The sequence below is a fragment of the Triturus cristatus genome, chromosome 7 (genome assembly GCF_964204655.1).
Source record: "Triturus cristatus chromosome 7, aTriCri1.1, whole genome shotgun sequence".
Taxonomy (NCBI): Eukaryota; Metazoa; Chordata; class Amphibia; order Caudata; family Salamandridae; genus Triturus; species Triturus cristatus.
Window position 1 is genome coordinate 763041395 of NC_140590.1, and position 144179 is coordinate 763185573.

Below are 144179 nucleotides of genomic sequence, written 5' to 3' on the forward strand. Positions count from 1 at the left end.
AGGTTTCTTCTACTATCAACACCTACAGCTATTCCAGTTAAAGATATTATCAGTACCTTCTCAAACACAGGAATACTCAAAGGTATTGAAGATTACATAAACAACACATCCTACCTGATTCATATACCCCATTTCCCATCAAATCCTTACTGCATAACAAAAGGAGTACCAGAAGAATCTATCATCTCACCTCTACTTCTTAAGATGTACCTGTAACCACTACTGGACGTTATCAGCAGCTCTGTACTCGCCTGCTACAACTACACAGATGACAAATAGATAATTCTCAAATTGGAAATCCTTAAGCACATAGAAAAATCAAAGCTCAATCTTGCCTCTTAGCCACAGACTACTTAATCACATGAAATCAATTCACGTTAAATGCCCAAAAACTGAAATACTGACTGGCAGTGAATGGAATATGATCCTCTATCTGACCAGGGTAATTTTGACATCAGAAAAAAATCGCTATAGAATTACGAAACCTTAGAATTATCTTTGACTCTATACTTTCTGTGAATTCTCATGAGGACAATCATCTTTCAGCACAATGCAAACACTTAGAAGCATATTCACACATGTTGGATTTCATCAAAAAATACAAGCAACATCACGTGTCCTCTCTAAACTTGATTTTTCTAATGGACTATACCACAACATTCTGCTCTCAACCAGGAGACTACTGCAAAGAATCCATAATTCAGCAGCAAGACTAATTCTAAATGTAGAAATACAATCCTGCATCTCTCCTTTCCTGAAGGCTCTACTGTCAGTATCCCTTTCAGAGGGCCATGGTGCACGCAGGGATTACAGGGCCCAACCCTAGTTGTTAAGGCCTTTTAATCCTGACGTTCCAGGGCCCGACCTACTATGGTTCCTGAGCATCTGGGCTAAGTACCCCTTCTGCACTTGACTCTCAGTGGTAGCTGTGGACAAGAAGTCAAAGGCTCCCTCGGGGGAAAGTATAGATACAGGTAAGTGAACACAACTCATAACTCAAAGTGCAAACAGTACAAACAATAAATCAATGTCCAATCAAATACTAGCTTTTATAAAGAAAATAAGTATTTTATTTCTAACCCTACACCTACAAAGGAATAACGATATGCATAATCAATTACACAGTACTATTGAGGTCGGGGCTCTAGGAGTCATCAGGCACATCCCTATCCCACCAACTTCTTTCATGCAACTGCTTGGGGTTACACCCCATTCACTGGTGGCCGCATCCAGGGAATGATCACTATTAGGCCATACTAAATAGTTCCTCTTTGACTCTTCAAACGTTAGTCAAAAGTGTCTAAGGTGCAGTAGCATCAAGTCCCCTGGGGCCCAATCAGTGGTTAATTTGTGAAAAAACAAGTGCCGGGGCTCTCGTCAGGAGGCAGCTTCCACCAGCCCATTTCTCCTGTTAGCGCCGCCTAAGAGAGAACCAACTATTTACAGATGGCGCGAGGATGAGGTATAACGCCCAGAACCGCTGAAGTTCTAGTGGTCACATTTATTATGGATTGATGGGCCAGATCTGCAGGTTATTGGAAAGATTGGAACAGTAAGGATTTTTCACACGTTTCTTCTCACCATCGCTCTCATGTTTAAGCTTCAGCATTTTTACTGAAGAGTGGGAGTTCACAGGGGCAACAAGGGAGTTTTTTTTTTTTAATAGGTGTATAGTTAGAAGGAAAACATCCTGGCTTTTTTAGCAAATGTCCACAATCCCCTCCGACTCGCGTAGTCTCAACCACACACTCTTCACACTCTTAAATAGGTGTACTGATTTTTCAATAGCTGTCCTTAACAACGTTTCCGTTTCCTTTTGATGGAGCAATTTCTAATGTCACCCAAACCCAAGTCCTGCGCACTGTGATGTAAATTACCAACACCGACACCAACCAAAGCGGCTCCGTTTACGGGCCTCTTGTGGTGACTGAGAAAAATAAGCATGCCATGTTCCTAAGGCACCCTTAGTGCACTTGCATTCCATATCACAATTTATTTTGAGTATAACTACTAAGAGACTCAAACGCAGCCTCTGTCAACCATCGTCCAGATTTTACAAAGCACTAAATCTGAAGGGCAAGCTCTCAGCACAGGAGATAGGAGATTAAACAAACGTGTCTTAATGCCAGATAGTTATTTATTCTTTGTGCGTGCGGCTCTTGCTTTTATGAAGCAAGCAAGTAAATTCAATGTATGAAATTCTACCTGTATTGAGTGCGGGCACCGTCGCTCGTATATAGCCCCTTCCGCTGGACGGTGTATGATTTTCTAAAACGTTTATTGGAAGTCCTGCACACTTCCAGCCTGACGTGCCCCAGCTCAGCCAGGAGCTCGCCCTCAGCCTTTCTTCAACGGAAATTAAACAATGTTCCGTGGAAGGCAGGCGTGAACTGCTGATGTGACATCACTAACATGATGACGATGCTCTGCCAGTATGCCTGGAGGAGGGTGGGACATACCACAGAAGGAGAGACGGAATGAATTTAAATAATTACCGGGCCATCGATCTGCTGGAGGACAAAAATCGTATAGACCCGGCCCGGTGAAATAAGTGCTGGTGCTGAGCACCGGAAAGCACTGGCACAAATTAAGCACTGAGCCCAATAGGCCCAGTTCACATCTTACCTGCTCCTGCAGTACGGGAACATTCAGCGTTGCAGCGGGTCTTCTTTGTGCCAGCTGCCGGCTCCTCCAATTGTCGAGCAGCTCCCAGCTCGTGAAGATGCAGTAAATCAGCCTTCCCCAGCCTGAGGGGTGGAGGAATCCTTTCTTCAGCCTCCGACTGGAGCCCAGCGATGGTGCGGCATCATCCACAGCATCCTCAACAGTCTTTGAGGGTCGGTCAGCGGCAGTTCTCTCGCTGTACGGGTTCGACCCGCCACATGCAGCCTCAATCTTTTTCTCGGGTAACAGCCTAAATTTCTTGGCGATGTAGGTAACGGCAGCCCTTCCTGGCATATGAGGTTGCTGAGGTACTTAGAAAATCGGGCAGACTCCCCGGTATAAATACCTCCACCACTGCAGTTACGAGCGAGCCTCAGTGCTCTTTCAGAAGCAACTTTAAATGTGGCCCCCTGGCATTGGGGTCACCACATTGTAGCAAAACGGGCTTAGCAAGACCCGCACAGCGCTTAACACACAGCTAAGTCCATGGCGGCTGTCTCCCAGCATGGTGGATGTCAGCCACAGTGATATGTGCATCAAAAGCTTAATCCCAGGCTCCCAGCCATACTCTTTATGATTCCCTTATCAGCTTCATCTTCTTCATGAGACGTGTCCAGCCCCTTCCTTGTGATCTATCACTGAATCGAAGAACAACCTTTTGAAATGTAAAAGGAGAGTTTCTTCATCCCTTCCTCCAGCTCAAAAGAATGCAGCAATACACACATCTGTCAGGGGGGATTCCTCTCCTTCTATCTTCAAATGGCAGACCTGTGCTTCCCAAAATGGAACCCACGGTCCTCCACATAACGTATCAATGCAGGCACACTTACTCAGTGTACATTCACAGTACACTCACTGTCCAGCACTGTTAACCTCCATGCATTGTACCATTACAAATATACATACATTAAATACACACTCTGTTCAGCACTGATGCCTTTCTATACTGTACCAGGGTGTGCTTTTTGCAAACAGTCACATTGGCAGCACACACACTCACCATGTACGCGCTGCAAAGCACTTCACCCTTCATGTATTGTATGTCACGAAAGCACACATACACCCAGCACATGCTTACATTGCGCATGCACACACTACACAGTACTACATCTCACAAGTAATACTAATAACTTCTGGCAAAAAAGCTTTTGACTCAATAACTCAAACTTTTAAATAGAAACCTTCTGAGCAGCACCTCCTTTTATGAACACTACTGGTTTCCCTAAGCTACTGCTGAAACCGTCACCGGGACCACAGCTTGAAGGCCATCTGCTGCAACTTCAACCCACAATACTCTTGGTCTGAACTAGATAATGGAAATCCTCCTGTAATGATTGTGTTGTATAGTCAGCAAAAGTTTCTGAACACAAGGTAAACATAGATTGTAATTGCATTCATATAGCACTTACTACCCCTGACGAGGCGCCAATGCACTTTTCAGCAAGCAGCACGCTACTCCAGGATCCAAAAGGGATTAGTGGTGAATTAGTGTAGGGAAATATGAAATTCATTTAAGCAGTGGACATGTGAGTCTGATAGTTGGATTGAAATGGATAGCAGAGGAATAGAAGAGGGAAGGTTCTAGAAAGTGTTTATTTGGAGATCATAGCAATAGGAGGAGGTTGGGGATGAGTAAAGGAGAGATGGATGGGGAAAGAGTCTCTAGAAGCGGTTTAGGGAGAAAGATGAGGTATTGGATGAGTCTAGGAGGGATACATGAGAGCAGGGTTTAGAAAGGCTTGTTTCGGAGCTCTGAATAGTAAAAGTGGTTTGAGATGATGTAAGGAGGGGCAGAGGAGGGAAAAATATAGGAAGGGTTATTTTGGTGATCATATTAGTAGAATGGTGATTGGGATGGGTCGGAAAGTGGAGATAGAGGATAAATTGAGCGAGGTATAGGGTGAGAAATATGGTAGTGCATTGGAGAGAGTAGTAGAATGAGGATAGGATGAGTTAGAGAGTGTAGGTAGAGGATATATTGAGAGAGGTATAGGGTGAGATGTAGGGTAGTGCATTGGAGATGCTGAATTAGGAGTAAAATAATAAATATAAAGATAAATAAGTACATGGAGGGCTCCTATGTAAAAAAAAAAGGTAATGTATCTAGATTTAAGCAGTATTTAATGCTAAGTGAAACTGTTTGTCAGCATTTTGTGCCTCTTTAATGACATGTAAAACCTTTGCACAGCACAATAACCCAAGTTGTAATAATGGAACTCTTATGCTTCTGTAATTTTTTGGAAAATGGTGATCATGTGGGGCCAGGTTTGCATACCTGTAACGTTCCAGACTGTTTTAGAAACAGTAAAGAGACATGAACGTTAACACCTTAAGATGACTGTGTGACACGGCAAACCGTAAGGTCCAGTTGAAGGCTGCTTGCCAAAACGTGTCAGCCACTATTTGCACAGCTGTGATGAATTTGTAAATGAATAAACTCGCTGACAGCTTGGATTGTAGTACAGCCTCACCATTCTTCTTGCTGAGGTGAGTACCAAAGTGGTAATGGCCTAGTCCATTGATACTCAAAGTACGGCCCGGTGGCCGCATGCGGTCCTCCTGACCTTTAGATGCGGCCTCTTGGTCAACAGCAGCACTGGGCTGCTGTTTAATCAAACCAGCCCTAACAACAATAAATAAGAAAACATTTGTTTTCAGGTTAATTGAAGTTACAGAAAGGAAGTAACTAAGCTTTCCTGCACCATTTAACTTTAGGAACATTTTCATTTTAAAGACATCTTGAAACACACATATGAAAATATGATAAAGTCTCTTCCAAATTCAAAAAGTGTATTTCGTTAACATACAAAACTGTTTCACTCTAGTACATCAAATCATATCAGTGCATTGAAAAGTGCTTGTTTTATGTGATATTTTTCAAACATAAATTTAAGAAACATTCATGCTTCCTTCCACCTACACTGACAACAATCGCAATAGTGAACTAAGAGGTAAGTCACTTGTTATTTGCACTCTCTGGGCAGCCTGGGTAGTTATTATGCATAGATAACAATATAATTTATTAAATCGTACACAAGAAAAGGTTTCATATAGTGCACATCCTGAAGTCATGTATATCAAGGTCCTCTTATAGGTTCTAATGAAGAAAAAGGAGGAAAAGTGAATTAAAACAATTGCCTAGAATCACACAATTTGGTCAAGTAAGGAAGCTGGGATTTCTGGTTTCACATTATGCAATTCACCCACCTTACAATCCAACCCTCGCCCCCACCGCTCCCCGAACCACCACCCTGCCGGCATCAATGCGGCCCTCGGTCATACCACAGACAAAACTTTTTGGCCCTTGGTAACATTTTTTGCGAGTACCCAAGGCCTAGTCTAACGCTTTAAGAGTTGAATATGACATTCAATTAGCTACAAGAAACCGATTGGATTGGGAACTAGAATTATACATAACTGTGTGGTGCTATAAGACGACTGCAATGGCCGTCACTGGATACTCTCCTTTTGCGATTGAGTGTAGGCAGCCCACATCAAAATTAAATCCTGGTTGGTTGGTTCCAGGGTACTTAATTGGTCTAAAAATAATGTGAGGGAGAAGATGATTAACACACATGATGGGTATAAAAAATACTTTGATTGTAAACTTTATGTGCGGCCTACGGCAATTGTGGGAGCTCAGTGGGTGTGCAATAAGGAACCGTATTGAGTACTAAAAGGAGAATATTTTTGTGTTGTTCATGTGCTTGAAAATGCGGTAGGGCTGAAGGATGGACGGTGATGATATTAAAGTAGAGTACACTGTGGAGTCAATGGATGTGTGTGGTCCAAAGGAAACCGACGAGAACGGTGGTGTCAAAAACAAGAAAATAAACGCCCTGATAAATTTGTTATTTTTGTTTGTGTAGTTAATGAATACGATTGCTTATTATCATTACATTTCGTGTTACATTATCCTGTGTGATAAATGATCTGCACACATGTATTTGTGTTCTCAGTGTTAATTTTCTAGGTAGTGTAGGGTGGCTTTATCTTACACAGGTAAGTATAGAACGTTAAGGGCATCACTGTGAAATGTGACCAAGGACAAGGTGAGTCAATTATATTGCTGTTCTACTCAGTCGTTAACTAATTGTATTGTGTGTCGTTACTACAGGGGCTGTGTCAGGCGCGCAACACTCTTTTGACTCAAAGGGCTTCAGCCCCCCCCCCCCCCCGTCGTGTGTGTGGCAGCCCGGGATGAGACAGCTTCCCGGGCACACACACACAGCCGCACCCGAGTACACTTCACAGGTCTTTAAAAGACCATTTGCATGTTAATGAGGCCTTGCTGTTGTTTCACCCCTTCTAAGAGCCCCTGCAGCTCCACTCTGCCTATTGCTTAAAGATTCAGCCCCCCCGAAATCAGCTCCACTCTGCCTATTGCTTAAAGATTCAGCCCCCCCCCCGAAATTTTTCTTAGCCCCCCCCCCCCCCCCCGAAATTTGGCTCTAGTTGCACCTCTGGGCTGTGTGTAAGCAATTACATTACGAAGTGACCACATTACTCCTATCCTGTCTTCTCTTCGAAGGCTTCCCATCGAGGCAAGATCTATTTATAAAACTGCCTGCATCACCCATAAAGCTTTGCACACTTCCTCCCCTCGTTACCTGGCGAACAAACTGAAAATGTCAGGAGGTTCAAAATCTTCTCGGAATGCGGAAAAGTTTCTGCTTGAGGCCCACTCCTTCAAAAAGGAAAGATCGATGGCTCAATTCTATGTCAGGACCGGATGCTCCGATTATGCTTCTCATTTCTTTACTTTATTAGGACAGCAGACAATAAAAAAAACATATTTTTTTTTTTATAAACTACAAATCCCATGAATCTCTTGTATCACAGTACCATAGAGACTATCCTATATAGAGTCTAGCCGAGGCAAACACCTCCTCTTTCTTTGCTGCTCCGCAGCCAGTTAAGTGCCTCTCCCTTATTACTGTGGTTATCACTGTGGTGTATGGGTCTGGGGGGCACTGCTTACGGTGATTGACTTTTATGTCTTTATGTTTCATCTTTCTGGTGCAAAAGTTGCTTTTCTAAAGCGTTTTGCCTGTCGCTAGCGCTAGCTCCCATCGTGTTGATTTTCAGATTAAATTCTATTCTCCTTAGTGGTAGCGCGTAGCACGATCTGCTTACCCGCTAATTCTTTTCTGCGCGGCAATTTTGGGAGCGCTTCGGCCTCCCCGGCCGAGCGCTCGGCGCCCTCCGCCGTTTCTGTGTGGAGCGGGAGTGTGTGGGGCCTGAGGACGGCGTGTCTGAGCTCGTGCGCGTCCTCTTTCTTTTGCGGGCGGCCGTTACCGCGCATGCGCGGCGGCCATTTTCAGTGAAATTTTACGGTGAGTTGAATATCGGAGCGGGAAATGCTTATTTTTCAAACTATTAAGCCCGTATTTGGCCCCATTGATGCCCGACGCTGGTTGGTAGCTGAGGGCTGGATAATAATCGCATAGGCTCTGCCTAGAGAGGTTGGCAGGCCCTCCCTCCACTATCTAACATCATTTTTAGAGGCGTCATTGCCTGGCCTGCCTGGGGTTGTTCCTCTCCCCCTTATTAACTCATGCCTTTGCGCCATTGTGGGGCTCTAAAGGTGTCCGCCCCTGCCTATACCATGGCTGATTATTCCTATGAAGAGGAGTATTTTGATTCAGAGCCTTCAGGCTCGTTTGAGCAGGACCTTGTTGAGGCCCTAGATGCTGGAGTGCAGCATTCGGTAAGCTCAGCGCTTGTGAGGGCGATTGCACCCCTTAAGCGGCATCTTAATAACTACGCGCTGCAGCAAGGTTGGCTTCCAGCTGCTAATACCCGCCCCAAGTCAACGGGTAAGAAAAGTATTAACCCTCACTCAGAGGACTCTGCGCGGCTATCCAGGGCCCTAGCAAATGACCACTCTTATTTAGCGCAAACTGATCAAACGGAGTCTTCCCATGAAGACAAGGGGGATTCCTCAGCGGACGGCGCTTCCGATCAGGATGAATTCGCTCAACCAGCTAAAAAGACTAGGAAAGAGCACCACGTGGATCCCAACCCTCCACCTAAACATCTGACCTTCGACCCCACGGATATCATTCATCCCAACTCTACAGCGTGGATGCCCTTGCAAGAGGTAGCGGACTATCTCCAGTGGCATCCCCGTCGCCCTTTCGACAAGGACGTCAGGGCGCGCCTTAGGTCCGAGTGCCTGAGACCTGACCTGGCATCTCGCGTGGCGGAGACCCCAGAAGTGGACCCGACCATGCTGACGTATCTTAATAAATACTCTAAGGACTCGAAGAAGGGCATTGACCGCGCCTGGCAGTCATGCCAAGATAAACTTCTGGATCTTTCAGGGCCTTTGGCCAAAATTCTCGAGATGGGTTCCCAGGCGAAGGAGTCCGGGTCTCCAGTAGATCCCAACGACCTGATTGGTTGGGCGCAGCGTGCGGTGTGTCTTTTGGGCAACGCAAACTGCGCCATGACTAGCGAACGGAGGAGGCCCGTCCTCCTGAAGCTAGATCCGAAACTGGCGGAATTATCCTCGTCAGAAGCAGGGCCAGTAGCCCAGGGTCTCCTTTTCGGGCAACCCTTTCTGAAGGAGCTTACCAAATTTGTAGCTACTTTCAGCGGCCTGGATAAGGCTCAGGAATCGTTACAACGGGCCTTCCGACCGGTTTTTGCCAGGGCTGGACAAAATCGAGGGCGGTCGTTCGGCCGAGGTCATTCCCAAGGCGCCCGCGTGGTCAGCAGCACCACAGAGGAGGATATCAAGATAACTCTTCCGGAAACTCTAATTTCTACCCCTCCAGACGAGCGCGGAACCGTTTCCGCAGAGGCAGATTCGGTGGCAGCCAGGGAAACCACCAAGAATCGGGATCGCAGGTGAGGCTTATCCTTTGTTCAGAGGTGAAATTGGGGGGTCGCATTCAGTACTTCCTGCACGCTTGGCAAACGCTCTCGCAGGATCCCTGGATCCTGGAAACGGTACAGGGTTACAAATTGGAAATGTACAACACCCCCATTCAGCGAGCCCATCCCCCTCCCATCCATTTTTCCCTTCGCGATCAGAGTTTTATCTCGGACGAAATTCAGTCCCTCTTACAGAAGGGGGCAATAGTCGAGTCTCAATTTCATCCTCAAGGTTTTCTCAACAATGTGTTCCTTGTCGAGAAGAAAGGGGACGGGTCCAGGTTGGTGGTGAATCTCAAGGAATTCAATGGCTGGGTCGTTTACCGCCATTTCAAAATGGAAGGCGTCCACCTACTGCGCGACCTGTTGCAGGAAGGCGATAGGATGGTCCGACTGGACCTTAAGGACGCCTATTTGTCCGTGCCGATTTACGCCCCTCATCGCCGTTTTCTTCAGTTTCTCTGGCAGGGCGTCTGTTACGAGTACGCGGTTCTTCCCTTCGGACTTTCGTCAGCACCATGGTGCTTCACGAAACTCCTTCGGCCGGTGATGGAGTCGTTACGCTCGCGCGGGGTGAGGTTGATCGTTTATCTGGACGACGTCATTATCATGGCGCAGTGTCCGCGTTTAGTGACGACCCATCTGGAGTGGTCCATTCACCTGCTTCAATCACTGGGTTTCATTGTGAATCCTCAGAAGTCTGTTCTGGTACCCACGCAGGCTATATCGTTTCTGGGCTTTCAGGTGGACTCTCGCAGCTGCCAGCTCCTACTGCCCGCGATCAAGATCAGAACGATCAAGAAAGAATTGAGATCGATTGTGAACAAGCAGACTGTGTCCTTGAGATCAGTGTCCCGGATAGTGGGCCTGTTAGCCTCCTCGATTCAGGCCATCTTCCCAGGCCCGCTTCACTACCGTGCTCTCCAACGCCTCAAGATTCAGCATCTCCGCAAAGGCCTCAGCTATGCCGAACAGGTTACTCTGTCAGAGGAGGCGAGGTGGGAAATGTTGTGGTGGCTCGACCACATGGAGTCGTGGAATGGCAGAGCCATTTTCGGGTCCAAACCGGAGGTGGTGATCGAATCGGACGCCAGTCGCTGGGGCTGGGGAGCCCGCTACAGTCCGATCTCAACGGGGGGACGTTGGTCTCCAGAGGAGCTTTCCCTGCATATCAATTGCCTAGAGTTGTTGGCGGGATCGTTCGCAATTCGCAGCCTCTCCCCACAGAAGACGAATTGTTGCATTCTTCTAAGAATGGACAATATTTCGGCGGTCAGGTACGTGAACAAACTTGGAGGTACACGATCTCGCATCCTGGCGGAAATTGCCAAAGATTTTTGGCATTATTGCCTCCAATACAATCTGTCGGTAGTGGCGGAGTACCTCCCGGGCCGGAAGAACGATATGGCCGATTGGCACTCCCGTTACCTGCGGGACTACAGCGATTGGCGGTTACACCCTCGGGTCTTCCGAATGCTGAACCTCTTATGGGGACCTTGCCTGTTGGACTTGTTCGCGTCTCGGCTGAACAGGCAAATTCCGGATTTTTACAGCTGGCGCCCGGACCCGGAGGCTCTGGCCTCAGATGCGTTTCTTCAGACCTGGCCACCAGTCCTTTGTTATGCCTTCCCACCTTTTGTCATGATATCCAGGGTCCTGGCTCAAGCCAGACGCCAACAGACGGAGATGGTGTTGGTTACACCGTTGTGGAGAGCCCAAGCTTGGTTTCCGATAGCCCTGGAAATGCCTTGTGCGATACCAGAACCTGTTGCTGGACCCTCTCAAGACCCCTCATCCATTAGTGGTTGCAGGTCAGCTGCCTCTGGTAGCGTGGCGAGTTTCAGGGACAGGTGGCAGGTCCCAGGTCTTTCGACAGACGCTTCCGCTTTTGTCAAGCAAGCATGGTAAGATAATACCCATAAGCGGTATTCATCAGCATGGAGCAAGTGGTGTAGCTGGTGTGTTCAACGGGACATCAATCCCACTACAGCTAATGTCTCCATGGTCATGAATTTCCTGGCTTCTTTGGCTTCATCGGGTTTTGCGTATAGGACAGTAAACAATTTCAGGTCTGCTATATCGGCTGGACATGCCCCGTTAGAAGGCAAGCCAGTGGGGGAACACCCTCTGGTGTGTAAATTACTTAGGGGCATTCGGTTGGTCAGGCCCCGTGCCCGAAGTACTCCTTTTTGTGGGACGTTTCGGTGGTGCTTCGCTTTTTGGATTCTTGGCCACCCAACGACCACCTGTCGCGGAAACAGCTTTCAGCCAAACTGGCGATGTTATTATGTCTGGTCTCTTGTACGAGAGTTTCGGATATTCGGGCTTTGGATTTCACAGGTCGTCGGTTTTCCCCAGAAGGGGTGACTTTTACTATTTCCAGACGTACCAAAAGCAATTCCACTTCAGTGTCTTACCCGGCTTTTCCGGATAATCCAAATCTATGTGTGGTGCAATGTGTCAAAGCGTACGAGGTGAGTACAGCTAGTTTCCGTTCTGACATGCAAGGTCAACTGTTTATTGCATTGCAGAAACCCTTTCGCCCAGTATCTTCGGCTACGTTGGTGAGGTGGGTGCGTTGGCTTATGAGTGAGGCAGGCATTGATGTGTCTCAGTTTGGTGCTCATTCTGTTCAGGGCGCAATGGCGTCTAAGTCTTTTTCCTTAGGTGTAAGCCTATCCGACATCATGAATACTGCGGATTGGTCAAATGAATCTACTTTTAAATCGTTCTATTACAAACCTATAGTAGATGTTGCATCAGTAGTGGTGGCTAAGCTTTAAACAAGCATAATCGGAGCCTCCGGTCCTGACATAGAATTAAAAATTTGCGAACATCCGTGACAAGAATTTTCTATTCTATTAAGGACAACGGAGGCGAGGATTATCCCACCCAGACTTTATGTGGTTACAGGACTATATATTTAAATCAATTTACTATGGCATTTTGACTGCATTGTATTTGCTTTCTGTCGTTTCTTTTTCCCTCCCCCTTTTGTTATGGTAACTTTTGAGGTTGAGCATGATGTGGGGATTACCGTTATTACGGACTTTTATCTTTGTTTCAGATTCCAGTGGCAAGTGAGGAGTGCCTTCGTTTCAGGATATCGTTGAGAATGGTTTTACCCTTCACGCTGTGAAGCTCATTTGTCGGCGTTGGACGTCAAGAATTCATTCTTCAGAACCGAAGTTCGCCGGTTGGTCCTCGGATGTTGGTTTTACACGGACAGTTGTTCGCGATCTCATTTCAAGCGGAGTATTTTGAGTTAAAGTGTTGGACTTATCTGCTAACGGTCACGCAAAGAAAGAGGAGGTGTTTTCCTCGGCTAGACTCTATATAGGATAGTCTCTATGGTACTGTGATACAAGAGATTAATGGGATTTGTAGTTTATAATAAAAAAATATATTTTTTTTTTATTGGCTGCTGTTCTAATAAAGCAAAGAAATGAGAAGCATAATCCTCGCCTCCGTTGTCCTTAATAGAATTGAAAATTCTTGTCACGGATGTTCGCAATTTGCTTTTTTTAATTCAAATTGTTTTTATTGAAAAAGAAGAAGAAGAAAGACAGAAATACATTAAATGAATGACATACGTTGTCATAATAAAACATTTATACATAAATCAATCAATCATACAAATCGATCATACAAATCATAATAAATAAATAATAATAATAACAACAAATAAAGGCAGGATAATGCACTATGCCATGAGTTACATAAACACATATCATAAGGTCCGACTGTGCAATACTAGTTGAACACCATTACTGCAAATACAATATTGCATATGCATTGCCTTGTCCAGAGCCCTGGATTGAATTCCCTATTTCATACATTTCCGAACACTCCATTGAAAATAGATCCCTTTAGGTTTGATGGTTCCACCCATTTCCTTCACCATACAATATCTAGTATACGACAGTAAACTCCACTTCGTCATTGATTTACGTATGACTATAACACATCATGGAGGATCAAATGAAAATGATGAGGCATCAAGAGATTTCCAAAGCTTATTGTGGGAAGCGCTCCATGGGGAGGAATGTAGAGCAGGGTTGTCAGCTCCTCTTAGGAAAGATAGCCATTCTTGCCATATCCTAAAGGACACTCTTCCATTTACATAAAACTACTTTACAGGCCAGAGTAAGCAATATCCAGCAGTTGGCGATCATGGGCATTATCTAGGTTCTGGTCCAGGACACCCAGTAGGATATAGACGAATTCTCTCTCAGGTTTGATACTGAAAATATGTTCTATGCAGTCAAAATTTTTCCCCCAGAATGATCCCAGAGAGGGACAGTTAAAATGCATATGGGCCAAGACTCCTACAGCTGAGTCACAGTTCCAACACTTAGGGCTATCTCTCAGTTGGAGTTTAAAAAGCCTATCTGGTGTCCAGTACGTCCTGTTTATTAGCATGTATTTGGTTTGGGATAGTATTGGTGAGACTTTGTTCGATAGAGCAGTGGTGTGTATCCTATCCCAATCAAACATTAAGCCCATAGAGTTGGGTTCCGACTCCCATCGAATTTCATTCCGCCTGTGGGCTTTCCTGGGTAGAGGGAGGAGAGGCTTGTATGTTTTCGAGACAAAATGACCAGCCGCCATGATACGTGTTACATGGGTCTTAAGCCATGGATCACATGGTTTAAGAGAACGTGTGGCTAAAAGGACTTTTAGTTTTACAAAAGTCATAAAAGTCTATCGGCGCCAGATTATGCCTGGCCTGGAGCGAGGAGAACGGTAAAGGGTGTACCCCTTCAAACAGGTCGCTCACCAAATTGACCCCCTTCCCTGACCAATATTCCCATTGGAGGGGTTTTCCTTCAATTTTAAATGAGGGGTTACGCCACAAGGCTACCATGGTAGTGTTTTTGATGGTTAATCCTGTTTTGTGGGCTTGATCAAGTCTTAGGAGGGCACGTCTTGTGTTTAGTAAGATGTATTTTGAATGAGGAAGATGGGAGAGATCCATAGTAAGTATGGCAATAAGGGGGACCTTATCAATGAGGGATTTCTCAACATCCAGCCACAACGGAGTGTAAGCCAAGTCTTCAATCAGCCATGTGCGCCTTGTTTACAAAGAAAGGCAGTTTGATAATTCCTGAAGTTGGGGAGACCCAGGCCGCCTTTTTCTTTAGATAGCTGTAGCTTCTTCGTTGATATCCTGGGTTTCTTCCCCTGCCACAGGAATACTCCAAAGAGCCTGTCCACCCTGGTTAAAAAGTCATCCGAAAAGGTCATCTGCAACATACTCGCCAGGTAATTCACCAATGGGGTTACCATCATTTTCAAGGTTTCGGCCCTGCTCCACCATGAGAGATACTTCGGAGACCAACTCTAGCAATTTTGATATTTTCTTTAAGGTCAGATTTTCATTAACGCGTAGTGTTCTAATTAGGTCCTTATCAAAGTCTAACCCCAGGTATTTGAAGCAGTCAGTTTGCCAAGTTAGACCAGAGTCCCCCATTACATCCTTATTTCCCTTTAACAATTTAACCTCTGTTTTATCTTTATTTAACTTATATCCCGACACCCTAGAGAACTCGTCAATAGTGGACATGAGGGACGGTATAGCCTCCTCCGCCCTTTCCGAGACAACCAGGACGTCATCAGCATATGCGGTTAGCTTTATTGTACAGTCTTTAAATGGAATTCCCGCAATGCCCTTACTAATCCGCAAGTGGTGGAGGAATGGTTTGATCGCTAGTAAAAATAATGAAGGGGAGAGGGGGCACCCCTGTCTGGTTCCCTGTTGTAATCGGAATGATGAGGAGAACGAGCCTCCCGCTCTAACTCTGGCAGAGGGGCAGGAATAAAGGGACATCACCATCTTTGTGAAGGACGGACCTAGGTTAAATTTATTTAGTACTGCCTCCAGGTAAGTCCAATCTATCCTGTCGAATGCCTTTTCGGCATCAAGCGTAATTGCTACAGTGGGGGTAGTTAAAAGCTTCGCCTTTTCGAGTACATGTGCTAATGTTCTGGTGTTGTCACTGGATATTGAATCAAAAAAAGGAGCTACAGAGGGAAGACGTGCCAGAACACCCTCCAAAAATTTTTTGCTACTTGGTGCCAGTTCTTGTGTGTTGAAACTGTAGTTCAGTTTCAACACACAAGAACTGGCACCAAGTAGCAAAAAAATTTTATGTAGTCTGGAATGAGTGGAAGAAAGACTACTTTATCAAAAACCTCCAGTACTCATTGAATCATATGGCATAACCCCATCCAGTGTGCTACAAGTATTTAAAAAATTTGTCACTGGATAACCTATACTTCAAGAAACCTGCTTGGGAGGGGTGGATAAGTTTGGGCAGAACTTTCTGGAGGCGGTTGGCTAGGATCATGGCTAAGAGCTTACAATCAAGGTTAATAAGCGAGATAGGCATATAATTCTTAGGGAGTGTTGGATCTTTCCCTTCTTTGGGAAGGACGGCAATGATAGCTTCAGATAGTGTACCTCTCACCTCCCCTGTATCATTGATTTCCTGAACCAGGTGTAGAAGTGGATGGGATAGGAGAGAGGAGAAGCACTTATAGAATCTAGCAGTGAACCTGTCCGGTCCGGGGGCCTTACCACTTTTTAACGACTTGATAGCCTTTTCAATCTCCTGGATCGTGATAGGGTTATTAAGGTCAGCTTGGTCGGCAATGGAGAGAGACGGTAGTTCGCATTCCCCTAAGTAGCCCTGAATTTTGGTTTCCTCCACTTCTATATTCTTGGCATAGAGACGCTCATAAAAATCTTTAAATACATCTGCAATCTTGACAGGATCTGAATGGGCCATCCCCAATTGATCTTGAATGGAGTTTATCGTGCTTTTCTGCACCTTAAACTTGAGATAAGCAGCCAGACTTTTCCCAGCCTTATTTGATTCACATAGCTTAAATTGTTTCCTCCTATTCAACCAAACCCCTGCTCTTTCACTTATTATTTTGTTGTATTCATATTTCGTATTGGCCAGCTTATTCAGTGTATCTTCTTTCCTATCAAGTAGATGCCTATTCTTCAGGGCAGAGATTTCTCTTTCTAGATTTTCCAGGGCCTTGTTGTGATTCTTGTTCATGGCTGATCTAATTTTGATAATGACCCCTCTCACCGTACTTTTTAGTGCTTCCCAACGGATCAGATCAGTGGTGTCCCCCCTAATGTTATGTTCCAGGTAATCTTTAATGGCAGATTCAATGGCAGACCGATGTTGCTCTTTTTCGAGCACCTCCTCATTGAGCCGCCAAATTGATTGACGAGTAGACGATTTCACATTGGAAATGGACAGGGATATACATGAATGGTCAGATATAACCCTTGGCTCTATTGATGTCTCTTCTATTCTGGGGATGCCATTCTTCGTGATAAATAAGTAGTCGATACGGGAGAACGAATCGTGTGGAGATGAGTAAAAAGTATAGTCTCTCCCATCAGGGTTTTGCAACCGCCATGAATCTACTAAGTTAAATCATGTACAAAGGTTAGTGGCCTTGTGAGACTTATTGCCACGGAAGGTGCAACGGGAGTCCCTATCAAGAGTTGGATCGAAGGGTAGATTGAAATCCCCTGCGAGAATGTGTATAGCTGAGTCAGGGATGGTCTCAATTTGTTTAGTGAGGTCTGACCAAAAACACAAATCACATGTGTTAGGAGCATAAACATTCGTAACATAGAATTCAGTATCATCTTTGAGCAACTTGGTTGTGACCCACCTCCCCTTAGTGTCAGATATGGAGGAAAGCAAGTCAACATTGGATTTTTTCTCTATTAATGTTTAAACACCATTTCTCTTGCCTATTGCCTCCGAACCTGCCACTTCGACATAGAATTTGTTCCTAAGTGTATTAAATTGTTTAGCATTGATTTTAGATTCTTGCAAAAGGACAATATCCCCTTTTTGCCTGAGTAGGTATTCTAGGAATTTCTGACGTTTAACAGGTTGATTAAGACCTTTAACATTAAGTGAAAGTATTTTCAGGTTATTCACCTTCGCTATGCCGAGCGATGTGTCTATTGTGGGTAGTGACATAGAGAATTAATGGAAGATCGTGTCCATTCGGATAGGCAGAGTGCCCGTATCACGGTGTTGATATGAGGTAGATAACAATACCTGAACCTGCAAAGGCAGAACATCAATAGGGATAAAGACAGCATCAATGGTGGCGCAATAGAGAACATCTTCAGAGTACTGACAGTGCGGGCATCCTGATCCTGGGACGCATTAAAAAATAAAGACATAGACAAAAGGCAAAGTAAAATAAAATCCAAACTCTTACCCCGCCCTACCCTTCCCTCCCACCCTCCCCCTCTCCCCAACCCACCCGAAAGAAAGTATTAGGCAGGGTGACATGGAAAAAACAGCATCCCTTCCATGGCCTTGAGCAGAAACCAGTGTTATTTTTGGAAACTGGATCAGTAATTGAACAGCGTAAAACATTGGTTGCCGGAAGCAGTGTATACATAAACCGCTTTACTTACTACAATCATCTTTGCTACTGATTACCACATTCCCTTTAACCACAAACCTGTATGCCCCATCTCCGAGAGGAACACATTTCAAGTAGGGTACGGAGTGAGCACAGCTCCCCGAAAGGCTGGGTTCAATAAATTGTCAATAATTTGTCCTAACAGAGTTGTAGGTGAACCTAGGACAATATACTCAGCCAAAATTAACCTGGCAACAAAGACATAGAGGCAGGGCTCCCCCCCCCCCCACAACCTCGTCGTATGTAGGACTAGATCATTATTAAGGACCTATTTTGCAACAAAGCAACTTAGCAATCGAGCAATGCACATTGCAATTAACAACACATTTCAAGGTACTGAATGAGCACAGCCCCCCTGAAGGCTGTGTCAATACTTTGTCATAGCAGTTATGTATGTGAACCTATAATCATACATTCAGCCAACTTTACCTGGCGTATAGGCATAGAGGCAGGGCTCCCCCCCCCCTCCCTCCACAGCATCATCTTGTATGGGACTAGAACAGTACATGTAGTACTAGAACATTATAAAGGGCCTATTTTGCAACAAGGCAACTTTAGCAACTGAGCAAAGTACATTGCAATTATGCGGGATCCAACGCAGGCTTCTGCCCACAGGTGGATAGCGCTAAAGAATAGAGAACTCTGTCGGCATAGGTTATCAGAGACCTGCAGGACAAAAAGGATATTCATTAGGATACTCATTTAGAAGCAGTTGCGGAGGCCAGCGTCGACGTGTCCATATGGAGATCCTCAGGACCGTCTAGGAGTCGCCTGAGCATTTGTGGATCTGTGAAGATCTGAGGAGAACCGTGAACAAAGGCACGAAACCTTGCTGGACCTATGAATCCAAATTGGTGACCCAGTGATCGTAGCTTCGGGCGCAGAGCAAGAAAGGCCTTTCTCACGTCAACAGTCTCTTTACTATAATCCTGCGAGATGAAGATCTTGCTTGATTTCCACAGGATGTGGTTGTTTTCGCGCACAAAGGATAAAATTTGCTCCACATGTTGATACCTCAGGGGTTTACAGACGATGGGCCTGGGTCCTTTCTGGCTCGGTGTGATCCTACCGGGAACTCTGTGAGCCCTGTCGAATTCGACGGGGTGATGAAAAGTGAGGTTGGTTGCTTGCGAGAACCATGACTCCATGAAGGAAACACAGGAGTCGTAGGCATCCTCTGAGCCTTCTGGTATCCCAAATATACGAAGGTTTCCCCTTCAATTCCTATCTTCCAACTCAGACAGTTTCTTTGTCATCTGTTCTGAGGATACAGACAGGCTTTTAATAGTTTTGCAAATCTTTGTCTCCGAGTCTTCTAGACGGCTGATCCTAGATTCTGTTTCCGTGAGCCTGGCGTTGGTATCTCAAATATCCTTCCTAATCGCCACGATTTCCTCCTTTGTGGATTTCGCAAGATCATGTACCTCCTCAAGTTTATTCAATATGATATCCATTGTGTCGTTGACGTCCTTCTTGCCCTTGAAAGGTGAAATCGGGTTAGGAGGTTCGGCCTTGAGCCTCTTAAGGTTTTTTGTTTCTTTGTCTCCCATAATGGCACCTGCAGCTAGGAACTAGCACATACATTTCTGCTACCCCTTCTAAGCAACTTCTAAGCAACTGGCACAGTGGCTCCCCCAATGGTAATCTCAAGCGCTAATGAGGTTGCCCACGAAGATGCGTAGGATGTGCAGTGCGTATTATGCAGTATGCCAGGATGACCTCCGTCAATTGAGAGCGCGATTCCGATAAGAAAGAGAACGGAGGATACCGAAGACCTTCTTGGGGCATATGATCTGTGTGGGCTCAGATCCGAGCGCTCAGAGGGTCCAAACCTGAGGATGTGGTTGCAATAAATCGCCATCATCATAGCATGACCAGTCCTTGTTTTAGTTCCCCCTTCTTGCCCAGCTCACATACTCTCGCTACCATCATAGTATTCCCAGTCGTCGTTTAGTTCTCCCGACTTGCCCAGCTCACATGCTCGTGTTATTCTGGTGCTTATACACATGTCCCAACAATCCTCGATCCTTCGTTTGAGTTCTCCCGGTTTGCACAGCTCACATACTCGTGCTATGCTGGTGCTTATACACAAGTCCCACCATTCCTCATAGAACAGGGCCAGTAAATTGCTTGAATGTGCCTCCCTCCAAGCGCTATATTCATGCACATTAGGTAGACCTGGGTCTCAGAGATTCCGTTTTCTAAGCAGAGAGGGTGTCCATTAACGCGCCCGCCCTTTTGTGTGATCTCTGCCACCAACACACCAAGGAAGTACACCAAGGAAGCACAGATGACTCACCAGCCCACACCATGAAATCAGCGGCAGTTCGACTCTCGGTACCGGCTACTCCCAACTCACATTGTGAGTATAGCGTCAGCATTACCTCCTGCTCCGTGTTCAAAGGAAACGCCGGTCCCATCGCAGCTCTAACTGCGACCGCGTTTAAGCTTAGGCGTTCGGTGCGTCCGCCATTTTGTGCTCATCGAATGCCTGGGTAGCAGAGATCGTCATTATACGGCATTAGATCGCAACGCGTTTCCGATCTGTACTCACGCAGTGTCCCTGGGAGTCCCTTCCGATTCAGGTAGGCAGGCAGCTACCGCGGCTCAATCACCGCAGGGGTTGAGAGAGCTCACGACCTCACGTTCTCAACCGCGAGGCCGGCGTCAGGGCTCCCACATATTTCTCGGCGTCGGAGCCTTGTAGAATTCCCGGAACCAGCCTCGAAGAGGACCCACGTCTCCGATCTCCGGATCTGTCTTTAGAGCTGTTCTTGGTTCATTTTAAGCGCCCAAAAATACTCCACAGGAGGAGTGAAACGCTACGCCGTCATTTCTCCCGGCATCCAAACCACGCCCCCGATGTTCGCAAATTTTTAATTGTTCTCAGGTAATGCGGTGAGAATCTGGAACTCGCTTCCGCCATTGCTCCGTGCCACCACCTCCATCCAGATTTTCAAAGCCGACTTGAAATCTCTTCTCTTCCAAAGACACTTTCAGAACTAATACCCTCATTCTCAGACCCCTCCAGGAAGTTAGTTCTTCATTGTAAATTTGTAATATCTTCTTCTTCATTCCCCACCTTTGATTGCTGTGTTTGTTATTGCCTACATGTGTTTTACTCTACATCTCCTGTTATTTTTGTAGCTATCTATTTTGTACCATTTCTCTCATGTAACGTAACTGGTTCTATTGTACAGGGCTCTCACACCTTAAATAAATAAATACACGGGAATATCCCAAGTACAGGACGGACAGAGGTTCTGTACGAGGATCGCGAAAGAGAGCTGGGGAGAGGTGTCGGGCTATACGAACCTGGGGAGAGGTGTCGAGCTATACGAACCTCAACCGCTGAAAGTTTTATCATTCTTGTGCTGTTTTAGCGCAAACTCGACTAGTTTACGTAAAATCACATTCGTTTATAGGCACGGGGAGATTATTGAACGGACGCTGACAGTAACTGCACACAGGGTCACCGGTTCCAGAGACGGCAGCTCTGGTCGAAACTCGCTTCATTTCACGCAGCTTAGAGGAGAAAGCCATTTAATGAGGATCCTGTATCCCTCCCTATTTGACGTCACGGAGCCCGCCCACTGATAGAACCCAGAGATGTGCAGCAGCTAAACTGTGTGAGGCACACGACAGCCAACGACGTGCGCGTGTCAGAGTTTCCTCAGCCAATCTTAACCCACAGTAGAGCCACGGAGGTACTGCAACCAATGAACAACTGAATAACAAGAGTCAACTAACCAATTAAGGATTACTATACTTTTCCCAAGTACTGGGATATGTTTTCACCCACTTGATTGGTTTTGAACTCTTGGGCATCCACATGGTTTGACCCTTCTCACCGCGTAATACAAGAAAACGTCCTTTACAAGAGTAGTAGCCTAATCGAGGATTTTCGTTTTAATTATTGGTTTGTCTGTGACGATACAGAACAACAGACCTGTTCTAAAGACTACCCAAGAGCATTTAACCCTTCGTCGTCCTTACATTCTAGGAATATCTCCAGTCTTCCTGCACCATTGAATACAACCTCAAAGATCCCTACAGCGGGCCGGCTCGTGTCTCATCGGCTGTGCCATGCTGCCCGTCTGCCACTGGGGTCGCTTTTGTCGGAGACTCAGGATAATACCCCTCTTCCTACACAGGTAACGCTGCTGTGGGTATTCAGTTTTTAACTACCCTCCATGTAGGCTTCCTATTAATAAGTTATTTTAAATGTTTTGTATTATGCATGTTCACCCAATCTCTCAAAGTGTTCCTGATGCTATTAAACGAGGCAAGGTTAGTGATAGTATTATGCCGTGTGTGGGACACTTCTGAATGCAAGGACAGGGCAAAAGGAGGTTTTGTGGATACAGGGACAGCTAAGTTACCTTTCAAACTTAAGCCCCAGAGTGTTTGAAAAATAGTGCAACATTTCCCAAGATAAAACAGGAGTCTTATTTTCTGTTCTAACTCCAGTTCCCGGCTATTTTGTGGATGCTTTTAGATCTAGTTTAAAATGTCCCATGTATTTGAAAGCTTAGTTGAAATGCTGTAATTAAGTATCTTAGCTCAGTTCTGTATACTGCTGCTCTGCGTGTGTAGTTTAAATTAAACCATTTATAAATACAGCTCTGAGATTGAGATAAGCCAGACCAGGGGAAGGAAATGAGTAGTTGAAAGTTGGTGGCCACGGAGAGAAGACATTGTGTCAGGGAGGGAGAAGGCCATTAGAGTGTCATAGTCACATTGTCTTGCCTGTGAAGTCAAGCTAAGGGGAACTGAAGTAGGATCAGCTTTACAGAATGAGGCAAAGTGTCAGCACATGAATATGCTACGTCTCGTCTTCAAAAACTGCTGCAAGGTTCAGCTTTATTTTGGTGGACTCGATGCATATGACCCGCTTTATCCAGGGGAGATCCCAAGCCTCACCAATCGAATGTCCTCAGTTGTTGCTTGGAATAACTCATGAATGTGTGCACACCCCAGGCTTCAGAACCATGCATAAGCCAAATAAATTCCTTTTTTGTAGCACCAACCAAACTGCTGGATAGTGAAGTTTTTTCCCATTGAACTTGGAGAGCAAGTCCTAGAAGCATATTTAGGACACTTGCTTGGAAATTATGTCACTTCATTATGGGAATGGCTGTCACAACCATATTGTATCTTCCTTTGCAGGCATTGCTGATGTTCAAATGGTGCTACTTTTAAAATGTATTTATATAACGAGATGTAAAATACATGTTTAAATATATTAAACACATGGTTATGGCTGCCATTCCAAAGCCAAGGGTGTGGAATTCTAATTGCACAACACTCAGAACATAATGTTTGGGGTCAAGGGCAAAACGTCTGCATGTTTTTGTCCACCGGACAAGTACACTCAGTACCCTGCAGTGCACATCCTTAGGATGGCAGTTTACAGTACCACCGTATAGTTGGGGGATAGAGTATTGGCTGCTATTAAAGCAAGACGTGCACCCGCATGTACAGGATATTCAGGGTGGTATGCAAGCTTCATTATTGCAAAGCCTTTACTTTTAGGGTGAGCTCCCTGAGGAAGCAAAGTAAGCTCAGCTTGCATTAATAAAAGGGTTCCAGTGTAAAAATGTGGATTGATGACAAAATTCAACAATTTGTGGCTATTTATAATGCTCACAGAATGTTCCATTATTTTGTGCACATGCATTCAGAGGAATAGAAGATAGATTGATTTTATTTTTAAAGCAGTGTACCAATACAATATTTGCTGCTTGAGGAATAAATGGACCATTTGCAGTTAAACTTTCAAGCAATCTGCTTTCAAAATAAAATGTACCTCGAAAATATTTGCACTTTAGAAAAAGAAGGCTGCACTTTTCTTTTAACCTTGAATGGTGATACTCCCAAGAGAAAGGACAGTGTAGTTTGCTACACTATCCTTAAACCGTTTTTAGGTCTCGCCTGGCGTAGACTGCGCAGACATGCGCAGTCTCACTGGCAAAGATTTAATGATTTAGAGGAGATTTCTCTAGCGGGCTTTAAGCCCCGCCCATCTTTTCCATTGGTTGGCCTCACCATTTATGCTAAACGGTGGCCAGCCATTGGAAAAGAGCGTCTAGTGACGTACACTTTTCTCTTCTAGAGCCGTCCCAGTTGGACTGGCTCGCTTGCTTTAGGTTTGTATTAAAGGCTTTTCTTATCTTTATGGGGCCATGTGTTTCAAAGTCATGGCCCCATAAAGACAAGAAATCACCGCCGGGAGCTTCATCTGCTGTAAGCTCCTACGTCACCGCAAACCGCGCTGGGATTGGCCCAGCGTCGCAGGTTGCCTAGCAGGCAGCGGGGGGGGGGGCTCATCTCTTGTTTCCGGGGGTGTACAGCGTTGCCCGAATTTGAAAAACATTAACCCTCTTGCCCTGGCAGTTGAAGGACAGTGGGGCCCAACGCTTCCCCAGGCACTTTTTAGGCCTCGCCTGAGCCAACGCTTTAGCGCTGCTCTCGCGAGAGCTTTTGTAAATGGGGGATCTGGAAGTGCAAACGAGTGCTTTCAGGCCTCCAAATACAGTGCATGTGCGCCGGGCGCGCGCACCATTTGGCAGCCTGCACACCATTTGCTTTCACATTCGCGGCCGCTTGTTCCACATTAGTTTAACCTTCCAAAGCTCACCATCCATTTTAAGAACTGGCCTAGCTTTGTAGTCACAAAAAGTCGTCAGGTTTTCTTTCTAGTGAAATTAACGCAATGCATATCCACTGAATAGAACTAGCTGTAGGATTTGTGTACTTATTTCAACCATCTATTTTTGTTTTTATCCATTTCACGGGTGCACATGGAAGTTACAGGTAGTGACGTCGTTGCAATAATACCAATGAGAATGAAAGGTTAAACGATATCAAGTCCTGCTGTCACTATTTAACGACCAGGTCGTATGCAAATTATAGGTACCTCGCGCTTTCCATTTTATGACCCCCGTCGTTTCAGTGTCTTCGAAACGGGCACAGTCACATTTAATCCACGTCTTCACCTCGACATATCAAAGTTGCAGCCATTTGGGCACAAAAACACCGGGAGTCGCCTCGAAGGCACCGACCCCCATTTAAGGCGGATGGAAACCTGGAGGCCGTTCTTACCCTTATCATACTGTCCACGTGGCCTTCTCTCTGCCGCTCCGCTGAACAGAGCTGCCTGTGACTGTACATTGGCACAGGAAATATTTGCTTTGGGTGACATTATAAGCGATGTGCCGCCAGTCACTCGACACATCACTGGCGGGCAGCATGACAACCGCCTCATCCGAAGGGTAACGACCCTGTTTTTGTATTCTGGCCGGATTGTGCCTACTATGCCAGCAGCTCCTGGTGACGTTCCCTCGGGCACCTACCCGCTTCCACCCATCTACTGGCAGTAGATTTCTTAGTTTACATCTATAAGATGGGCGGAGTGGGCAGTAACATTGGATCAGGTGCACTGGACAGTTCCAAAACCATGTTAGCGCCGCTTCCTGTGTCGAGTGCCAACGTGACTAAAGTTGCGCTATTCTCGGAGGCGCACACAGAAACTCGTTTAAACAAGCATTTGCAACGCAATAGGTCTCGCATTTGTGAGAGTTTAAGCTATTGGCATTGTAAATAATAATGCATTTTATTTATGTTTTGAAAATCAACAAGTAAATAAAAAGCATTGTCATTTACAATGCCAATAGCTCAAACTCTAGTAAATGCGAGACCTATTGCATTGAAAATGCTTGTTTAAAGAGGGGTATTTGTTCCCTCACTCCTTTGAGGCTGGGGGATGTTACTATCCCACTAATCTCTGGCTTTCCTCACATGGCAGAACCGCCACTCTCCCCCGTGATTTTCAGGGCAGTACTTCACGGAGGGAAAACAAGGACAGTGGGGGTTTTACGAGGACGTCCTCTCCTCCAGATGAGCAGTGTCCCCAAAGCTGTGATGGGGCAGTTACCACTGCCCCGCATCTGGGAAGTGCCAGGCCCTGATCGGCGAGAAGAGCCCGTGCACCCCAGAGGGTTTGAGGCACAGTGCTCCCTCCCACTTAGCTGCAGCCCTTGTGTTTCCCTCGGAGAACGGCAGCACTGAGGCCAGAGAGGGCGGGATTGGTCCTTTCCCTCCCCGGCTCTGCGGGGCAGTTGCGGTAGCCTGTCCGTGCAGCTGAGCCTGTCACACAGCCATTCACACTGTCAATGCTGGCCGGCCACATGCGCCCCGCCCCCACCCACACGGCTCCCAACCCGGACACCCTCGGACGCAGAACCCTCCGCAGACATAGGACTTCCCTCGTACACACAGCCCTGCACAGGCACACTTGGCTTCCCTCATACACAGATTCCTGAAAGCAAGCACGGACCCGGCGTCCCTCGCACACAGAGCCCTCCACGGACACGCAGACAGCTAGCTACCTCACACCCAGTTGCTTGCGTGGATGCGCACATACCTCGGGTCCCACACACATGCCGAGCTCAGCCCCCTCTCTCCACGCTCCCTGCCCTGAATATGGATTATTTTGGCTGCCTTCTGGGGGAGAGTGTGCCGGAATGAGTGGGTAAGGCGCTGCATGTGTAATGGAGGGTCCCGCGAGCTGTGGGGGCCCGTTAGGTCTCACTGAGAGCGCTGCTCCTTATTTCTCAAGGGCTGGTGTAACCCGCAGCTCAGGATGTTACCGCGTCGCTTTTGAATGATGTTTTTGGCTTGAAGTTACTTTGTGGTTGGACGCGTAGGCAGAGGAGGCATTGGCATTCATTCATTGTAATCACATGATTCAAAGGTTGGTCGCACACTGCTCGTCACACCAGCAAGTTGCCCCAAGGAACTGTGGTGGATGTAGTGGCGACGGCGAGTACGCCTATGCCACGATGTATGTAAAAAAGTATGTGTTGCATTAGCCATCCCTGGACACGTGTTTCGAGGTAGTTGCCTCTCGTCAGCAGGGAGCAGGTCAATGTAAAGGGGTGCCGCGTGGACTGCCAAAATGTAATTAAAACAGGTGAAGTACCTCTCATGGCGCGCAGGTGCAGATCCATGGCTCGTCAGCCCGTTGGCTCAAGGGAGCCGTAATAAATGATTCAAAGGTTGGTCGCACACTGCTCGTCACACCAGCAAGTTGCCCCAAGGAACTGTGGTAGATGTAGTGGCGACGGCGAGTACGCCTATGCCACGATGTATGTAAAAAAGTATGTGTTGCATTAGCCATCCCTGGACACGTGTTTCGAGGTAGCTGCTTTGAATCATTTATTACGGCTCCCTTGAGCCAACGGGCTGACGAGCCATGGATCTGCTGAGGTTCTGATGGGTTGTCAAGGCAAGATTAGTGTATTCTGATTCTTGGAGGAAAAAATTCCAATTCAAAGCAAGTTGATTTAAACGTGAGCTAGTCCTTTATTTGCACTCATACATAGGGGTGGGTATGAGAAAAAACCAAGGGGTGGCACAGCCATGGATCTGCACCTGCGCGCCATGAGAGGTACTTGACCTGTTTTAATTACATTTTGGCAGTCCACGCGGCACCCCTTTACACTGACCTGCTCCCTGCTGACGAGAGGCAACTACCTCGAAACACGTGTCCAGGGATGGCTAACGCAACACATACTGTTCTTTATACATCGTGGCATAGGCGTACCCGCCGTCGCCACTACATCTACCACAGTCCCTTGGGGCAACTTACTGGTGTGACGAGCAGTGTGCGACCAACATTTGCATAATTCATTGTAATCATACTTTGTGTGTGCTGTAGGGAGACCGGCGTTGCAGAAACACTGATGCTGCTTCTACCTTCAATTGCACGAGGGCGCCAAACCTAAATGCAGGGGCATAACACGGGGCCCCTACAGCCCCTGCGGCGAGGGCTTCAGGGAGGCTCCTCTATTCAGCCTAAAGACTATGAGCACCACTGAGATACGGGTGTCTCAGGGGCCCCTCACTACGTTCTGTGTGGGAGCGGGCGGCGGGGCAGGGGATATCATTTTATTTTAGGCTACTGCCCCATTGGTTATAATGACATAGTGTGAGAAAGTGCCCTCTTTCTTGCATGGTATGCCCCCACTTTTTGCTAAATTGCTGAATGTACTTTGACTGAGTGTACCCTGGACTCCTGCCAATCAGGTGCCCAGGGCCTATGTTCCTTCCTTAAAACACCCAAACTCCAAATTGGCAAACCCTGGCCACATGTCAGCCCCTAGTAAATTGTACCCTAGGTACCCAGGGCCTTGTGACCAGGGAAGACCCCTAAGGGCTGCAGCACTCATTGTGCCACCCTTAGGGGCACTGTACCCTTACACACACACACTGCCTATGCAGGCTGAGTGTCTGGGTACAGGACAAAATGAAGAGTCGACATGGCACACATCTCTGTGTGCCATGCCCAACACACACACTGCCAAGGCATATGTCAGTCACCCCTCTGGCTGGGTGCCTTATGCCCATGGTGTGGGCACAGGAGCAGGAGCCCTGTGCCCCTACAGTACCCAGGTCCATTCCCGGGCTCTGTAAGTGCAGTGCTGCCATTTAAGAGCACATGGTGCTGAGAGCTCGTCAAACACAAGCTCCACAGCACCATAATGGCAACACTAAAGACTGGGAAGTTTGGTATCAAATTTCTCAGCACATTAAACCCACACTGATGCCAGTGTGAGATTTAATGTACCAAGCACCCCAGAGGGCATCTTGGAGATGCCCCCTTACAACTAACCTACAATCCACGTCTGCTCTGAGGCTGCCCAGGCTGCCACACAGCAGACACGTTGCTGGACCCCTGGGTGGGAGAGCCCCTGCTCTTCCGGGCCTGCAACAATGCACATCCTGGGTGAGGTGATAAATCTCCTCCCCCAGGATGAGCAAAGGGAAGCTTCAAAGGCCTACCGCCTCTAGGAGTTTCCCCAGGCCACTGCAACCCCCCACTCTGGCAGGAAGCTTGGCCGGAAACCCCATTCAAGGACAGGGGATGTGCCAGCCTGCTCACCCCACCCCTCAGGTGGGGGAGGCGAGGTGAAGCACATCTCCGGGCTCTCACCATCTTGAAGATGAGAGGCCCTACCCTATCAGGATTAGGCTACTGCCCCCCTCCCACAGGAGAGGGGCAGGATAGGGGGTGTACCCACCCCAGGACAAGGACCCATTGGTCCCTGGCCTTCACCTACCTGTAACGCCCCTAAATCTAGTATTTAGGGGCACCCTGAACCTTCCTTCCCCAGATTCCAGATTCCGAAACTACAAGAAGAGCGAGAAGAAAAGACCTGCCCTGCAGCTGCAAAGGAGAGGGAGACACCAACTGCTTTGGCCCCAGCCCTACCGGCCTGTCGACCTCGGACTTGCTCCTGCTCCAAACCCGGCATCTCTTGTGGCCAGCAACCTCAGAAACCCCGGAGGACCTGGCTACCTTTGAACTCTGATCCCCTGGGACTCCCATGAGTAGAGGCTCTACTCAGAACCTACCTTTCACCCCTGGCAGCAGCCCGGAACCGCGATCCCAGCCCACTCTGCACCCGCCAAGTCTGGCCGGTGCCGGAGTGAACTAAACCCACGAGGACGACCCCACGGCGACTGTGACCCCGAGTCCGGCACCCAAGGACCCCCCTCGACTATCCTGAAGAAGCTTGCAGCCTCAGAACAGAGTGCCACCCCAACCGCGATCAACAAGAGGGTAAGATTTCCGACATCAAAAGGCACCCCGGCGCCCCACGGCCCTCTGTGCCCAATCCCGGGGTACCTACCTATCCTCCAACTACCCAACTTACCCCTCGAAGTGGTGGTGGCACCTGAAGAGTCCTCGTCCCCGAGCCCGCAGTCTTTTTCCAAACCGGAGATTTCCCTAGAAATCAATTGAGCGCCCGACGGCTCAAAAGCACCCTGCACCCTGCCGCCCGAGTGGCCCTGGCAGTGAAAACTCTACTCTAACCTACTTCCCCACTTGCCCTGAGTAAGTGACCAGGAGCCCAGCTCCCACAGCCGTCCTGAAACCCATGAGGGTGAACTGACTGTACCTACCTGACACTGGGGGACCCCTGAGTCTATGCCCAGAACTTCAACTCTGCCAGTCGAGTACTTACCCGTAAACCGCTAACTTCATTTTCCTCATAGGGTAACATTGACTGGCTTTTTCTTGAAAACTCATTTTTATTCCATAGGAAACCATTGACTGTTTTTCTGTGAAATTTCTTCTAAGTGTTGATTTCTGCAATTTCTAAATATTCATCAAAAATCGTATAACATCTGAAAACGTAATTACTTACCTGTTTTGGATAAAAGTCCCAGTACTGAGTCTAGACACCCAGTACTGGATTACAAAAGTAACGATAACCTACTGTACCTGTAACCTACATTTCCTTCCATAGGGAATCATTGATTGTTTGCTCTGAAATATTTTCTAAGTGCTAACTTTTGAAATAGCTAAATATTAGATAAAAATCATTACAGTACCAAAGTCGACTTTCAACAGCTGATTCTGAGAACTGACCCAGGACTGGATCTAGGATCCAAGCCTGGAATTACAAAAGTAATTTAAAAAGTAATCTGTTGCATATAATTTGAATTTATCATTGAGCTCAATGTATTGTGTTTAGAAATAGAGTTGCCTACTGCAACTACTTGTAACTGTTTACTAAAAAGTCTATTGCATATACAAAAGTATTTTTATGAAACATCTCCTGTCGAGAAAGTATATTTTAATTCCAAGTGTTGGTTCTAAAATAAAACAAGCATATATTTTTTTATATACAAACCATTGGCCTAGAGTTCAGTTATTGAGTGTGTGGAATTATTTGCTGACTGAGTGTGTACAACAAATGCTTTACACTGTCCTCTGATACTGCCTTACTGCTCGACCAGGCTACCACTTTGGAGAGTAAGGTTATATCTAACGTTAACCTCTGTTAAACCCTTGGGGTCTGTGGACTCTGTACACCCTGTACCTATTAAGGAACAGTATATACAGAGCCACTTTCTCACACATAGCGCACAATACTCCTGTGAACGGTGCCTAGGCGCTTTACAAAACATAGATACATCTTCTTTTGTTCAGTAGATCTAATCCTTGCGTTAATAACTTCATATGGCTGAAGACTGTGTCAGGCCTGCCGGGACTTGTCCAAAACCTGCAAGTTGCCATAGAACTCTGCAGTAAGTGCATGAACTCACTAAGCTGCCCTACTGGTTAAAGTGATGTTTCTAAGGTAGAATATGCTACAGTTTGATGCTTACTCTGTCCTGAGACAGTACAATCTGAGGATTACCAATACGTCCAGTATTAGGGTTTGATCCTTGTCCCTTGACACTTTTTAGGTCACGGAAGTGTGGCGCTTGGCAGAATAAGTTGAAAATCTTCGACTCCTCGTGATTAGCTGCCTTACTACTCTGCATCAAATATCCATGTTGAGACGATGCTTTTTATTACATAATCAACATCAGCCGTTTGCTCACTATAAATATTTTTGCAAAGAAATGTTGAAAAAACAGCAGTAAGTTATGCTGGTTGCTATAAAAATTTTACCTAGCACGTTTTGTGAAGTGACTAACTTTAGCAATCATTGGCAAAGCAAATAGGTCTCGCCTATGGCCAAGTTCTTAGTTTTGAAAATCGGGTGCGGGTGGGTACTAAATAGAAAGGTATTTCCGAAGCCTGGTCGGACATGGGAATATCTTAACCCATCGTTGGATCCAGTGTGTCACAAGGGTTTTTTCGGGTGCTTCATAAATAAATGAGATATTTAGGACACATCACACCTGCTGTCTTTGCAGGGTACGTGCAGCTACAAGTCTTTGCCAGCCCACTAGGCACCTACACATCAGATGCAGCCAGGTGCTATGCAGACTGTCTCGCAGTTTTCATCCAACAATTTTTTTCTCTAGGTAGTCTTTGCTTTGACCTCTGAAGTCCGTCCTCACATTGTCAAGGCCGTGTGCCGATCCCCCATTCACGCAGACAGCTGCTGATAAAAAATGATGCACTAAAATGCATAAACAACACAGTTTTCAGTCTTGGCGGTTGTAATACCTCAACGTTTAATCCAGTTCAGCTGATGTTCATAGGGGCAACTGAAACTACAAGTTTCAGCATGCTTTGTGCAGTTGGCCGACAGACATGAGCTGGGTAAAAAAAAAATCCCCCTTTTGATTGATAGTGTTGTCGGCTATATCACTACAGAAAAAGCAAATTATTATCCCAGATGCTTAGCTGGAAACAGTGCAGCAGGTGCAGCGGCACCGGACCCAGTGACCTTATGGTTAAAGCCCTATGCATTTGTCAAGGATGCTGAAGGGCACTGCTACCGGCTCTCACCGTACAGGGGCACCTGCCCCTTTAAGAGCGCAGGCCGTAGCAGTAGAGCGCATCAAAACTGATGTGGCAACGCTACTAGTTAACAGCTGCAGTGATTATATAATTTCAGGATAAAACTGCAACAACAAAAAAAACTGTTTCTATTTCTGTCTGCAAGCAGCATCTGCTTTGCTTTGACCCTTCCACTCTTGCTCCATATCTTCCTTCTGTAAAAGGACGTGTAAGCGGACATGGGTGTCGGCATACTTGCTGGAAACTAATTCTGAGGAGCAAAGGCTGCTAAACTGTTTTTCCTCTGCCCACCAAGCTCCCTCCCGTCCAGCATGTCCCCTTCATGAGCTTGCAATGCAATAGGTCTCGCATTTACGCGAGTTTAAGATATTGGCATTGTAAATGACAATGTCTTTATTTATGTTTTTAAAAAACAAAATATAAATAAAAGGCATTGTCGTTTACAATGCCAATAGCTCAAACTCGCGTGAATGCGAAACCAATTGCATTGCAAATGCTTGTTCTAGTTTCCGCCAATAAATGTCTATCTTCTTTTACCCCTTCTTCTCTTCCCCCAAAATGCTCAGAAATGTTGAAAACATTCTCCCACCTCCCTCACAATCTTCAAACCATTGTCAGCAGACTGAGACACGCACATTGTTTTGAGAGTTTTTGCCTTTCAAAATCCTCAAGGATAACTTCTCTCTATTCTCTAACTACTGGCACTTCTTGATCATTGTCTCTCTAAACCAGGAGACTCCTCCATCCCCATAAAGTCGTGTCGGATAACTCCTATGCTCATATAACCTGGCTTTGATCTGTGCGCCCTAACTTAACTCCCTTCCACTTTTAAATCTGCTATGGCTAGGCAAGGCCAATTAAAAGGTTGTAGAATGTACAACTCATCTTACATTTATAGGAACCAACCCCTGTCCAAACACTAGTCAGGGTTCAGAGCTGCATACAGTATTGAAATGGTCACCCTCAAATCCTGAATGAGGGTCACCACATCTTGAACATCTGATGATCTTCATTGATTATTCTTCTGCTTTCAATAAAATGGACCACCATTGATTGATAGCCACAATAGAACAGTGCATAGGCATGAAAGAAAATGTCCTGAAGTTGTTTCCCTCGCAATACGCCATCTCGTGGTAAAAATTGGAGGCTATGTTTCTTCATTGACCATACTAACCTTTGGGCTCCTCCAGCCCCCAAAGGTGTGTATTCTTGCACCAGTTCTCTTTAACATTTATTTGAAACAACTGGACTTAATAATGAGAGACCCTGGAGTAAACCTCCATCAGTACAGCCATAACACTGAGCTGTACCTTGCACAACAACTTTCGCAAAATCACCAACCTGTAAAGCTATCTTTGCTGGCTTCACTTTTGAATGAAAGACTGCTCCCTTTTTGACTCAGATTAAACAGAATTTCTTATTTTATCCTTTTCTGCGAAAAAGTTTGATCCATTCCTTTCTAGGTCGAGCCTAGAGGCAGCTCGCTTACGCTGCTCTGCGAGGCATGCTGTAATGTCTCCGGGAAGTTAGAAGACACCCACCACACTCCCACCGCTTGTGATTGGTTACATAGTCTGTCTTTCTAAATGCCATTGTTTTGGTTCGTGGATAGAGTACATCTGTCGCGCCTTGTACATGTTTTGTTTCCGCCCTGACGTTTGCTCCTGCTGCATGTTTCTGTTGTAATCTTATCCACTTGGTACGTTCCTATCCCCCCCTCCCTTTCACCTCCTATTGGTTCCACCCCTCCTCTGTCACAAACATTCTACTGTGCCCTCTCTAGTTCTGCTGGAACCTGTGGTGGTGAATAGACCAATAAAGAAGAGTTACCTCCTTACCTGCTCTTGGTCTTCATTAATACACTGGCAACGATTCGCTGTGTAGGGACGGCTCACCACCACCCCCAATTTCTTCTTCAAATCCAGCTTTCCTGTTTTGACGGCGGTTGGGAGTACCTCGTTGTCCTTTATCTGCTTCGAATTCAAGTAAGACTGTGCCTGTGTGCTTCGTCATGCTGCTGCCTGCCTTCTGCTGACAAGAGGAGCGCTTTTACTACCTTTGTTTCCATTTTTCAGTGCTTCAATGGACTTGCGACTATTTCCCTGCCTGTGGCCCCTTAGCACTGCCACTGCTGAGGTAGCGTGTAACACCTGTTCCTGCCGCGGCATCTCGGCTCTGACTACTGCCGGTGGTACGAGGGTGGTTGCTTTCAGCACTTGTTAAGCTTTCCGCCTCGTTTCATTGGAGTGCCTCTGTGACTTAGTCATTAGTCCCTGCTTGTGGCCCCTCAGCGCTGCCTCTGCCTTGTAGCGGGTGTCTTTCTTTCTCTGCCTCAGCGCTGTCCCGTGTTGGCAGGTGGTTGCCGTCTGAGGCGCTATTAGTGAAGACGCCTTCTTCGGTGGTGTCCCCAGGGTGGCGTGTGGCAGTCTTTCTTGTTTTGGAGATCGCTGTCTGGGGCAGCCCCTGTAAGGTTTTCTCCAGTCTGCGGCCAATTTTCTGACACGATCTTGACGGGAGTCGAGCATTCCATCTCGCGCGCTCATAGCGCTCGCAGCTGATCCGTCATAATTGACACTTCTCAGCTGAGGCGATTGGAGGTGTGGTTCCGATTTGATCCTCCAGGTGGCAGCGTGGCTCTACTGTTTAGTCCTTGTGGGGATATTCATGTGAACAGCAACGTGTTTATCTTCTTGGTCTCCAGCGTTATTCTCCACTCTAATTCACGATGTAGCTGTGGAAAACCTCCACCAAGTTTTCTGTTTTACTCCTTTCGCTGATGGGCACAGCTCTTGGAGTTTCCCTGCCTGTCAATTCACGCTGACAGGCACAGCAGCACACTGTTGCTATCACTGATGGGCACAGTTGTTATCACTTTTGTCGTGCTTGTCTGCTCACGCTGACAGGCTCAGCTTCCCCTTTGATAAATATTGCTCAGTCACACGTTCAATGTGATTTACTTTGCTGGTAATTTTCACCAGGGTATTGCAATGTAATTTTGGTGATGTTCATCTGCGTATTTCATGCTGACTGTCCAAGCTTGTACCTTTTGCTTTTCTGTACTGCTGCATTCTAAATTGCATTGTACTTCTGGTTTTGCATTTGGGGGGTCGTAAAGCATTTGTGAGAAAATTTGTGTTTCTTCACTTCATACTTACCAACGTTTTCATTGTCCTGTATTGTGGTACTTTACCCCTCCAGCCAGCTATTGTTAAATTATGGCAGCTGCTAATATGTCGCAGCCCCCACCTTTCCTTAACAAGTCAGGAGAACCTGTTCTGCCTTGGAAACAATGGTTTGGGTTACTGGAGTCCTATTTAATTGCTGTCGGGGTGGGGGGGTACGGGGGGGGGAAATTTTCTCATTTACGTAAGTTACACACCCTGTTACACAATTTGGGCATTGAGGGACGTAAAGTCTACGATGATATTTCAACTAATGCAGAAGGTGGAAGTGACAGTGATGATGATGAGAATGTGTATATGGTAGCAGTAAACAAACTACAAAAACATTTCAGTAAGAAAATAAACGTAGTGTTAGAGAGACATAAGTTCTTTTCAAGAACACAGGGCAAAAGTGAGAAGGTTAAACCATTCATTGCAGCATTAAAGGGTCTAGCGAACACATGTGAGTTTGAGTCCCTTCAGGATTCCCTAATTAGGGACCAGTTGGTCAGGTGCACCAACAATCATAAGATTCAGGAGAGACTTCTGGTTGCCAATCCTGACCACAAGGAAGCCATTGATATAGCGGTTGGGATTGAGCACACAGCTGATTGTATGGTTGAAATGAAAGGAGAAGGGGGTAAAACTATGTAGGTCAATGCCATAAGCAAAGATCACAAAAATAAGATGGCTATCACCTTACCTCCGGGAAATAAACTCAAGTGTTATAGGTGTGGGAGCCCAATACACCTAGCCAACAACCCGGTATGCCAAGCACGTTCTGTTGTCTGCCACAAATGTGGGAAGAAAGGACATTTGTCCAGGGTTTGTCATGATCAGCGCTCGAAATCTGTGTTGGAGATCAAGCCTCAATCATTTCCAGATCCCAAGTTGATCTTTCAACTAAAAGACACAGACAATACGGACAAATTTCCTTCTTGCAACATCACTCTTGATAATAAAACGCTAACTGTCTTTGCTGATTCATGTTCCCCATACACCCTTGTTGATGCTAAGGTTTTTTCTCAACTTTTTCCCTCATGGGAAGATACTGTACAGCCCCCTGACATTCAACCAGGAGGCTACAATGGGGACCCCATACCCTTGTTGGGCATGACCACTAAGGAAATAGGGTTCAAAGGGAGGAACACGGTGGGAAAGATTTACATTACCCAGAAGGGGTCCAACTTGTTGGGATGGAAACGCCAGAGAGAACTCGGGATTAAGTTAGATCCCAACAGTCCTGACCAGGTTCTCTTAGTGGATCCCTCGGTTGGAGGGATGGATGTTTGCAATGACTTCCCTAAGGTGTTTTCTGATGACCTAGGATTACTTAAGAATTATCAACATTCCATCAAATTAAAATCCAATGCTAAGCCGGTAGCACACAAAACTAGACCCATACCGCATTTAATGCACGTTCCCCTTCGGAATGAGTTAGACAGATTGCTGACTTTGGGGGTGATTTGACCCATAGAGTATTCACAATGGTTGGCCCCCATTGTTCTTACCACCAAGGCTACCAGTAAGGATATCAGGCTATGTGTAGACCTCAGGGACCTTAACCAGAACATATGGGTAGACAGGCACCCTCTTCCACGCATTCATGAGGTACTTGCCCTTATGTATGGTGCGAGTTGTTTCAGCGTTCTTGACCTATCCCCTGCCTATCACCAGGTGGAGCTTCATCCCAACTCACGGCATCTCACCTCCTTTGTGACACCCCTGGGGCATTCCAATTCCTTCGCATGCCTTTCGGGTTGGCTTCCGCTGCGGCGGCCTTCCAGAGGATCATGCAGCATGTTTTGAAAGACCTTCTCAGAACTCTCTGTTTCCAAGATGATATACTAATCTATGGGAAGGACTTGACAGAGCATAATGCTACTCTCAGGATGGTGTTGACCAACTTGGAAAAATCTGGGCTCACTCTTAAAAAGGAGAAATGTCGCATAGGAGTGGGATCGGTTGAGTACCTGGGGCACACCATCTCTCAAGATGGTATCAAACCTAAATTAGACCTAGTTAAGGCGATTCGCGACACTGTGGCTCCCAAATGTGTTCAAGAGCTCAAATCATTTTTGGGCCTTTCCGAATATTATTCCAAATTTGTACGTAATTATTCCTCCATAGTGGAACTTTACGCAATTTGTTCAAATCCAGAACTTCAGTTGTGTGGTCCGATGCCTGTCAGAAGGCCTTTGAATTGGTTAAAGAAAGCATCATTTCTGCCCCATCGCTGGGTAGGTTTGACCCTAACAAACCCACAATCCTTTGCACAGATGCAAGCAATAGAGGATTGGGGGCCAGTCTCACCCAAATGGGGGATGGCAAAGAACACATTGTAGCTTTTGCCTCTCGAGCTCTAAAGGGTGCTGAAATCAACTACTCTGTGGTGGAGAAAGAAGCACTAGCTTGTTTCTGGGCGATCAAACACTTCCGCTTCTTTCTGTGGGGCATTCCTTTTACGGTGAAAACGGACCACAAACCTCTGTTGTTTGCTTTCACCACCAAAGGAGCTAACAAAACCACCCCCAGAATTGCTAGATGGATCTTGGGACTGGAAGGCTACAACTTTAGTGTGAAGTACATGCCAGGTTATCAAAACACGGTTGCTGATTTTTTGTCACGTTCTCCATCAGAGGGAGAGAGTTCTCCTGTTAGTTGTGAATGTGATGATGTGATACTGCAACTTACCTGCTTAAAAAAGGAAGAATGGCATGACAGTATGCAAGCTGATGCAGAAATGTGTTCGATCAAGGAGTTCATCAAAAATGGTTGGCCTGAAAACAAGAATGACATTCCAACCAATTTATGTAAATTCTGGGATGTAAGAGTAGAACTGAATATACAAGGAAATGTGATTTGCAGAGGGGAGAAAGTGATTCCTCCAGAGAATTTGAGAGAGAAGATTGTGGGACTATCACACGTAGGACACTTAGGGCGGAGTCTAACCAAGAACAAAATCAGACTGGAGTATTGGTGGCCAGGAATGGACGCCATGACGGAACAGGTGGTGAGAAATTGCGTAGACTGTAGCCGCAGTGACAAAATTCACCAGACCCGCAAGCCCCCCCTTTCTCCCATCGAAGTGCCTGATCGTCCATGGTCAAAGTTAGCCTTGGCTATCATAGGTCCTCTCAACTTGAAAACATTGAATGAACGCTTCATCTTGGTGCTGGTGGACTATCACTCACAGTGGTTGGTCTACAAATGTGTCCATCAAATCGACACAAGAGTCCTCATACAGTTCTTAGAAAATATGTTCTTTGAGGAGGGATTACCTGACACCCTTATAACAGACAATGGAGTACAGTTCACGTCGGACAATATGAAAGAGTTTTTGTATCACAGGGGCATCACTCATCACAAATCTGCATTGTATTGTCCCCGTGCAAATGGTTTAGTGGAAAGGATCAACCGGTTGTTCAAAGAGTGTTTGCAGAGGGCAGAAGTAGTGGGGACACCAGCAAATTCAGCGTTAGTGGAAACGGTATGGGCCTATCGCACCTCTCCTAACAGTGTTACTGGGGTTTCCCCGTTCACCTCTCTTAAAGGAAGAATCCCGAAGACGAAACTCAGTCCACCTGTAGGGTCAAGAATGGACACTTGTGTAGTAAACAGGAGTGAAATCTCAAGAAGAGTGGAAGAACATCAAGCTAAATACAAAGTCAGATACGACGAGACCAAGCATGTAAAAAAACTAATGTTCAAAAAGGGAGATTGGGTCCGGGTGGATTTACCTAAAGCACGCAGGAAAGAAGCGTCCAGATTTTCGGATCCGTGCAGAATATCAAGTGTAGGAAAGAATGTAGTCCATCTCGACAATGGCCAAACATGGAGCATGGACAGAATCATCCCTCCTGGACAAGGGGGTGTCCTCGACAACGGTAATAAACCAGAGACAGAGTCTCAAACACTCGGTCCCAGAAGATCTCTGAGAACAAGGAGCTCACCGACCTGGACCCGTGACTACTGTGTTAAGTGAGAGACAATTGTAATTTCCTTTTCTTTCCCTTGCAGGGGTGGTTGCTCCCATTTCTTTGCATTGTGTTACTGTTTTGACTTTGCGCTGCCATCATCACCCTGCCTTACCTCCTGGCTGTTTTTCCCCCTTTTCCTCCTTCCGCCTTCTCCTCCTTCCGCCTTCTCCCAGTGCCTCTCTCTTTCTTCCGCCCTATGCAGGGAGGTGTGTTGTAATCTTATCCACTTGGTACGTTCCTATCCCCCCTCCCTTTCACCTCCTATTGGTTCCACCCCTCCTCTGTCACAAACATTCTACTGTGCCCTCTCTAGTTCTGCTGGAACCTGTGGTGGTGAATAGACCAATAAAGAAGAGTTACCTCCTTACCTGCTCTTGGTCTTCATTATTACAGTTTCCTTTTGATACGGGCCATATTTTTAGTACCCGCGCTATTTTTTTTCTTTTGCCTGGCTTGTTTTTTAATTTCCTGTTGTGTTTACTTTGCTCCCGTCCCCCTCCCGTTGTCAGTGTTCACCATGCTCTTGCCCCTCCCGTTGTCCGCATCCCCTTTGTTCTTGCCTCCCTCCCAACTTGCGGCACCCGTGAGGTACAACCGACCCCCCGCCTGCGGTATGCCACTGTTTGTTAAAATGCTGAACAGAGTCAGCGAAAAGCATTGGCAAAGCCAAAAGGCGAGACCTATTGGCTTTGCCAATGTGTGTCTGCCAAGCTGATGCACGAGGGGTGTCAGTGTTGGGGGGAGGGGGGATGGGAAGGACTCGGACAAGGTGTTTCAGAAATTGCTGATTCTTAGTTCTGCAAGACCCATCTCTCTCTTTCTTTTTTCCTTTACGGGAGACCAGGCCCCTTTGTTTCAGCTAGATATGTCACGGTTTTCGTAAAATCCTTCCAAAGACGTGCCTGGCATGGCGATCTCTTCCCCGGCACGGGCAGGTTGCCAGTTTAGCAATTTTTGACATTCATTAAAAATAATTTAAAAAACATCGAGCATGAACAATATCTTCACAACACAACAAGCCTCTCCCCTCACTAAAGCCCCAGATTTTAACCCTTTCAGTGCTCATGACGGAATGGTTCCGTCATGAGCACAAGTGCTGCTGTGCTTATGACGGAACCATTCCGTCATGAGCACATGCTCAGAGAATCCCTCTGCTGCAGGCAGCAGAGGGATCTCCCATTTTTTTTTTTGCCTGGGGAGGTGGGGAAGAGCTCCCCCCAACCTCCCCAGGCCTATGTTTAGATTTTGTTGCAATGATGATCGCACGCATGGCGCACTATCGTCATTGAAACAAAAACTAAACTGAAACTTAGTTTCAGTGCTCATGGGGCTGTCTCCGCCCCCGAGCACCGAAACACTTGGGAGAGGTATCGTCGGAAAGGGGAGAATCTCCCCTTACCAACGGTACCCTTCCCTAGTGGATCCCTGCTTGGGGATGACCCCAAGAGGGCGATCCCCCAAGCAGGGATCCACCCACTAGCACTAGGAAGGGGGGAGCGACCCCTTGGGCAAGGGCCTTTGCTCCCCCATGTTTTTTTTTTAGCCACATTCAGTCTTTCTGCCCCCGGGGGGGGGAAGGAAGCCCACTAGAAGCCAGAGATTTTTTTTATTACTACAAAATAGTGGTGGGGGCTGCCCAATATGGGTACGCCATAGCTCACACACCCATGCACAATTAGAGCCTTCCTGACACCCGGGGGGGGGGGGGGCAGAAAGCCCACTAGAAACCAGGGATTTTCCTTTTTCTATTGACGTTGGGGTGGGGGCTGCCCAAAAAAGGGCATGGCAATAGCCCCCCCCCCCCCCCAGAGAAATGTCAGTCTTTCTGCCCCCCGGGAAGGCAAGAAGCCCACTAGACGCCAGGGATTTTTTTGGCAAATTTTAATTAGGGTGAGGGCATTGGAATGCCTGTTTTGGGCAACCCTCACCCTAATTAAAATTTGCCCAAAAATCTCCCTGGCGTCTAGTGGACTTTCATTAGCCCCCATTTGCCCATGCCGCGGGGGGGGGGGGAGACAAAAAGCCTTCTAGACGCCAGGGTTTTTTTGGGGGCAAATTTGAATTAAAATGGGGCAGCCCAAAACAGGCATGCAAATGCCCGCACACTCTACCCCACAAAAATTACAGCCTTCCTGCCCCCCAATCTGGGGGGGGCAATAAGTCCACCAGACGCCAGGGATTTTTTTTGGCAAAGTTTTATTAGGGTGGGGGCATTGGCATGCCCGTTTTTGGCAACCCCCACCCTAATTAAAATTTGCTCAAAAAAATCCCTGGTGTCTAGTAGGCTTTCTGCCCCCCTGGGGGGCAGATGGGGGCATTAGCCCCAATCTGCACCCCGGGGGGGGGGGGGGAAAGCCCACTAGTTACCAGGGATTTTTTTTAAGGCAAATTTGAAGTAGGGTGGGGACTGCCCAAAACAGGCATGCCCATGCCCCCACCCCCTCCCCTGCAAAAATTACAGCCTTCCTGCTCCCCCTGGGGGGCAGATGGGGGCATTAGCCCAGTAGACGCCAGGGATTTTTTGGGGCAAATTTTAATTAGGGTGGGGGCATTGGGCATGCCCTTTTTGGCCAGCCCCCACCCTAATTAAAATTTGCCCAAAAATCTCCCTGGCGTCTAGTGGACTTTCAGTCCCCCCTGGGGGACAAATGGGAGCATTAGCATGGGCTGCCCAAAACAGGTATGCCCATGCCCCCACACCCTCCCCCGCAAACATTGCAGCCTTCCTGCCCCCCCTGGGGAGCAGATGGGGGCAGTAGCCCCCAATCTGCCCCTCCCGGGGGGGGGCAAAAAAGTACACTAGACGCCGGGGATTTTTTTGGGAACATTATTATTAGGGTGTGGGCATTGGCGTGCCAGCTTTTGGCAACCTCCACCCTAATTAAAATTTGCTCAAAAAAGTCCCGAGCGTCTAATAGGCTTTCTGCCCCCCCCGGGGGGGGGGCAAAAAGTCCATTGGTCACTAGGGATTTTTTTTTAAGGCAAATTTGAACTAAAACAGGCATGCCCATGTCCCCACCCCCTCCCCTGCAAAAATTACAGCCTTCCTGCTCCCCCTGGGGGGCAGATGGGGGCATTAGCCCAGTAGACGCCAGGGATTTTTTGGGCAAATTTTAATTAGGGTGGGGGCATTGGGCATGTCCGTTTTGGGCAGCCCCCACCCTAATTAAAATTTGCCCAAAAATCTCCCTGGCGTCTAGTGGACTTTCAGTCCCCCCTGGGGGGCAAATGGGGGCATTAGCCACCTATCTGCCCCGCCGGGGGGGGGGGGGCAAATTTGAATTAGAGTGGGGTTGCACAAAATGGGCATGCTCATACCTCCACCCCCTCCCCTGCAAAAATTACAGCCTGGGGGGCAGATGGGGCAGCAGCAAAAGCCCACTAGACGCCAACGATTACGATGGCAAAGTGCCTAGCTGTAGTTTTTTTAACCCTAGCTCTGCCGACACCTAGAGAAACCTACCAAACCCACACATTTCTGAAAATTAGACACCCAGTGGATTCCAGGGAGGTATGGCTTGCGTGGATCCCCCAACGTTTCCTTACCCAGAATCGCCTGCAAAACTCCATGTTAGCTGAAAAAAGTCACTTGTTTCACACGTTTTTGTGTGGGAAAGTTGTGGCATCACCGGGCTGACACAAATTTCCTACCACACAGCGTTCCCTGGATGTCTAGATTTCAGAAATGTGTGGGTTTGGTAGGTTTCCCTAGGTACCGGTAGAGCTAGGGTTAAAAAACTACAGCTAGGCACTTTGCCCAAAAAGGGTAATTTTTCACTGCGAGACTGAGGTGTGTCCACGTTGCGTTTTGCGCTGTTTCCTGTTGCGGGCACTATGCCAACCCACACAAGTGAGGTACCATTTTACTCAGAAGACTTTGGGAACGCGGGGTGGGTGGAAATTTGTGGATCCATGCAGATTCCAGAACTTTCCACCACAGAAATGTGGGTGAAATGTGTTTTTTTGGACAATTTTTTAGGTTTGCAAGGGATTCTGGGTAACAGAACCTGGTGGGAGGCAGTCAAGTCACCCCATACTGGATTCCCCTGGGTGTCTAGTTTTAAAAAATGTATAGGTTTGCTAGGTTTCCCTAGGTGCCGGCAGAGCTAGGGTTCAAAAACGACAGCTAGGCACTTTGCAAAAAAAAGGTAATTTTTCATTGTGAAAACGTAGTGTGCTCACGTTGGGTTTTGAACCATTTCCTGTCGTGGACACTATGCCTATCCACACAAGTGAGGAACCATTTTTATCTGGAGACTTAGGGTAATTCAGATTTGTAAAGCAACTGTTATTACCTATTGACTTTCGATGCACTTCTACCTTCCAAATGAAAGACCTTGTGTCATTTTGTAAAATGACCGATAATTCTCAAGCTAGTATGAGTATTCCCAATTTTGAAAATGTGCACATATCTACTGTTACTAAACTCTATAATTTGTTCCCATTTCAGAAATACATAGGTGTCTTTCATACCGATTTTTCCATGTATACATTTTCCCACAATAATTGCTATATACCCGGTACATAATAAAAAGCCATTGCAAATTGCTGCTCAGTTTTTGACTCTGGGTTCTTCGGGTTCTTGGTGAACCTACAAGTCCTATATATCCCCACAACCAGAAAGGTCCAGCAGATGTAACGGTATATTGCTTTCAAAGAGCTGTCATAATTAGAAGAAGTTACAGGTGAAAACGTTGACACAAATTCTGTTTTTTTCAACACATTTTCAATGTTTCCTATATTTAACTGTTAGTTTCTATAAAGAAACCTTGAAGGATCTACACAAATGACCCCTTGCTGAATTCAGAATTTTGTCTGGTTTTCTAAAATGTATAGCTTTCCAGGATCCATTATTGCTTTCATACCCATTTCTACCATTAACTGGAAGGAGGTTGAAAGCACAAAAAATAGCAGAAATAGGCTATGTCCCAGAAAAATGACAAAACTGTGGAAAAAATATTGGTTTTCTGACAAAAGTCTGTCATTCCCTAAAAGCTGGGAAAATGGTGATTTCAGCCCCACAAACCCTTTTTTGATACCATTTGCAGTGAAAAACCCAGACGCTTTCATTTGCAGCCCTTTTTTCCCCATTATTCCCCCAAAAACTAAAATGTAGCTGTATTTTGGCTAATTTCTGGGACCCCTCCAGGGGAATCCACAAACCCTGGGTACCTTTAGAATCCCCATGATGTTGGAAGTAAAGAACGCAAATTTGGCGTGGATACCTTATGTGGTCAAAATGTTACAAGGGCCTAAGCGCGCACTAAGCCAAACAGCCATAGAAAGGCTTAGCACAGGGGGGGGAAAGGCCTAGCAGCGAAGGGGTTAATGTCCAGCGCCCCCTGCCCTTTACCCTCGAACATTAGGCCATGGCTGCCATTCTGTTAACCCTGGCAACAAGAAACATGCTGCTTGGGCACCTACATCACCTTCCTAGTTGGCACCTTTTGAAAAAATATTTCTTTTTTTGTTGTCACTTTTTTGTTTTTGTTTAAAGAGACGTGCTTGAGGCATCTGGTGCAGTGTGTGCCGGGGGGGGGGGGTGAGTGGGGTGGCTCGCCTTGGGCAGCACGCGGAGCTGGGAACAGACTCTGGCTGGCAGATCAGGTGCCTGCATGCCCCCTCTTCACTGCCATTCGTTCCAGTTTCTGTCATTACTGGCGCATAACAGCCCCTAACACATAGGGCTAGTAATGAGAGTGCACATCACATCCCAGTACAAAACACAGACTACCTTCCAGGAATGCCGATGTCTCCTCACCACTCGTCCCACAGCAAAATCACCAATTCTTGGGACTGTGCAGGAGGCAATACGTCACAATGCTCTCCAATTGCATGGTCCGATGTAAAATAAATGTAATACATCTTTTTTGTATTAATGTCACCGATACTGATGTGATGTACTTAATCAAAGAAAATGCCAATAAAAATGACTTTGTAAAAAAAAAAAATTCGTGTGTATGCTTATGGATGTGCTTGGTTCTGTTTGTGGTTGATTTGTGTTGCACCAGCACAACTCCACATACGGTAGCTTCCAAGATTAGGGCAAAAAAATTAATATGCAAAGCAAACAGAATTAGGCACAACTGGAATTGGAAATAATTTTCACTAGGAGCAGACGAGAGAATGTTTGCAGTGGAGAGGGGGCAAATCCCAGTGCGAAGTCCTTGCCTGGCAGCTCATGGTCTGCCAATAGTCAAATTACTTTAAACATATGTTATTTTTTCAAACTTTGATCTGCAAACTTCTCCTTTGCACCGCTCTCATATCAGCTGGAATGGACTCTCTGACACACCCTTAATGAAAAACACAATCTCGAGGAGGGACGTGAATTGCAACAAAGAATCTCCTGTGTCTTACCCATTTCCAGCCCAATGGACAGGTCTTCACAAGCTGGTGGACGGTGCGGCATGCGTTCTAGGTCTAATGTTTTCCGGGATACAGTGCCAGATGCCTGTGTCCAGGACAGATAGTCTTGGGCATCCATAATTAGGGATCAAACGTTTGAAAGAATGATGAGACGCAGTGAGCTTAATGCGCGCTTCTTCGGTTGGTAAAAGCAGGGCTTAAAGCCGCCGGGGCCCTGTCGGTGCTCGCCACCTGTAGTTCTAAAAACCAGGTGCCGAGACAGGTCCCTATCCGTCTCTCCATTTTTGCCCTCATCCTCAGGGTGAACAAAACATCTCAACTCTGCAGCAGTACCACCCTTCACCAGTGTTTGATGCAACTTCAAAGAGACTCCTTATGGTTGTTTCACGGTCACATCATTTTAGAACTGGGGCATTTTCAATATCCTATACAACAAAGTAATTGATGTTACTTATTTATCTTATGCAACTAACAACCATTGACAAAGCCAACAGTCCTGGCTTGTTTTAGGTGTAATGTCAATTGTTGTATTATATATCTGGATGCAATAACAGAAAGATGCAGCAAAATACCAGTAAGGCGGCATACTAGTCTAAGCCCCCAAACCCTATTCTCCTGCATGGCTAAACACTTATAGGGTCCCGTTTGCGACACCTATTGACTATGCCAATGCTTGTTACTCTTTAAATATGAAAGGCTTAGATCCATCACTGCCCAAGTAGCCAAATCTCTGAGATTCACAATTGACCCTGCCTTCTTGTTCATCCAACACATTAACATGCTTGCCAAAGTTGCTAACTACCATCCTGTACATTACAGGAAATAAGGCACCTAATCCATGCTTATCAACTTAAGTCAGCAGTACATGTGCTTGACATTTCAAGATCAGATTTCAGGAATGTTTTACATGCTGGAATCCCTCATTCAAACTTGGCCCCAATCAAAGCAGTCTTGCACACAGATGCTAGTTGGTTTGCAAAGAAAGGAAATTTGACCTCATTGTTTCTATTCTTTATGACCTTCATTGGCTCCCTCTTCAGCTTAGGATTTGCTTCAGACTTACAGGCCAACATTCCACTGTACTCAGTCGAACTCCTAACCATCTCGGGTGGATCTGGAGGCTTCAGAAGCAAGGACTCTGCTTCTTGAAATCCCCAAATTCAAGTTCTCAATAGCCAGAAAACTGTCCTTCGTGGAAGCATGGAACTCTGTCCCAGGTAATCTTAGAAACACTACAATTTTCCTCATCTTGAAACGACCAGACAGAACATATCTAGCCAGAAAAGATCAGAATAAGAGTCGTCTTAAGCTATGCTCCCAGTATCTGAAATATTATCCCGCCACAATTCAGACTTGCTCCTTCTTGCCATCTGCTTCAGAAAGGCCCTGACAAGTGATCTCTTTAAGGAGCAAATCATCCACAACAGCTAAGAAACCTCTCAGCTCCTCTTGTACTCTGAAGTGTAATTATAAATAATTCCTAACCACCTCTTTACTATATAAACAATCTTGAATTGCTTCTAGTTCACAACTATGTTCAGAGCTTCCCAGGTTCATACTTTTGAAGTTCCAAATCACACATAAATACTTTACGCCCATCTTCTACTTCAGCAACATACCTGGTTTCTGACACAGAGTCCCACCATAAGCTACTCCAAAGATTGATTGAGATTGGAATCCATGGACTTGCTCTAAAATGGCTTTCGAGTTTTTTAGACCAGCGTACCCAAACTGTTAACTTGAATCCTTTCCGCTCCCGCATCATGGCGCTCACGAAGGTGGTACCACAGGGCTCTTGTTTTAGATCTAACCTGTTAAATGTGTATGTGACCCCTCTTGCAAAGATCATTAGAGATCATGGGTTCACTCTCCTTTCTTAGGCGGATGATTCCCAACTTTTATGATTTTGATAATGGTACAGCCTCGACCAAATCTCTCTTTGCGGATGGTATGTGAGCAATTTCTGGCTGGATGACTGGAAACTTCCTCCAGCTTAATGCCGATAGAACAGAAATGTTATTATTCAGCAGTGCTCAAGCTTTGTGGTCCTCAGATGGGTGGCCCCTTGAGTTGGGCTTAGCCCTTACCCCTAAGGTGGTGGCAAACAACTTGGGCCTCCGTTTGGACCACTCTTACTATGAGAGATCAAGTAGCGGCCATTTCACATATTTGTTTCCACACGCTGAGTCTTCTACGTACAGTATTCCATCTTCTTCCTCTATCTGTACATAGGACCCTGCTTCAACCCTTGGTAATTGGTTGCCTTGATTTTTGTAATGCCCTTCTAGCGGCCACAAATGAATTCTTGCTGAATAGGCTGCAGGTAGTTCAGAACACGGCAGCCCGATTTGCTCTTAATATGTCCCCCAGAACGGCTTCCCTTCCATTGCTGAAACGTCTCCATTGGCTACCCATCCGCCAAAGAATTAAGTTCAAAGTCTTCCGTTTTGTCCATAAAGCACTTAATGGCAGAGGTCCAAGCTACCTTGTGGAAAAATTATTTTGTAATCGGTGCTGAGTAAACTGATCTACCTAAATGAATTAAAATCTTATGGCTTATCTTTTTTTAAAGAAAGCTGACCACAGTCCCCGATTCAAAAGAGGGGGGAATATTTCTTCCAACTAGTACATGATTTTGTAATATTAATAAATGAATATTTAACATACGTCAATTTTTTTTTAAGAAGTCAGCAGAAAAACAGTCCTCTCCACATGCTTTCTCATTAGACAAGGGTATAATTACACAGTATAACTCTTCAAGTGTAAAAATTGTCATCATTCTATGCACAGAGTCCTGAGTTAGTAAGTGTATGGGCAAGGTTTTAAGTGAATTTGCTGATGTTGTTGAGAATTTTTATGACTGTTGCTATAAATATTTTTATATCTTTCTAATACCCCGTCATTTTTCCCCCCATTATTCATCTTTTGCTTAGAGGGCAGTATATTGCCGTAATGGCTTAGGGTCGAGAGCCGCATCAAGTTTAAAGCTTTGAACTACATGTTCAAAATTAAGCAGGGTACGGCTCCGCAGTATCTTCAAAATCTTGTTCATCCGTATTTGCCATCACGCGCTCTTCGTTCCTCCACCCAGGCTAAATTCCAGGTACCTAGGATTAGATTGTCCCGTATGGGAGGTCACTCCTTTGCTTACCTAGGCTCTTCCTTGTGGAATACACTGCCTGTGGCTCTCTGCAAGGAAACTTCTTATGTGCATTTTCGGAAGTCACTAAAAATCTGGTTGTTCAATCAGTAACTTCTGACCTCTCTGTTCCTCTCTGGCGGGCGCCGGGAAACCCTATTGGGTAGCTGTCGCGTCTTATATAAATTTAATTAACATAACGTAACAATATTTTTGGGGTAGCTATTTTTGTGCATCTGCTTTGCTAGGAACTTTCCTGATACGTTTTTTTATTATTTAAATAGATCTATTTTTAATAATGATCACGAAGGTTTCTAATGTGGTTCAATTTACATAATTTCTCTCTCCGAAAATATTTATTGTGAGTCTCCTTTACCAGTTTCTCAAGTTTACTTTTGATTTTCTTTTTACATCTTTTATCTATATCTTTCGTTATTGTTTGTGCTCTATCCCAAACCATATTGATTCTAGCGATCTCTTCATTTAAAAAAACAAAAATGGGTTATTTGCCTCCTCTTTCAGATACATTTTATTAAAAGACCATCTTTTGGCCAACTGGGGTTTCATGACAACATACACATTCAGTTCTATTGCAGAGTGATCAGAGAAGCCGTTGGGATGACTTTGACATTGCTCCAACTTTAAATCTGACGTCGCAAGAAAGAAATCTGATTGTGCTGATGATTTAGGTCTTGAAGACCCACAAGTATATTCGAGCTTACTCTGGAACCTCGATTTCTAGGGGTTAATTAAATCTAGGCCCTCCTGATATGTGACAAAGACTTATGCAGGTTTCATTTTATTTGTTTTCTATTATACGTGAAAGAGTCTACAGTTAGCTGTTCTACTAGTGGCTTCTGGTAATTTATTAACAGTGGTTCTTATTTCATTTAATCTCTGATTGTACCATTAACTCAGGCCCATCTACCTTCTTAATCGGTTTGACAGCTGTTTATTTCCATTTGTAATGTTATCGTTTCCCATGGCCAGTAGGTGCTCGAATAATTTGTAGATCTCTTCGCAGCTGAAGTGTAGCAGTAGCGATCATTTTACGGCTCCACCCGTTTCTCTGGTTGATCTGAAGTAGTTATTGAGGTGGCCCAACCCACACAGCTGTCGCAGTTGAGTAGCTCGCTGAGATTTGCCTTGTTTATATGCTGGTATTAGTGCCTGGGCTAAGTACTTATGTGTGCGCTCCCTATACACGTGTTCCCATGCTTGCTTTCCATGTTAGACAACCAACATGTTTGCTGTTTCTCCTGCCTGCTGGGCCTCTCTGGTTTTCACCTCGAAAGTACAGTGATGTCGGGTATAAGCGGCGTGGATCCCAGAGGAGCCACTAGGGGCGCTTGAGCAGCTCCTTGGGTGCGTGTGTGAGTCTAGCAGTGGGTGGCTACATCCCAGCTTCAGTGCTCATTGCCAAGAGAACTGCCCTTGGTTTCTCCGATAGGCAGGATCACCTGCCCTTGCCAACACCCACTCTCGGAGGAATGACATGGAATATGGCCAGGTGTGCACTTGCTATATCAGACTCTGAGCCGATCACTCTTCATCTGCATGGGGTCTATAGATGACAGTAGCGGCTGGTGTCAGGGAAATGTGGCGTGGGGCAGCGTGGTGGGGAGGGCGAGGTTGAAAAAGTAAAGAAAAAACGTACCTGCCAGTCTCCTGCTTGCTGCTATGCTTGCCGGTCTTCTCGTCCTCTGGGCACAGGCTGAAGCTCCCAGCTTCCACTGTGGCCAATCTTAACTCTGCTCTCACCATGATTGCAGCGTAGGGATTGGGCAGGGCTGTGAGAAAGTGGCTCTGTATATACTGTTGCCAAATAGGTACAGTGTGTACAGAGTCCACAGTCCCCAGAGGTTTGGCAGAGGTTAAAGTTAGATATAACCTTACTCTCTAAAGTGGTAGCTTGGTCGAGAAGTAAGGCAGTATCAGAGGACAGTGTAAAGCATTTGTTGTACACACTCAGTCAGCAAATGGTCTCACACACTCAAGAACTGAACTCTAGGCCAATGGTTTATATAAAAAAATATATGGTTTTATTTTAGAACCAACAATAGGTATCAAAATATACTTTCTCTGAATGAGATGCTTTAATTAAATACTTTTGCAAAATGTAATTGACTTTTGTAGGTAATAGTTACAGGTTGTTGCAATAGGCAACACAATTTCAAACACAATAATACATTGAGCTCAATGTGAGTTTTAAGTTATTTGCAATAGATTACTTTCAGGATTACTTTTCTAACTCCAGGACTGGATCCTAGATTCAGTCCCTGGACAGGTTTTGGAAACAAGTGAGTAAATTCGTTTTAGTTACTGTTGTGATTTTTAGGCAATATTTTGCTATTTTAAAAGTTGACAGAAGAAATTTCATAGAAAACAGTCAATGATTCCCTATGGGAGAAAATTCAAGTTATAGGTAAAGTATGTTCTCGTTACTTTTGTAATCCAGGGCTGGGCTCCTAGTCTCAGTACTGAGGCCTCTATCTAAAACAGGTAAGTAATTACATTTTCTCAGTTGGTACGATTTTTAAAGAATATTTGTAGTTTGCAAAAATCGACACTTTAGAAATGTCACAGAAAAACAGTCAATGATTTCCTATGGAAGAAAATTGGGTTAGTGATAAGTACGGTTGTGAGTACTTTTCAGGGTCAGTGTTGGGCACCAAGATCCAGCACTGGAATCTTTCCTAATAGCAGGTGAGTATTTACATTTTCGTTACTCGGTTGATTTTAGGTGAATATTTTAAGTTTTAGAAACTCCACACTTAGAAGAAATTTCAGAAGAAAACCAGTCAATGCTACTCTTTCGAAGAAAATTGGGTAATCGGCTTTTGGGTAAGTACTCGACTGGCAGAGTTAAGGTTCTGGGCACAGACTCAGTGGTCTCCCAGGGTTAAGTTGGTACAGTTGTTAAACCCTCAGCGGCACTGGGGCTGCCGGGTGCAGAGTGAGTTAGGCCCAATGTTATCCTATGGGAGGCAGGGGGGCCTTGCTTGGTGGCTGCTGACTTGCAGGCCACGCGGCTGTGGGAGCTGGGCTCCTGGTCATGTGCTCAGTGCAAATGGGGAAGTAGGTAGGAGCAGAAGTTACACTGCCAGGGCCACTCGGGCGGCTGGGTGCAGGGTGCTTTTGAGCCTTCGGGCGCTCAATGGAGTTCAGTGGGAAAGCTCCAGGGTGAAAAAAGGCTGTGTCTTTACTGAGAAGTCCACAAAGTCAATCCAGGACTGGGTCTGGGTTTTGTGAGCCCGCCTGAATCTAATTCTATACTCCTCAGTAGTGAATCCAAATCCCTCAATCAGAGTCTTCCTCATGAGGTCATAGGATCCTGCCTCTGGCCCAGAGAGGGTCAGAAGCCTGTCTCTGCAGTTACCAGAGAACAGTTCCCACAGGAGTTCCCCCCAGAGAGGTTTCTTTACTCTTCTTATTTCACAAGCCCTCTCAAAGGCTGTGAACCAAATTTAGGTACAATCCCTTTGGGGATTTTAGGATCAGAAGTTTCCTCCCTGTCCTTGTTGTTATTATTGCTGCCACCATTGATGGGTGCTAAGCCCATCTCTCTCCTTTCTTTTTCTAGAGTCAGGAGCCTGGACTCTAGATCCAACATTTTGGCCAGCCTTGCTAAAAGGCTGTCCTCTTCACTGGTGGGTCCCCCAGTGATCTCTCTCATACCTGGTTCTCCTGTGTGAACTCTAGGTTCCCCGAAGCTAATTATTGGATTCAAGGGTATGGGGGGCCTTTTCTCCCTAGGGAATAGTGTAGGGGGGTTATTATCCCCCTCCTCTTCGTCCCTTTCCTCATCTGACTGGTCATCACCATGTTCAGATGGGTGGTCCTTAGCATACTCAGCCAAGAGCTCCCGGAACCCTAGTTTGGTTGGATGCAGGCCCATTGGTAAATTTTTAATTTTGCATAGGGACCTCAATTCCTTGAAAAACAAGTGTAGGTAAGGTGTGAGGTCGAGCTCCTCCACCAGGTCCATGTTATTATTTTCACTAATAGCTGGGTTTGTTTGAGTCATTCTAACCTGACAGTTCTAATCCTCTACCCTGACTATAGTGACTTTTATTTTTCTAAAATTCTAATGGGACTTAAGCAAGGCCCTGACAAGACTTTTAGTATTTTGGAAAAGACCAATCAGAATTCAAAAGGCAATTTTAAGAGTTCTGTCGTGTGATCAGATGGTAACCAAGTAGTCCAACAAATGCAAGTTTGTATCCCACCGCTGATCCTCCAGTGTGAGAAAGTGGCTCTGTATATACTGTTCCCAAATAGGTACAGTGCGTACAGAGTCCACAGTCCCCAGAGGTTTGGCAGATGTTAAAGTTAGATATAACCTTATTCTCTAAAGTGGTAGCTTGGTCGAGCAGTAATGCAGTATCAGAGGACAGTGTAAATCATTTGTTGTACACACTCAGTCAGAAAATGGTCTCACACATTCAAGAACTGAACTCTAGGCCAATGGTTTATATAAAAAAATATATGGTTGTTTTATTTTAGAACCAACAATAGGTATCAAAATATACTTTCTCAGAATGAGATGCTTTAAATACTTTTGCAATATGCAATTGACTAATAGTTACAAGTTATTGCAGTAGGCAACACAATTTCAAACACAATAATACATTGAGCTCAATGTGAGTTTTAAGTTATTTGCAATAGATTACTTTCAGGATTACTTTGCTAACTCCAGGACTGGATCCTAGATTCAGTCCTGGGACAGGTCTTGGAAACAAGTGAGTAAATTCGTTTTAGCTCCTGTTGTGATTTTTAGGCAATGTTTTGCTATTTTAAAAGTTGACACTTAGAAGAAATTTCATAGAAAACAGTCAATATTTCCCTATGGGAGAAAATTCAAGTTATAGGTAAAGTATGTTCTCGTTACTTTTGTAATCCATGGCTGGGCTCCTAGGCTCAGTCCTGGGACCTCTATCTAAAACAGGTAAGTCATTATGTTTTCACAGTTGGCATGATTTTTAAAGAATATTTGTAGTTTGCAAAAATCGACACTTTCGAAATTTCACAGAAAAAGTCAATGATTTCATATGGAAGAAAATTGGGTTAGTGTAAGTATGGTTGTGAGTACTTTTCAGGGTCAGTGCTGGGCACCAAGATCCAGCACTGGGATCTCTCTTAATAGCAGGTGAGTATTTCCATTTTCGTTACCCTGTTGATTTTAATTGAATATTTTAAGTTTTAGAAACTCCACACTTAGAAGAAATTTCAGAAGAAAACCAGTCACTGTTACCCTATGGAAGAAAATTGGGTTATTGGCCTTTGGGTAAGTACTCGACTGGCAGAGTTAAGGTTCTGGGCACAGAATCCGTGGTCTCCCAGGGTCAAGTTGGTACAGTTGTTACACCCTCAGCGGCACTGGGGCAGCCGGATGCAGAGTGAGTTAGGCCCAATGTTATCCTATGGGAGGCAGGGGGGCCTTGTTTGGTGTCTGCTGACTTGCAGGCCACGCGGCTGTGGGAGCTGGGCTCCTGGTCACGTGCTCCGTGCAAATGGGGAAGTAGGTAGGAGCAGAAGTTACACTGCCAGGGCCACTCGGGCAGCTGGGTGCAGGGTACTTTTCATCCTTCGGGCGCTCAATGGATTTCAATGTGAAAGCTCCAGGGTGAACAAAGGCTGCAAGCTCGGGCCGAAGATTCTTCAGTTGCCACCACCACTTCGAGAGGTAAGTTGGGTAGTTGGAGGATAGGTAGTCGGGCACAGGGGGCCGCAGGGCGCCGGGTGCAGGGGTGCCTTTTGGTGTCGGGAAATCTTAACCTCTGTTGATCGCGGTTGGGGGGAGGTCCCTGGTTCTGAGGCTGCAGGCGTCAGGAGCGTCAAGGTGAGTCCTTGGGTGCCAGATTCGGGGTCACAGTCGCCGGGGGGACGTCCTCGGGGTCTTTGTCCACTCCGGCACAGGCCAGGTTTGGCGGGTGCAGAGTGTGCAGGGTTCGTGGTTTAGGGCTAATGCCAGGGATTAGAAACTTGCTTTGAGCAGAGCCACTGCTCATGGGAGTCCCAAATGCTCAGAGTTACAAGGTAGCCAGGTCCTCCGGGGTTTGTGAGGTTGCTGGCCACAAGAGGTTCTGGGATTTAGCAGGAGCAGGTTCGAGGGTCGACAGGCCGGTAGGGCTGGGGCCAAAGCAGTTGGTGTCTTTCTCTTCTTAGCAGCTGCACAGCAGGTCTTCTTTCTTCTTGCTCTTCTTTGCTTTTCGGAATCTGCAATCTAAAGAAGGAAGGTTCAGGGTGCCTCTAAATACTAGATTTAGGGGCGTTACAGGTAGGTAAAGGGCAGGGACCAACGGGTCCCTGCCCTGGGGTGGGTACACCCCCTATCCTGCCACTCTCCTGTGGGAGGGGGGCAGTAGCCTAGTTGTGATTGCGTAGGGCTTCCCATCTTCAAATGGCGAACACCCGGAGATGTGCTTCACCTCGCCTCCCCCACCTGAGGGGTAGGGTTGGCAGGCCTGGCCCATCCCTTGTCCTTACTTTGGGTTTCCGGCTAGTCTTCCTGCCAGAGTAGGGGTCAGAACCGGTGGGGGCCAGTTTGCTGGCTACAGCAAGTGGCCTGGAGAAGCTCACAAAGGTGGCATGCATTTGAAGCTTCCCCCTGCCCATCCTTGGGGAGGAGATCTAGCACCTCGCCCAGGATGTGCATTGTTGCAGGCCCAGGAGAGCGGGGGCTCTCCACCCAGGGGTCCAGCAACATGTCTGCGGTGGCAGCCTAGGCAGCCTCCCAGACCATACGTGGATTGTAGGTTAGGTTTCAGGGGGCATCTCTAAGATGCCCTCTATAGTGCTTTGTACATTAAATCCCACACTGGCATCAGTGCGGGTTTAATGTGCTGAGAAGTTGGATACCAAACTTCACAGTCTTCAGTGTTGCCATCATGGTGCTGTGGAGTCCGTGTTTGACGAGCTCCCAGCACCATATACTCTTAAATGGCAGCACTGCACTTACAGTGCCCAGGAATGGACCTGGGGTACTGGAGGGGCACAGGGCTCATGCTCCTGTGCCCACACCACTGGCATAGCGCACCCAGCTAGATGGGTGGCTGATGTATGCCAGGGCAGTGTATGTTGTGGGCATGGCACACAGGGATGTGTGCCATGTGGACTCTTTGTTTTGCCTTGTACCCAGACTCTCAGCCTGCAAGGGCAGTGTGGTTGTGTTAGGGTACAAGGCCTCTAAGGGTGGCACAATAAGTGCTGCAGCCCTTAGAGGCCTTCCCTGGTCTCAAGGCCCTGGGTACCTAGCGTACCATTTACCAGGGGCTGACATGTGGCCAAGGTTTTCCAATTTGTGATTTTAGGTTTATGGGAAGGAACATAGGCCCTGGGCACCTGATTTACAGGAGTCCAGGGCACACTCAGTCAAAGTACATTCAGCAATTCAGCAAAAAGTGGGGGCATACCATGCAAGAAAGATGGCACTTTCTCACAAGGGCGCACTGTTTTTTCGCTCCATTGGGACCTGGGATCCTGTGTCTTCTGGTCTCCCCACCCAGCAACACAGCTGGGATGTAGAGCTGTAAGTGTGCATGATGGTTTGCCCGACCTAAGATGCCCAGCCAAATGGTCATGCGCGCTGACAGCAGGGCCCACCACTCCTCCTCCACCTGCTGCAGAGCTGTGGCTCAGTCCCCAAGACTCTGCCAAAGGACAAATAATAAAATGATCTGCATTTAGACCATTTCATTTTTCGTTTGCCTCTGCGGGCAGTGGGGCAACACTTTTTTGCCATAGCGAAGGAGCCGCCAATGCTAGGTGAGCCACCGATGTGCTGCGCGCGAGCTTGATTTTCCATGAGTAGCTATTCTTGTCTCCAATGTGCATGGCTGTAGGGACAGGCTACCCTGTCTCTCCACTGGGGGCTAATAACTGCACACCAACATTTAGTCGCTATTGGGATTTACCATGAGCTCCTATTCATATATCCCCTTGGCCACGCCCTGCCGGAGGGTGATTGCTGCGGTCATTCAGTACCTTTTGAGCCTGGGTTGCTCAATACAGGACCCATCAATTATATAATATTACAATTGTGTGGCTACTCCAATGTGTATAGTCACTGTCGAGGAATTCCCTTTAAATACGACCCATTATTAAACGTAAAAAAACTGCTAAGTTTTGAAAGCGGCTATGTGTCTCTTGTAAGAGACTAATATTTGGGCTAGGACTTAAAATCCATTTTTCTATAGCTTTTGGTTTGTGCCCGTTGTTGAGGTCATTTACATTAAATGAAATTATCTTCAAATTATCTGTTGCCATAATTACTTAACTCTAATTGTATAGAGCTCCATAATATAATTCCGTTATTCAATAGAGACCTCGTCTATCATATGATCATGAGATCATGGGAAGACCATGAATGGTTAAAGTGTCGGATGTGCTAATATAAAGCTCCAAGACTAAATATGTGCAAAATATCCTACACATGGTGAAAATACGAGCTAATAGGTGAATATGCGTTAGACTTGTGTGCAAGAAAAGCAGACGTGCAGAAAATGCATCTGTTCAGATCTGAGGGAAAAAAAATACAAGTAGGCATCTATATCAGAATCAACAATAACGTATGAGGAAAAGTGGTTTCTAAGCTCCCTCTGCCTGTAAAGTTTCAACAGTTGTTCTACCCCTGAACTCATAAAACCTAAAAGGGGCAGGGGAGAGTATCTTGCTAGGCACAAGTTACTCCCTGCATCAGTAACAAGCATGGGCATATCCAAAAGGTCTCACCTTTGGGACCTTATAAGTATTTAGCCATACAGCACATTATCCTGGGTGCTACATCTACTGTTCTTTAACGTGAAAGTTTTGACACTAATAGGCACTTTATAGAACTATATTAAGAAGTACTTAAAGTGTTATTTTAGTACAACTGGTAGCCTGAACTCGCATATCTGTAAGTGCTTTCATACGAGATAATGAAGAAAAGAGTTTTAGTAAAAAAATGATTTGCCTTCTAAAACAATTTAAGCGAGGAAGCCACAATGCTTCCAGGGTTTCTGATTTCACTTCACCAAGTGTGCATTGAGTTCTAAAGTGAGCAATGAAAATGAGAACCTATGACCTAAGTTTTGAGTAAAAACAATAACCACGAGTATTGTGTAGCGGGAACCCCAAAATATGTGAGCCTGGTGCCGCTGCACTCTGGTGCGTGGTATGGTGCAAGGACACAGGCCATGGTGTTGGAAGGCTGACTTTCAGAGGCACAGCAGAAAGCTGGCTGATGTACAAACTGGGGTGCAGGAGTAACCGCAGGGGTGAAACGCAGCTAGTTATGGTGTAAGACGTGGCACAGGAGTGATGGCTATGGTATAGGAGAGCACGAACAGTGGTGCATTACCTGAACATTGACTGTGGTGAATATCCGAGCCTTGAATGTGGTGTAAAAGTGCTGTCGGTGAAGCACTGGTGCAGGAGCGCTGTGCAACTGGAGCGCTGTATCCGCTGTAGAAGTGCTGGCTGCAGGGCCTGTATTATACGGATACAATGGTTCTGTCGGGGAATTACAATTGCTTTGGGATGTTAACAATATAAATGCATTACATGTAACATGTATCCATGATTTAGGAAAAGCAATGACAACACCCAAGCAATACTTTTGAATCGATATTTTTAAGAAAGAATAATGAATAATTAGGGCTACAAAAATACAATTGACAGAAATGTGAAGAAGAAGTGACATGTAAAGGTGAATACAAACGATACACTTAATACACTTAATATAACAAACACGATTGGGTAGAAGTAATTTTTGGAAGATTGAGTCCATATACTTGATCACATACGCATCCTGTTCATGTATGAATTGGTTTTGGAACTGAGACGTTGTGTGGACTCATGGTGTACGTCGACGTTTCGACCCTATGTTAGGCGCAAAATTTTAAAAAAGCGTCACGGCGGGTCTTCCTCGGGACGAAGGGGTAGAAGTGTAGCCTATGGGGTAGAAAGGAACTTCTTTAAGGGTGTGTATTTGTCATTACAAGTAGTTGAATAAGTGTTCAGTAAGTAATTAATGCTTACCCTGCGCAAAAATCAATCACTGCGCGTGAATTGGGCTTCTAATTAACGAAGGTCGGTATGAATTGACCTAAAGGATAATATCAAAAATGTGGTAGTTTCAGAAACTGGCCTTATCAAGAAAGCCAAGGTTAATAAACACAGTGTGTGTGCTAGATTATATAAATGCAATAAAGGTGAAATAGCTTCAAAAAGCTGTTAGTTGAGATGAAGCTCAGACGACTAAATCGGACTTGGGCCTGAGCACTGGCTGTGGTAAGTGACTGGGTTGCAGCTTTCTGAATCAGCACCTGGGCTGTCTACCATGAACCCTACATCGACGACTGCACCAACACCCTCGCCCTGCTCAAGAAACCCTCCAACAGCCACACCAGCAAGAAAGCCACCTGGTTCACCGAAGGCCTCCAAACAAACATGCCGAAAACTGGAGACAAACTGGATCCGGGAACAACCACCGGACAGCTACGCATCCCACAAGAACGCCACCCACAGACACCATCACCTCATCAGATCCGCCAAAAGGGCCTCACTCAAAGACCGCCTAGTTAACAATGCACACAACAGCAAAGAGCTCTTCAACATCGTGAAGGAACTCTCCAACCCCAACTCCAACACCAACGACATCCCACCTTCGCAAGACCTGTGCGACTCGCTGGCCACCTTCTTCCACCGCAAGATCGCCGACATCCACGACCGCTTCAACGCCACGACCGTCCCGACAACCACTGAGACCTCCGCCCCCACGACCACCACCCGCACCAACCGGCTGCTCTCCTGGACCAACATCAACGATGAGGACACCAGCAAGATTATGAACACCATCCACTCTGGATCACCATTAGACCCATTCACACACCACATCTTCAACAAAACCATCGCACCCCATTTCCGGAAAGTAATCAACATCTCCTTCGAGACAGCAACCTTCCTGGAAAGCTGGAAGCACACCAAGATCAACGCCCTACTCAAGAAGCCCAAGGCGGACCCCAAGGACCTCAAAAACGTCCGGCCCATCTCCCTGCTCCCGGCGAAGGTCATCGAGAAGACCGTCAACAAACAACTGACGGGCTTCCTCGAGGAGAACAGCATCCTGGACCCGTCACAGTCCGGGTTCCGCGGCAACCACAGCACCGAAACCGCCCTCATCACCGATGACATCAAGACCCTGAAAGACAACGGAGAAACAGCGGCCCTCATCCTCCAGGACCTGTCAGCCGCCTTCGACACGGTCTGCCACCGCACACTACGAACATGCCTACACGATGCCGGGATCCAAGAGAAGGCCCTAGACTGGATCACATCCTTCCTCTCCGGCAGAACACAGAGCGTCCGCCTCCCCCCTCCCCCTTCCGCTCCAATGCCACCGAGATCTGCGGCGTACCCCAGGACTCATCCCTTCACCCAACGCTGTTCAACGTCTACATGGCACCTATTGCCCACGTCGCCCGACAACATGACCTCAACATCATCTCCTACGCCGATGACACCCAGCTGATCCTCTCCCTCACCAAAGACCCTCACACCACCAAAACCAACCTCCACGAAGGAATGAAGGCCGTCGCCGAATGGATGAGGAACAGCCGATTGAAGCTGAACCCGGACAAGACTGGGGTCTTCATCCTCGGTTCCACCCCTTCGACCTGGGACGACTCCTGGTGGCCGACCACATTGGGAACAGCTCCAACACCCACCGACCACGTATGCAACCTAGGGGTCATCCTCGACTCCACCCTCTCCATGACTAAGCAGGTCAACGCAGTCTCCTCCTCCTGCTTCAACACCCTCCGCATGATCCGCAGGATCTACAAGTGGATCCCCACAGAAACGAGAAGAACAGTCACCCAGGCCCTCGTCAGCAGCAGGTTGGACTACGAAAACGCCTTCTATGCAGGAACTTCGACCGGAGACTGCTGCAACGCATCCAGAGCGCCTCTGCACGTCTGACCCTCGACATCCCCCGCCGCAGCCACATCACACCCCACCTGAGAGACCTGCACTGGCTCCCCGTCAACAAGAGGATAACCTTCAAGCTCCTCAACCACGCATACAAAGCACAACACCGGACCAGCATACCTCAACAGACGACTCAGCTTCTACACCCCCAGGTCTTTCTCCCACCTCGCCGCCAAGACCTGGAACACCCTCCCCACCCACCTACGGCAGACCCAAGACCTTCTGACCTTCAGAAGACTACTCAAGACCTGGCTCTTCGAGCAGTAGCAGCACCTCCCCAACCCCAGCGACTTGAGACCCTCACGGGTAAGTAGTGTGCTTTACAAGTGATATGATTGCTTGATTGATTAAGGAAGTAAAGATGTTTGTGCTTGCGGGGACCGACTTCTTTTTCATCACCAGGCTCTGATTCAAAGCAAGAGAGGGAGAGGACGAAAAGAAAGAAAGGACGAGAAAGAATAGGATAGCAACGCGAAAGAGAAAGCGTTCATTAAAAAAAGAACTTGCAAGTGTGAAATGAAGAGAGAAGATGTAAAACGTGTGTGACGGGGCGGGCTCGCTGCGTGAACCCGATGCCGAATGGTGGTCTGCAGTGCCTCCACCTCTCCCTCTCGTTTCCTCACAGCAGGATGACTGGCCACAATCCACAACTTTATTGACACCCACGGAGACCGAACCTGGAGACGGTTCCTTTAACCGGGGCTTTCGCTTTGATGAGACTCCGCCTCCGGCCGACGTCAGTGCATTTCAACCAATAAGAACAGGGGAATCCTGGAAGACTAGGTGTGTCACCACCGGAGCGGAGGAAGTAGATTCGGGATCCGGAGTATTTCGGGTGCATCGTGAAACATCCGACGAGGACGAAGGAGAGCGAGGAACAAGACCATCAGCCGCTGAGGAGAAGCCGGGAGGCCAACGTCCCCACGCATCGCCGAGCCACGCTCCCGGAGGAGCGTGGCTGGCACAGGTAGGAGATAAGTTCTCAGGGTGGGTTGGGAGGAGGGGTCATCCGACCATCTAAGCCGTGAGCCTTGCAATCCCTGATTTTAACCCTCACGCCACACTGGTTCCCCACTCGAGCACTTGACCTTCGTATCCCATTGTTCACCCGTTTGCTTCACAACGTGCACAGAGTGTGGTGTCTCCTTCACTCCCGGTCCCTCTTGTCGGTGAAATACACCGGACAACATCCTGACACTTTTGTTTTCCTTTTTCTCCCGTAAACCGTTCCTCGCTTGACGGATCCGGACGGAGCCCAGAGATTGGTCCCTGAAAGCAGGAAGACGAAACGGAAACCCCTCAGAGAAGGCGAAAAGCAGCCAGCAAAACGGATCCCGCCCAGTTTGCCACGGAAAGACTAACAAGTCGGCACAAGCGTGTCTTCCATTCAATAAAACCCTATCTAAGCAGACCTGCCTCACGACTTGTTAATCCTACCACGCCACAACGTGGTAGAAGAAAACTGCACTGGGTGGATTCTAGATCAGGTGGCATTGGTCTTCAATTACATGCAGTCAATCCTTTCTTTATAATTATGCATTACAACTTCTTAATATCGGGAATGAAATATCAGTTTTTACGGTTGCTCTAAACATTTTAACAGGGACGGCTGAAAGCCTAAATTAGTCGTGTCCTGCCAAGAATCCTTGAAATTTAAAGAGATCTCCCCGACAGATAAATGAATACAGTATATTACCGGTTTTATGGTAAATGTGCCTCACAAGAAATGCACATCACCAAACTAGAGCCAAGAGGCCAAGTACGTCAGGTACACTTCCCAATAACATGAAATCCAAAATATATAAAGATCTTTCTCCACTATGCATAGCCGCAATGAGGCATGGACCACCTGAACTCCACTAGATGAACACCCCAGACCCGTATGGAAAGGACGCCTGTGCTCAGATGGCATTAAAAGACTACACAAGTGGCAGAAATATGTTCTATAAATATGCCCAAATACAAACAAACATTGAAAATGTCTGGAAAACGCATCCTTGACGTAATTATACAACAAATTCTGGTATCCAGTTTAGACTGCAAATAATGCAACGGATAAATTGCAGAGGTGGGATGCAGTTTATACTTCCTAGAAAATGATGCGTAGGCCAAAGTTACACTTCTCTCGACATCCACCATCAAGATAATAAATACATTTAGAGTCAAAGAAAATACTTTGGTGTATATTTAAAGAATGGCTGTGCATGTCATAAGTTACACTCCCTTCTTCGGTTTTATCAATGCCGAAAATTCTAGAAACGTGCTATCAAATGACTTTTTTAATTTATGCCTTATTACATAAAAATAAAATATTCATGGTCCTGCGGTACAGGTGTTGACATCGGCTACAAGTGTTAAATTTTAAATAATGCACAAATAAATAAATCGACACGCAAAAATAAAAGTGAATGGTTCCATTTAGTCTAGCTTCTCAGAGATGCTCTGTCAAATGAAAAATATAGCAGTCTTCACTGACCTGCTAGCTTTTGTTTAAGCTTGTTTTGTTTGCTGTAAATTAAACATTCAGAACCACAAATCCGACTACTTCAAAGCAGAGATCGACTCCTCTTAATAGTAATTCCATTTCTCGCACTATGTTCCTATGCTTTTTTCACATCGCTCAAATCGCCTTTCCAACCCGGCCGTCATTGCCAATTGCACTGAACTACCCCTCCGTTCTAGTCCGATCTCTAGGTTTTGCAAAAATATGCGTTTCGCGTACAATAAAGAAAAGTGTCCTGTTGTGACATCATTACAATATTTGCATATCCATGACCCCGCCTTTTCAATAGAATTAAAGGTAATGTTGTTGCAAAGACTTTTTGTTAAAGTGTGAATAAGTGTGGATAATTCACTAGACATCAAGGACTACTTAAACAGTAGCAATAGACGAACTCACGGTAAAAACCACCATTACTTTGAAATATAATGACATGTAGACTTTATATGTCAGCTCGATCAGCTTCAAGTTTGTGCTCACTTGTGCAGCACATATACTGAAATTCGAATTTGTAGCTTAAGTAAACAGTGAGTGGCCACGAGCGCCGGGTGACTCAACCCATAGAAGCACAGGGCATCAGTGGGCACACAAAGCCCCCACACATGCTCCATTATGACATAACATGAAGGACAAGATAATGGAGCGCACATAGCCAAGATCGCATGTGTGAAGAGCTGTACAGAATTTTTCTTTAAAATGCCTGAACAGAAAGTAAAATAAAAAAATAAAGCCTACAGGTCCTGGGTCGATATCCAGGGGAGTGAACGAGGTGTGAAAAAGAGGGATCAGGAAGACAAATGACTTACTAGCAAGCAAGGAGTTTGAAAAGACAAGTGATTTAGACAAATAGTGATGGTAGAAGTTCAAGACCACAAAGTACATACAACAGATCATCCTGACAGTGCAAGCGCTGTCTAGGCTCTACCTAAAAATGGCCAAAGTCACTTGGCACCAACTGTCTCGTTCTCAATACTGGCAATGATTACTGACCGAGATTGGGCCTCCCGATCCACTCTTTCGCACCGTCCCACCGTCTGGCTAGAATAACCCCAACTGAATCTAGCCCCAAACTTGGCCTGGCAATCACTCATCAGGGTTTGACAAGGAGAAGAAACGCCAGGTGCTAAATATCCAGCTCAAACCAATGGTTCCTCCTTCCCACTGCATTTTGCAGCAGTTAAAGCAACAGCATATCTCTTGGGAGCGCAAGCCAAGAATGTCAGATTCATTGCCATCTTCGTATTCGATGGAGGAGAAACCATGGACACCAAGAAGCTGGAAGTTTTCAGCACTCCCATCAGCCCCCCACAATACTTATATCACACTTTGGTGCACAATAAGAAACACAAATAGACAACCATTCCCGCCCCCTCCTCCATTCATATGGGGCACTATTGGGCACTTCTGCCAGCATAAATGCATATTATATGAACAGCCTTTCCCACTGTCCTTTGAGTCTGTGGCATCATGCCGTTTTATCCTTTTCCTTTTTCTATTTTTTATTTTAATGCTTCAATCCCACCTATGTCACATACAGCTGTAGAATTTGTTACAGGCTGCGTCGGGGAACGCCAAGGGCCCAGCGACCTTGCTGACTCCCCATGTGCAGCTCCTTTCATCTGCAGGAGCGGACATCTTGCTTTTGAATCCTACCGCGGCAGGAGCAGCTCTGTTTTGCTGGGCATGAAGGCACGGGCATTGGTGGGTAACTGTTCCCTGCCTTGGGGATGATGTCTGGGAGGTAGAAAGGGGCATAAAGTACGCACAGGGAGGTGAATGCTTCGTCCCTGAAAAGAATACTAGCGGAATGATTGCACTGACCCCTTGGCCCTAGCCCATCCTGGGGGTAATTCAAAGACGGTGGCAGCTGGCATTTACCAGCGGTGGGGGGTAGGAGGGGAGCTTCACGAGGGAATGGGAGGGAGGAGATATGAAGTGAAAATAAAATACACTTACCTGTCTGCCGCGCTGCTGCCAACCCTCTCTTGGTCCTTTTCGCCCACAGGGCACGAAGCACCTGGCTGCTAGCTTCCCGATAGCGAGTCACATTTGCTTAGCGCCGATCTACGGCGATCAGCCAGAGAATGGGAGGCTGGACATGTTCTCCGTGCAGGCTGTAATGCAGCCTGCATGGAGAACATACAAAGTGCGCATGGCGGTTTGACCAGGCCGAGAGGGCCGGCCAAAGCGTTGTGCACATTTCGAGTGGGCAAACCACTCATCCCCTGCCCTGCTCTGAGAGCAGCCTGCTGCGCCCCAGCTGAGCAAGGACGTAAAAATAAAATGATAATAACAATGAGTTATCATTTTATTTTTTCCTTTTTGGCCTTCTCAGTGGGGCGACGCTCCTCCGCCTTAGCAGAGGAGCCGCCACTGTTCAAAGAACTCTGGTGGGGGCTGCCGGGAGTCTCATTCTTAAATTGGAGATGTTGAAGATTACCGGCTTGACCTTGAGGAGGCCATCGCTATGTACATCCTTACCTGTGGTATGTGACGGCGAGTACGGTCCTTAATGGGTCGGGTCACAGGAACATTTGTGCTGCCTTTATTGGTGTACATAGGTAGTCACAATGGTTGTAACTTGTACTTTTTTGTCTTGTGTTCTCTGTTCCACACATGGATGAAGGTGAAGAACGCAGCTCATGAAATTATTTTGTTGCATTGCTAGGACAGAGTGGCAGAGTCTTGCTGTCCCGAGAACCCTCACAACCACCTGTGCGTGGAGAAATGATGCCTTGGCCACCCCTCCTTTAGACAATGCCCCCAAGATGTATGCACCTAAAATCCAACAGCTAGTGGATGACATTGCTGGCCTGACGCTGCTTGAGATCTCCGAGCTGAATGAGCTGCTAAAGGTATGTGGGGTGGGGGCTATTCAGCATTCAGTGAATTGGAGGATGTTTTTTATTTGGCTCTCGGTGGGCAGGACACAGTTTACTACAAAGTGCCTTCTTGACCAATATGGTGGAAGAGATGGAGCCATAGTGGCTAAGGTGCTTACCTAGATACTTGGGTGACTGGATTCTAATCTCATAACTAGACCAAATATATGTGTAAAGAAAAACTATTCATTCTAATGCCTAGGGCTATCAGTTATGAAATTTATAACTGCCGACACACTCCTCATTTCACTCTAATTTCTGTATTTTAATGTCCGATGCCCTCCACCCTCAATATTTTTATTTTTGCATCAGTGCATGTTGAGTTCTCCTGCCACAATGAAAATGCTCCATTTAAAGAATTGTTTTGCTCCTGAAACTATATCTGCATTATATCAAGTTCCCAAAATAAGTACATATGTCTTGATCAGCTACTACCCTGAAGTAGCTGAAAAGGGTAAAGGGGTTTGAATAGTATGGAGCACTTCTTGGCTCGGAAGTCTATGGCTTGAGGGTTCACTTAGATGTGGCCTCTTTCTCCACTTGAATTTGTAGCATTTGTTTTCTTCTTTCTACTAGAAAACTCTGAAGATCCAGGATGTGGGAATGATGCCCATGGGAGCCGCATTGCCAGGAGTGGGAGGACAGCAGGCCCCCGAGGTACTAATGAGCACTTATCGCTGCATATAAACAGTATTACTCACTCAACCGAGTGTTGCCCAAATGGCTCAGCAACTCGTAACTGTATGTTCATTTCTGCAGGCCGCGGAGGAAGATACTCCAGTGAAGACTGAAAAGACTGAATTTACTGTGAAACTGACTGAGTTCAATGCAGCAGATAAAGTGAAGTTGATCAAGGAAGTAAAAAATTGCATGCAGGGTCTTAACCTGGTGCAGGTGAGTAGAGTGATGCAACAGTGTCCAGGGACCGTGTTGATGTGAGCACTATATTACTTTTTTGTGTATAACAAAACCTACTGTGGCATTTGTCCCCAGAAGCTGTCAAGAGGCTGCTCAGAATGTAACCCCGAACATGTTCTTTTTGTTTTAAACACAAACGTTATTGCATTTTTAAATACAAGGAAGTAGTACCACCCGGTACCGATTTAATGAAACATTATATCCACATTGTCCACAATTCGATAAGATCAAATGCAGGACACAATTACAGATACATGTAAGATCTAGTTTAGAAAATCAGGCTAGATTTACATTGGGTATTGAAACATCAGACAATGCAATCCTTAAACTATAGCAAACAACCCTCGCCCACCCTGCCCCCCAACCTGACATTGTCATTATATCAATAGGTATATCCGTGAAATGTAAATGGATTGTGATGGCAAAATTAGAGCATGGGCATTAGGGGTGATGTTCGCACCGTAGCCTGATGTCCACAGCGGGGTAAATCATGAGAGCTAGTCTGTGGCATGCAGTGACATATGTAGGCGTATCTGGGTGGTGCAGGTGAGTACAGGGGACAGAACCTCTCTGTGTAACGGCCGCAATAAGCTAGGAGGGTTTGCTCATCCAGCAGATAATGCACTGCTGGTGACAGTTGAACTTTGAAAGATTCTAATAGTGCATCCCATTCCAACGCTACAGGTCGCTTCGGCAAGTACCCTATACTCCTCCCTACGTAAGGCTTCGCTTTTCGCCAGTTCCAGTGCTCTACTTTTGTCCGCCATTGGGAAACTAGTTGCGTAGCCGAAGATTTTCAGCGCCGCATCAATAGAATTTTAGCCAGTAAGAGCACTGGGTCAGCGAAGGGCTAGATCACTGGTGCATTAGGGTCATGGGTATAAGCCTAGGATGCACTGTTCCACCTTTTGCCAGCGATCCCAGTCAGCCAGGTCTGAAAGTGCAACTCGTATGTCTGTCCCGTGAGAGGACAGTGAGGGTCAGGCCAACAGCATGTGCAAGAGATCAACGTCTGGAGGCCGACAGCTGGTGCATGCAGGGGACACTGCAGGTAATATCGAGTGTAGCCTGTGCGGTGTAAGGTAGGCACGATGGAGGATGGAAAACTGGATTAATTTGAATCAGGAGTTAAAGGTGACTTTTTGGGGGTTATTCAAGGAGGAAGGACCAGGGCCGTTTCTCATTTGGCTCACAGGGAGTTATGGGAACCATCAGGTGCGAGCAGAGCCCTCTGTATAACCAGTGAACCAGATGGCTGCTGTGTCCCATTGTGTTTATTGCCTGTACATGGTCTTCCGTGCCTGCTTGGGCACCGTCTGGCACCCAGTGCTGACAAATTTAGCGCCTAGGCTGGCATGTGTTAGAAAGTGCTTCTGGCAAAACCTGGGCATGTTTTAAGTCAGAGTGACAAAGAATCCTGCCTTTTGCGAAAAGAGCCCCCACGGTCGTGTCCCATCTTGCCCTCTTCCCCCTCTCCCAGGAACGTAACCTTCTCACTGTGAGAGTACCTGAAGATGTTGGGAGGCCGTTTAATGGAATGTTGCGGGCCTACGGTACCCTGGGGGCAGAGTAGCGGAGTGACAACTTTCAATATGCAAGGGCAACGCGCAGTAGTAAGGGGCCAGAAGAGGGTAGGGTGGAATCTGGGCAGAGGAGCCTGTATAGGGTGCCCTAGTCGAGCATGGTGTTCGGGTATCCGATTTCTGTAAGGTTATGATCCGCTAACCAATAGGAGAGCCATTCCAGCTTTCCTGCCAAGCAGTACGATTTCAAATCTGGGGCACCAAGCCCGCTTTGTCGATGTCGTAGCTGTAATTTGTGCAGGCTAACCCTACGACTGCCATTTCCCCAACCTAAATCAATCAGTAACTTGTTCAGTAGTTTAAAAGTCCGGGCTAGAACCAGAACGGGCAGATTCACAAAATTGTAAAGAAGTCAAAGTAGCGTGACCATCTTCGCTAGGGTCAGGTGGCATACCACCAATATGGTAAAGTGATCCCGAAACTGATTTGAGATTTAAGGAATGTGATTGTTTTTGGAGATTGCATTCCAACAAATCCAGTGCCCTATGATAAATCTGTATTCCTAAATAGCGTAAGTGTGGGTTGCTACCTGTGTGTGACCTCGCCAAAGGGGAGAAATGGTCTTTCATAGGTGTCTTCAAATAAGAGGAAGTAGGTTTTGTCAATGTTGAGGCGGAGAACATGGAAAACAATCAGGAGTTCTCAGCCATGTCTGTTCGGAGGACCCTCATATACAGTATCATATCGTTGGCATATAACGATATAGCATGTCTTGTGGGACCTATAGGGATCCCCCAACCCTGTGCGTCTTGCCGAATTCTTTGCGCCATGGACTCCAGCCCAAAACAAAAAGTAATGGGGACAGTGAAGAGACGTGTCTAGTAATGCGAAATATCTAGTATGAAGAGTAGATATGTGGACCCGTCTAAGCCCCTGCGGTGGGAGAGGTGCACAAAGTTGTATCCAGCAAATGTAATTGGAGGGAATGCCAAAACCCTTAAGGGCTTCAAGCATAAAGTCCCAGCCCAGTGTTTTAAAAGCCTGTCAAGAGATCTAAAGAGAGGTATCCCGCAATGATTTGATGTAAGCAGCATATGTTGAGGGAAGTGTTGCGACGTGATCAAAGCAGCCTTAATCCATGTGTAGGAGTTGAGAGTAGAGGAAGTAGCCTGCGCACAAGTAATTTGCTCAAGATTTTGTATTCAGTGTTAAGCAAAGATAAAGGCCTGTAAGAGTGCATGTTAGATGGGGGCTAACCTATTTTTAAAAGAGAGATGACCTGTTCTTGTCTTGTGGTGGGTAGTAGCGTTCCCTCTGCCAGAGAGGACTTGTAGAGCCGTTCCAGTTGTGGAACCAGTCGTTTAGAGTAGGTGGTATAAAATTCGATGGGCAGGCCATCAGAACCTGGTGTTTTGTTTTGAGAGAATCTTTAAGGCCCTCACAAATTTCGCCAGGGGTTTTAGAGGTTCCCATGGTCTCCCTGTCTGTAGCTGATACTTTGGGCAGCGTCAACAGTTCTGAAAAGGAAGGTATGGCTGCTGGGTCCATGGGGGTGAGGGGCGGGGGGGGGGGTGGACTGGGTAGTATAAAAATCACAATATGCCACGTTGATCTCCACCTGGGTGTTGAGAGTGGCACACTGCTGCATGGTTACAGTGAGGATCGGTGTAGGTAGAGGCACAGGGCAAATCATGTAAGCCACCAGTGGACTTGTTGGCTTCGGAATGGCTCTTCTGCAAATAGCACTTATAGTCAATAATTGTCATGCGCTCAAGTAGCTCAGCGTAGTCGATTCTGGTCTCTTGTAGCCTTGGTGCGTGTACATTATCTGCCACTGCAGCCCATTCAAGATGGCCCAACTCTGGTAAGATCCAGAAGAATCATTTTGCAGGGGCCTATGACTGCATGAATTGCTGTCCCCCGCACCACCACCATGAATGCCTCCCATTCAACCAATGGAGAAGAGGCCATATTAGAGTTTCCTGTGAAATAGATATCGATTGCTCTGGGCAGGGTCTCCCGGAAAACATGGTCCTATAGGAGCAGCGGCTGTATTCGCCAGGTGGGTATTGAAGCTGGTATTCTGCCCCATGATAATGGGAGTTCCAAGGGGTTCTGATCGGATAGCGTTTTCCCTAGGTGTAACTCTAATTTGGAGTGAGGTAGTGTAAAGAATCCTATTAAGGCATGGGGGAGAATGAAACGAGTATTCGCCATGCCAGCATCAGAGAGGTCTACCCATTGCTGTAGGGCCCTGGCCTGATGCGCCAATCCATTGTTCGGCAGAGTGGGGTGGGAGCGGTCCAAGTGGATATCTACTACCGAATTGAAGTCCCCTCTTATAATGCAAGGATAATGTGCCCAGTCCACAAGGACCGTGGACGTGTGTGTTAGAAGGATGTCCTGTCCCGAGTTGGCGAAGACTGAAAAAGGAGTCCCTGCACGCACTCCAATTGCTGCACCCCGCGTGAGTGCAGAATAAGAGGTGTGGGACATCTGAACCCTCCATCTCCTACTCCTTTTAAGGGCCACCGGGGTAGTGAGGCGGGTCTTTTGCAAGTATACTATGTGTGCCTGACGACGTAACTGTACCTTTTTTGGGCAAACCCTTTATCCCGAACATTCCAAGTGATCACACTATATTTACATCCAACATCCTGCGATAAGAGTGAAATCCATATTTTCTCAAACATACGAGTGTACCATAAACATAAAGCACATGCGACGATGTAATGTAACTAACTACTAACCCCCAATTCTAGGTCCAATGATGAACATTAGTTCGACCAAAACTGTAAGAAATGTATATAAACAAAATAATAAAGAGGGCCTACACCCATGGGGTGTGTGAATGTGAGCCTGCGAAGGTGCCCTGGTTTGAGCTAGAGCACTATTGAGGACCTAGTAAACGACCAGGACCGGAGCCCCGGTTCCCAGTACTCTTAAGGGGACATCATTCATGGGAGATATCTGAACTAGTCCCAGTTTGTTTGGGTGTCCCCCAGTAACATATGTGCTGTCATAGGACCAGCACAGATATGTGGATATCCACAGCAGTGATTAGCAACAATACAGTCAGATAGTGAGGGGGCAATCAGAATGTCAACATCATTTGTATGCAATAATAAAAAGAGAAATAAAGGGCATAAAAAACAGGGTGGTACTGCCTCTCGCTGGTCACAGCAGGGCAAGGGAGGTCTCCCACTCTGCAGTACTCACGAGTTTCAGCCCAGGAGATCATTAGCAGTCTGTGGGGTGATTGAAGAGAACAGTGCCATGCTGCCCTCTGTATCCGATTCTGTCTGGCTACCTGGTGATGAGCTGGTACTCGTGTGCGGTTCAGTGTGTTGCAGAGAAGTCGCTGCGTGGCTGTTGTGCCCTAGGCGATGTCGGCTGCAGAGTCTCAGATCTTCGTAAATTGGAGAAACGCTGCACTACTCAATCCCATGCTGCCTCCAGAGTGTCGAAAAAGAGGGATCGATGCCTGTGATTCACTTTGTCTGGGAACAGTAGAGCGTAGGTGAGCCCTACTGTACGTATTTGACGCTTTACTGTGTGATAGGAGGATCTTTGACGCTGAGATGTAAGCGTATAATCCAGGAATAAGCAGATCCGGATAATGTCCTTTATGATGGGTGGCAACTTTCTTGCGCTATGTACAGTACGTCCCGGTCTTTTACATTTTGTATGCGGACCACAATGGGGTGTGATGGGGCACCCGGTGCTGGCCTCCGTGCCGGCACCCGGTGTGCTCTCTCCAATGTAAATGTATCCAACAAGCCGGATGGTGCGACCGTGTTCCAGGGCCAGTTCTCCACATAGTGTGGCGTTGGGTCCCTTAGCATCTTCTGGCATCCCAAAGATTTTTAGGTTTTGTCGTACCTGCCTTTCTGTGTCTTTTGCTCGCTCTTGGAGTATGTCAGCTTGCCTACGGAGTTGGGCAATGGTGGATGACTGTTCAGTTTGTCAGAGTGTTAAGGAGGAAAGAGTTGTTTCATTAGCTTTCAGTCTGTCAGACAACTTTCTGTGGTCATCTTTGGCGATGGCCACTAGCCCTTGTTCAACCTGGGCAAGACCACCATATTTCTTGGCACATACAGTATGCCCGCAAACTCCTTATGCAAACATGTTATTCTGCAAAGTTGAAGTGTTTTGTACAATACTGATTTAATGAAAACACACAGCCTACAAAAGCGTTTGTGCAAGAAATAATTTGCTATTTCTTGCACCCTCACGAGGCAGGATCAGCATACACATTACTTCACCTACAATTAACAGCAATTGCTGCTTATATTCAAAATGGAGAACACACTTCTTGCTTCAAAGTTCCCACCACGAAGGCATTCATGCAGAACTTTAAGAAATTAATTCCTCCAAAGGCGCCACCATTCCCTGAATGGGACCTTATCGTGGTGCTTATGCAGCTCTTGAGGGCACTCTATCAGCCTCTTAACACTTGTGCAATGCATTACCTTCCTGTTGGTGATCCCTTCCCTATGAAAAGTCAGTGACTTGCAGGCTCTCACTGTGGAAGAGACTTCCATTAGATTTCATACAGTTAGGATTTTCCTTGAGACTAATACTTTTTAACTTCCCATGGTGGTCGCACCGTTCATGTCAACCAAACCATTGAGTTACCAAGTTTCTTCCTGCTCCCAGTCAGTGGCAGAATTATACACACAATAGGCACATCACTTAAATGGTTCCCATCTAGACACATTGTCCTATTTTCATGCTATCAGTATTACAACTTTGAGAGCTCTATGACATCCTGAGTACTCCATGGCCTGCACACGTTTAAAGTGGTTTTATGTTTAAGGACATTTTTTACTACAAATTTAATTTGACATAAACTGTAATTGGAAAAAATATTGCGATTTACCCAATTTGCTTTACAGCGTGAATATTTTCTGAATTCACATGTTTTGCATTATTCTACTAACTAAAGGTTTGTTTTGAAATGTCCTTTTTTCTGGGGGGTTGAAGCTTAGAGCTGGGCGGGGTCTCACTTCTCAGGTGTTGACCAGTAGGTAGCCCCCTTTGCCCCATGACGCCAGAGGAACCCCCCAAAGCACCTGTGTGTGATCGCCATCTACATTTTCTGCTGTTGCATATGGCAGCAAGGTTCACAGCTCCATGGCAAGCCCCGAAAAGCACCAAAAGAACACCTAAGACCACCTCTGAAAATAAAAAGCTTTTCTATGGGCTTTGACCACTTAGTTGGAGAATGAACACTAGTTGTGCAGTATTGGAGGTGGGAATCCGGCTCGGGCCTTGAAGGGATAGAGAACACATTCTGTTAAATTTTCCCCAATTGCCACCAGGGTGTCGTGGTGAAAGACAAACCCAATATGTGCAAAACACCACCAGACAGAGGGGGGTTGAGCGTGTGCTGAGTTCCTTCCCCAAACCTTTAAAGTCAGGGGGAAACAAAGGTTGTCACATTATGCCAGGACAGAATTAAGACCATTCCAAAAGTTCCTTAAGGACTGAAGACTGTCCATTGTGAAGAACATTGCCGAAGACATAGAGATTGCTCATAGAACAACAAAGAATCGACACACGCAAAGCCGAGGGGGGGGGGGATGAGAACACAGACAAGGGGGTGGAAACACCAAAAAAACTTTCCCCAGATAACTGAAACAACTGAACAGATACATTTGTGGTTGAAATCCTTGAAAACCACCACAGCACCGAAACAAAAGGTAGTCCAATGCAGAGTCTTAGACTACCATTGGTTCAAAATAAAGGACTGGTGAGTGCACTCCATCTTAACCTGCCTCAACGTTGAAAGGTGATCAAGACAGGGTGAAGAACAAGGAGCCGAATGACTATCAACTCCAAAAAGGGGAGAGGCAACAGTTGATGCTGAAAAATGAGGAAAGGACGTTGACAAATCCCTCCAGGGAATGCAAATCTCACAAAATCCAGCAAGGAAAACAGAGCAGGTACAACAATAGGAATAGCTTGATCCTCCTCCAACACCTTAACCCCAAGAGGAGGAGAAGTTTTTTTAAAATAAACTTTATTTACCATTTTCATGTTCAATCACAACCAACCGGTATTGATTCCTCAATGCAGCAGTATAGAAACATATCAGTCTGAGCAAATACAGTCTTTAGGAAGCACAAAAACACTGTCAGCCAGGGGCAACATGTACATGACACACTGTGAGTCCAAAGATCCCCTCGCCCACGTCTGTCTCCCATCCAACACATAGTATGAATCATTAACAGCATGGTAATGAAGGGTTAACCCACCCGAGTGGGAGCTATCCCTGCAGGCGGTTGTGACGGAGGGGCTGGCTCAATCTCTAGCAAATAGCACTTCAGTGGGCCCCAAATATCCTTGGGTCTGGATGTCAAGGTTTGGGTTGTTGCAAACAACTCACATTTTGTATTACAATAAATGAGGCTAGTAAGCCAAGCTTTTGCTGTGGGGGTGTCTATATTTCCCCAGTTCAGTGTGATCTCCCACTTGGCAAGCAATAGAGCAATGGAAATAAATCTGCGCAATTGCTAAGTAAACTTGCGCACATACCCCAGCAGGGCTACTTCAGGCACAGGGCTAATGTCCGAGTCATACGCGATAGGATCATGTAAACTTCTCTCCAATAATTCCCTATCTTTACGCAATTCCATGTCATGTGGGAGAAGTCTGCCCTATGTGCTTCGCACATAGGGCACGCGTGTGGTCGCGAAGGAGCAAAGGAGTTGAGCTTCACGGGGGACATGTATGCCCTCCACAGGAACTTGAAATCTATCAGTTTATGTCGGCTGTTCAGGGAGACTTCTTTGGTCTGAGTGCAGCAGAAGGCCCATTGAGGGTCGCGCTCACAGATCTCACAGATCTTGGTGTCTCTGCTACTCTGCTAGGTAAGGTAGGCATACAGGCTTTGTACAATTTGGAGATGAGGTGATTCCCCCCCTCCTTTGCTGGTGATCAGTATTGTGAGTGGTGAGGAGGAGTCAGGCACTAATGGGAACTCAATGATTTGCGCTCTAAGCGCACTAAGAATCCTACTTAAATTGAAGTGATCCATGAAGGATGCTTCGCTGAAACTCGCTGCCTCTGAGCTAGAGAAGTTATGTCCCCCCCCGGAAAGAGATCTTCCGCTGTATCTAATAAGTATGTAGTGAGTGTGTGTTGAATCAGCTTTTCCTCTGTGATGGGTAACCATGGGTTGTTAACTATCGGGAGTGCAGAGGAGTAGAAGTGTGTCCGCCTGTCACACATGCTAACTTCTTCCAGGGCCAGCCGTTAGTGGACACAGTCTGAATATCTCTGGGGTCTCTTGGGAATCCCTTTGGCAAAATCATTCTCAACCTGCCAGGGAGCACAAGATCTGCCTCATGTTTAGAGTAAGGAATACGTGAATCAGGGTGGTACCAGGAGTGTGCAAAACTGCATTGTGCTACTAAGTATTAGATCTGAAAGTTAAGGACCCCAAGGCCCCCCCGCTTTCATATGGAAGGGTCAAAGCGACCCAGCTGACCCTAGCTCTACCCCCTACCCAAGTCAGCCTAATGAGATGTGAGTGAAGAGTACGAAAGAAGCTGTTAGGCAATGGGATGTGAATATTATGGATTAGATATAAAAATTTGGGGAGTACCACCATCTTAATAATCGCCACTCATTCGGCCAGTGAGAGAGGGAGCTTTTTCCAACGTTCCACCTGTTGCTCAAGTGTATGCAGAGCGGGGCCATAGATCAGTAAAATGATCTGTTCTACCTCTCTATGGATTTGTATGCCCAAGTACCTAGTAGACTCCTCACAATATGTCCGAGGGAACTCAGAATTCCACCTGGCCGTACAAGAAGTCAGAGGAAAGATTTCCGATTTGCCCCAGTTTATGCCTAGTCCAGAGAATCCCCCAAAGAGGATAATCTCCCTGATGAGGGGGGTCTAGGTTCTCTTGGGGGTGGCGAATGTACAATATAATGTCGTCGGCATCCAGGGAGACCAGTAGAGGGCCCTTGTTAAATTGCAGTCCCTTATGCAAGTGTCTTTCCTGGAATTGTCTAACCAACGGATCCAGCGCTATAATAAAAAGCAGTGGTGAGAGCGGGCATCCCTGCCTGGTGCCACGGGTAAGTGTAAATTGGGAAGATAGGGTGCCATTTAGCTTAAGTCTAGCTGTGGGATAAGCGTACAGCAATGAAGTGAGATCAATGAATCCTTTAGGCATTCCCCTTTTCTTCATAACGGCAAGAAAAAAAGGCCACTCTAAAGAGTCAAATGCTTTTTCCGTATCGGGTGACACGGCAGCCGCCCGGACTTCTGGGGCAATCCTATGGATAACGGCAAAAAGCGTACAAAGATTTAGAGCCATTGATCTGTGTGGGACAAGAATTGTCTGGCGAAATAATCTTGTCTAATAGTAGGGCTAGTCTCAAAGCTATAATTTTTGGCAAAATCTTGTCATCGAGGTTTAACAATGACAGCGGTCTGTACGATCCTCACAGGAGCAGGTTCTTACCAGGCTTAGGGAGTAGGATTATCACCGCTTCACGCAGCGTGGGTGGAAGTTCCCGTCGTTCGAGAACTTCGTTTTACACCTCAAAAAGGTGTCGTGCTAAAAGGGTCTTGTAGGTTTGTAAAAGTTTCCTGTAAAGCCGTCCAGGCCAGGGGCAGTCGAGCCATTCATGGCAATGATGGCACTAATGATTTTATCAGAGGAGAAGGGTTCTGCTAAGAATTGTTGCATAATCTTGTCAAGCCATACCAATGCAATTTCTGCTAGATACTCATTGCGGTCTTCCTCGCTATGTGTTACGCATGTTGAGTATAAGTTAGAGTAATATCCCACAAATTCATCTTGTATGTCCATTGTGCCTGTCAGTGTCTGCCCAGTAGAGGAGCTGAGACAGGTGATATATGATTGGCCTGCAGGTGGCCTCAGAAGCCGCACTAAGGTACAGACAGGCCTGTCTCCCTCTCCATAGCGACTTGCAATAGCATATTTGCTTTAAAAACGTGCTTCACGCTTTGCAGTTTCCCTAAATTCTGTTGTGTGTCAGCCGGCAGCCATGTTGGGTCGGTGCAGGCAGTCCGAGCTGCTCCTCATCAAGTGAGCTTAGCTTTTGCTCTATGCTTGTCAGTGTACGTCGCAAGTCCTTCAACACCCGGCATGCTTGGAGATGCAGACTCCACGCATATATGCTTTGAATGCCTCCCATAGCGTGGCCCAGGATTGGAATGGTCCTGTATTTAGGTCAAAATACTCAATAATAGCATCGTGTAGCTCAGTACGTAAAACCTCATCCAACAGAGCCTGACTAGGAAACCTCCACTGCCGCTCACATCCCTCAGGCCGTGGGATTCTAAGCACCAATACTACAGGGGAGTGGTCAGAGAGTGTTCTGGGTAGATGTTGGAATTCTCGATACCAAGTTGCCTGGTTGGGGGGAGAGCAGACAAAAGTCCAATTGTGTCCAAGTGTTATGTTGTGCGGAATAGTGGGTGTATGCGGAGTCTTCGGGTCAACAGTGTCGCCACACATCTACAAGGCTGAGGGTGTCACATAATTCCAGTAAGTCGCGCGTGGATTGGTGTCTGGAGAGTCAGACATACCATCTTGTGCTAGTTCTAGCAGTAGATTAAAGTTTCCACCCATGCAGATGTAGTCTACATCTAATTGGAGTAAGTGTGCATGGAGGTCATGAAAGAATTCTGGTCTGTCAACATTGGGTGCATATACACAAACAAATGACATCTGGCGTCCCATTAGGTGCCCCTCAACTATGGTGTACCGACCCTCGCTATCATTACGAACCCTGGAGAATTAGAATGGTAGTCGCTTATGTATAAGTACCGCCGTGCCTCTAGCGTACTTGCTGTAATTCTCAAAGTATCTGTGGGGACCCCATGTCGAGGCAAAGTGGACTGCGGTTGTCTGTGGCAAATGTGTCTCTTGAAGAAACGCGATGTCTACTTTGTGCCTCTGTAGATAATGCAACACCTGCATCCCTTTCCTGGCATTATTTAAGCCCCTGACATTCCAAGTGTTCATTGTTAAGTCTGAAAAGGTGGACAATTTACCCCATAAAGACATTTACCTGATTACAAAGGAAGACTGTTCTTGCATGCTGTAAAACATGATACCAACCACATTGAGTAAATAGAGTAAGAAGGAATGGTTTACCATAGGAACAAACAACCCCCCTCCCCGACCCCCCCCCCCCCCCCCCCCCCCCCATCCCAGCACTCCCAACCAAAGGGAAATTCCCCATTGCTTAGTGCGTAGAACGCAACACAGAATCCCCATACGTAATGAGAACAACAATATACATTTCAACTCTTATGTCCAATCTAACGTGATACTCACTTTGGGTGAGGCAACGCCTCACCATCTGCCCAACTTTGAAAAAGGAAGAATCTTATATACGCAATGATTTGCCCTTAAGTAGACTCAGAGTAGTTTCACCAATGTGTATTGAAGGTGAGCAACTTTGATAATTCCGAGGAGAATAGTTCCACACTGGCCGCCGAGCCGGTGTAAGGGGGTGAGGTTCTAGGGGGGTCCTTTCCCTGGGAGCCATTGTTCTCCTTGTAACTTCTGCAAAATTCCTGAACTGCTGTGGGGAAATCAAACACTCACGACCTCCCTGCTACATCTACCTGAAGGCGAGCTGGATAGATCATGCCATATCTGAGGTCTAAATTGCGGGGTGTAGCCTTCATGTCCGTATATTTTCTCCTCTCCTCCTGAACCATGGCGGTGAAGTTTGGGAACAACGTAATCTTGGGGCCCTGCCAGGACAGGGTGTCCCTTTCTCTTGTCCACACAATAGAAGGGGTGAGGGTACGGACTCACCTACCCCAAACCCCCAGTCAATACTTAGTACACCAGAAGGAGTAGGGCGTAATAAAAGAGGGGTTTAACATGGGAAAAGTGGCGCAAGGGGCTCATAAATCTGCCCCATAGTGTGTACCGTACAGCCCGTTCCCATCGCCCTTCAGAGATCCAACTATGATCAAGGATACCAAAAAAGGGGGGCCAGAAGCCCTCTCTGAGTAATCGTAGTCGTGGCTAAAAAAGTGGAGGGTGCCGGGCCGCTGGGCAGAAGGTCCCAGTACACTCTGCAGCGCGCTCGTCAGAAAACAGACTAAGATGGGAACATAGATTCCCAAGTTAAATACGCCCGCCAAATGGTACGAGTAGTGCTCGCCATGCTAAATGGGGCCAATCACAATAGTTAACTTGTAAAAAGGTCATTCAAGAGTCGAGGGAACGGATGTGGTCCGTGGACAGCGTGTGGCTCCTACACCCCAGAGAAGCTGTGCCGTCAGGTCAAAGTAATAACGTAGCAGTGGTCGAGGAAATGATGCCCCATAGTGTGCCCCCCCCCTCCTCCCCCCTCTCCCTACCCCCTCCTCCCCTCCCCCCCGCCCCTGATGCAGGGGCGCTAAGAAGAGGTGAAATACAATAAAGCCTCATTAACAAGTGAATGGTTTTTAAAACACCTGTTAAGTACTTGGGTGCGGCGGGGGCTGTGTGTGTTCTCGGAAGCTGTCTCAGCGCGGGTGAGGTGTCAAAGGGTGAGGAGGACAGCGGGGTGAGGTGACAGAGGGCAGCAGGGAGTGAGAGCAGCAGGTGAGGTGACAGGGGGAGGAAGACAGAGTGCGCAGAGGGAGGAAGACAGAGGGATAGGGGGAAGACAGAGGGAGACAGATAGGGAGACAGACAGGGAGACAGAGGGAGAGGGAGGGAGACAGAGGGGGAGGGAGGGAGAGCGAAAGGGAGACAAACAGTGATTCAGAGAGAGAGAGGGAGGGAGACGGAGAGAGAGAGGGAGACAGAGGGAGGGAGACAGAGACAGAGAGGGAGGGAGACAGAGGGAGAGGGAGGGAGACAGACGGAGGGAGAAAGATGGAGAGAGGGAGGGAGACAGACGGAGAGAGAGAGGAGACAGGGAGACAGAGAAAGGGAGACAGAGTGAGTGAGACAGAGGGGGAGAGAGAGAGTGATAGAGAGAGGGAGGGAGACGGAGAGAGAGTGGGAGGGAGACAGATAGAGAGGGAGGGAGACGGAGAGAGAGAGGGAGACCGAGAGAGAGAGGGAGACCGAGAGAAAGGGAGTCAGAGTGAGTGAGACAGAGTGAGACAGAGTGAGACAGATGGAGGGAGACGGAGAGAGGGAGACAGAGGGAGGGAGTGAGACAGAGGGAGGGAGATGGAGAGAGGGAGGGAGACAGACGGTGAGAGAGATAGAGAAGGAGACAGGGACACATAGGGAGGGAGACATAGGGAGACGGAGACAGAGGGAGACGGAGACAGAGGGAGACAGGGAAGGATAGGGAGGGAGGGAGGCAGAGAGGGAGGGAGAGAGAGGGAGAGAGGGAGAGAGAGAGAGAGAGAGAGAGGGAGGGAGACAGACAGAGAGAGAGAGGGAGGGAGGGAGACAGAGAAAGGGAGACAAACACAGAGAGGGAGACAGAGGGAGGGAGAGAGAGATAGAGGGAGGGAGGGAAGGAGGGAGAGGTAGGGAGACAGACTGAGACAGACAAGAGGGAGGGAGAGGGAGGGAGGGAGACAGACAGAGGGAGGGAGAGGGAGGGAGACAGAGAGAGGGAGGGAGAGGGAGGGAGACAGAGAGAGGGAGGGTGACAGGGAGGGAGACGGAGAGAGAGGGAGGGAGAGAGAGAGGGAGACACAGTGAGGGAGACAGAGGGAGAGAGAGAGAGGGAGGGAGACGGAGCGAGAGATAGATAGATAGATAGATAGATAGATAGATAAAGATGTGTGAATGCCGGGTCTGGTGGCTCAGTGGACGAAGGCGTCCGCTGCAGGGGCCTGTGTTCAACCTCATGGTCATAGGTTTTTTTTTGCTCTAGCCCCGCCTCCTCCCCCACTGCCCCCGCCCCCACCGGTGCGGCCCTCAGCCACAAACCACACTGTGAATTTGGCCCCCGAGAGAAAGTTTGTGAGTACCCATGGCCTAGAGCATAATCGAGACACAGTAAGAAAACAATGTCTCTTCATCTCCTCAGTACTGTAGTCTAGTAAGTACGAGTGTTTGGCCCGTGGTAAGGGATCGGGTGGCATCATGGTGATATTTTAAAATCACAGTAGCCATGTCTGATCAATTATCAGCTATATCGTGCAGACATGTGTAGTCTAGAGGGAGAACCAGGTATCTAGACTCCCAATAGTAACCCCGTTCAATGAACCGTGGTGCCATCAGATCAATAAGATGTATAGAAGCGTGACATCACGTAAGGGGGAGGGGGGGTGTCTGTGTGTGTGTGTATATAATGAAACCAGACGCGATAAATAAATGTGAGAGGCAGACAAAGCTCACTGAGCCAAGAAGACCGATTCACTGTGTACTGAGTATAGGTTCAAGAGCGCGGAGGGCTGTCTTATTTATTGAGAGTGTGCCATGATTCATCGTCGTTGAGGCCCATTTGATGACTCCTAAGGCAATATATACCCATTTTTGCTCCCTCAGTAGGAGGGCTCTCGTCTTATCCCCAGTGGGGTTCAATCTCAGTTTTTCTATGACAGTCCACGTAAACTCTTCAGTGGTGGGATGTTTCTCCAGAAAGTGTGCGGTGAGTTTAGTGTTGGACCTCGTGCATCTTATTGTACTGCGGTGTTCCATAATGCGTGTCTTAACTTTGCGGTTGGTCATGCCAACGTACTGCACTCGGCAAGAGCAGGTGATGAGGTAGATGACACCCTCAGAATTACAATTTGTCTATGACCTCTGTTCCCATGGGTAGCGCAATCCCACATCAATAGATTTTGTGTTAGTAAGCTGGCATACGTAACATGAGCCACATCGCGAATGGCCTTGAACAGGAGGTAGTTAACCTGTTACCGGTCTCCTAGGTGGAGTGAGACCGGGTCTGGTGTGAACTAACATGTCTTTCAAGTTTGCACTCCTTTTAAAGGACAACAAAGGTTTCTCAATCTTCAACCCATTGGAGGTCAGTATGTTCCAGTGTTTCAATATCACTTGCCTGATCTGGTGCGATGCTGTGTTAAATTTAGTAACACACACTCGTTTGTCAATGTCCGGTCTAACAGACTTTTCCACGAGACTCTCCCTATTAGCATTGGTGGCTCTCTTCCTGGCTTTTTTGATGGTACGTTCAGGGTACCCTCTTTGAGTGAGTTTGTAGGAGAGGAGATTAGAATCCTCTTTAAAACTTTCGAGCTAGTTTTAATCCACACCACACTGCATTTTCACTACCATCGTTCCCAGCCACTGTGAGATAAATTGTTTCTTTCTGTGTGTATTGTTTTCCCCCACCCTATTGCTCCACCCCGTGCGTGGCTACGCCGGGGTGTATTGTAAGCAGCCCTACGATGAAGCATGTCACACATTTGTATGAGTGAGGGCAGTATTCGCATACACAGCACTTGCCAGCACGAGTGTCCCTTTCTCTTGCCTTACGTAATGCAGTATCCCTGTAACGAAAGTTTAACAGACGGGCAATAATCGGTCTCGGATGGGGCTCCCGGATTAGGGCGAGGTCCGAGTGAACAGTGCACTCGCTCCACCAGGAAAGTATTGGTAAAGGATTCTTTGCCAAAGAGGTCTAAAAGCAAGTTTTCAATTAAAAGGTCCATGCGCCCTGTATTGGTGGACTCCGGGACGCAAAGAATATGCACGTTTTTACGCCTACTTGCCTCCAAATCTTAATTTTTCATGGCCACGTCTTTCAATATTTTCTCCATGCGGTTTAGGCGTCTGGCAGTCTGGGCGGCTCCATCTTCCAAATAAGACACTCTGCCCTCTGCAGTGTCTAGACGGCGCTCATGTACTTACAATTTGACTCCCATGGTGTCAAGGCGCTTCTCCAAGGAGTCAAAGCAACCATCCAGGGCCTTGAACCCGGCTCGCAGTTCCAGCATCAAGGTGTCGGAACCAGAGGGGACATTCTCCACGTGGGCCACATCAACGCCCCCTTCGTCCATGCCTGTGCCGGTTGCTGCTGATGCCCCACTCTGCTTGATGAATTGCAGTACCCTTTGCTTAGGGTCTTTGCGCACCATGGTGTGGTCTGCTGTAGTGGTCCGCACCTAGGCGGTGCTAAGCACAGTCTCAAGGCGGCCCAGACCCACTCAGTGAGGGAAGATGGAGAGTCATATGTGCATGTTCATCACACTGTGTGTCCGGGTCCCAGAAATAGCTAGGAAAGGTATTGAAGGCCGAGGTGTGCCCAATTTGATATGGCCTAGGGCCACAATCTCATTCAGCCCCGCCGTGACAGTCAGGTGAAGCACATTAGGGTACATGAAATGGGCATGGTCTGCCTAGTGCAATCAGGCGCTATGTACGGCTGGCGGTGGCTCAATTTTAATCCCCAGCAGGGCCCAGTACGCAGCCCAGGCCTCCGGTGATCAGCGCCCTCGGGATCAGCAGTGCGCCCTATGTTGCAGGCCCTGGCAGCTCAAATTTAAATCCTGGTGCACGGTTTCCCCAGCGGCCTCACACTACATCATCTGGGCCCGTGATCAATACACTCCCAGTGCCCACTCCACCGGCTCGATCAGCCGGATGGCTGGCCCCCATGCTCACCCGCGGCACCTCTTGCCACAAGGCCTCCAGGAGCACTGCGGGCCGGCTTACCTGTGGTGCGGGAGTTGGCTGCAATATCCAAGGGTTTTACCCCGGGCAGCAAGCAGTGACTGCGCCTCCACACCCTGGGCCATGCTGCTCTTCATCAGGCACGGACAAGGCCCTGACGGTACCTCCAGCTTGCGTGCGTCGAAAGTCCACGTGAGCCCAGGCCGGGAGGGCCCTCCACTGCACCGGACTGTGCGACCGTCCCACTATCCTGGGGGTCACGGCCCCCCAGGACTCCAAAATGCCTCCGTTCGAAGGGACCACGCTGCGGCGACCAATTCCGCCATCAACGGAGAGTTTGGCTTTGGTGGTTAGGTCAGATGGGGTGAAGGATGTCTGGTCGGATAGCGGACCTGCAGTGCTACACGGCCGTCTTGGTCGGTAGCCTGGCCACGCCCCCAAGAGGAGGAGAAGTTAGAGGAACTTTTTTAAGAAACCTATTGCTAGCGCAGAAAAGGATCTAGAAGGATGAAAGGATCTGGACAGTCACCAGAAGAAGGATTTGAATAATATCCTTCTATGCCTTAATGAGATGGCCTTTTCATGTGGATTGCTTTCATCAAGAGAGCAGTGGACACCTATGTAGCCTAACTGAAAGATAAGCAGGCAGAAGAATGCTTCCAACTCAAAATGTTGTTACCAGCACAGAATAATACATTTTGCCTATGCTACCCAGCGTCATTTATCAGGGAAAGGAAGCTTTTAAGCAGAATGATTCCTCCCACCCAAGATCATTTGTATATTCAAAGCAGTACACTGGCAGAATTGTGTCCAGTGCAAGAAAAAGATCAAACGCTTCCTCCTCCACAGGTCCTGCACCAGACAAGGGGAGCAAAAGATTTAATATGGTGGGCAGAAAAACACATAGATTTGAAATTCACCTGTTCTCCTTCTGGTGGTATGGCCACCTACAATGGGAGAAAATAGAACAACTGATACAGCACCTCTCGGATCTATATAAGAGAACTGCAAAAGGCTCCTGCAGGAAGGCAAAACAATTTCTGTAGTAGGGGATCTCTGTGTATAGTCATAATCTATGAATAATCCCCGCCCATGTGCGGGGACCCCGGAGCAATCAAAAATATCTCTTAAGCTGTCCCGCATTTGCAAACCTGCAAAGACACTTAAGAGACAGACAAAATAATACAGCCTAATCACACCAAGGCTGCACTGGCCAGCACTTCCTCTGAAGTGAACACAACAGCCAAAATAAAGTTGAAATGTCATTTTTATTCACATTTGACATGTTCCTTTATTATCACACACTCCCTTCACCAAAATCCCTTTAAACAATAGAGAGGAAGGGGTGGACAGACAAGCCCTATAGGCTGTCATTATGTGTCTGCTAAAGGGATACCGTGCCTTTAAGAAACTCTCCAGAGACCCCCGGTATCCCAGGATGCACAGCCAACACAAGTTACTTTCAGTTCTTTTTTCCGGCTCCTGCTAGCAGGACCCTGGAGCTTGAGCTCTACCCTTTTGGGTGGTTTACTTGATTTAAATTGGATTTTTTGGATAAATAGTGTTTTCATTCGACGTCTAGAGCCTTTGTCTACTACTGCCTGCAATCTGGAGCAGTTTTGGCCCACTCTTAGCATGGCTTTGTTCGATAACTGCCCTGAGTGTGGGAGGAAAAAGGCTAAGACGGACCCACATGATGTGTGTATCCTCTGCTTGTCGCCCTCACATGTCCCAGCTACATGTGCCATCTGCAAAACCTTTTCTAAGAGGACCCTGAGGGACAGGGAGAAGATTCGCCTTCAGGGACAGGAGCAGCAGAGGACCGGTGGGACTTCGGGGCATGGAGGGTCTCATTCCCCCTCCTCCGCCCATGCTTCAGCCCCTGGAGGGACCTCCGGGCAGAGCAGGGAGCAGAAGCGGCACCTACCGGCTGGTAGGTCGCGTTCGACGTCGAAGGCGACGACGTCGACGGCGAGAGAGAAGGCACCGGTATGTTCGCCGTCGATCCAGGGCTCTGGGTCGCGGCAGCCTCGGCGTTCGCCGTCGAGGGAGGGGCCGGCGAGACCCGGGACCGGGTCGCCGTCGCAGGTGTCACGGTCGACGTCAACAACACATCGACGTCGTACCGAGCCCCATGGACTTCACTCGCCACCTTCGCCGTCGACCCACGGCTCGACGCTGACGGAGTCGATGCCGAGATCCCGGCGCCCGCCGTCCAGGTGGAGACGATCGCCGTCGAGGCACAGGTCGCCGTCGAGGCACAGGTCGCCGTCGAGGCACAGGTCGAGGTCGCCGTCGAGGCACAGGTCGAGGTCGCCGTCGAGGCACAGGTCGAGGTCGCCGTCGAGGCACAGGTCGCCGTCGAGGCACAGGTCGCCGTTGAGGCACAGGTCGCCGTCGAGGCACAGGTCGCCGTCGAGGCACAGGTCGTCGACGTCGAGGCACCAGCGGTCCACGTCGAGACACCAGCGGTCCACGTCGAGACACCAGCGGTCCACGTCGAGACACCAGCGGTCCACGTCGAGACATCAGAAGTCGACGTCGAAACATCAGAAGTCGACACCGCGGCGACGGAGGTCGAGGCGTGGTTCGACGTCGAGGAGGCATGGTTCGACGTCGAGAGGACGCTCGACTGCGAGACAGCGTTCGACGTCGAGGGCTAAGAGACGCCGGACGAGGTCGACGTACAGTTCGACGTCACAGACATCGGGGAACACGTCCTCAGTGATTACGATCTCCAGTCGGGGAGACGCGGACGTTCCCCGTCGGTGGCTTCCACGCGGGACAGGCCCGCCAAGAAGAGGAGAGTGGCCGCGAGCCCGGACAGTTCTGGTGGGGGCTTGCCTGCTAGGAGTGATGGGGCTTCGGAACATCTGTCCCCGCTGCGTACCCAGCAGCCGCCTCTGCCTCCTGTGCCCGACCTTCCACCGGCGCCGCCACCGGTGCCTGCCCTTCCTCCCCCTCCTCCCCCTCCTCCTCCTCCTCTTCCTCCGCCCCCGCCTCCTCTGCCCGTGCCTCAGCTGCCTACATCGCCGCCACGGCCACCTCCTCCGCCCCCGAGGGTCTCTCACACGCAGAGATCTCGCTCTCGCCCTCGCAGGCGATCACGGAGTAGGCGCAGATCGTCCACTCGCTCTGGACATGGGCGACGGAGGTATCGGTCTCGTTCCAGAGGCTCGAGGGGCACGTACTCTTCTGGAGCTGGCCGGTTTTCGCCCTCACTGTCGGAGACGCCTCCTACCCGCGTCTCGCCGGTGGATGACATCGCCACGTTCCAGGAGGTGCTGATGAGAGGGTCTGCGAAGTTGGGGATATCAGTCACTACCCCTATCCCCACTACTTCTGTGATCTTTGAGACTTTGCATAAGACTCATCTGTCGCGCCCCCTCCTTCCGTTGGTCCCGGGGTTGGAGGAACCTGCAATGGAGGTGTTCTTGACGCCGGCCGTGGTGAAACCGGCGCCCTCGAGACTGCTAAAAAAGTACAGGGCTCCTGACTCGGACCCGGCGTTCCTCAGAGTGGATCCTCCACCGGATTCTGTTATCGTGGCGGCGGCTCGTAAGCAGCACTCTACGACGCCTTCATCCACGGCTCCTCCGGATAAGGAGAGTCGCAAAATGGACTCCTTGGGGAGGAGGATGTGCTCCACGTCGGCCACCACGATGAAGGCCGCTAGCGCCTCCGCTCTGTTGGGGAGCTATGACAGGTCTCTTTGGGACTCCCTGCAACAGTTCGCTGCCTCCCTGCCTAGAGACAAGAGGGAGGACTTTCAGGAGGTGCTGAACGAGGGCATGATGGTCTCTAATCAGATCATCAGTGCGGCTGGGGATGTGTCGCTGCTGGCGGCCCATGGGTACTGCCACGGCATACACATGAGGAGGCATTCCTGGCTGCGGCTGACCCCGCTCAAGCCTGAAGCGCAGCAGAAGATCGCCAATTTACCATTCTCTGGCACGACGCTGTTCGGGTCACATGCGGATGACGAGATGGCCCGCATGAAGGCTGAAGCGGAAACGCTGAAGGCGGTGGGGCTGGAGAGGCCCAAGGAGCAGAGGAGGTCCTTCCGATCCTCGGGCAGGCGCTACGCCAAACAGAGAGGCCAAGGGCGTCAGTCGGGCCACCAACAACAGCCCCAGCAGCAGTACCCGAGGCAGTCCTTTCAGAAGCGCCAGAGGGGCAGAGGCCAGCATCAGTCCTCGGCGGGGAACAAAGGCCCGGCCGGGTCGAAGCCCTGAAAAGCTACTTCCCCCTCATCCGTTACCCGCTCCGGTGGGGGGAAGTATTCAACACTACCTGGCAGAGTGGAGGACAATAACGCAGGACAAGTGGGTGCTGAATATTGTTTGCAATGGGTACTGTCTTCGTTTCACCAGCCCGCCCCCACAGATTCCACCCGTGCGCTCCTCCTACATGGTAAGGGAGCTCTAGCGGGAGGCAGACGTTCTGTTAAAAAAGAGGGCGATAGAAGCGGTTCCTTTGCAGCAAAAAGGAAGAGGTCTCTACTCACGGTTCTTTCTCGTAAGAAAAAAGGACAAGAACGAGTTCAGGCCTATTCTAGATCTGCGTCAGGCCAACAAGTGGATCCGCAGAGAAAAGTTCCGTATGTTGTCCCTGCATCAGATTTACCCTCAGTTGCATCGAGGAGACTGGCTGTGCGCCATAGATCTGCAGGACGCTTACTTTCATGTGCCGATCGCACCAAAGCATCGCAAGTTCCTGCGGTTTCTGGTAGGCAACAACCATTACCAGTATTCAGTACTCCCGTTTGGCCTGAAGTCTGCACCACGGACGTTCTCCAAGTGCATGGCGGTGGTCGCGGCACACCTGCGGAAGACCAAGGTGTTTGTGTATCCTTACCTGGACGATTGGCTGATCAAAGCGTCCACTTACCAGGAAGCCCAGTGCCATTTCAACAGGACAGCTGCCTTGCTGCATCGCCTGGGCCTGCACATCAACATGTCGAAGTCAGTGCCGATCCCTGTGCAGTGTCTCCAGTACTTGGGGGCCTCAGTCAATACCTTGACCGCAAGCGTGTGTCCTTCGGAGGAGAGACGCTTATCGATCCGTGGGAAGGCGCGGCATCTCATCTCAGCCCGCTCTCCTACGGTGAGGACGGTGTCTTCCTTACTGGGGTTGATGGCTTCTTGCATCTTTCTCACCCCCAATGCACGTCTGCATATGAGGCCCCTACAGGAATGTCTGGAGGATCAATGGGACCAGAGGCGGGGGTGTTGGGAGGACAAGATCCAGCTGTCTCAACACGCTCGGCAGTCTCTGACTTGGTGGTGTGCCCCAGAGAATGTCTGCAAGGGGACTCCTTTTCACAAGGATATTCCGGTCCAGACCATAGTGACCGATGCGTCTCTCCAGGGCTGGGGAGCGCATTCGGGCCCTCTTCAGATTCAGGGGATATGGTCACAGATGGAGACGACTTACCATATCAACTTTTTGGAACTCAGAGCGGTACACTTGGCCTTGAAGGCGTTCCATCCTTCCTTCAGGACGAACTCCCTGCTGGTTCAGACGGACAATACTACGACCATGTATTACCTCAACAAGCAGGGGGGCTCACGTTCACGCACCCTGTCCCGGGAGGCACAGGCGATCTGGAACTGGCTGGTGGCCAGGAACCTGACGATCATGGCGACCCATCTGCCGGGAGTGCAGAATGCCCAAGCAGACGCGCTCAGCAGGCTCGTTCAAGAGAACCACGAGTGGGTGCTAAACGACGACTTGCTAAGAGACGTCTTCGCAGAGTGGGGCACTCCGGATATAGATCTGTTCGCTACGGCAGAAAACAGCAAATGCCGCGACTTCGCGTCCAGGTACTACCAACCAGGGACGCTGGGGAATGCCCTATGGATCAGCTGGTCCAACAGCTTTCTCTACGCCTTTCCACCCATTCCCCTGATCCCGGCGGTGCTGATCAAGCTGTCACAATCCAGAGCCAGAATGATCCTGATTGCTCCGGAGTGGCCGAGGCAATGGTGGTTCACCGACCTTCTTCACCGGTCTGTTCGGCCGCACCGACGCCTGCCGTGTCGGCCGGACCTTCTCACGAAGTTCGGAGGACAGATGGTTCACCCCAATCTCTCGTCCTTGAGTTTGGCAGCATGGCTCCTGAGCTAGTACAGTATGGACACTTGAACCTGCCTCAGGACTGTATGGAGATCTTGAAAGAGGCTAAGAGACCGTCTACGAGGACTTCCTACGCCTATAAGTGGAAGAGATTCTGCTTATGGTGCAAGGCAAAGGACTTTGACCCTACATCCTGTAAAGAAGATGTTATTTTGCCTTATCTGCTGCAGTTAGCTCAGTCTGGGCTTAATTTTCAGTCTATTAAGGTTCATCTCGCAGCTCTGACTGCGTATAGGAAGGGCCCTTCTCAAACCTCATTTTTTCAAATCCCTGTGATTAAGGATTTTTTGGAGGGTTTGCGTAAGGTGTTTCCCCCTGTTAGAAGACCTTCTCCACCATGGGAATTGAATGTGGTGTTATCTAGATTGATGAGGGAGCCTTTTGAGCCTATCCATAAGGCTTCGTTGCAGCACTTGTCTTGGAAGGCTGCCTTCCTTGAGGCCATTACATCGGCCAGGAGGGTGAGTGAGATTCAGGCTCTGTGTTGTCCAGAGCCGTATACTGTTTTCCATGCTTCTAAAGTAGTGATGCGTACCCATCCTAAATTTTTGCCTAAGGTAATCTCAGATTTCCATGTGAATCAGGTGATAACTTTGCCTACGTTTTTTCAGCATCCTTCCTCTCCGGCGGAGAGGTCTCTGCATTCGCTTGATGTACGTAGGGTGTTGAAATTCTACCTGGATAAGACAAAAGATATCCGCAGGTCGGATCAACTGTTTGTTAATTATGGTTCGGTAAGAACTGGTTTAGCTACCTCAAAGCAGTCCATTTCCAGATGGATTGTTTCCTGTATCCAGCTTTGTTACCAAAGAGCTAATAAAACATTGGGGGGTAAGCCTACGGCATATTCGACTAGAGGCAAGGCGGCTACTACCGCTTTGCTTAGGAATGTTCCCATTGCGGACATTTGTAAGGCTGCCACCTGGAAGTCAGTCCATACGTTTACAAAGCATTACTGCCTGGATTCTGATGCTAGGGCAGATGCGCAGGTTGGACAGGCTTCGTTGAGGAATTTGTTTGCACAGTGATTTGTTGGTGGTTGGACTTACTCCACCGCTTCTTGTTGGTTGGGATGGGCTTGCCATTCTATTCATAGATTATGACTATACACAGAGATCCCCTACTACAGAAGGAGTAGTTTCTTACCTGTAACTCCAGTTCTGTAGTAGGGGTATCTCTGTTATAGTCATAAGCGACCCTCCCTCCTCCCCGGTGGAGTAACCTGACAGTATCAGGCCTGTGGTTATACACCTTCAAAAAGAACTGAAAGTAACTTGTGTTGGCTGTGCATCCTGGGATACCGGGGGTCTCTGGAGAGTTTCTTAAAGGCACGGTATCCCTTTAGCAGACACATAATGACAGCCTATAGGGCTTGTCTGTCCACCCCTTCCTCTCTATTGTTTAAAGGGATTTTGGTGAAGGGAGTGTGTGATAATAAAGGAACATGTCAAATGTGAATAAAAATGACATTTCAACTTTATTTTGGCTGTTGTGTTCACTTCAGAGGAAGTGCTGGCCAGTGCAGCCTTGGTGTGATTAGGCTGTATTATTTTGTCTGTCTCTTAAGTGTCTTTGCAGGTTTGCAAATGCGGGACAGCTTAAGAGATATTTTTGATTGCTCCGGGGTCCCCGCACATGGGCGGGGATTATTCATAGATTATGACTATAACAGAGATACCCCTACTACAGAACTGGAGTTACAGGTAAGAAACTACTCCAACTACTACATATCTCAAATCTGCCTTGGGTGCTGCAGAAACTGCAAGCAGGCAAATGGGCATCACACTCAGGAGGGCATGTCTGGATCTGAGTGTCGGGACTTAAGTAGGTGGTGCAAGCCTCCATAATTAACAGGCCCTTCACAGGAGCGAACTTGCTTGGATTGGCCATGGACGAGTCACTTTAACAAATGAAGAAGGATAATGAGACAGCTAAGACCATGGGCACCATGAAATTGAGGAGACTTTCACAAGAAGTCCAGCTGGCAGAGAATCTTTCCGTGCCATGTCACTGCAGATAAAGATGCACATCAGCCATGACCCAAGGTTCTGCCACATCATGGCACTACAAACAATGTTAAAGGCAGCCCTTTCTAGGGAGGGCAAGATTTCAGCCCCCCAAAAGGTTAAACATCGATCTCCAAATGTCTAAGACCGGAACTTGACAAATAACACCGGTAGAGGAGTGAAATAAAATCACCCCAAACAAATTGGTACTAAATGTAATACAATTTTGGATATTGCAAATTCTTGGAACCCAAATCACCAATTCTAAAGCCAAATAAATTGTTTTACAAAGTGAAATAACTCTACCTACAGCAAGAAATATAGGAACTGCTACCAAAGCAAGCCATAGAGGAATTGTGCACTAAGGAACGCAACGAGGGGGTCTCCGAACAGGACCAAAAGCAGTGTCCAATCACAGCACAGATATTTCTCAATAAATTCGTAAAGACTCAGTAGTTCAAAATGACCACACTCTAGGAGGTCAAAAAGGGGACTACATGTCTACCATAGACCTCAAGGATGCTTAGTTCCATGTACTGATGAACAAGCTCCAGAAAGATCTCAGCTTTGTGGTAAACAACTCTTATCACCCTCAGTACGGAGAAATCATCCCATATACACAAGAACCAAAAGTTCTTCTGGATGCGACTCTCATACCCCAAGAAGGGAGGGCTTCTCTGGAACTGAAAAGAAGCAATGCTGTAACAGAATAAGCTTGTCTGTACCTGTTGGGCAGTTTCTGACAATGAGAACAGTGATGAAACTACTGGGTATGATGGCCTCTTGCAAACCACTTACCGGATACTCCAGGTTGCATATGAGACGAATTGAATGGATACAGAGCCAATGATAGCAGGTATCTGGGAGAATCTAGTGGTTGTGGTTGTTGTGGAGGGAGTTGCAAGGGAAATGCAATGGTTCAGAATGTTTTCAGGCCTGCTATTCAAACAGCCACGCCATGAACATAATGAGAGATGGCATAACACACTGACTGAAGGGCGCACACTAACCATCAGGGACCAATGGAGCCTCAGGAAGCAAACAAACACATAAGTCCTAGAACTCAAGACTGTCTTCCTTGCACGGTTGTAATTTCACATGTATATCAGTGGGAAGATGAAACTGATTCAAACAGTCCACACAACAGTGATGTTTTACCTCAACCAACAGGGAGACATGAGATCATATGCCCTGTCCAGAATAGCACAAGGGCTTTGGAAATGGGCTGTAGAAAGGGACATTATATTAACAGCCGTATATCTACCTGGCGTACAAAAGGCAAAGGCAGACAGACTAAACTTGTCACACAACTGGGAACTCAAACAACACCTAGTCCGCTACATTTTCCAAGAATGGGCCTCCCCATTCACAAACCTCTTTGCCACACCCACAAATGCAAAATGCTTAAATGTGCCATTTTATATCATTTTAATGGAGATTCAAGCTCGCTTAGGCAAATTCAAAGTTCAAGTTTCACCAGTCACCACAGCCTCCACTATAAACTTGTGTGCATGAATTAAATGCAATAAATATAGTGTTTATGACGATTAATTGAAATAAAGTTTAAAAAAGGCCATGGTGGTCAATGAAGTTAAACTCTGACTTCTGTGTGACTCAAACAAGTGGATTTTTTTCGTTATATGTTCATGTTACCTACAGGAAGATTCCTACATACACTGGATGCAACTACATCAGTAGGATATAAAACGAAGTAGAGACGTGACCACTTTTGTGGTGTTTGGCATACAGGTAATGCCAAGGCTGTTTAGGAAAGGAGTGATTCAGACCCAAATCACGTTCCTTTCTGTGTAAGACTTCAAGAGCAGCAGCATAAGTAAGTATTTCCCAGGGAATATGTAAAGGAGCACGCATTCTTGAATATGCTGAGATGACTTATAGAAGGACATAGCCACATGTGGGTTCCGAACCCCAATAGTCATCTGAGTTCCAATATTAAACACCTCAAATTTTACCTATTCAGTGTTGGCTCTAAATCTCTCCAGTTGATCTTGTGGGAAGAGACTACACTCCTTATCAAAAATCTCACAATTTAGCAGAGTTAAACAGATTAAAATGCGGAAGCAATTATAATAGTTATAGATTTTTTAAAATGGGTTTATTACAGAATTGTAAATAAATACGGTACAGAGAAAAATACACGAATCACCATGAAGGCTCAAATACATAGATACGAAGTCATAAGTTTAAAAAAAATTCTAATTGAACAAATCTTTGCTAAACCCAGAACCAAACTCAAAGAATACTGACAGCATCCCAAAAGAAAATATAAGAACAAATGGACAGTCTCATGAATAAAATGGAAAGTCGAAGCCCTATTCCAAGAACAAAATTCCCCAAAAGCCAACAGTGTCTCAATACCCAAGAGCTTTTATACGCAATTAAAATAAGCTGTAAATAGATTCTGCAAATTTAGCATGGTATGTTTATGGTGGCATTCACAAATCTTCGTTCAAATTTACACACTGCCTAATGCAGCCGTGCATTCTCAGACCTTTGATGTCATTCACTTTCTGTTACGTGAAAACGAAGAGGAGTGATTTGCAGCGGGACACTTCTTGGGAGGGGCAGGGGCAAGACGACCAGAAAACACCAGATATGCATTCATTTTAAAATAATGATGTCTCGCACAAAAATGTGGCATAACTCTTCCCTGTATTAATATTCTTGCTCCCAAATGTTTTAGCAAATGTGTTTCAAGTGAAATTTCATTAGTTCAACGGCCATGACTCTGTGTCAGTCTTCACACGATATTTACACATTTTCTAAAACAATAAAAACTACTTTACACACAAGTGGAACAACGTGCTCACAAATCACGGCTAGTGCTACGTGCGCCTACAGCTCGTCCCTCTTATAAGAATGGTGCTACTTGCTTCTATATGCAAAGAACACATGCCATTTAGCCTGAAAAATAAAACGTGACCCTGCTGTAAGCTGGATATCTGTCTTTTCAGCATTCCACTGGATGTTATCCGGCTGATCGATCTCATGCATTGATCTGAAAAAATAATCTAGAAGGTAGGATTTAGGAGTCGTGGATTTCTTTTTCTAATCAAAACTTTAGGCCATTCCATTTTCTACCCCTAGATGGCAGCATAATGCAAAGAAATTTCGATATATAACATCGCGAGATGCCAAGCGAGTATTTTCTTAATCCTAGGATGCTCGTCATTTGATCGCTCTTAATGTGTTAAATAAATAAGTGCAGGGGAATTGTTTTACTGCGGAACCCGCTACCGCATGCTCGGGTTGTCGAGCACCGCAGCTGCCTAGTCTGGGTTCCGCCGCCAGCCTCTTCCGCCTCCCGCCCCGCGCTTGCTGTTCTAGTCACTCTGAGAGGTTATTTTGGAGCCCTGCTTTCTCTCTGTTTGTCGCCGTTTTCCTGTCTTATCCTCCTCCTTTTACCCTTGGCTGCCTTTCTCTCTCTTGCTTTGAAGTCTGGTGATGAAAAATAGGTCCTTATGCCCGGAATTGGGCGCTCCCATTCCCTCTAACGGACCCGCCGCGACTTCATTTCTGCTAGTCTAGCAGGATCCAAGAAGACTTCTAAAACAATATTTTAAAATAAATCAATATCAAAATCATTTCAAATCAATGTATTTGAATTAATGTGTTTAATAAGAAGGGGAAATGGGGGTACCTCTATAACCCTCTCGTTCCTACAGCCCCCACAACTCCCAGCTCCAGGAAAACAAGATCCCTGACCACTCTGGTCCTTGTTTTAGTCAAAAGGGGAAAATACCTTTGTAGAATTGTAAGATTCTCTGCCCCAAGCAGCACAAGATGCAGGAATGTGGCACACTGTAATATTTATTAGAATGGTTGTACACACGAGCGCCGGGCCACACAACTGTTACGCGCCGTGGCTCCGCTCTCTCTGCCCGGCTTGCGCATGCGCATTTCTTCCTCCCGCGTTCTCCCCTCGCGCGCCGCGTCACCACGCAGCGTGCGAGACTAGAACGTACAGTACATATCTCCCTCCTTTTCCATGGCTCTGATAACATGCAGTCCTCACAGTCTCTAGGGTATACACCCTCCATCGAGTTCAAAGTCCTTGAAGCGGCTAGGCCTCACAATCACTCTGCCCGCTCGGGTGCGCCTTACCGGGGTGCCAGGATTACCAGGATCATTGCTTACAGCTGGGCTCCCCCCCAGGCCTCGTTTACCTCGCCCCGCTCTGTCTGGGCTGTGGCCTTCCTCCGTCGCTAGCTCTTCCGTTTCCATCGACCCCTGGTGCACCTGCTCCTCACTATCCTCTCTCTCTGATACGCCTCTCCCTTTTGTGTATGTCTCCTGGGATGACTTCTCATTCTCTTCCTCTGGCCATTTCAGGATCTTGTTGCATTTCGCCATGCGGTCATGGGACCACACGTTCCCATCACTGAGTAAGGCGGCTCTCTCGTATACCTCCTCCACTTGTAGAGATGGACTGTACTTGCTGTCTCCCTTCTTCCTTCGTACCGCTAACTTGACTCTCACCCACTCCCCTTTCTCCAGAGTGGCGTTCTTGACCTTCCGTCTCTTGTTGTAATGCTCCGTGTACACCCTCTGGGCCTTCTCCAGGTTGTGTTGTACTACTGCCGGAGACCATTTACTTGTGATTGTCTTTTCCCTCCACATGACGTTGTCCTTGGTGAAGGGGTGTCTCCCTCTTAGGATTTGGAAGGGGCTGTATCCCGTCCCCGTGGGGGTGATGCGGTAGGCCCACACTGTCTTCTGAATCTCCTTCTCCCAGTCTTTCCCCATCATGATTGCTGCTTGGATAGAGCCCATTAGCACTCTATTGAAGCGTTCCACCTGTCCATTGCTCGACGGGTGGTACACCGCCGTGTGCAGCAGTTTTATCCCATTACGCTCTGCGTATTTGTTCCATTTTTCCGATCTAAATTGGGGTCCATTGTCACTCAATAGCGTTCTGGGGATGCCTTCCCTTAGAAAAACTGAGGTGAGGAATTTTATCACAGTTTCTGCTTCCATTTCTTCCTGTATGTGTATCTCCGGCCATTTGGAATACTTGTCGACCAGAACACAGAGGTATTGGGGCGTTCCGTGGATGTCCAGCACCGGTCCCAGGATGTCCACCGCCACGTCTTCCCATGGCCCACTTGGTAAGGAGAATTTCCCCAGTGCCGGCCGTAGGGGGACCAGCGTCTTGTCTGCTCCTTGGCACTGGCTGCACTCTCTCACTTGCCTTTCCACCTGAGCGTCCATTCCTGGCCACCAGTACATGTGTTTCGCCCTCGCCTTAGATTTTACTATTCCTAAGTGCCCTTCGTGTAGCATTGTGAGTAATCGGGGGACCACTGCCGCTGGAGGAACCACTTTGTCTCTCCTGTACAGGAATATTCCTTCGTTCCCCACCAATAACTCTTCTCGTACTTCGAAATATTTACGGAGAGCCTCTCCTAGCTGTCTCTTCTCTGGCCATCCCTTTATTATGTGTTCCTTGACCTTGCAAATTTCCTCATCTTCTCCATACGCTTGTATCCAGTCTTGTTTGCTTATCACCCTTTCGGGATCATCCATTATTGCCACCATCTCGTCTTCTTCGGGCGTCGTGTCCGGGGCACCTTCCATGGCTGCTGCTCGGCTGAGATAGTCTGCCACCTTATTCCTCGTTCCCGGAATATACTCCACGTCGTATCTGTTCTCCAGCAGTTTAAGCGTCATTTTCTCTATGCGGGGTGTGGCGCCTGCATGCCCGCTTGAGGTGAGCACTTTGACCAATGGCTTGTGGTCCGTCTTCAGCAAGAATCTTGTGCCCCATAAGAATTGGCGATATTTTCCCATCGCCCACACCACAGCTAGCATCTCTTTCTCAACCACACTGTATTTCTGCTCCGTGGGTGATAGTGTCCTGGACGCGAAGCTGAGTGTTTCCACCTGTCCATCACTCCTTTCCTGCATGAGTACGGCCCCTAGTCCTTTTTCGCTGGCATCTGTCGTCAGAATCGACCGGCCGAGTGGATCATACCCTTGCAAGGGCACCGCTTGACTGATGTTTTTCTTCAGGGCTTCAAATTCCTTTTGTGTGTCCTCCGTCCATTGGTAGGTCGTTTTGTCCCTCGTTCGTTGTCGGAGGTGATGGGTCATGGTGGCGAAGTGTGGTACGAATTTGCTGTAATACTCGGCCATCCCTAAGAAGGACCTTACTTCCTCTTTGTTGTTGGGTGCAGTCGCCTTGCATATCGCCTCCACATTCGCTCTTTTGGGGGTGATGCCATGTCCACCTATTTCGTGCCCAAGGTAGGTGACTGATGTCATTCCCAGCCTGCACTTTTCCCATTCCGCCGTCAGGCCCTTGTCCTCTAGCACTCTGAGTACTTTCTTCAATCTCTCATCGTGGTCTCTTCTATCTATCCCCATCACGAGTATATCATCCTGAAAATACTGGACGCCTTCAATGTCCTGAAACAGCCGGTGCATCAGCTTTTGGAACACCGCCGCTGCGGAGGCGAGGCCAAATGGCATTCTCCGGAACTGGTAGCACCCGAAGGGTGTGATAAACAATGTCAACTTCCGGCTTGACGGGTGCAGGTCTATCTGGTGATAGGCGGACGTTAGGTCGATGGTGGAGAACCACTTTACCCCCTTGGTCTTGGCTAGCATTTCCTTGATGCGAGGTAATGGGAATTTCTCTACTACGAGACACTTGTTTAGTTCCCGAAGGTCCACACAGAGACAGACTTTCCCATTGGGTTTCATCGCCACTACCAGGGGGGCGAGCCATTCCGCACTGTCGATCGGCTCTATTATTCCCTCCTTTTCCAATCTGTGTAGCTCCGTCTGCACCGCATCTTTCACCGCTAAGGGTATGTTCCTGACTTTGTGGGACACCGGACTGGAGTTTTCTTTAAGTACTATCCTGTGTGTAAATTTCTCCAGTTTCCCCACCTTTCCTCCAAACATTTTCGGGAATTTATGCTTCATCGCTTCCAGTACCGGCCAGCTCCCTGGCGCTGTCATGAGGACTTGTGTATCGCCTCCCGGGTCTAGTTTGATCCCTAGATCCCCTTGGTCCATCCATCCCAGTACGGAGGGGCCTTTCTCCGCTATGTACAGTTTGCACTCGGCTTGTCTTCCCCGGAATTCAAAGGTCAGTTTCCGGTACCCTACCATGGGTATCGGTTCCCCTGTATACGATACCGGCCGAATGTCTGGGGGTTCCAGCCTTGTTCCCAACGTAGGTTCAAACTGCTCCTTCCATACCGCTTTCTGGATGATGGTGTACGGAGATCCCGAGTCTATTACTATTTGGATGTTCACCCCTCCAATCTTCATGTCGCATTGTGGTTTGTGGGTTCTCTTCCCGTCTATCCCCAGCACCTGATCCTCGATACACAGGACCTCCACGTCTTCCTCCTGCTCTTCTTCCTCTTCCCGTTGCTCCTGTTCCACATACTTCACCATGGGTCTCTTCGTCTTCCTTCGGCAGACTTTCTCATAGTGACCCATTATGCCGCAGAACATACACTTCGCCCGGAACGCTGGGCATCTCTTGTCCTGAGCTGCGTGTGCAGGACTGCCGCATCTGTAGCAAGCTCCGTTGTTGTCTCTTGTCTGCTTCCACGTTTGTCCCGTCTTCCCTTTCCACTTCGGGGGTCCTCTGCTCTCCTGAGCTGGTTGCTTGCTTCTTCCCTGTGCTTCTGCTTCATCCACTTTGTTCACCATGACTTTGGGGACCACCTCTCGTTTTGCTGCCTCCGCACACCGTTTGGTCAACTCCGCTTTTTTCACCATCGCTATCACTTCTTTTAGAGGCGCCTCACTGTTCGCCCACAGTTTATCTTGCACGCTTTTGTTCGTGGTATGTATGACGATTTGGTCCTTGATGAACTCATCGTGCAGAGCTCCGTATTTGCATGTCACTGCCAGTTTCTTCAAGGCCGCCACGTATTAATCGATGGTTTCTCCCGGCTCTTGTCTCCTCTGTTGGAAGTTGTACCTGTCTATCGAGACACTCCCCGCCGGGCGGTAGTGGGTATCAAGGTCCTCCATGGCGTGCTTAAATACGTCATCCTCCGCGTTTTGCCTTTGTTGCGGCACTAGATTCTGGTAGACCCTTATGCCCTCTGGGCCTAAGTTGTGCAATAGTATTCTTTTCTTCCTTGCGCTAGGGAACTCTTCTCCGTTCTCATCTTCGAAGGCCGCTAGGTAGTTCTTAAAATATTCCCGCCAATCCTCTCACTTCATTTGGGGTTCTCCTGGTCTTGGCAGAAACGGTATGAGCGCCGTCAGTGAAGAACCTTGGGTGCTCATCTCTCCCCTCCTTCCTGGCGCTGCGCCTGGGCCTCTTGGACTATCTGGTGTGTCTCCCCGCTCTGGTCGTGCCTGCTCCTGCTGTCGCTCCTCTTTTGACCCCCCCGTCGCTGCGTGCTGCCGCTTCCGCCAGGGTCTCTGCGACTAGGCTTCGCGTGTGCTTCTCGCGGTTGCGCGCCTTCTATAGGCCTCTGCACGTGGTCTGTACCTTGTGTTGACTGCCTCTGCCACGCTCTTCGTGTGTATACCTTGGGGCTGCTCTACTTCTTGTCCTCCCCCTTGGCCGGTCACTGCTGCTCTGGCCTGTGCTCCCAGCCGGTGGTTCAGGGTCCTTCTGCTGTCTGTGGTTGCAGCTATCCCAGTCTCGTCGCCACTGTAGAATTGTAAGATTCTCTGCCCCAAGCAGCACAAGATGCAGGAATGTGGAACACTGTAATATTTATTAGAATGGTTGTACACACAAGAGCGCCGGGCCACACAACTGTTACGCGCCGCGGCTCCGCTCTCTCTGCCCGCCTCGCGGCTCGCGCATGCGCATTTCTTCCTCCCGCGTTCTCCCCTCGCGCGCCACGTCATCACGCAGCGTGCGAGACTAGAACGCACACTACAACCTTAATACTCCTTTAGCAATATTTTCTTCATTTTCAGCTGCCTTTTTTTGCTGTTTTATATAGCGCGAACTCGACACGACGGTATCTGAGTGCTTTACATGAGCACCAGTTGCGTTACAGACGGACACATTTCTTTTTTGTTAGGCACGAGGAAATTAAGTGATTTGCCTAGAATCACAGGATGTTCAGCGCTCCCTGCCGAGACTCGAACCCAGTTCCCCAGCTTCGAGGTAGACCCTCTAGCCGTTAGGGCGCATCCTTTGTTGTTCCAACTAGCGTTTGTTGCTTTTTTTCAAACTTATTTGAAGTGGGGGAGGAAGATGAATAAGAAAGACCATTAAAGATTTCTTTCTACTTGACTCACCCCCATGATGTGGATAGCTGTGATCATAGCCACACCTTGATGTGCCAGACTCGCGTTCCTAACCTTTCTCAGATATCCTCAAGGTGTTCTTCGGGTTTGTAGGTACCTGACCATCGACTTCTAGTTGAATGTTCGTTCACTTACCAGCACTGAAGTATTATTCTTTTTTTGAAGCACACAATTAGATTGATTTTGGTTGTGTATATAATAGAGCATGTTATGGCAGTACTTTGTTTAGCAGAAGACCTCGCTTGTTTTACAGTTTGCTCATTAGCAGTATAATCATTATTGTACACATTTTTGGTGTAGTTACTATAAGCATCTGATATTTGCATATACATTTTGTTTCATTCTTGTAAGTGGTTATGCCTTCAAAGAAATCTTAATGTTTCCGCTATATGGGAATCTAAACGAGAACATAACATACCCCAACTCCCAGAATTCTCACCCTTCTGTCTGGCTCACTCCCATAATTTAGATCTCGGGACAAGGTTGCACAGCACTGAAGTATTCTTCAAACATAGACATGAGCCCCAGGATTGGAGCCAACGTTGATACTGGAACACGTGGATTCCCTGTTCCGAGGGCTTCAGCTTTGAGCTATTCTTCCAGCTCGAGGCATACATAGGTGTGGAAGAGACCTTCAGCATTACAAGTCTTGGAGCCACCCACCATTCCTCCATGTTTAGGTTCTAGAAAATATTTTGACATGTGGTTTGAGGGGGGCCTTTATACTCCTGATAGGACTGTGTCCTCAGGCATTGTTTCCCGAAATGTGGGTCGTGACCCACTGGTGGATCGCGAGCAGATTTCTGCTGCGTCGCAAAAGCAAAAATAAAGCCCTTTTAAAAAAAATTCTTCTGGGTGCTGGATAAAGAGAGTTTAATAAGATCGAAACAAATCAAGATGCTTACTTGGTGATGCACAAATGAGAAATATTCACATAATCCAGATTTCCAAATATAATCATTTGTGTGGTCTATAGTTTTATCATTAAAAATGTTTCTGTGCACATTTAGTGCTATTTCAATGGAAAATGTGCTTTTTCGTAATTGACATTGAGCTACCAACCCATGCTTTAGTTACATTCAAAAATCGCCCTGCCTCATGTCTATCAAAGGTAGGTGGGTCGCGAAAGTTTATTGTTCTAAGAAGTGGTTTATGGTTCCCAAAAAGTTGGGAACCACTACCCTAAAGTTTTCAACACCGCTCCTATTCTCTGGAAGCATGTGCTGATTATTCCAAAAATAGGTCACATAAGGAATCTATAAGCTCAACTAAGAAAGCAGACTCCTCTGCCTATACAAAACCAAACGTTTATATTTCGTTTGAGAGTCTTGTATTGTATTATTCTGGTGCAGACACATTTGGGACAGTGGGACGATCTGTCTCCTTGTCTCTGCCTGATCTGTCTGTGAGTCTTACTAAACCATTTCCTCCAGGTAACCTGCACTGTTCTTCAGGGATAGCCGGAAAGGCGGCAGAGTTGTAAATATACCTGCTATCATTCAGAGTTGAAGAGGAAGAATAACGGCCCACCAGACAATCCACTTTTCCATGCAGACCAGGAACCTCCGGGTTCAGTGATTGTGTCTGCTACGATGCGAATGGGGCTTTTCAGCGGGGCTGTCTGAGAGGGACATCAAAAGGCTACACCACCTGGGCAAGAAAGCATATGCTTCAAGTTCTTTGGCATTACAACGTCTACTGCCCTTCTGGAATGTTGCAATGGCTTTCTTCAGAATAACATGGATGTAAATAAATTACCCAAAGAGAGATATTCACCGTTCACAATGTGGGTGCTGGTAAATACGACACGTGGAGTCTGAAATACCCATCGGTTTGGATGATTTTATGATGTAGGTTTTTATTTTTTTAGGAAACAATGAGAATTCGACTCCACTACAATGGAGTGAAAGAGATTCTTAAAAAAATAGCGGATAATAGCTTAACTGGATAGCGAATGATTGGTATAACACGCATGTAACGGGTAGGGGATGGCAGAGCCCATTTTGCGCACTGAATGAACTGGTGGAGGATATCAAGTGGAAGTGGTCATTCAGAAACATTGTGGCTGTTAGAGGACATGTTCTATGTAAATATTGAAAACCTAAAGGTATTCATTATTTACTGGAATTATTTGCTATTCTGGTTAACTGGTTGGAAAGTCTCCTTAGGAAGAGTAGATAATTACTAAAAGTGTGTCGAAATCAAACCAAAATGTGTGAAGTTAACATATGAAATTCTCTATGGGATACTAATATGGACTAATGCAGTGAACATTGGAAGGATTAACATTGATTAATTCGTTTAATGGATTATTGAAACTATTGTTTGAACAACTTAGAATATGTTTACATAAGATCTCTTTGCATGCCCTTAATACAGGTTGTGGTTCAGGGACTGTATGACACACGTAACAGACAACTGACACTTGTGGTAGACTTTGATCGTTGACAGAGCTTTTCAAGTTATACTGTAACCTAATGTCTACTTATCGACCTGGACAACCAAGGATCAGCAAACACTTCTGTCACCAATTGGCCATTCATCTGTAACTGCTGTAAAAAGTGAGCAAGCAGACGTCCTTGAGTGTCTTGTTCCACACGAAAGCAACCTCACTTCTCACAAAAAGGGAATTGTTTCTGGGTGACTTAAAGTTTCTAATCAGACAAAATCCCTCCTTCCTAAGATCATTCACAAATACCACTTGTGTTCTCTGACTTCGTTTTCTTCTGGGACTTGCTCATTGTGCACCGTGGACAATATCGACTTATACACTGCACCCGACCCAAAATATGGCAGCCAAACCAATTGCAGGCCTTGGGAACGCACCCTGCCTGACACTATGGAAAGTCACATACCTCAAAGAACCTCAGCCCTAAATGACTCGGAGGTACTCCAGAGCTCACCTTACTGTCTGTTCCTAAATACAAAATCGTCCGTTCTCGGGTCTAGGGGGGCTGCTTGTAATAAGTTGTAATATTTGCTCCTGTTGCTCCTGAACCCCAGGAGATGGGTACAACTGGGAGTGCAGGAAAATCCTATGACCTCCTCTTTGGGCCCCTAGGTAGCAACGGTGAGATGTCTAGGCTTACTCATGGAGCTAATGAAGTCTTAGAAACTCAGATATGCGTAACACGTGAATGATAAACAATTTGGTTTTCTGGATAGTGCTACGCCGGTAAATGCATATGTGATAGCTTTACAACTAGTTATATTTCTACCCAATGGGAGATCAGCTTTACAACTAGTTATATTTCTACCCAATGGGAGATCAGTGTATCTTCTCAAAATCAGTCGCAGCCTGGACGTAGCACGTTTTTAAATATGGCACAGAGCATGTGAGTTGAAATCCTAAATGAAGCACAGGTGTAGCATGTCTGGTCTGTGCAATCATCTTAGCAGTGTCAGTGAGCATATCTTAGTCTTCCATGTCAGGTGTGTGGCATTGCAGGTGACTCTAGTGTACCTTAGTGGTTGCAAAGTTGGATGTTTAGTCCTAGTTGTCAGCCCAGTCAACAAAGGGTTAGGGGGAAGGATTGCCAAAATTGCACGTGTGTACCTGGGACAACAGAGCGAATACTGTAGGAGAAATTGGCTTAGGGGACAATTGGTCATATTCTGCTGTGTTGCACCCGTCGGGTCTGCACAAAGGGGGCATTACAGTCTTGCTAGTGGGGGCCAAGTTGGTGGTGGCAGTTCCTCAACACATAAAGTGCAAAGAGTTGCAGAATAGGAAAAGCACCCAGGGCAATTCTCCAAAAGTTACAGAATTTCTCTGGATGCTCTTAAGCTCTTCACCCCTGTCAATGATGTGCACAAAACAGTGGGGGTCTTATATGCGAATTATTAGAGAGGTTAGGAGAAGCACTCTTCTGGGTGTAGCCTGACGTCTGGCAGGATCCTCGTTTTTAGGTCATGCGTGAGACAGCACATGCGCTGCCGCTGTGAGATCTATTGCACTAAAAACATTTTTTGACGAAATAGGGCTTAAAGACAACCCCTTTCTTACCATCGGTTGGCTTCTTCCTCAGTCTCTCTTATTTTGTTTTCATTCATCAGCAGCTGGTTTCATTTTGCAAGTCCCTCCAGATGGCTCAGAGGGCTTTGGGGGGATTTTAGTTTAACCTCTTTAGATTCGACTCACTCTGAGACCGCAGCTTAGCATTTGCCTCTTTGTCACATTTACTGATTTGTCAGTTGTTTTATTCATCATCTAAAACGCAGTGATTTCAAAAGGGTTATATTTTATATCTACCCAAACCAAAAATCACTCTTACTTCCCTTTACCTCTATCCACTCAGAACCGTAAATGCAGCCTTGTCTCCCGTTACCTCGACCCCCCCCCCCCCGAGCCCTCAAGGAGCCCTCACCTCCCTTTACCTCTAAGCCCCTTGAACCCTAAATTCAGCCTTTCCTCCCTTTACCTCTACCCACGCCAACTCTAAAATCACCCTTGCCTCCCTTTGCCTCTACCTATCCCTGAACCCTTAAGTGACTGTTCACCTCCCTTTACCCACCCGCAACACCCTCGCCTCCCTTTACCTCCACCCACTCAGAACCTTCAACTCGCCCTTACCTCCCTTTACCTCTACCCACCCCGAACCCTGGAGTCACCCTCACCTCCCTTTACTGAGCCTATAACTCTCAATTAGCCTCACCTTCTTTTACCTTTACTGAGCCCATAACTCTCAAGTCACCCTCACCACTCTTTACCTCCCCTCACCCATGAACTCTCAAGTCACCCTCACCTCTCTTTACCCACTGCCGAACCCTCAAGTCATCCTTTAACACTACTCTTCTCCCTCTGAAGTAGTTCTAATTTTTTGCCCTGAACTACGCCCTCAGGGCAGCACTATCTGCAATTCAAAATTACAACTTTTTACCCCTTCCTAAAAATACTTAGGCACTTTATAACTTTCCCCAAAATTTTCCAGGACTGGAGTTAGAATAGTAAATAAGCCTCCTTGAATATTTGGAGGAAAAATCCTATAGTTCTCCTGTAGGCGAGACCTTTTGGCTTTGCCAATACTTGTTCAGATAGCAGGTCCTTGAATCGGGTCTCAAAACAGCTGAGCCTTTGTGGGTCCCGAGAGAAACAGGACTGGTTGTAAGCATGCAGGGTAATCACCCTTTGCCTTTAGGTCAAAGCAATAGTCCTTAAATGTATCTTTGACTCTTATAGAGGCCAACACCAACAGAGGCCTTACCGGGTTCAAACGTTTCCCCTGTACTGGTGCAGAGTTTCACGGAATTCAAGAGATAAACTTGCAAGCCAAGTTGTCTACGGAATGTCAGCTTTTATCCAGTTAGTAGCAATTCTTACAAGGCCAGCTAACCACTCTGATCTTGTGCACCACTTGAAAATTTGTAATAGTCTAAAACAATCTAAGTGGGTCTTTCCCATTGTACAGGCCAGTCCCATGTTTCAGAAAAGCTGCCCTATCTATCAATTCCCCTTTGCAAGTATCACAGGTGATATTGGTTGCCATGAGCCCCCGGAATCATTTCCTATGCTACTAACAGAAAATGCAGCAGGATATATGCGATCACAAGTATGGGGAGACAAAGGAAATTAAAACCAAAAGGCACCAACTCAGTACCAGTGGCGCAGTGTTCCATTGCACCGAAGACCTGGCAGTTGTCTCCCCATGCAGGGTTTACCGGTGTGTCCCTTCAGACTTTTTCTTTACTTCAAGACCTTGTCTGAACATTTATACATTGGGTATGGGCCAAAGCGCAACCAGAACTTTTTATAAAAATTCGCTTGCAAATTGGACGCAAAAAACTTAATAAAAAACAGACTTTTTACATCTATTAAGATGGATTAGAAAAACCGGTTCCTTCAGCATTTGTAAGTAATTCTTTTAAAAAATAGACACATTTGAGAATACCCTAACGACGTTGCCACAAGTGACCGTATTTCCCCAACCTCACTCGCATCATTTGGCCAAGGATAATGAGGCATGGTCCAGTAGTGGTATGCCGAGGATCATGCAGTTTAGTTGAGCGTAAACGCTAGGATTTGATCCCACAAATCGTAATTAGATTTTCTAATTTAGTCACTGATTATGTCTTTCTCATTCCTTCTTAAAATGAAAACCTGCCTTCTGCCTCCCCCGCTCCTTACATGCTTTCCTGCGTCTTCGTTAAAAAAAAAAAATGTCTGTCCTTATGTATTGTAACTGGTGCTCATGTAAAGTGATCCAGTACGAAGGATCAAGTTTGTGCTATATAAAACTGCAACGATTTTTTTTTTAAATTCCTGTGATCTGGCTTCCCAACATGGCTGTTTCATTAGCTGTCGGAGACAGGAGGTGAGCCAGCAAGGATGGGGTGGTACATCATCTGCCGCACGCAACTCAGTGAGGGTGGGCAGGGGCAGCATCTATCCTGACACTACCCGGGGGTCTTGAAGGCAGAAGTAAGACAGAAAAGCAAATGGGGGATCTAAAGAGTTATTTACTTTTATGCAGTTTATTCATTTCTTTTTTTTTGCAGTTTTTATTTAGTGCAGACTTGGCCACAGGCATTTCCTAACAGAATGCCACACCTTGCCCTGCCAGTCAGATAGATTTCTAAGTAATGTAAAGTGCTTGTTGTTTTTATTGCTTATGGTTAATAATTTTACTTTTTTGGAATGTATTTTCCTTTGCGGAGTGAGACGTTAGTATTTTCTTAAGCACACAATGCAACTCCTCATGATTTAGGCACCGTCCCTAATTGGGTTGGCCACACCCCTTTAGCGGGTTTGCCACGCCTTTAGAGACACCCCCTCCGTTTTTCATCCCACTTAAATCCCTGGGGAGGCCCTGTTGGAAAGAGAGCCCTATTTGTTGCGCAGCGTCTGCTGCGCCCATGGTCTCCCGTGCCACTCCCCATGTTGCTAAACTTGCTATAAGAGTCGCTGCGCGTCCGCATGCAGCAGTGCTTCCCTTCGGGCTCTGTTCCCAGCAGCAGCCGATAACAGAATGCAATCTTCTGTTTATGTAATGCCGGCGCGCGTGCAGCAGATTACCCACAGGCACCGCGTGCTGGAGATTATCTCCCTGATTGGAGAGAATGAATGCCCTCGCGCTGTCCTGAATGTAGAGCCTGATGTTTGTGGCGGGAGGCGGAGGGGTACCGAGCCGAGGGTAAAATGATGTACTTAAAGCTGACCGTTCTGCGTTGCCTTGCAGGCCAAGAAGCTGGTGGAGTCGCTCCCGCAGGAGATCAAGGCCAACGTTTCGAAAGAGGAAGCCGAGAAGATGAAGGCCGCGCTGGAGGCCGCAGGGGGGACGGTCTTGCTGGAGTAGAGCGGACTGCCTGTTACCGGACATTATGCCGGCCTGGACTCTGCCAGCTGGCCCCTCGCGAGAGGGACTGGCCGCAGCAAGGGTGTTTGAGCACTGAAGCCGTGATTTTGAGTCCTCCTGGGCTGCTAATCTTTCTGGGCGCCGGGCCAGGTCTCCCCTCTTCCAAGACAACGGAAGTGGCGTGTTCAGGCGCTGCAGTCCCGGGGACGAGGGGGTGGGCTGTACAATATCACAGAATCTGTGTTTTCTGGTGGTCTTTGCCACTCACAAAATATAAAAACAACATTTTGTATACTCTGTCTAATAAGCAAGTTAGTCTTTATTTCCTGCGTGCGAATAGTGTACACAACTTGTATTTTTGTGTGTGGTTGGTTTATTAACTGCAGTAGTGTTCTAGTTATTACTGATGATGCGAGTGTCCTTTTTTTCTTGCTGATTTGCTCCATTTCACAGAAATCTAACACGTCCAAGCTTTTTTTGCTGCACTTGGCCAACCTGATGCACACCCAGAGATGTCTTCGTCTGACTATTGCTTGCACTTCCTCCGACTTTATTAGATGCTTTTCAGGACTTGATGGCCTTCGTTTAGGGCTGCTGTTTATCAAGATATGGAGTTTATTTAACGCTGTGGCTTGTAGTGGCAGATGCAAGATCAGTGTCTGTGTGTCCCTGTCCTTCAATTGCATGCCATCCAAACATCATTGAACGGGAATGAGAGGAAGTGTACTTTTCTTGACAGGTGAATGGCTGAAGGGCTGGACCCGAGTTTGATTGACCTTCTCAAAGCACTGACCTGTCAGCGTCGGTGCTCTTTGTGATGGCTGCTGTTTCTCCAGTGGCATCCAGTTCACTTATTCTGTTATCCAAGTTTACAGTGGTGATTAACACCTGTTCCGTACTTATGCCTTTCTTCCAAACCATGGGCGGCTATTCCCAGAACCAAGCCAATGTACCGCTTTGTGTGGCACTCTGAGAAGTAAAAGAGATGGAAATCTATGCATGGGGGAAGCAGCTCACCACAAAAAGCTTCTGTTGGGCTAGGAAGAAAACATGGCATCATCCAATCTGCTTCGTTGTTCTGTCAAGCAGCCTATGAGGTTGAGAGGAGCCGAGGTCTTCTACACTTCAATACCAAGCAATACTAAAAGGTCAGATTTTCTTCTCCACTCGAAGTGGAAGGGGACTTCTCACAGAGCCTTGCTGTTTTCGCAGCGTACACACCTCAAATTGAACATCTAGATGAACCTTCATGTTTCAATGGACATAATAACTTGTCTGTTCTTCGATGCAAAACTTTTGGTCTCTTTTTTGCCTTTTCCATGTGGCTCTACATTTCACAGGCCTAGTTCAAGACTTCTGAGGCAGCCCCCGATGTCCTGCCTCTGGACTTTTGTTATGTGGCAAAGCTGATTATCTAATTTGCCATTTATCTATAAAATAACACTAAAACTCAGAGCAAGACAGAAGTATTCGTTCAAGTCTTTTCCGGCTTCTGAGAAGAAGTTGTTTGTGCCAGTCTGTAGTGCCTGTAGACTTCATCCGAAACCCATTCCAAGGGAGACAGGAGAGAGACATCTGCAAATCTTTTTTTTCTGCAAACAAACAAGGAAGGCTGGATTTTGCCCTCAAAGAACATCATCCTGTGGTAAAGTATAGCTTGACAGTCTATCTCATCATGCTGCTACCATAAAACGTCTATAAAAAAGAAAAAAGCAATTTAATGTAGCCATTGAGGAGTCTGGGTCTCTTCTGCACAGCTTAAGCATTAAAATTGTGGCATAATGACCATGACTCAGAAAATTCTAAAATACCGTCACACAAGTCATCATCCATGTGTATTGAGTCCACGTCATCAACAATTGGGTTGTCTGTCACACTCATTGAGAAAGCATGTTGTCAACAATAGCTGCATTGTTGACTGCATCTTCCACTGTCCCTCCTCATTGGCACCCAACCCATCATCATCAACTTGAGTTTGAAGCGATTAATGCCATCGAAGTCCACCTTACTAGAGGAACAGAATTCCTCAGCAATAGTTAGTAGAATCCTCTAGGGCATTAATGTAAATGTCACCTTGGCTCGCAGGTCTCTTTTGATTTATTTTGCTTATAAACTTTTAATCCACATGCACCGAAACAATTCAGCAGTATTTTCTTTTCAGTGGTAAAATCCTCTTTTTCCTCTTCAAATGTGGATATATAATTTTCAAAGTACTCACGCCATTCTTCCCTTTTGAGGATAGGTTGACCAGACACTGGTAAGAATGGTTGATGAGGTGAAATATTCCAAATATTCCCATACGCCATGAATATTACTCAGGAATTAAGAAAGTATACTCCAAAAAAACAAATTTCCCTAAAAGTCACACTATAAGAATATACAATACTACTGTAATGCTACAAATTTGTTACAGCTGTACATAAATATGATAGTAGATCATCATCACATGGGCTAATGCAATATGAATTGAAGTGAGTGTGCGCATCACTGATGTAGCATAAAGTACCAACAATTAGAAACTGGAAACCTTTAATTTGTAATAAAGTGTGCGTATCACTGTGCATGCGATGTATCGCTAAACGCGTGAAAATACTTAGAATAAAGTGTGCACATCACTGAACATGTATTCTTTACTTGCTCCGTGTGGAGAGTGTGCGTATCACTGCACATGCGCGTTCAATTTAGTTTAAAAATAATTATGAAGTTTAAAGTGTGCGCATCACTGAATATGCGCAATACCAAAACTATGCTTTGCCCTGCAGCACCGTACACTAGTTCCAAAATGTGCTTCAAAGCACATGCACTGAAAAATAACTATCTTGTGTAAAGTATGCGTATCACTGAGCATGCGCGATAGCAGAACGGTGCATTTATTCCTTCTCAACTGTGGTAAGTTGTTCTCTTATTTATTATTATCCATGAACAGCTCTCATTTGCATGACAGCTGTGAGGTAATGTAGAATTCTTGCATGTCATTTAGAATTCAATGATGTAATGGTTATTGTTCAACTTGAGCAGAAGCGGTTGGAGTCTGCTGCTGCTGAATGTATTTCTTTCATGCACCAGTGGGTCATTCTATGGCATTTTTATACTTTTGACTCCCTCGCTTCATTACAATGTTGACGAGTTATTAGTTAGTGCTGACCCACTGTGTATTTTACAATGTTTACCTGAAAGCTGTTTTTCTCGGTTTAAGAGGATTTCTTGCCATTTCATCAGGATTTCCTGCCTTTTCTACTTCAACTGGTTGCAACTGTCAACTACCTAAGGAGCAGGAATTCTACTGTCGGGACTCATCGTGTGATTTGCTACAAGGTACTGTAAACTTATATGGATGTTACAGTTGTGGCGGTTGAGGCCCTCTGCGCTCGTGGATGCCTGCATGCGCTGAAGATTCCTGCGCGCGAAGCATTGTTCGACTGCTCGTGCACTCTCTCAAAGACAGACAAGTTTTACGTCACGTCTGCTTGGGTGCTGGAGATGTGCGTGTAACCCATCTCCTGTAGAAAACGCACGCAAACAATGCTACGTTGTGACCATTTTGGGTGCACACGGAAGCGTTAGTCTTACTGGCGAGCTGCTGGCGTTGTAAATGCTCACAGAAAAGCTTCATGTTCATGGGGGTCGTTGGCGCTCTGGTCCTTCTGTCCAGTTTAAGTCATCGGAGCAGCTGTGTGTGCGTTTCAGTGATTCGCACACTAGGTGGATTTGAGGCGATTTTTAAAAACATTTTTTAAAATTCTTTGTGCATCACAGTGGTGCGCACACTTGTTCAGCTACGCAATTTATTCATTGATGGTGTGTCTGCTACAGTGACACACACACTTCGTTGTGCATTTCAAAAAGGACTTATTCAGTTCTCTACTATTCATTGCGCGTCACAGTGGTGCGCACACTTGTTCAGTTATGCCTTTTGATTCCTTGATGGTGTCTGCTACGGTGACACACTCACACTTCATTGTGCATTTACATGGGGCTTAATTTATTCAGTGATATGCACACTTGTGGCACCTACTTATGTAATGTGCATTTTAAATGCTTTATCTTTTGCTGGTTGTTTCTTATTGAATTTGGACTTTAGAGTTGTTTTTGTTCTGCAGCTGTGTTGGGCAGCACATTTGCCTTCATAATTTATTTATATATTTTATTCTAACTTATAATTCTGAGTCATGGCGACTTCTCAGTTATGTAATCAACCTGTAATTTTCTTACAGGTTCCTGGCAAGCCGAAGTTGAGGTGGAAGAAATGGTTTAGCACATTTGAAAATTATATTGTAGGGATTTTTTCACAACTTATTTTTATTGTTGACGACTTGCACAATACAAGGATCACATAGCGCGCCCAAGGTATATGGACAGGGCGACATATATATATGTCAACATTTTTAACATCAGTATAGGATTCATTGCACCAAAAATACAATACAAGGAGAATCATGAGTAAAGAAAAACAAGAAGAAAGGAAAAACCAATGTGTCACATTGCCACTTGTTAATATCAATTGCAATTTTAAGTATAAGGAGATGCTACTCCACTCCCAGTCACATTGAATAGAGGTATTGCTCAAATGCCAGCCAATCAGTGTCATGGCATCGACTCATCACTATGCGGCGGGGGGGGAGGCTCCAAATACAATCCCCTATAGTCCGCCCAATGCTTCCAAATATTGTAGTGTTTGCTGGGACATCCCCGTGCCTCGAATACTGGAGGTTCCAAGCCCTTCTTCCACACCCAGAGTGGTGGTGGAGACTCATCTTTCCAAACTCGGGCAATATCACGTTTCGTGAGTGTAAGGCCCAGGAATAAGAGATGGCGCTTGTATCTATTCCCACCAATGTCTTCCGTGATATGTAGTATAGCTAATCGTGGCGAGGGTGCAATATCCCATCTCAAAACCTCGGAGAGGAACGTGAACACGCCCTCCCAGAACCTCAACAGTGCTGGACAAGACCAGACAGTATGTAGGAATGTGCCCTCCATAAGTCTGCAGCTTAAACATTGCGGGGACGCAATGAGCCCAGCACGCCATACCCTGCGCCTTGTATGATAGGCTGCAATTGCTGCACTACCTGGGGATTCCAAAGCCTCCACCCAGTCTTCCTCTTCTAATGGGCCTAGGTTTTGCTGCCATGCCTCTAGTTTTGTGGATGGTAGTGGGGGTGTTGTTAATGAGAGTGCAATAGATTTTGGTTATTTTATGGTCCCCAAGGTCGCCCATGAAAACTTTAGCCTCGATGGGATTAAATTTGGGAATTTCGGTAAGGCAGGATATATGTGGGGTAAAGGCGTTTCGAAACTGAAGGTATCTGTAAAATTGTGTACAGGGCATGTTGTATTCGACTTGTAAGTCAAGGAAGGACTTAAGAGTGCTCCTAAGCATCACTGCTCCCACCTGGTCTATTCCAATAGCCTCCCAGCCCCGAAATCCGGCCAGATGCGTCAACTGCGGAAGTTTTCCGTTGCTCCATAGTGGGGTTTCCCTAGTAAGTTTTCCCCATCAGCCCATCTAGCGAAGCACCGATCTCCAGAGCCTAAAAACCGTAGTTGTAGCTGGTGGCAGTTCACGGAGCAATGTCGCGGAGTATAAAATCAGAGGGAGAGCATTGTCCCCAAGTAGCCAGCGCTCCACCACATAGGCCGGATCCTCACGGTGGCCATAGCACCAGTTGTTAAGGATAAGTAGATGGGAGGCCATGTAGTAGGCTTGAACGTCAGGAGTAGCCACACCACCTGAGTAGGTAGACTGAAAGCCGGACCGCAGGGCTACCCGCAATGCCCCACCCCCCAAAGAAAGCAGGCCAGGATCATATTAGGTTGGCGAAACCACGTTGGTTTAATAGGATAGGGTTGATTTTGCAGTTGATAGAGGAGACTGGGCAGGGAAACAGTTTTAAAAATACCAGACCTACTAAAGAGATGGGGCAAATGGGACCACACATGTGTCTGGTCACCAACCTGTGCCCACAGAGGGGCTAGGTTTCTGCTCCACGCCAATACCTGGGACGATGAGAAATAAACTCCCAAATATTGAAAGCCATCAGACACCACCACTACCTCTCGCAACCAGTCTCCCAGTCGCTCTCCACCCATCAGTGGCCATAAAAAGGACATGCTTTGGGTCATATAGAGACCAGATGTTAATCCAAAAATCTGCATGATGCGACGGAGGCGTGGGCCAGACCGGTCGAGGTCTGTAAGAAAAAACAAAACATCATCTTAGAGCGCTATGCGGTCGGATATGCCTGGCACCCACTCAAATCCGCGTAGCTGTGCGTCAATGCGTATCCAAGCTGCTAGTGGCTCCATGGCAAGAGCAAAGAGATGGAGGGAGAGTGGGCAACCCTTACGTGTCCCCCGTCCAATAGGAAAGCTCTCCAAAGCTGAGTCAGCCACTCGGACTGAGGCAGTTATGTCTGTGTAAAGTAGGCGGATAAAATTCAGCAATCGGGAACCAATATTGAGACGATTGAGCAAGGCAAACAAATACGTCCATCTGAGAGAATCAAAGGCCTTGGTCATGTCTGCCAGCAGGAGTGTGGCAGGGGTACCGAGCTTACTAACCGCAGCGATGGCTTTGTGGGCTCGCCTGATATGACGTGTAGCGCGGTTCGGCATGAATCCTGCCTGATCAGGATGGCTAAAATTGGTAATATAGGGGACTAGGCGGTTTGCTACCACTTTAGCCAGAAGCTTAGTGTGAGAAGTTGGCCTGGTATATGATGCTCACTAGTTAAAGTGATCACCTTGTACCATGCCAAGCAACCCTTATGGTGTGGTTGTAAGTCAACCTTTTCGGACTAGCTGCCCTAGTGGTAGCGTAGGCTAAGCAGTCTTTGAGGCTAAACTCGTGAAGCGTGTTAAGCCAGCTGTTTTACCAAATGCAACCCCCTTTTATACCAATGAAAGGACACCACACAGATATATATTCAAAATATATATGTATTTATTTCTCAAAGTAACCCCTAGTCTCTTTATGAGCACAGGAGCACAAATCGTCAAACAAGATTACAGTAGAATACACATAAGTTGCACTTTATATGGATAGGCCCGGGTGGCCACTCGAACCATATACTAAAATAGTGGTATAAGTACCACGAACAGAAAAGGGAAAAGGCCTAGGGCCTCTAGAATCGCTGGGCCTACAAGGAGCTAACTTCAGTTAGTGACCAGGAGGTCCTCGGGTGGCGTGTGCAGAGCAAATAGTCGCACGCGTGCTCCCATAGGTTTCAATGGGTGCGTAAAAAGTACAAAGTTACTGCAAAGAGGATCTTCCGGATGGACTAGGAACTCAAGATTTGGAACACAGGCACTAGAGATGTAATACTACACTTGGGCACAGGAGTGCCAGCTTTACCTCACCCACAGGAAGCGGGTGCATAGGCCTCGAAGTGCGTCGGGTTTCTTCTATCTGTTCCGTGGAGCCTGAAGACAAAGATGCTGCAGGCGGTCGGTCCGGGAGAGATGCGGTGGATCCAGGAGTGGATCGGAGATGTTGAAGACCTGTAAGCAGAGGGGACAGTGTTCACAGTCACTAGCCAGTGACCAGCGTGGCACCAGGTGGGTACCAGGGAATGTCGGGTGCAAACAGGAAGAAAGGTGTAGCTTGTCTCTGCAGCCACGTGGTCCCTGGAGGTCGACGACGTCCAGGAGTCGGTTCACGAGCTGTCCCACGCAGGCTCTCGCTGTCGGCGGTGTCGGCGACTTGATCGAAGCAAACAAGCCTTGGCAAAAGCAATTGTTGTAGGAGATGAAATAAGCTGATGGTTCTGACCCGCAAGGTCAGAGGGACTGCTCCTTTGGAGGGGAGCAAGGGCCAGTCTGGAGCAACCAGACCAGCGGTGTATTTCTTGAAGTTCGTTGCCAAGATGGCTACTAGCCAGCGGGCCAGCAACCGGTTTGGCGCGTCGAGTGGCAAAATGCAGAAGGGCCCCACGCAGATCGTGGAGATGCTGGAGGGCTCACCTTTGGTGCAGATGCTGCTCGAGGGTTGGGCTTCTCAGATCCCAAAGCACAACTTGGAGGGAGCCTCGGTTGTTGCACTTGTCAGCTTGTCGTGGTCGTTTCAAGATGGCTGGCTCCACGTGTCTCGGTGCCTCCACGGGTCTCCTCTTTTCAGGGACTGTGGATCGGGCGGTGAGAGGTCTGGAGGTCCAGGTCTTGTCAGTCTCTAGGCTCGGGCTCCGGCTCCGGCGGGAGGCGGCGGCAAAGCAGACGTTGATTCGCTGGATGGTGCTTGCGTTAGCAAGGTGGTCACTCCCTGACCACAGGGGAGATTTCCTTCAGTCTTCTGTGCAGCAGAATGTCCAAGTTCCCGTCTTCTTCTTAGTTTCAAGTTGATTCCAGGATGTCTGAAGTCTTAGGACACAGCTCCTACCTTTAAGCGGATTCTAGGGGCCGGACTACCTGCTAGGTCCCTCCCTATGGGTGGGACCAGGAAGGGGGGTGGTTACACCCCCAATCCTTTGTCCAGCTCGCCCCAGGCCCGGGACTGGTGTGCCCCAGGACCGGTTTGAACTGACATATGCACCGAGGCTCCTTGTGAGCCACAGGCATGTCTGGTTTCTTTCAAGCCATACCTGACCAATACACAAAATCCTGTCTGGGGTGGTGCATGCACCTCCCCTGGCAGGAAACCCTTTGTCCACACCTCCCAAGCTGGAAGGACTCCCAGCAGCAGGAGGGCAGACTTGTGTCTGTGGTGGCAGCATCCATTTTGTGGAGCTGAGGCTATGTCTGATTTTACCCGGGTTTCAGGTACTGTACATGTCGTGTTCCTCTAGAAGGGTGGAATGCTAACCCCGTCGCCAGAATTGGCGAGGGGTTAGTATTCCAATTCGTATGACACCTTACTCGACATGTTTTGATAAAGCCAAACCAAAGATAGCATTTAACCGCGAGGTTCTTAATGCACTTAAGAGTATATGGTATGACGATATCTGGAAACGGTAGAAGGAAGTTGTTCCGACCACTGCAGACAGGCTCAGCTCATGCCAGAGCACCATCTCACATGGAACCAAGCACTCTGCCTTCAGGATTGTTAAGGCCTGCCATAGGAGTGACTTATAGGTTACCAGGTGTCCCATTTAAGGTTAGGTATAGGTATACTACACTTGAGTAAGAGGTGATTACACCAACTTACCCCAGCTGAGTGATCAGCCAGTTGTGTCAGATTGTTAGGCCAAGCCGGGGGTGGCATAATACATGCTTCAGCCCCTGGCAGGCCTTGGGTACACCAATGCCCTGGGTACCTAGTGTACACTGGTACAGGGGCTGACAGGGTGATCCACTTCCAATTGGTTATGCACCTAGGGTGCATAGTTTTAATTTAGTAGAGAGAACAGCAGGCTGGGGGTCTGATTGGCAGGCCCACAGCCTCAATATGTCAAAAACCAGTGAAGCAAAAAGCAAAAATTTGGGGTGACCGTAGGATAGCAGACCCTACTCTCCTACACTTAGCATCCACATTAAGCAGAGAAATTGTTCGATAAGACAAGTATTGTTCCGGTGGGCGACCCGGCTTCAAGAAAACAACGATCTCTATATACCGCCAGTCCTGCGGGAGAGCGCCGCTCTCCAGGGAAGCCTCCAGCGCTGCCAGGTAGGGCTTTAATAGCAGAGGATGGAATTTCTGGTAAAACTCGTACAGGTCGCCGTTCGGGCCTAGTTCCTTGCCAGTTCGTATGCTCAATAATGCAAACAGTAGCTAATCAACCGATAGGGGGGTGTCAAATGCCTCTCGCGCCATGTCCGACAACGCTCGGGGGGGTAAAGTCATCAATAAACTTCTGTATGAGGTTAGCAGGCAATATTTCATGGGGGCATATAGATCTGTAAAATATAGGGCAAAACAGTCCGCAATATTGGACGGATCCGTGGGGATTGTCCCATCAGGAATCTGTATGCTCGGGAGCGTCCGGGGGCGCAGCGTCTGTTAGCACAGATGATGCAGCAAGGCACTAGACTTGTCTCCCCATTGGTATATAGCCGCGTCGAGTGGCCAGCCAATAGAGCCGGGCTTCATTTAACAGTTCACTGGCATATCGTTGTGGCGATGTAGTAGTTGTCTGCGGGCTACTCGGCCCATCACACCCCTACTGGTGCGTTCCGAGTAGCTGGGCCTCGAGTTGTAATAGCTTATCCCGTTGCTGCCTGTGCCGCGCGGCACAGAAGGCAATATCCACCCCTGGGAGAGTGGGGTTCATCGCCTCCCATAGTATGGCTGGAGATGTGACTTGAGTCTGTGTTAAGCAAGAAATAATCTGTTAGAGGGTGATGGATGTGTGTCTTATATTCAGCATCCCGCAGTAGCCACGGCGACAAGCGCCGTTGGAACGGGGAGCGTCTGGGATCCAGGGACAAGAATCAGCCCACCCCAAACCCTGAGTCGGAGGTAATAATTTGGAATCCGGAGTCTCCACGGCAGGGGTCACAGCCCACCACCTATCTAGCGATGGGGACATGACATCATTCCAATCGCCTCCAACAAGGGTTAATACAGATGGAATGTTCGACCAAAGCATTGTCAGTTTTTCAACCAAGGACCACGAAGGGGGGGCGTATACACTACCCAGTACAATGGGCTCCCCATACGAAGTTCCGTAAATCACAAGGAATCTGCCCTGTGGGTCAGACCATGTTCGGCTATGGACAAAGGGGATCCTACGATGAATGAAGATTGCAACCCCCCGGGAGCCTCTCGTGAAGCCAGCATGGTAGGTGGACACAAATCCAAAGAGCCCCAAAGACGGCCCTTTGGTACCAGCCAGGTGGGTTTTCTGTAGAAGAAGAACATCTGTCTTGTGCCGCTTTGCCTGACGCAGCACGGCGCCCTACTTAATCTTGTCGAGTAGGCCATTGACGTTCCAGCTAAGAACTCTGAGCTCTCTATTGCCCCATCCCACTAATTCCTGTGGCATGTGTGGCAATAGTACAAATATGAGACGCTAAGAAGGTGAGTGACATTGGCATTCTCAAACATATACATAGCGGAAAACATAGTGACAGAAAGAAAAACAAATAAGGAAATCAACCAACCCTCAAGCCCAACACCCACCCATCCCACTCAAAACCTTAGAAGTATCTATCGCGGTGGGCGATGTACCGTTACCCCAACAGTGGCAGGGCACAGTTCCACACCAATGAATCCCCATTAAACTAACCCCAAGCAAACAGTATAGTCTCAGATACTGAGATGGATAGGCAGGGGAGTGGCCTCAAATAGACCCATAGGTAGTGGCTTCAGATAAACAATCAAGCAGTGTTCAGTTGCATGGCCCCAATACAAGCACAGTACTTTGCAAATAAAAGCATAAGATATGAGGAGTGGAAAAAAGTTCACCAGACAGTCCGGTCCGTAGAGGAGTATTGATCCAGGTGTTCATTCTCCAGAATGCGGCGGTAGGTGATCCCGTGTTTCTCCCTCCACCCGGGAACCTGACGCACCCTGGGTCTGTGAGCGACGTCTCGAGCGTGATCTGCGGTTCACTTTTGCCTTAAGCTTGATGGGTCGCTGGGTGACTTCTCCAGAGGACGACTCTGAGTCAAAGTACGGTGGAGTATGTGGTTTGAGTTTCAGAGTTTCGTCCGTCCAGGCGAAGACCTCCTCCGGGGTATCAGAGAAGAATATACGCGAATAACTCGCAGGTGGGCCGGATAGAGCTTAAGATCCCGCAGTCGAGCCTTAGCAGCCATGAACGATTTTCGGCATTGTTGTACTGATTTCGGATAGTCAGTAAAGATCAGGATATGGTGGGAGTTATGTTGCAGTTTGCCAGCCAGCCAGCCGGGCCTGCGTAAAGATCGCATCCTGGTCTTGGAAGTTGAGGAACAGGGCAATAATAGGTCGAGGTCTGGCCCCCGGCGGAGGTTTTTGCTGCAATGCGCGATGTGCGTGTTCAATAATGAAGCAGTTAGACAGGGACGCCTGGGGAATCCAGCTCTTAATCCACGTGGTGAGGAATCTCTCCATGTTATTATCCTCACAACCCTCAGGAAAGCCCACAAAACGAAGATCATTCCTCCGGGCCCTTCCTTCAGCATCTTCCGCTCGGAGTGCGAGACCCTTAGTGATGGATTCTAAGGAGGACACCCTCTTCTGGAGAGACGCAACCGTGTCCTCAGTTGTTGATATCCGGGCTTCAGCTTCTGTAATTCTATCCACAGCTTTGCGGAGATCCTGACGGATCAACATCACATCCGAGCCCACCGCTCCAATCTTGGCCTCCAGCATGTCTTGCGATTGCGTTATGGCCGCCATCAACGCTGCGTTATCCGGACCAGCAGACCCCTGACTCACCAGGTCCACCGAGTTAGCCCCAGCGCCGGCATAGCGATCCAGGGTTGTCACGAGTCATGGCCAGTAGTGAAGGGCGTATTCCAGGAGCTCCAGTCTTGGTTTGTAGAGGACAGCGAGCAGGGCGGCGCACTCTAATCAGCGGTTCCTGCGGTGAGCGGACCAGGGAGACGGATGGACGGACGGACGGACAGAGGGAGGGAGGGAGAGACCCTCAGCAGTGATCATCAAGTCAAGACCAAGTCTCTCCAGCCGGTAGGCAGAGAGTAGGTGTAGTCTACTCACACACAAGCTGCACCAGGACCTAGCCCGGCCGCCTCTGCATGCAGGCGACTCCTCACCCCCTTGTGGGTACTCCCGCCAACGCACGTCACCACCACTCCTCACAGTGCAGCCGCCGGTGCGCACCACAGGGTCGGCGATGGGATCAGGAGGGACCGTCTATTATTTCAACAGAAGCGACCACTTCAGCCTCACTCAGCGGGCGGGGGAGGAAGGACTGCTCCTCCTTCAAGAGCAGCACCGAAGGTGACCGTGCATCCAGCGTGGCAGGGGCCAAGGGTTTCCCCTGTCACCACCCCTTCCCCACAGGGACCAGAGAAGGATCTATCGCAGTCCAGGGCACTCCAGAGGGCACCAGGAGAGGAGGGAGGGTAAACTGTGTGTGGAGTTCCGCAACCGGCCCAGCACCGCATTGGGGAGGGCAAGGCACAGCCCAACCAGCAACCCGAGGCCCAGCAGGAACAATCTGGAGAAGGGCGCGGGTCGCCCACAGATCACTATAGGCCCGCTGGGAGAGTTAGCCAGAAGGCGCAGGTGAGGGGACAGCGCAGCCGGAGGACACCCAGAAGCCTCCAGTGGCAAGGCCAGGGCTGGGGGGCCACACACTAACCTGAGGCGGATCGGAGAGTTCAAAGGGGCCGCACATTACTGCACGGGGTGCCCCACCTCTGGGTCATCCGGTCCGGCTCACCGATCACCCGGCTCGTCCTCAGCAGGGGCGCGGCCCACTTTAAATCAGCGCACTCAATTTCAAGGCCGCCTCCAGGCAGAGGGGGCCGCGAGCAGCGGGCGACGCGGACCCCGAAACACCGCAGTCAGCAAGCAGAATGGCAGGCAGAGCGATCTACGGGGAGCTCCAGCAGGGCCCCCCGTCCCAGCTCGCAAACCGCACAGGACTGACTGCGTCTCGCCCCACGTCTCATGGGGCCTGGCACGATCACCCCATAGCCGCGGCACAGGCACGCTACAGCCGCCTGGACAGGAATCCTGCCGCCGGTGGCGCAATCTGGCCCCCGGGCCCTGTATATGATATGGGGCAGGCCACGGGCACCTCCCCGGTCCAGCAAAGAAGCCGACTCACAGGCCTGAACGACAGGTCCCGACCAGCAGGCGAGTCCACCAGGTAGTCGCTCTGTCCCCAATTCGCCAGGGAGTGGCACTCCAATACAGCGGGCAGAGGCAGACATGGGCAGAAGCAACTGGGGAGAGGTAAACGTTACGATGGCACAGGATACTGGAAGGATTAACAAGTGGGCCTCGAAGCTCTTCCCCCGAAAAAGGCGATTTTATTTAGTTTTTTAGGCACTGCTGCTATAGAAACTTTTGAAAACCTTGCGCCTGTAACTGCACCAAGAGGTCAAGGTGATAACTGGAATGTCTTTAAAGAAGCTATAGCAAGATTGGAGAAACAGTTTGAAGATAAGCCTAATGTTATGATAGTAAGACATTCATTTCATAAAGGGAAACAACATGCGGATGAATCTATTGAGGTGTATGTTGCAACCCTTAGGGTGTTGGCTGCCAATTGTGAGTTTGGAGCCAACGTTGATTTTTGCATAAGAGACCAGTTTGTTTTTAACTGTGAATCTAAAAAGATGCAAGAGAGGCTTTTAGCCTGTCGTAATCCCACGTTGGCTGAGGTGTTGGACCTTGTGAAAGGTATTGAGGGATCTATTCAATCTGCGTAAGCCATCACAACTGATGATAATATGTCTTCGTCTCCTGTATGTGCTATACAATCTGTTAAAAGTTCAAACCGAACCGGTGTAGGAAGAGGTACTAAACCTAGCTGAAATAGGTGTGGGTCTGAATTACGTTTGACAAATAGTCCAGATTGTCCTGCTTTAAAGAAGAAATGTGTAAAATGTGGCAAGTATGGTCATTTTCAAAGTGTTTGCAGGGCACCACAAGCAATTTCAAATTCTACTGTAAATAACATATCTAATGTAGAGCATGATTTAGACAATGTACTTCTTACTGTGTATGATGTTTCATTTGATCAAACTATCAGTAATGTTGTTGTTCCTTTTAAAGCGCCTTTGGGTGTTGTACACATTGGGTTGGTGGCTCTAGAAGTCATGTCCGATTCGGGTTCACCCATTGCCATTTTATCTGATGTTTTTATAAAGAGAATTGGGTTGATGTCGAACTTAAAAACACTGATATTAACCTGAAGGTATTTGGGAATTTTGAAATTCATATGTTGGGGTTCTTTGAAGAGAATTTGGAGTTTAAAGGGCGCAATGTGGTTACTAAGATATATGTTGCCATTGATGGTAAGAACATAGTAGGGTGGTACGACCTGGGGAAGTTGGGCATTATTTTGTGTCCATTTACTGATTGTCCTATTCAGTTAAGGGACATTGACGTTAAAAGTGTGATTGTGGAGAAGCCAAGTGTAAATGATATTCTAGTTAAACACAAAACTGTCTTTCATGATAAAGTTGGTCAGGTTAAAGGTTTTACTCACAAAATTAAACTGAAAAAAAGTGCTGTACCTATTCAGCACAAGGTGCGCATGGTTCCTCTAGGTGTACGTCAGAAAAAAAAAATCAAGATTTGAGGTTCTGTGTGGACCTTAGGTCTTTGAATAAAAACATTGTGGTGGATACTTATCCTTTACCTAGAATACAATAACTGTTAGCAGTTGTCAACTGGGCAAAGTTTTTTCTGTCATTGATCTAAAATCCACTTACCATCAGGTTGTTTTGGTCGATACCTCTAAAGATCTCACTGTGTTCATCACTCCTTTCGGCCTTTATAGATTTTTGAGAATGCCATTTTGGCTGGCCTCAGCGGCCAGTGTTTTTCAAACATTAATTGAGAAGCTATTTCAGGGTCTGAGGGGAGTTCAGGCCTTTCCAGATTACATTTTTAATATTCGCTGAAATGTGATCAACATAATGTCATTTTGGATACAGTGTGTGATGTGTTGGAAAGTAAGGGAATGACCGTAAGTAAGGACAAGTGCAAGTTTATGGTTAGTGAAATTGACTGCTTAGTCCACAGGATTACTTATGATGGTATTTTTCCAAAGGTGAATCTCGTTAGTGCTCTGGACTAAGCTAGTAAGCCACAGGACAAGGACTCTTTACGATGATTTTTAGGCTTAGGGGAGTACTATGCGAGGTTTGTGAGAGGCTATGTACTTGTTGTGGAGCCTTTGAGACAACTATTTAAAAAAGAGGTTCTTTTTAATTGGACTACAGAGCATGATGAGGCTTTTTCTCAAGTTAAAAAACTCATTGCATAGGTACCAGAACTCAATACTTTTGATCCTGATGGAATGTCTTGTATTACGGTTGATGCCAGTGCCATTGGCTATGGGGCCGTTTTTTTCTCAAATAATGAATGTTAAAGAAAGAGTAATTTCTTTTATTTCCAGAGGAATTCGCGGAGCTGAAAAACAGTACAGCACTATTGAGAAGGACGCCTTGGCTTGTGTGTGGGCGGTAGAAAAGTTTAAGAACTTTTTATGTGGGCGTCCTTTTATTTTAGTCACGGATCACAAGCCACTTGTGTATATGATGGATGGAGTGAGATCGGGTAATGCATCTTCCAGGCTTGTAAGACTTATTGCTAGATTACAAGAATTCAATTTTGAAATTCAACATATTCCTGGGGGAAAGAATTTTGCTGCGGATTGTTTGTCCAGGCTCCCTTCTTATGAAGAGTCAGAGGGAGAGATCACTGATCAGCATGAATGTGTTATTGCCATGGTGGATGCTGTCGGTTCATATTATACTGCAATTTCTGAAAAAGAATGGAAGGAATCTGCCTGTATAGTGTTTTCTCTAAAGTTAGACACTTTGTTGTTAATGGTTGGCCACCTAGCAGGAATTTGGATCCCTGTCTTAGGAATTTTGAACAAGTTTCTAATGACCTTAGCATTGAAGGTGACTTTTTGTTGAGGCATGGTTTATTTATACCACCTGCTGGTGTTAGGAATAAACTTGTTCAGTTGGCTTATTCTGGGCATCCTGGAGTTTCTGGAATTAAAATGTTTTTGAAAATTCACCATTGGTGGCCCGGGATGGACTCTCTTATTGAACAGTTTGTGGATAATTGCAAGGTTTGTGTCAGATCTGACAGACATTGGAAAGTTTCTACTGAACCTTTAACTGTTCAAGGGGCTCCTATGGGACCTTGGGAGAAATTGTCTATTCATTTCTTGGGGCTTTATGATTGCTTGGGCAGGGAAAGCAGGTTTTTTATTGTTGTCATTGACAATTTTTCTAAGTGGATGTATTACACGTTCATACTGATGAGGTTATATGTTTTTTGGAACATATTTTTAAAATTGAAGGAGCACCTTGTGTTCTTATGTCTGATAATGGTGTGCAATTTGTTTCTGCCAAGATGTTGAGTTTATTGCAAAAATGTGGGGTTAGCTCTGAAAAGGTGCCATTGTATTGTCCAAGGGCCAATGGTCAAGTTGAGAGGGCTTATAGATTCATAAAAGAAGGTATTCAGGCAGCTTTGGAAAGTAATTTGGATGCTTTTGCATTTTTGAAAGAGAATATTTAGAGTTATCATATTACTCCACATACGTGCACTGGAGTGACTCCCTATTTTTTGATGAGAGGTAGGCAAGCCAGGACGTTGATGACACCTGGTTTTGGTAAAAATGTGTGTGGTGATACCTTGGAGTCGTGCATTGCTAAAGCTAGAAATAATATAACTTCTTCTCGTATCTTTGGCAAATCTTATAATGATTCTTGTCATAGAGTCAAAAGTAAAACTGTTGAAGTTGGTGATTGGGTGCGTTTGATCAAGCCTTTCTTACAACGCAAGGGTTCTTCTAAATTTTCTCTGCCATTCAAAGTAGAGAGAGTTGCTCATACTGTTGTGTTGCTAAAAAATAAGGGATAGTAGAACAAAAGTTCCATTATTGTTCTCAAACCTAGGCAGAAGACTTTGTTTGAACAGGAAATGTTGGGGGATGGTGATGTGGGTTTGAGGAGAATGGTGAGAAATGTATTTTTCCTCCATGTTCTACCGGATGACCTGCTGAGGGGGAAAGCGCAGGAGGGTCCTCTGAACCAGCGGAAAATATTTTGGGAGAGAATGTTAAGCGAGGGTCTGATGAGGGTTATGTTTCTTTGCAAAAAAGGCGTACAAAGATACCAAAGAAATTTGGAGATTTTGTTTTCTTGTTTAAAAAAAAAAAAAAGGAACATGTGGTAAGTTGTTCTCTTATTATTATCCATGAACAGCTCTCATTAGCATGACATGTGAGGTGATGTAGAATTCTTGCATGTCATTTAGAATTCAATGATGTAATGGTTATTGTTCAACTTGGGCAGAAGCGGTTGGAGTCTGCTGCTGCTGGATGTATTTCTTTCATGCACCAGTGTGTCATTCTATGGCACTAAAAATAAAACCTTTATTTTTATACTTTTGACTCCCTCGCTTCATTACAGCAACACTGTACATTAGCCACAGGATGCACCTCACTACACACGAGCAGGGATTGAATACTGAAATAACTGCCCGAACTCAGTGAATTATACAAGGGTGCACGCCGTAGGAATAATTCCGGCCCTTCAATAGTTAAAATGGCCGCCGACGTACAGTACGTTATCCCACATTAAAATGGCTGCCAATGTGATGCACTAAGAAGTGCCGAGCAGCTGATGAGTTCCAATGACGTAAGGCACTCCTCAGTCTGTACCGGACGGTTGACCCACCAGAGACCGGCAAATGTATTTACAATGACTTTGACAGCGGAGGAACGGATGAATACTTATCACAAGAATTTCCCTTCCACAGTCTTAATTCGGCCGTAGCGAGCCGATCACCAGCAGCAATAGAATTTTGGTAGCCTCTGTTTGATGCGTAGGTTCCTCTTTGTGTCAGGGTCACAAGAATTCTGTTGCCAACTTTGTTAAAGATACCTTGAACAACGACTTAAAGGGCCAATTATTATATTTGTATAAATACCCTGATACAGCTTGTGGAAACAAGCCATCCATCTAAACAGCTATAATCGACTGCCCTAACATTCCTCACCCATAAAGTTCTATTCTGGAACCTATCACATAGGGACATAGCAGTACGGTGCCTGAGAGGTAACTACCTCACAGCCTTGGAACATACTAAATGCATCACAACACTCCATCAACAATTGAGTTGTCTGTCACACTCATTGACAAGCATGTCAACAGTAGCTTCCTTGTTGACTGCTCCTTCAGCTGCCCCTCCTCGTTGGCACCTAACCCATCATCATCAACTTGAGTTTGAAGAGTACAATGCCATCGAAGTCCACCTTACCAGAGGAACAGAATTCATGAGAAACCTCAATGGTAACGAATAAGCCAAAGTTTACTACATGATCAATTACTACCCCAGTGCTTTCAGCAACTAATGATTTATTGCCTATACTTTCCACTATTTCATTGGTGTTGAAGATCACACCCATAAGATTCCATAGGAGTATTGTAGTGGGCTGGAATTGGAATGTTTCCACTGTTCCTTAGTGTTCATCTGTGAAGATTCCATATTTTTCAGTTATACTGGAGGCCTGGGATATTGACAGAGGGGCATCTTGTGCTGTCGTCTCTTGATCAAATAAACTACATGAAACGGGTGGACGAAGTTCTGCTTTTTCTTGTTTGAAACACCTCATATTTTGGCGACAAAAGCATTTCTGTGAGAGACGGCACTTTCTGGATCCACGTATGTATGGCTTACTCAGATGCAGTAGCCATTATTCCCTGTAAACATACAAGGTTCTGTGGCCCCGTCTTCTAGGCACACTTTTCACATGAGAAAAACTAGTTTGGAACAAATTCTTTATTTTGCTTTGATCACTTAATTTGCACTCGAGCTCAACAGCGCATGAAGACTAAGGAAACCCCTACCTGAAGCACACGTCCGACTTACATGCCTGGAACCTTACTGATGCCGCAAAGCCTTAACAAGAGCGTGGCATGGGTTGATTCCCTGTGTCCACTTGCTTTAGTGTTTGTCCTCATGCCTTCTGTGGCTGTACTGCAGTCGTTTCGGCTTTCCACCTAACGAAGAGACAGTAATTGATACTCTGCGTCCACTCTAACTCAAATTGCTCTACTGCAGCAGACTCTGCTCCTAAGTGTATTACTGAATAGGATTGAAAAGACGTATTCTGGCTTATGAATGGTCGCCAGTTTGACTGTTAGTGGTTAGCTGTTGTCTTTAGCTGGAAATTGGATTCCATAATTTTTTCAGACTAATTACAAATTTGAATGTTTCAAGCTGACATTTACCTTGCAATTGATTATTTTTGGGCCACTTAATAAATGCATTCCTGTCTGTTGTGACGGAGAAATCCCTCACATGGTGATGGACGTGCACCCCTGTCCTGAGTGTCCCTACTGTAATGATATCTGTATCCCTAATGTAGATTTTTGTTGTTGAGGGCGAACATTGATCATGCAACTCTCAGATTGCACCCTTTTTGGACAGAGAGAGGTGCCCAAAGCGCTACCCTTATAGTGGTGAAAGGCTACGGCCTATGCCAGGAGGTGAGCAGCACAAGCGTGATGTGACCTCGTACTGTGTAGTGATCAGTAGGAGTGAACAGGCGTTTTTACCCTTGTCACTAGAGTGAGGCATACAGGCACACTTAGTTATAGCTCCACTGCTGTGTGCTTAACTCACCCATGACCTTCTACAATTTGGTGTGTAGTGCTGTGCAGTGTGGTATATGCATGTGCTGAGTGTATGTGTGCCTGTGAATGGTACAATACATGGAAGATTATGGGTTCCATTTGGGCTATCTAGAAGACCATGAGGATGTAGAGGAATCCCCCCCCCCCCCCCCCCCCTCCGAGACAGATTTGCACTCCTGATAGCTGGGTAGGACACATTGGAGGAAGGGGGAGCCAGGTTCTTCGGTATACTCTAAAGGGTACTCTATGATTTAGAGAGAGGTCACTAGGATGGTACCAGGCACATCTCAGGAAGGAGATTGGGTTGATAAGAGAATAAGGAGTAGGGCTGAGGCCCTGGGATAACCCTTTGATACACATCACTGTGGCTGATATTCAGGTGTGAACTTCTAGTCACTTCCATGGCCTGGGTTGTGCTGCTATTTGAGTGGCTGTTGCTGTGAACGACTGCTTTGTGGAGAAAGGGCAGAGGAGATGGCACTTCAAAAGGAAGCAGACCCCAACACTAACTTCAAAGACTTGGACTCTAAATCATATATGGTGTCTGGAAATGGAGTATAAGAAAGGGAGCCCCCAAAATTGGCAACTGTCAAGCAGCCAGTCAGACTGTTCTAGTAGGAGAAGCTCTATGAGTCTTCTCCCTGTGACCAGGGCTAAGGTCTCAGGCCTACCAGTAGCCCAGCTGGGTGAGGTGACATCACTCAGAGTATCCAAGATCACTTGCCGCTGGAGCCCCAATGCCTGCCTACTGGCCAAAACCAGTGTGCCTTGTGAAGTAGAGGAAAACATTGGAGGGAGCCAGATCAACTAGGGGATTCCCCTTGTATGCCAAATGAGGACTGCCATGAAGTGAGCTGTGAACTTTGCACTGATCGGGTCATCGCCTGTGTGCAGCTATGAAGTCAGCGACCCCATATGCCTGGTGGGCCACAGTGGAGATTACTGCTGTGCCGAGTTGGACTGCCGTGAAGATTGCAGCTGTGCCGATTAGGCCATAGTCTGTGTACGGTGGTAGGATGGTGACCCCGTATGTTGGGGGGCAGCGGAACAGGGCAAGAAGCGTGGGACCCACGTCGTGAGGACGAGGCTGCCGTAGTGACCCAAGCCGTCACTGAGAACCAGAACCAGGGGTATCGAACCCCCAGCCCTCCACCTGCGGGAAGAATCCCAGGAAACCTAGTATTGAAGAACCACCAAGGACTCCCCGACTCTGCAGGATAGTATGTGAGGAACGCAAGGACATCTGACTGCTGCCCATTCCAGGCCGCAGGTGATGAACTTACTGGAGACAGCTGCTGCAGCTTCAGGACCTGCAAAGCAGGACTGCTCGGAGAATCTGGATTTTCAGATCCTGCTTAATACGGGTAAGACTGCTATACAGGCCAGGCATCCTTGAGGGAACTTGCCTGCCACATAGTACTTTGACGCTGGAACACTTTTGACTTTAATAAGGAGTTGGAGTGGGGCTCCGGAGACTCTGACTACTAGTGGGACTTAACCTAAATGCCATCTATTATGAATGGGAACTAACCCTTACCACTAGCGAGAGGGGAATGTGACTCGGAACCCACCTATAAAACACTAGAGCCCTGATCTCAGAGGACTGTTTGTATTGTTCATGAATGACATATTTTACTTTGTGTTCATAGATAAATACTCCTTTTTTCATAAAAGCAAGTGTTTTTATTGGACGTTCATTTGTTGCTGCTGAGCTTTTTGAGTTGTGAGCATCTGTTCATCCCCTAGTGTCTACCTCTGCCCCTACCGTGGCAAGATTTGGACTGCTTCACCCACCCTACCACTGAGTCAAGTGCTGAAGGGGTACTCAGCCAGTTGTTTAGAATCCATAGAAAGTCAGGCACTGGGAAATCAGGAGAAAAGGTCCTCAATCCCCACAGTTGGGCCCAGTAGCTCCTACTTTCCCCATAGCCCTCTGAACGACGTTCCTACACTGTTACTCTTGATCTTTGATGTCTCTGTAATTAACACTCATATCCAGCAGAGTGCAAATTTACCTGTCTTCTTCCTACCAAAGTCAGGTATTCCTATAATAAAGTGGAAGCAATGGTACAGTACTTCTGCAAGTTATTAATTAGCCATTGGTGGAATAGATTTTCCTGCCTTAAGGAACAAGCATTTGCAATGCAATATCTCGCATTTGCGAGAGTTTGCCGATTAGCATTGTAAATGACAATGCCTTTTAGTTATATGTTTTGAAAACTTGCAAACTGTGCCTAAACACGCTCTTTGCACTTATGGCCCTTACTTATGAGAAGCAAGGCTGGCAGTAAAAGAGGCGCAGTTACTGCCAGCCTTACTTCTTGTAAGCAACGACTTTAAGTGCATGTTTATGCACTGCTTGCAAGTTTTCAAAACACATGAATAAAAGGCATTGTCATTTACAATGCCAATAGCTCAATCTCTTGCAAATGCGAGACCTATTGCATTGCAAATGCTCGTTGAGTTCTGAGACGGAGGCAGCAACAGCCATCGGAAGGCAGGGACAATGACGCCAGGCCATGCGTTTCAAAAGCAGGAGGGAGGAGGAGGAGGCAGCTGCAGCCAAAACAGACCTCGGTCTTTAAATGCACAGCAAATGTGGCAAGATAAGAGCAAGATTTACAGCCCTGTTTACTACAGAGCTGTGTAAAACACAATCACTGGTCTCCACTGCTTCAGCTTAACGAAAGAAAAAGTGCTCACAAGCTCTGAGTAACCACACATGTAACAGGGGCAGTCCCTGAAAATGGGTGTAACTTTTAAAGCTCATATCCTGAATACAGCATGTCTCTGATACAGCACAAGTTCTGCCTAGGCGAGACCTAAAAACACTTTAGGGACCTTCTCTTTAGACAGTTCCTCAATAGTGATAGCATAGATTAATCCGGGCCAAATTCCATACCTGTGTATGCACCCACATTTGGCGGGTATGACCTTCTTTTATTTTTTATTTTTATTGATTCCGGATACCCTATTAAACGCCTCAGTTCATCCACATTTTTAGTCAAGAGGTTGTTAGATATGCAATTTGGATGTTGGACACTGCTCATTGTTCTATTCATGTGCTTCTTCTTTGTTAATCCTTGCTCCATGCCCATTTGATGCTTGACTCTGTCTGTTCAACGTAATACAATTTAACACCTATTTTGCTGCCAGTCTTGTATGATTAATTATAATAAATCATATCCCGTCATAATATGGAGAGGAGTAAAGATGGAGGAGTGTGCCTAGAGAACCTTCCATCACTAAGGACAAATTGGTAGAAATAGAAAAACGTTCCAGGAGATTCTCTTGCATACATGCCAACAGACCCGATTCAGGTGGGAGACATGAGATTTTTTTTTTTTTAGCCCAAAATGGCTTGATTTTAGCTCTCTCCCGTCTGAAATTGCCTCTGCTTCAATATAAGTCAATGGGTAAAATACATTCCCCTGACTTTTTTTCTTTTTTTTTCTTTTTCTATTATTTTGGCTTGTATTTTCTTGGCAGAGTACAACGCATGATGGGGAGCGTGCTTTCCCAGCAGTTTCGGATTTTATAATACATCTTCTCTTCAAGTATTTTCTGTGGTTTTACCCAACCGCAAATAGACTGTTGAAAAATGTGCTGAATAGTTTCTATTCTTGAAAACGTTCTTCTGTATTTGGTGCCATTGCATCTTTTCCTTAGTCCGCCTGATCGTCCCCCGTGCGCATGCTGCACGCGGAAGAAGGTGAACGTGGCAGCTTGTGTCTGTCCCTTGACAGGGATCGCGTTGCGTGCTGAGAATCGCTGTCTGAGAGCACGGTGCCGCCTAACTGGAGCAAAACGGTATTGGCGGAGTGCAGCTCACTGTATAATTGACAGGGACAGAAATTAGAATCGATGTAAAATCCAGCAATAAACAATTACTTTTTCACAAAGGAAGCGGCTCAGAGCCAGGCAATGGAGATTACGGCTCTCGACGGGGAGATTAAAGAGCCAGAAATAGGGTGGGGGTAGTTTATATAATTTTCCCAGGTACGCCACTGAATGAAAGGTTTATTCTGCGCGCATTTAATTTAGGACATCTGGTTCTAGAACCAGAGATTCATTGGCGTTGAACGTTCCGTGACACAAGATTGGTTGGCACAAGAGCAGAAGCATTCTTGACCCGCCATATTAATCCCCGACTGACGGTGAATTTTAGTGCCAAGAACCTTGTTCATCAGGGAGCACTTAGCAACTTGGGCGGTTAAAGGCGCAGTCAGAGAGTAGCTGCAGTTACTGCGTGAAGTCTTGCTTTTTAGAGAATAAGGAGACAGCAGGCGTGATAAGTTAAGTAGGAATGTTGGATTACCGCCTGGCCGGTTTTTCACCGAGCTGACTTGTGTTTTTAAAGTCTGTCGGTAAAAATATTTGGAAAATCAGTGAAATCCAGTAAATGTAAATGGAAATGTAGTTGAGCTTATATAGCGCACAGCTACCCGCAGTGGGTTTCCCGGCGCTTGCTTAGGGAACCCGTCCTGGTATTCCCCTGTGAGATAGCAGGGTATCCACAAGGTGAAAGTCAGGCATCCCGCCACGAGGGGCCATTGTGGAGATTAAGCAAGCTATTGCCCAGAGTCGCAGAGTGTGAACCCGTGAGTCGAGGAGGCACCGGGGCGAGAATTATCGAGTCCGTGGAATTTTTAGCCCAAGACCCGCCGAGGCGGGAATTGAACCCTGGTCCAGGACCGATCTCAGCTTCCGGGTCTGCCGCCTCTAACCCCTGAGCCACACTTCTCCACAGTATATATTTATCCCTTCTTAAAGATAAACATTAAAGGTGAAACACACAAAGGAATCACTTTAAACCTGTCATTTAGACTTGACTATATAATTTCGGAATGATTATCGGAACAAACTGATAACTGCAGTGTTAACAAGGAAGGACCGCGGTCAGGCAATGTGTAAACACAAGTGTATTTATTTAACAAGTGCCGACCCGCCCACCGCCTCGTGAGAAGGGAGAAGTGAAGAGATGCAGCGCGCATAACGAGCAACAAACGACGAGTCCAATCTGTGTGGGCGGGGCCTAAGGGAGACAGGGCGGTCACCAAAAAGCCTCACATCCAAAGCAACCCGACGAAAATAGATCTCGCAAAGTTAGGAACAATGCGCTGCGACGCTAGGCGAGACCTAACAAGGCTGTATTTTATAGTTGTTTGGGCACAGAGGGGCAAGGAACTTTTGACTACCAGCTCCACCACTTCTACAGAATAGGAATGTTTACGGAAGTTGTGAAAAGAAAATCCTTTCAAAGATGACCGTACCATAATTGTGGAGAGGCACGGCTTTTTCAGTTGTAAGCAGGCACAACATGAATCGATTCCTTCCTATTTGGCAGAGTTGAGGATACTGGTTTCAACTTGAGTTTGAAGATACTCTGAAAAAGTATTAGCAAGATCAACTGGTGGTATATTGTTTTGACAGTCTCACACAGGAAAGAATTCTGTGCTGCATAAACTCTTCATTGGACGAGACACTTGAGGTTGCTAGAGGGATTGATAAATCGATCGTGCAGTCCAAAGTTTTAGGAAGAGTTTAAGTTCTCCTGAGAGTGTGTGCAATTGCTTTTGTACCTAAGTAAAATGTTTCTTCTACTAAACTGAGAAGATTAAACAAGAATGTCAATATTAATGCTGATGTACGCTTTAGGTGTGATTCGAAAAATCACAATTGCTAGTTCCAAGAATTGCTCGGATAGAGTGAAGATCTGCATGAAGTGTTAAAAAAAGGAAAAAAACAGGTCACTTTGAAAGGGCATCTAGAGGCATACAGAAAATTGTGTATGTTAGTGAGCAAACAGAATCCCCCTTAACAAATAGGATAATCTGAACCTTGCCAGCAGGGTGGTTTTATCAATCAAAATGGGTTCTCCTGCCACTTATCAGGAAAAACAAGGTGAATCTGTACGTGAGATTATCATAGGAAAGGGACCACTAATAGTCACAGTGGTTTCTGGCTCTCCCATTGTATGCAAAAGAGTGGTGCCATATTGATTAGTTACTGCCTGACATTTTTACTCTTGTATTTGGAGGACAAGAAATTGAGATGATTGGTTCGTTTCAACAAGACCTTAGAAAGAAACACACAGATTGACTAATTCAGAGGTTTATGTGGCGAAGAGTGGATACAACATCCTTGGATGGAAGGATCAGGGAACATATGGAAAATTGGTGAATGAGGTGTCTTCTTTACAAGTGGTGTTATATAAACATAAGACCTTATTTGAAGAAAGATTGGGTTTAAGGGTTCAGATGAGGATTTTTTAAAACCAGATGCAGTTCCAGTTGTACGCAAAATGCAGAGTGCTCCTTTGAGTATTAGTGGAAGATAGAAGGAACAATTGGGTAAGCTGTACCTGGATAATGTTACTGAGCCGATCGCAATGGATTTCCCCAGTAGTAGTGGCCATTAAGAGTCAGGAGAAACATGCTTTGATGATTTTTAGGCCACTAAATAAACATTTTGCTGGACTGCTTCCCAAGACTCCGGAGATGTTGGCCGGGTGACCAGAAGGCCTTTGGGAACCAGAAAAGGCACTTCTAAGTTCTATCCCAAGACAGTTGTGGTGCAAGTTTTGAAACATTCAGTTAAGGTAGGAAAATGGCTAAAGTGCATGGTGGTCCAGAAAGCTTTTTGTCAGATGGTTAAGGTTTGTTGGAGTCTACCTGTGTTTAGTTCCCCATATGACATGGGTTCATTTGTGCCAGGTGAGGAAAGAGATAGCATTGGTGTGGGTGATTGTGTTGTTGCATACTGCAATGCTATTGTTTTGGGATGTTAGTGGTAACCAGTCATCATAGTTCTTATGACCGTGGTACTTCTGAGGTGTCGAGTTGCCAAATGAAGGGATCCTTTAAAACCAAGACGAATGTTGTTAAATTTGGAGGATTATGTTTTATCATGTTTATTTTTTTCCTTACTCTGTTTGGGACTAATTTTTTGTATTGTTGTTGCTTTTGGTTTGGTTGTGGTTGGGGTATAAGGAGGGAGGTTTGTAGTGGGCTGGAATTGGAACGTTCGCACCATTGCTCAGTGTTCCTCTGTGAAGATTCCAGATTTGTTTTAGCTACACTGGGGACCTGGGTTATTGACAGAGGGACTTTTTGAGCTGTGGTCTCAACCAAATAAACTACATGAAACAACTTGACAGATTTCTGCCTTTTCTGTTCGTTTGGAACACCTAAAATATCTGTCACAGAGCTTAGAATGGAGGGAGTGGATTCAGGAGTAAGCAGCACACCGAGAAACAGTTTTGAACTGGTTCACGATCTGCTTAGAGTAGTTTGACTTTTCCTACAAAGTTGAATGACCTTGCGCAATTTATGCCCGACACTGGAGAAAATTATTATTTTGAAGAACTAGAAGGCGTTTGCAGACCAATGCTGTTCATTTCATTATTTTTTTATCAATCTGACCCATGCGCAAGACCGTATGCAAGTCGGCTGTCTGCCAACTCTGGTTTCTCTTGAAGTTATGTCTCTGGGTTTCTACAACACATTTGGTGCATGTTGGATGTCCCACCAGCTGCACACCAAGCTCCTCATGATCTGGCACAAGGACACCTGTGAAGAACAAAACCCTTACCTAGAGCCACATCTTCCCAGTGATACAAGAGGGGATGCACATAAGCTCCTCAAGGTTAATGGACACAAAGGGCGATCCAGAAGCGTGTATAGAACAGTCTGAAGGAGTATAGGATGAATAGACATAGGTCATTCCTAATGAAGGACCATCCGATCACCCATTTACAAGAGGAACATTTTTCTAGTTATTCATTATCTAACAAGTTTGACATATTTTAGACAAGATAGGGAGTAGGGGTTCAAAATGTAAAACGTTACAACGTTATCTTTTACTATGGGACAAATAGGGAAAAAATATAGAATGCGCCACTGTGCTTGCTCAGTTAGGATAGTCCTTGCAGACCTTTTACTGTTATTTGGAACTTATTTTTCACATAGAGCACCGCTTTCTTAACAGCACCATTCCTAAAACATAAGAAGATATATGCCTGTCCGTTCTGGGAGGCGGTTCTGTCCTGCTTGGGGGGGGGGTGCTGGGTTGGGAGCTTCCCCCTGATCCCCGCTTAACACTGTTACACTGTACCGAGGAGATAGGGGGCAATATCTATAAGCGACACCTCCTGTTTCTGGGTTTGACGCTGGCCAAGCGAGATATTGCCCAGCATTGGAAGTCCTCTGCCCCGCCCCCGGTTCAGGCCTGGAAGAGGGCATTGGATCGCTGCATGTCCGCGGAAGAGGCGGTATTCCTGGCAAGGGGTTGTCCGGCCAAGCATGGTAAAGTCTGGAAGAGATGGGCGCGATATCGGGGCATCGTATTGTCTGTGCGGGAGGGTGCAGTGCCATTGGACCCAATAGAGAGGCTAATACGAGCCCCGGTGGCTTCCCCTCCGGGGCCCCGGGCCCTAGGAATTGAGGGAGAGTAATCAGAATATGGAGGACATGCTGTTAGGAAATGTTGCATATTTGTGTTGGACTCTGGACTGGTGTGATGTGCGGGCGGGGGGGAGGGTTTGGGGGTCTGATGTTTTGCAGACCGGGGGGGGTTGAACAAGGATGCCAATCGGTGGTTCACATTCAAACGCTTAGTGTGCTGTGACAAAATGTAAATAGAATCGTTTGGGATATTTAGTAAATGTCTTCTACCAGAAATGGGGTTTTGTGGGCTTATAGGTTTGATGTGAAGTCCATTTGCTTCTGTTTATGAATTTAAACTGTCTAGTAATCCTTTGATACAAACTGAGGAATTATTGTTCAATTCTTTTTTTTAATAAGTACGGTGAAATTCATATTGCAGATCATTAAAAATGACTACTTAAAGAAAGCAACACAGAATTTATAACTGTGACTTTCTTCACTGAGTGAATTTAACCCCCTCCCCCACACCACTGTGTAACAAGCATTGTCATAGCCAATAGGTCTCGCTTTTGGGACCTTATAAGTGTTTAGTTATCCAGCACAATACCCTTGGTGCAACAACATCAACTGTTGCATGGCTAAACACTTATAAGGTCCCAAAGGCGAGACCTATTGGCTATGCCAATGCTTGTTTTCCTTCTTATGATCCATTTTTCTAAATCCGGCATTGATAAATGTGAACGTATCTTGGTAAAAAAAATGTATGGCCACTAAGTCTCACATAATATATAAATTTCACATCATGTGACTTTAACATCACTCTAAATTTTGTGAGACTTTATAAGTGCAAAGTTTTGCTCATTTTTGTGCCTGCGGGAGTTGTTTATGTATAATTAAGAAATAGACCTTGCACATGACCTTAACCCTTTCGCTGCGGCGGGAATTCCGCCGCAGCGCTGGGGGGGGTTTGGGGGCAGCGCGGTGGCGCTGTGCTCATGACGGAGCCACTCCGTCATGAGCCACGGTTGAGCTGTGCTCATGACGGAGTGGTTCCGTCATGACTCCGCCCACTGCGCTAATCGCCCGCACAGGCGGGGAATCCGCGCAGCGTGGGAGGAGCGGCGGCCAACGGCCGCAGCATGACGGAACCACTCCGTCATGAGCACACGGCACCCGTGGCTCATGACGGAGTGGCTCCGTCATGAGCGCTGAAGGGGTTAAAACTATCAAATCAACAAAGTGACGCATAGCATATGCATTGGATAAATAAAATGCAGTCAGACAAGGATTGTGGATCTGCTCTGAAAGTTTTGTAGTTACATTACATCGGAAGGAGGTGCACTGACAAACAGTTGTCATTTGCTGCACATTGCAGAAGCTGCAGTTCTCAATACTTTTAGCGGTATGCAGATGCGAAGCAACAGACACTGCTAACCACAGACCCGAATCCTGCACATAAAAGACTAGTACCCACCTGCCAATCTGAGAACAAAAAGCAATCAAAAGACCACTCAGATTTTTACATGGTAAATGAGAAAGTAAGTACCAGATTAATCACCGTCAGCACACAGACATGCCAGACTCCTTATCTTTGCAGCTGCCATTTTGTGGTTAGTGATGAAACAAGGTAAGGTTACCTACTACCTGAGCTGATGCAGCCACAACAGCGAGTTTACAGGATATGGAACCATTAAACTGATTAGGTTGATAAAATGAAGTTGGTTGAACGGTTCTGGCTGGCTGACTGCAGGTTTCGTTTTCAAAAATCACATTTCCATTTAACTCAATGCCGTACTACACTATATTTTAAGAACTTCAAGGAGCTAGACAGCGCTTTATTCCGACGGTTCAGCTGGTAGCCCGGCATCGCGCTCAAGGCTCAATATGTTGCGTCGGTCAATGGGCACGTTGGCGAGTGCACAATGTATACCGTCTCGTGAGCATAAAGGCTGTGTCGTCAATGGTTACCTTCATTGAAACCCGCACAGAGGAGTCTAGTGAGCATTATTGTTCCATAGTCTTCGTCGTCTGGAGGGGGAGAGAGCAGCCATCTTACACCAAGATACACACACCGAGGACTTGCACTAGGCACCGAAGAGAGCATGGAGTGGGGAAGCCAACCAGAAGGTTGTGGTAATGATCATATATATAAAACGAGAAAAACAGCGATCCAGTCTGACTACAGAGTTGGCAGGGCGAAGAGGATGGACACCTAGCAAGATCGAAGGAAGAGAGAAAGTGGGAGGGGGAAGAGGAGGTGCTTTGCAGAGAGAGGAAGAGGAGGTGCAAGAAGAGGCAACGATAGGCATAGGTAGGCATATGTAGGCGCCGAAGTCGAGAATATGGACTAAGTAGGCAAGAGCTATGTAGGAAGAGGAAAGTAGTAGCATAAGGGGAACAGTCAGGCGACGGAGGGATGCAGGGAGAGAGTAGTAGTGGATTTAAGGTGGGGACAGGTTGGTAGAGAGCAAGAAACAGGAATGAAGCACAGATGAGAACACAGGAGAGGGCAGAAAGAAGGCAGCTTAGTTAAGGCTTAGAAGCAGAAGGGGGTGTCAGTGGATGAGCCAGGAGGAGGTTGCGAACACTCTGCACATATTTGTCATATTTTTGACTAAGCATGGCAATTCCCGTCAGTCTCCTTCATGCAGGAGAATACGACAGCCATGACTTGACCCCCAACCATCTTTCTCGGGTTCCACTGAGCATGGGGGTACCAGCCATGTAAGGGTTTTTAATGGATTAAGACTAGAAATTAAATGAGCAAGAGCACGAAAAACAGAAGCGGGCAGTCAAGTATCACTTTGCAACTGCCGTGCCCTTAAAAAACAAACAACAACAAAATCAAATGAGAAGTACGGCAGGAAGGGGCGGAAGCAACAAATAAGTGGGTGGGGTGAGGAGAGAGAAAGCACAATGGGCCCTCGGGTAAAAAAAAAAAAAACACCATTGATGGAAGTGTGCGTGTCTGGAACTACTTTCCATGATGATGTTTTAATGCTCGAAGTGTCATGGGCGGATACCATTCTGATAAAGAACCCTGTTGACCTGTATGTAAATCCAGCTGAACCACAGCAGCAGATTGTTCAAATGGGCTGCCCTAAGCCCCTTTCTGTAGAAGTATCGGTACTGTTTGTGCGATTACAGGAGCATCGCCCGACAGCTAAAGCTTTCTGTAGGTGAGACTTAAGGAGGTAGTCAAGCTAGTCAATGCAAAATGATATGTTTACTGAAGACTCGGAACCTTGGTTTAACGCACACGGTCTCCTTATGGTGTGCAAGCCAGGTGCACACAGGTTAGCTGCGAGAAGGAGTTTATATATATATATGTGCATACTTTCCTCTCCACCACAGTCCACTGAACACAAACCTGTGCCAGAGAACTCTTACTGGACAGAGTTCATTATTTAACGAAACAGCCCCTTTCTTCCAAGTAGAGGAAATTATAAATCAATCTTAAGAGAGCATTTCCGTCTTCCTAAAGCGCTTAAGAAACAATGTCCTAGATTACGACAGAATGGCTCTTGGAAATGAGGGCACTGAGGCACTAGATGAAAGCAAGCCCAGTAGCTGCACAGCTCCTTAAAATGTCAGACATTACAGTACAGGAAGCCTGCAATAAGGATCAGACAGGCGCTGAGACTTGTTGATTGTTGGGATCTACACGCTAAATAAACTACAGACATCTTAATACAGGAAACACTCAGCTGCTACCGGTGCGGGCTTGGCAGGCAGCATAGGGGAGTGCTATGAAAGCCACTTCAAAGGACATTGCAGTCTACCTGTCAGAAGCCACCATCCATCTGCAGCAGAGGTGATTTATCAGTTGGCAGTGCAGTGGGCTGCTTGGTGCAGGGGTGAGACCACCCCATGCAGTGTAGGCCCCATGCAGTGTAGGCCGCCTGCAGTGCTTAAGTATGCAAGTGGTTGCCTTTGTTTGTGGGTTTATTAATTGTTAGCCAGCCGTGGTCCTGTTAATTGAAGGCGCGTGTCAGGGTGCACGTGTGCCTTCGGTGTAACCTGTCTGAAAAGATAAACATAGAAGAAAGAAAGACGCGCTAGTGCTAATGTGCCTAGCGCTCGTGTTTAATAAAGTAAAAAAAGAGTTTACGTTGAGGCAGCCTGAAGTGCCGAACATGTCTTGGGGGAGGAGTTGGGGGAGGAGGGGAGGGGAGGAGGGGGGGGGGGGGGGGAGACGCGGCTAGGTGTGCGGAACCTGATAATAAAGGAAAGGCTGACTTAGAACTTAACTATACAACTATTGACATATCGCAAAAAATGAAGGTAGATTGTGTGCTGGCGTGAGGTCTCACACTGACAATCCCTCATCGCGATCACTGTAAAAGCGAAAGTGATCGCGATCGCACATTAGGGATGCGCGTGCAGCAGCGGGGGGAGGGGTATGGTGCAGAAGGCTGGCGCAGGATGGCTGGGCGAGAAGGGAGGGTGGAATGCGGGGATCGTGCACTGTAGCTTGTCGCCAACACAAAAAGGTGGGTAGCACTTTCTAAATCCACCTACTAAATGTCTCGCCAGACCAGCGCATGCGCTGGATCAGGCGAGACCTAAAAAGAGCTACACTTTTTTCTCTTGAAATTCAGAAATGGAGTACATAAGCAGCAGATGAGAACGCAGTGCTGCACCAGGTTGATCACCAACTGTGCCTTTCTTCAACAGGTAGCTGAGGAAATTACATTAAATATTAAAGTTATTCTGAATGAATAACTGGCCACATGATCTATGGTTGATGTAGCTACGGATATAGCACCCACAAAGTTCAAAAGCTGACCAGCACAAGCATCACTAAGTACTATAGATAGTTGTGCATTATTTCATTTTGACCAAGATGTAGGTAAAAGTACATAGCATGCCCTTAGTCGGCCAATCGCCTGTAGGAAAGCAAGTGAAAGATTCACTTGAGGTGATTAAGGCAGATATGGAAACACAAAGTCAATGGGTTTAATACATGTTTGAAACTATAATTTTGGAGTATTCTGGAGTAGACCATCCTAGTAGGGAGAGGCTTCTCCCACTATGGCATCTTTCGTGGCATTCGACGGCCTGCATATCAGTACGGACATGATTACCATTGTTTCCAGCGAAGACCACAAGATGTCATAACAAATATGTTTCCATAAACGATAGGTAATGGAGAAACGAGTCCTTGAAGGACAAAGAATTCTTTATTAAAGAGTCCACACACTGCAATGCAGGTAAGTAACACTGGCAGTCAGCAAATAAATAAGAATTTATAAAACCTAAAGAAATGAATCCCACAGCATACAATAGCAAGAAAACAAGACTAAGGTTCCAAAGAACGTTACTTCTAGAGAAGGTTCTGTAGCAGCACATGCCACACACTTACTCAAGCTTAAGGTTATTGCACATGCTGGACCTCAAACGATGGGTCAGAGTTTATCTGGAAAGACTCATCAGTTTTGCAAGTCAGATCAACTGTTCATCCACTCTGGACACCGTAACAAAGGCCACACTATATCAGGACATTGACAGTGTTTTCAACAACAAGGGAGAAAACCACTTGCCTTTAAAGTCATGGTGCACTACACAAGAGGGATGATGGCTATGGTTGCTCAAATTTCCTGCGCCCCCTGAATGGGGGGGGGATTCATAATCGCATTGTGGAAGTTGTCGCACACATATGAAACAATACCGTCTGTGTGGCCAATCCAGGTCAGAGATAAAGTAGGGCAGCTTCTGCTTGGGAACCTTTTTCATTATTAAACAAGCCTCTTTCTCATCCACTGTTGTCAGTCCTAATAATACTGTTTGCTTCAAGTTTGTGGATCAGTGCTGGAGAAAGTTTGTTACCTGTAACTGCAGATCTCCAGCACTGGTTTCTTCGATAGATTCAGATGCGACATGTCCTTATCCCTTGGCATGAAGCATCCATGTGTACTCTTCAGCTATATGGAAATTTGTTAGGGTGCCTGAAAGAGAAGAAGCGATTGGAGCATCTGCCTCACAGAACAACCAATGATATGGAATGAAGCTGTGACATACTGTTAGATCTGTACTCTGACCCTAAAGATTTAGCCTATCTACCAAGGATTCCAAGCCTGATTCCTGTAATTCAGGCGTGTGAATCCATGAAAAATAAGAATACTGTTAATATTGTAGATAGGTTAGCAACTTATTCCTCTTTTTATGTTTGGAGATTTCATTTCTTGCACTGTTAGAGCTTTTTCTAAGTCTTATTCTGTCTGTAATATAGAACGATGAGCTTGTTTTACTCCCCAGGTGCTGTGTGTTGTCCTTACTTTAACAAGATCACCTTTTTCCCCTCCTCGCCAGACAACAAGTCAGCCTGGTGTCTGCAGTTACAGCAGTGTTTCTGGAAACGAGAAATTGCGTTCGAAATTGCTAAATTCGGAGAATGCTTAACGGGTCTGGTTAATGACAAACACTGAAGCTTTGTTTCTTAAATGTTTGTGACAAGGTTTCCTACTTTACTGCAACCATTTATTGAAGTGTGACTTGGACTTTGTCTCTTTCAGCTACACGCCCTTGGCCGCTCGTCCACATCCTCTCCTGCCTTAGGGAAGAGGGCACGTTTGCACAGTCC

General features: G+C 47.0%; 1 protein-coding gene across 1 annotated transcript; it reads left to right on the top strand.

The window, feature by feature from the left end:
• The first annotated feature begins 21820 nt into the window (after positions 1 to 21820).
• Positions 21821 to 111603, top strand: MRPL12 (mitochondrial ribosomal protein L12). Its single transcript, XM_085617516.1, has 5 exons — positions 21821 to 22178; positions 66087 to 66273; positions 66877 to 66957; positions 67060 to 67194; positions 108867 to 111603. The coding sequence occupies exons 1-5, from the start codon at positions 22111 to 22113 to the stop codon at positions 108981 to 108983; spliced, it is 588 nt and encodes a 195-aa protein (XP_085473642.1). The 5' UTR covers positions 21821 to 22110; the 3' UTR covers positions 108984 to 111603.
• Positions 111604 to 144179: the final 32576 nt, after the last annotated feature.

Bases quoted from the DNA above. Each gene is read 5' to 3' on its own strand.
- MRPL12 (XM_085617516.1), top strand. From the start codon at position 22,111: ATGCTGCCCGTCTGCCACTGGGGTCGCTTTTGTCGGAGACTCAGGATA. The intron at 66,958-67,059 runs GTACTAATGAGC...TCATTTCTGCAG, and splicing joins GAGGACAGCAGGCCCCCGAG to GCCGCGGAGGAAGATACTCC. The intron at 67,195-108,866 runs GTGAGTAGAGTG...GTTGCCTTGCAG, and splicing joins AGGGTCTTAACCTGGTGCAG to GCCAAGAAGCTGGTGGAGTC.